Here is a 144,179-nt window from a genome sequence, read left to right on the forward strand (position 1 = left end):
AGTTCAAGCTACTTCACAAAAGCTAAAAATAAAAACATGATTTAGTTTTTTGTGAACAATATAAGGCAACCTGCACATTGGAACAAAATCACATTTGGCAGTATGAATATAACATGAACATGTTTGTTAGTCATAGCTTATAGTATTGAAAAGTATAAATTTCATTTTCTGTGAAGTCCTGAATATATACCTTATCTATTTTTTGTTATTATTTTTGTTGTTTCTGTTTTCTTATTGAATCACTGTTACTCAAATGGCCTGAATTAATTTCAAGTCCTGTTTTTGATTTCTGCCCAACTCCTCCTCTTGTCCAATAAGATCACCATTTCTTGGCAGACACTCTTTGCACCTCATTACTCTTCCATTTCTAAGCTAAATCTCTCCTCTCCCAAGTGATGAAATGAAGCATGTGCAAACACTGTAACCCAATGAACTTTTTACAGATTGCCGTCTCCTACACACTGGCTTCATCGTACTCAGTTCACACAGAGGCCACCTGCTTTTTAGCAGTTTTTAGGTTTCCATTTGGTTTTTTAGGCAGCAGAAACAATATGATGTTTCACTATTTTGCCACCACCCTCACATGAAATGCTTCTTTAAAAAAGAGTCTGATTCACAAGTGTCAGCAATGCAAAGCAAAGAGAGAATAATGACTTAATCTGAGTTTAGGGTGTTCTTTGAAAGTGGAATGTTAATGACTTCTTGAGCTGAAGGACAGACAGCAGGACCTTGGCAGGCAAGCTGGCAGATTCAGGATGACTTCTGCCAAATACTCAGTCTAACAACTTTAGTGGAAAATGTGTAGCTTTTTTCCAAACACATCAAAATCAGTTTCCTCTGTTTCTGGCTTACTGCAGATGTCAGAGTAGAAGATGGCCTTGAATCCAAAGGTTTTTGGTGCAAATTTCACCTGTTACTGTAGTACCCCTTGTCAGGAGCAAGGAAAGAAAAGATCATGAAAGAGGAAGAAAGAAAGCAATAAGCTTTCTTGGTTTTAATTGCATTGCAAAATGCAGTGCTATGTAATTTGTTATGTCTCGTAATTAGAGAATGAAATGACAGATTTAGATACACTGTTATTTTCTCAGGAATGTTCTGTTGCAGTGTTGATTACAGTATACTTTGTATATAAGTATATACATATGTGTGCCTGAGTTTCCTTCAGGTGCTTCAGTTTCTTCTCACAGTCAGTTTAGGTGGATTGGAGACTCTGAAGTCACCAATTTTGTGTGTGTGTGTGTTTGTGTGTGTGTGTGTGTGTGTGTGTGTGTTTGAGTCAGTCAGTGAGTGAGAGAGAGAGAAATTGACAGAGAGAAAGTCTACCCCTCCCCCTCTGCCTTCTGGGATGAGATCCAGATCTCCACAACCCAGACCAGGACAAGCAGTCATTAAAAATATAGAGATTGATTTATACTATTGTATTTTCTACCAATAGTCCCTATTCTCTTACAAGGAAAGACAAGAGGAGGCAAAATATTGTACTGTGCTTACTTTTTCATTCTGTGTTCTGCTGAAACACAGTTCCCCATCCACCAGAGCTGTTTGAAGGAACTGGGGCATAGTGGTGCAGTGTTGCTAATGTCTCACATTTCCTGCATTGTGGGTGTGAACATGGGTTTGAATCTGGCTCAGCTTGGTAGTCAACAAGTAACCCCACACACACAGACAAAACACTCATCCCAAGCAGGGTTGCAGCAAACCAGAGCCTAAGCCAGCAACACAAGGTGCAAGGGGACACACCCAGGACAGGATGCCAGTCCATCACAGGGCACCCCAAGTAGGACTCAAACCCCAGACCCACCAGACAGCAGGGACAGGCCAAACCCACTGTGCCACAATGCCCCCCGTTCAAGAAGTAACCTTCAGCCTTTATTTATTTATAGTAGACATTTTTTTTCACATAATTGATTACAATAAAAACATTGTCTGTTTAACTCAGGGGCTTAAAGGTATAATACAAACTATTTGCTGATTTTAGTCTTTGGGTATGTCTCGTTTAAGGAACATCCATCCTCAGGCAGATGCTTGTCTTGACTAACAAAAGTTCAAAATATTACACTCAAAGCACAAAACATTACAACTCTTGTTTCTGAAAAGCTTCCTGTATGACAGACAAACAAAACAAGAATGTTAAGAAGCCAATGATTTCCACTCGTCAATGTTTTCCATGGCTAGGGTAGAACATTGCAGTTGAAACTGTATCACAAGGGTTGTAATACGATTTACATTTACATTTATTCATTTAGCAGACACTTTTGTCCAAAGTGACGTATAGCTCAGCAAATAAATTTATGACACAAAAATTCTGCGGTGGTATCCTCCACTGTCTGAAGCACTGATAATAAAGTTATTGAAATAGGCCAGAGGACCATATCTCTCAGTTCCATAATACACAAAATTTCTCCCATTTCATTTGAAAGATTGCTTAAAAAAGTATTCATTCACACTCTATTCATAGAGTTTCTACTGAGCAAAATTATAAGGTAAGATGTGTAAACCTAAATCAGTTTAGAACTTTATAAGCAGAAAAGGAAAATGCTGCTGAAACTCAAGTTTAGTATAAAATGGATTGTCATCTTGTCTGGGGGTGGGGCGGCTGCTAACCTCCAGATAGGCCGCGACCCAGCCAAGGGCATGTGGTTATTGATTGTAACTGAATAAGTTAATTAAGTGCGTCGGGGGGGGGGGGTATATTACACACACACACACACACATTTTCAGAACCGCTTGTCCCTCACGGGGTCACGGGAAACCGGAGCCTACCCGGCAACACAGGGCGTAAGGCCGGAGGGGGAAGGGGACACACCCAGGACGGGACGCCAGTCCGTCGCAAGGCACCCCAAGCGGGACTCGAACCCCAGACCCACCAAAGAGCAGGACTGCGGTCCAACCCACTGCACCACCGCATCCCCTGTCTGTGGTTCAATATAAATAAAATAACATTAATTAAATATAACCCTAAACTAAAAACATAATTTGTAGCAATTTTGTCATACAACATTTCCAAGTGACATAACATGTGAATATGAAAAATAAAGCTACTGCAGCAATGGATTTTCATTTTTATTTAGCAGATGCTTGTCTGCTTTTCTCCACAGCAACTACATGTCAGAAAAAAATATGAGTGCATTACATCAACTATATTTTTGCTTCTGGCCATTGTGACCCGGAATTCAACAAGGAGATACGCATATAGTTTTATGCAAAAATTTGGGCACCCATGGCGAAATTACATACTTAGCTAATTTTGATAGTAAAAAGTACAAAAAAAACTGCTGCAAGAAACTTAAAAATGCAACTTAACTTAAAAACTTAAAAACCTGCAACACACACACACACACACACACACACACACACACACACACACATTTTCTGAACCGCTTGTCCCATACGGGGTCATGGGGAACCGGAGCCTAACCCAGCAACTCAGGGCGTAAGGCTGGAGGGGGAGGGGACACACCCAGGACGGGACACCAGTCCGTCGCAGGGCACCCCAAGCAGGACTCAAACCCCAGACCCACCGGAGAGGAGGACCCAGTCCAACCCACTGCGCCACCGCACCCCCAAACCTGCAATACTTAAACTTAAAAAAATGCAATAAAAACACAGTTACTTTTTATGTCATTACCTTTAAAACATAGGAACAAAATCAGTAATTGTGGCATGTGCAAAAGCTTGGACACGAGAGTAAATGAGTAGTTAGTAACACCCCCTTTGGCACATATCACAACTTCTAAACACCTTTTGTATCCAGCTAAAAGTCTTTCAGTTTTTGTCGTGGGGATTTTTGCCTACTTTTCCTTGTAGATCATTTCTAATTCAGAAATATTCTTGGGCCGTCTTGCATGTGCAACATGTTTAAAATCTACTCACAGATTTTCAATAATGTTTAAATCAGAGCACTGTGAGGGCCATTCCAAAACCTTCAGCTTGCTTTTCTCCAAATAGCACATGGTGGCTTTTGAGGTATGATTGGGATCACTGTCTTGTTGAAGCCATCCCCTTTCAGGTTCAGCAACTTCATGGCTGACTGTTTAACACTGGCATCCAGAAATTGCTGATATTTAGTGGAATCCATTCTTACCTCTACCACAGGCTGCCAGACAACCCCAAAGCATAATGGATCCACTCCCACGTTTAAAAGTTGGAAAGGTGTCACCCCATCTAACACTGTTCCTTCTTTTCTCCAAAGAAACCATTGTTGATTGTGGCCAATTTCTACTTCATTAGTCCACAGCACTTGTTTCCAAAGGCCTCTGGCTTGTCTAGATACTGTTTTGCATACCTCTGACGTTGACTTTTGTGATGAGGTTCCAGGTAAGGCTTCCTCCTAATGACTCTTCCTTGCAGATCATGTTTGTGTTTGCAACACCGCACGTAGAATTTTGCACTATCAGCCAAACCTTCCTGCAGGTCATTTGCAGTCACATGAGGGTTTGCTTTTGTTTTTTCTGACCAGCATTCAAGCAGTCCTGTCAGAGTTTTCTTGGTCTTCCAAATCTTGCCTTGACTTCCACAGTTCCATTTCTTGATAATATTACAGACAGTGGAAATTGCAAGCTAGAAGCTCTCTGCAATCTTTTTATATCCTTCCCCTGCTTTGTAGGCATCAATTAGTTTCATTTTCAGATCCTCACTCAGCTGCTTAGAGGAGCCCATAGGTGTTCAGTGACAGCCCAAAGTTTGCTGAAGCTCTGCAACTGTCAGCAGGTTACAGCTCCTACTGGCTATGAAAGGCTAATGGGGTTATTATGGTCAGGGACCTTGCAAAAAAGGTTTCTGTCACTGCAAAAGTTGAAGGGGGTCAAAACTTTTGCACATGTCACAATTATTATTTTCTTTGTTGTTATGTTTTAAAGTTCATTAATAAAAAGTAACTGCGCGATAAACCTGACACAGACCTTGTTAATTGAGGTGATGTCCGAGTAGGTATGGCTTCAGTTATATTTCTCTCACTCTTGTTAGGAGGTAAGCTTGTGTACAGCATTAGGAGTCTAAGCCTGGGGATTCAAATTGGAAGCTCGCCCTGACTGAGATTTAAATCCTGGTCTACTGCACCAAAGTAGGCCATCCAGCTGCTACAATATTAGTACATGCTATATATATTAAAAAAATCATAATAATATATATAAATATATGCAGTGCAATGTCCTCAACCACTTGTCCAAAGCAGGGTCACGACGAGCCGGAGCCTAACCTGGCAACACTGGGTGCAAGGTTGAAGGGACACACTGTGGACAGGAGGCCAGTCCGCCACAAGGCACCCAAAGCAGGGCTCAAACCCTAAACCTGCTGTCACGACCACGCTCCCTGGACTAAGCAGACATCTGCAGCAGATAGGGGAGCAGGGGTATAAAAGAACAGCACCAATCACACTGACTCGCAGAACCTCATTTGAGCACACCACAACATTAGCACCAGAGAAGTTCGAACAAGTTCACCGTTGTCCCTGTTCCCTCGTCTCCTTACCCCGTGCGTGCGTCTCCGTGGTTTTCCTGACCCACGGCTTTGCTTCGGACCACGACTTTGGATTCTCCACAAAATGTTGTTTGCTCCTTGGTGAACTACTGCCTGTCCATTGACTACGATACTTCGCCTATCCCTTGTCTGTCCACGCTTGCCAATGAAGGGTGCACCCACATTTGGATCCGGAGCCTGATTGCAATCATGACACCTGCCACACAGCAGGTACAGGCCAAACCTGCTGCGCCACCATGCCCCCCTATATGCATATATATAAAATTTAAAAAGAAAAAAACATATGATTATTCACACATATGAGATAACATTTCAATATCTTTGGATTACTCGCTACTGTGAAAAAGCTAATCTTCACATTTTCACGTTAGCGTCAACTCTAATCATACAGCCATACCATCTGTGTGTGTGAATGCAGCTTGATCCAGTTTACTCCATTTCCTGCGCATTAACTACAGCATTATTATCTTAAAGACTGTTTAATTGGGATTAAGAACAATTCAACAGATGGCAGGACTTGGGTTTGTCCCCGACATCTGCCTTTAAGGGCACTCGTCATTACAGATACAGAGAAAGGGAGTCAGTGACAGAATTACAACACTAACAGTGGTGCAAGGTGAAAAATTTAATTAACTTCTGTAATTCATCGTAATAATTTTTATCCTGGTATATAGTTTATGAATTTATACACAATAATTCTGACCTTCTTGACAGTTTGTTTATGATTACTGTCAACTTGTAGAATTTAGCTATAATCAGGATAGTCTGAAAAGTTCCTGACTGAATGTTGATTACCTGGAAGAAAATAGTAATTAATTACAAATTAACTGATCTAATAACCACACCAACACCACCACCAACAACAACAATGTCTTTTAAACAAAGTGTAAGAGACGAGGCAGGAGACAGGAGATGCAGTCGCCCGTAGCTGTGGGCTTTTATTTGCTTAGACAGCAGAGAAGGACGGAAATGGGAAAGGGGGAGCAGGGAACAGGTAGGGAAAGGTTTCGTGCTGGCTGGGAGAGTCGGGTCGATCAGGACGTGGGCTTCGTGTCCGGGATCAGGTCGGCGGTCGTCTCGGTCTGGTTCTCCTCCTCGGTCTCTTCCCTCTACTGCTGGGCACCGGGGAAGAAATAGGGGATGAAATCAGCCCCAGCTGTGGCTGCTTTAACCCCATCTCCGCCCCCTCCCTGGGCAGCCTCGGCGTGCTACACACAGATTTAGCTATATTTATCTATTTTAATTGCATCTTCTTGAATTATTTTCATGTATACATCTTGAAAGTTATTACCTGCTGTTGTATTCGGGAAAGGTTTATTCAAATCAACATTTTGGCAGAGCAGACCAGATTTAGGTGACAAAGGATTTCAAAAGCTATCTGTTAACAATCTGTGACAAAACATGCTTCTACTTTAACTGGAAAAAGTGCACATTTTAAAACTGTATTGCAAGAAATCAGCACAAATGTTATTGGGTAAACAACTGAAAATGATGTGATAAACTGTTCTAGGAAATAAGAATGTAATTTCATACATTTTTTTCTTGATAAGAAAGCTTTTCCATTTTCCCAGAATATATAACACAGGTGTTCCATCAGTCACAGCACTACTTTTAAACTCAGCAAACACTTGTAACTGAAGCTCTCTGCACTACCACATAATAGTATAGCAATAGCATGGTATTCACTGAATATTGGTAATGCTGATCAGTAACTGCAAGCCTACATATAATAATGGCGTTCACAATTCATGTCATGACAATTCTCATTCACTTTTATGACAGCTGTGATACAGTGGTACAAAACATGACATAATACTTCAGCTGTAAAGCTGACACAAGAACTTACACCACATGCAAAATAATGTTTACATAAAAATGCCTTATGTTACCTATTGTTATACATCAGTTATTACAACACTGCCACAGCTCCACATCATGTTATAAAAAAGGCTTGTGACGATATGTTAGCACAGTATGTGTAACAGAGAATAAGAAGAGTGACATATTCAATTTCCTAAACAACGAACCATCTGCAAAGCTTTCTCTTTCTTAGTGCTAGAAACAATTAATATTTTCATAACCATTCGTGATTTTAGCTACCTTCTCATTAAACAAAATATCCATCAAGTAATTATAAAACTGGCTATTCAAAAATGTTTTCATTCAGTATAGGAAAGGTAATGTAAACCTAATCAAAACTCAAAGGGTGCCAGTGATCTTTAAAGGAATATCATTCTATTAACTCTATTAAAAACAGACTTCCTTTCAAGCTTCATGGATAATATTGAAATACACTGTAATACAGGTTAAATGTGTATGTCAGGGCAAAGAGACAGCAAACAGGGCACCTGACCCAAGTGCAGGATCTTGACTGAGGTACAAAAGGGCTAAGCAGGGTTTGCGGTCAGGGATAGGCAAATGGTTGGTCGATGGGCAAATGCTAATGCTGTCAAGACAATGATCTGAAGTTGTGGTCCAAGGGCAAAGCAGGAGCTCTTACAGAGGGGCGGAGGAGGAGGACAGTTGTCTTAGATGAGACTCCACAACCATACCTGGTTGCTCTAATTACCACCAGGTGCTCTTAATTACAACCAGTTGCTGCTGACTGAGATACGGTCACAGTCATGACAGTGTATCTGCTGTACAGTTCATATGGTATCTAATATCTGCAGCTATAGAGAAGTCCTTAAGAAGTATAACAGTTTGCTACAACTGTCAAAGGACTGATCCATAGCCATCATCTGTCACTTATCTTATTGCTGGACAATTTAATTAATGGACAATCCCAGATAAAGGCCAGTTTGTAATGTAAAAACAGAAAAGAAATATAACAAATATCCATCCATCCATCCATCTTCCATCCCGCCTGTCCTAGTAGGGTCGCGGTGGCAGCAGGGACAGCAGAGAGGCCCAAATATAAATAAAAATGAAAAGAAAATATTTTAAAAATCATAGAAAAATAAACTCAGAAAACAAAAGTAAACTGCTGAAACACAAGAACTCATGACAGTAGCTTCACAGTGTTATAATGTTGCTTGGTGCCCTTTATTCCAGCTCCATACATCATGTGAGGTAAAAGTAACACATCAGATGTCCAGGATTAAAGTATTAAAAACAGTTCTGGCACTAGGTAATGCTTTGCATGTTTTTTGATGAGGGAACATGAAATCACAAAAGGCTGTAAATTTCACTAGTTTGAAAATGAATTGAGGGATTCTGACTGGCTTTTGTGCTGTTTTTTCATTGTGCTACAGCTGTCTGCTCAGACACAAACTACACACATACACTGACAGACCAGCCACTCACACTGTATTCACCCACTGCTGTAATGAAATATGCCTGGGACTGACCGTGTGCCACACATCAATAACTTGGCGGCTGATGTTTTTGAAGTGGTTGATCCTCTCAGTTTGGTTTCATGATTATATCTACGCCAGCACCATCTGCGAAGCCTGACAAATGGATTTTATTGGGCTGCAGCTAGCTCTGATCACTTGAAATATGATTCAGTTGTGTATGCAATTTGAATAGATGTAATCAACAAAAATAAAACATTCAGAGCTAATCTTTAAAAGACCTCAGTTTAATGGAAATTAATCATGTGCTCTACAAATATGTTAGCTCATTTAATGAAATTAGTTTACATGTTGAAAAGTTCACTTTAGACCTCATATCATTTTTTTTGTTACATTTTTAATGCCATCACAAGATCACGCCAAAAACACAATATATACTGTACATTATCCAACATTTTCCAAAATTACTTATATTATGGTTAAAATTAAACATGCAATATATAATAAAATGTTAACTGCAAAAATAAAGCTTTTTTGTCAGGATAAAATGTTACACATCATTTCAGGCAAAGAAAAATGTTGACTTAAATATACTTAACCTAGAAAAACTGAAAATTAAACATGGTCTTCAACAATAAACATGAAAATTTAAAATTATTCAAAAGATTTTGGTTTCCTAACAGGGAATGATATCATCCCATCTTAAAAAGGTGTCAGATCTTTCTTGGGAGAGCTTAGAACACACTGGTGCTGTTATTGATCCAGTAGCACTTTAATTTAAAGAAGTGATCCATGAAAGGCTCTGAAATTCTCAAAAATAAAGCAATTCATAAAGTCAATCTCCACACTCAGGTAATGCACTGCACTCTGCAAAAAGAAGACAAGGAACAGATATTGGCCTGTGCATTGGAAAAGATCTGGCTTTAATGTTCCCATGACAATGGCCAGGAAAGCTAAACATCCTCTATCTTATGGTTAAGAGTGTAAGAGAATTGCATTAGAAAGGAAAAAACAAAGGCAAAGTGAAATTCCATTTTTTACTTCTACTGCCAGCTCTGCTTTCGGAAGCAGAAGAATTAATGCCGCCCCTGTACTGCTGTCTGCCACGATAGGAAAGCTTTGCCCAACATCAGTCTACCTGACACAATGGGATATAAACTGGGTCCACAGCTCAAGTTCAATCAGTCATGTAGTTCAGGCCAATATTACTACAGTCTGTTCGTCCGAACCGCTCACCCCACACAGGGCACAGGGAACCGGAGCCTAACCCGGCACACAGGGCGTAAGGCCGGAGGCGGAGGGGACACACCCAGGACGGGACGCCAGTCCATCACAAGGCACCCCAAAGTGGGACTTGAACCCCAGACCTACCAAAGAGCAGGACCCAGACCAACCCACCACGCCAATATTACTACAGTAATGTGCGTTAAATGTAGACTGTGATCTTTTCAATTCAATTCAATTTATTTTTATAGAGCGCTCCTCTCACACAGCGACACAGAGCAGGGAAGAAAGGGATAAGACAAATAAGTAAGATAGTTGGTTATATAATAGAGTTCTACATGATCCATGCAATTATTAAAGTTGTAAGTATGCCTACTGGCCAGGAAGGAAAGGAATGAAAAACTCACAACTGAATGTCAAGGGAGGAAAAAACCTCTGGGGGCACAAGTACCAGTGGGTGCCCACCCTACCTGGGCATTCCACATTAAAAAAGACTTTTACGTCAGTTTACAGCTAATAGTAACATTGTAGATAAGTGTTAACTTAATGATCTTCATCTTGACAGCTGTGGTTCAGTCACTGACTTTACTGAATATTAATTATATTGCCAGATAATTTTTTACTAGGCACAGTATCACCACCATGAGAATGCTTCGGCAAGTCAAACACAACTCGTGCAGCAGCATTCTATATCAGCTGTAGAGCTTTGATGGCAGTAGGTGGAAGGCCAGACAAGAGAGAGTTGTAGTAATCCAGGCAGGATATGACCATGGCCTGAACAAGTAGTTGCACACAGTTTGTTGTGAGATATGGACGGATCGTGGCTTCGATGTGCTGACAGAAAGACAGACTTGAGTCAATCATCACTCTCAGACTCTTAGCCAAGGAAGCAGGTCAAATGAGCAAGTTTTACAACTTGATAGAGAGATTGCGACCAGAAGACAGGCCAGCTAGGAAGTGAAGGATCTCTGTTTTGGAGAGGTTGACTTGTAAGTGGTGATCAGATATCCAGGAAGAGATGTCCGACAGGCAGGTAGCGATGTGCGAGGAAATGTCTGATACTGCAGGTGGAAATGAGAGGAAGAGCTGGGTATAAGAGCTGGTTGAATCCATGGGAGGCAATGACAGGGCTGAAGGAAAAGGTGTGGATTGAGAAGAGCAGAGGGCCCACTATTGAGCCATGGGGGACACCAGTTGAAAGAGGCAAGGTAGAAGAACGGGAGCCCCACCAGACCACTTGATCGGATCTGTCTGACAGAGACTCAAACTATTTTAGTGCTGTTCCTTTGATGGCAAGCTGACCAAGTGAGGAGAGAAGAATCCAGTGGTTTCTAAAAACCATAAATAATTTTGTATTAGCCTATGCTAAAGGATTCCAATATAAGAGCATAATTAGGTCAAATAAGTAATAACCCATCTTAAACCTTTCAAAAACAACAAAATAGAAACCCCATTCCACCTTATTAAATGCCTTGTCTGCATCAAGAACTATAAATAAAGCATATTCTTGCTTTTCAGCAATAAAGTCATAAAAGTCAGCAATAAAGAAATATTTAAAGTACAGCAGACATCATCAGGGTGAAACCTGCCAAAGTTTTGGTTACAATTTCTTCAAGAATGTTCTTACTTGCTGATAGTATAAGGGATAATTCAGGCCAGAATTTCTTATAGAATTACACAAAACCGCTGTCATGGCCTTGTGCTTTTCCTCAGGGAACTGACTGAATGAGTATCCATGATGAGGCATTTAACGAAGAATGGTCCTCATTTGATTCTTTGCAATCATGACCTTTTTAAATAAGATTTACAATTTAAATATTTAATTTATAATTTTATCTTTGTCCATACCTTTGTCCAAACCTATAATACTCCATGTAAATGTTATCCATCATCATATGTAACTAAATCCTATATAGACCTCTTATTCTGTTGCCATTTCAGTTGACTGGCAAGACGATAAATAGATTTATTACTGAGTTCATGACATGGTGTTTTGCCTTTACATTAGTTACTGTCATGCCTATGACCTCGCTCCAAACATCTGCACCTGCCCAAAATCAGAGCAGCAGGGTATAAGGAAGCTGCACCTGCAGCCCTTCATTGTGGAATCTCGTATTGCCTGTGCTTAGAAGTGAACCATTGACTACCTACCCATCCTCCTTCATCCCTCATTCCCCACTCCCAAACTCCACGGCTCCAGGCTCAGGCATCGCCTCCTCAACTACGACTCCGGATTCACCCTGAGATCAATGTTTGTGCATCGACCAACCCCTGCCTGTCCCCGACCACAACTCTCGCCTACTCTCTGGTGTATCAACAATAAAGATCCTGTGATTGGGTCCACACACGTACCTCAGTCTTCTACCCGCTTCATTGACAGTTACTTGGTTCCACTTTTACGGGACTGAAGATGTTTTATGTTCTTGCTCTTGACACTAGATGCTAACTCTTGTAGTTTCTTTTTCTTTTCCTGATAGGAAGTTTTGGAAATTATAAGTATATAAAAATAGGGTAACTTTTGTTCCACCCCACAATGTAGTAGCTGAGATTGTAGGTTGTTGATTATCTTCACAATAGATGAACAGGTTTTCTTAAACCTCCCTACAGAATTGCTTATTATCTCATGCAGGAGAGTTTGGTTTTAGTTGTTTTGTTTTAAGAGGTATCCTTTGTAAGTCAGTTTTCATTTATACTGGTCCATGATCTGAAAGCACAGTGGTGCTAGTCTGGAAAGATCTGGTTGTGGAATAAAGATATTAAAAATGAAGATATGGTGTAATCTCCAAGTCCTCATTTGTGTTTCCTGATGCAGTAAACTCTAAAAAGGAAACTTCCAATCCAGTTCTTTCCAAGGACTAGTAGGGGCGCGATGAAAAACCCATCATACACAGATTCTTTATAGGCTCATAAGTTACTATGAACAAAAGCTAAATGAATATTGTACCGCCCCCTCATGGAGCTACTAAAAAACGGCTCAGGAATGAGGATAAAAGGAACATGCTCTTTTTGAACGCGTGCATGTCTTTCACCATCAATCTTAACAAAGACGCTTCAAACAGTACAATAGTACGGAATACTCGAGAATCCCACCGGGTCTCTCCAGCCCCCGTACTGCGCCCCATGGTTAAGGGGTTACCCCCGGAACTCCCCAGAATTCCCCTCTCGAACACTGAACATAAACAGAATGACAACCAATTAGCACAACACACGCATACATTCCAACTATTTACATGACGCTGGTATAATTCCCCTCAGGGCCGTTACAATATTAATCAGTATTCGCGGGTTTTCCACAAAAAATAAAACAAGATTTTGGCTAAAAAAAGTCAGAAGATAGAAATCCACATTTCCCCTCCGAAGCAGACTGATGAACAAATGATCGATGCACTGACTCTGAACACTCAGCAGACGGGCGCACACGTGGACTGGAGGATCACGTCGGATCACCTGGAAACTGGGAGGTCACAGGTGAAAAGTCGATATAGAAAAAAAGGCGATATGATATAAGCCAACACCAGAAGTACGTCCTCTTCTTTTTACACTCCTCCTCTTCCGAATTGTTATGGAACCCACGGCCGAGGGTTCTTCTTCTTCTTCTTCTGCGGGAGTGCAGCTGAAGGACGAGCTGCTGTGCGAGAAATGTCAGAAGCGTTTTCCTCGAGTTCCTGCAGGAGTAAGTGTGCGCTCCGCGACGGTAAATCTCATCCTAGCCAATGATGCTCTCCTATCCTGCTAAAAATAAACTGAACAAACACTCAGCTTCCAGAACCAGAATGGCGAGATTGTACCTGCCCCATGCCGAGGAATTAATTCGACCCGAAAGGACCACCCTGACGGTGAACTTGAACATTGAGCATTACAACCAGCAGCTGGCCACCACCATCCAGAAGGAGTTCTACCGGTAAGTACAGTACCCAAGTTTGAATTCCAACAGTGTCTTCTTGCAATGTGCTATTGTTTTGCGTTCTATTTATGCTACATTTTTTTCTGGTTAAAAAGAAAAAAAAAATGCAGCTCTATAAATTGCTGTGATTCACTCTGTTAGTTGCTTTGGCAAAAACTACCAGCTGAATGAATGTTATTGTAAAATGCAAAATCATCAGTAATTTAACAGTTTTACATATTCTCTACATATAAAGATCTTTTAAAAGTGGCACTGCATCTGCAGTGAACACAATGATTTAAAAAGACAGACTGATTAAATAACCTGAAGGCGGTTGGGAATGCATTGCACCGAGGAAAGAAACTCTCAGGCCAAGGAACTGGGAGAAAAATAAACCTTTTGCTCTGTTATTTAGCATAAAAATGGCAAGTATTTGACTGGTTAGGTGTTACACAGCTAACATGATATCACATTTATTTTAAATTTATTTTTTCTAAAATTGTGTGAATTAGCAGAAACCCCCATAAAAACTTTTGACATGTATTGGTTATCAGTGGCATAGTCTTTAAGGCTTCTGTTCCTGGTTCAAATCTCACTCCTGGTGTAATAGTCTTCATTAAGGCACATACCACCCTGAATTGATACAGTAACAATATCCTGCTTTATAAATGGGTAACACAGTAAAGTTGATTAACACTGTAATCCCCCTTGAATAAATGGACCAGTTAATGTAAAATAAATCAATCTAAAAAATAAGGGAGTTGAGGGAGCAAAATAAAATGCTTCTTTACCTATCTGACATTTTCCTGTTGTTTGTTTGTTTGTTTGTTTGTTTGTTTGTTTGTTTGTTTGTTTGTTTGTTTGTTTGTTTGTTTGTTTGTTTGTTTGTTTGTTTGTTTGTTTGTTTGTTTGTTTGTTTGTTTGTTTGTTTGTTTGCAGCATATATCCATACTTGTGTAGAGCTGTGCGCCACTTTGCCCGTGACCATGGAAATGTTCCAGCTTCCAAGGAGTTCTATGTTGCCTTCTCTCATTTTCCATCTAGACAAAAGTAACACATTTGCTTTAAATGTAGCCTTATGAATCCATCTACATTATGAATGTCTGTTTTGAACAAGTGAGAAAAAAGGAAAATGTCACATTTGACATATCAGGCCCTGTATGAAGTAGATGGTTTCTGTTTGAATGTGGTTAAACTAAAGGTCAGTAGGAATGACTGGATATTTAGTTGTTAATATGTTTGCATTTAGCTGTTCCTACTTACTTTTCTCTGTCTATTGTTAATGCGGGGGGGGAAACAGAATATAGTGTACAGTGTGTGCCTGTAGTCCAAGAACTGGCAGCAGTGACTTTTCAGTTACTGCTGAAGCACTCAGTACCGTGTGTGTGTGTGTGTGTGTGTGTGTGTGTGTGTGTGTGAGTGAGAGAGAGGATCAGAGAGCTGTCAGCAGGCTGTGTCGGGACCCTTCTGCGGATCAGTGGCCAGGTGGTGCGAACCCACCCTGTTCACCCCGAGCTGGTGAGCGGGACCTTCCTGTGCATGGACTGCCAGTCGGTCATCAAAGACGTGGAGCAACAGTTCAAGTATACACAGCCAGCCATCTGCAGGAACCCTGTGTGTGCCAACCGCTGCCGCTTCATGCTTGACACCAACAAATCCCGCTTCGTTGACTTCCAGAAGGTGGGGAACTGCACCAAAACCTTTATAAACCACCCACCACTGACATCCCATATAAACCTAAACAAGCTAAGTTTAGGCTCTGATATTTTTAAGTGTGGACTTGTTTGTATGGGGAGTGCGGAGGAGGCCTATGGAACACAAATCAGCATCCCTTCACTTTGATGGTGAAATGCTTGATACCCTTTTATAGAGTACTTAGGTTAAACAATTAAGTAACTTGATATTTAATAAGTTTCACTGGCGCAAAACTTCCACTAAATGAATACAGAAAATGTAACTATAGCCACATGTAACCATTATAAAGGCTTAATTTTTTTAGAATAAAAATGGCAAATGCCTCACAATTAATACAAACTTGATTTCCCTGTATTTAAATTTGCTCTTAGTTGACCCCCTCCAGATTTGCTGAATGAAAATGACACCAAGTGCTATCAGCCTATAGTCAGGGTAATGTGTCCATACATGCAAGTTTCAAATCATAGTTCATGATGCCTATTTTATGAGCATTGTTAACATGTATTTAAGGAATGTGCTGTATTGTATATCCTTAACCACCATCCCTGTATGTGCCTTATTTTCAAAGACTTCTGCATTGATTGAGAAGCAATCATTAGTCCAGGTGAAGTGGGGAGGGCAGTGTAAAGTGTTTGTTTATCAGGTGACACAGATTAGAGTTGAAATGGCAAAAGGTAAAGGTGAGTGGCCAACCAATTAGCTGATCATAACCACCCACCTATTGCATATGCAGATTATATAAATTGGGGAGGTGTGGCAGGTCTGGGGTTCGAGCCCTGGTTGGGGTGCCTTGCGATGGACTGGCCTATTGGGGGCGTGTATCTCCCCCCCCCCCCCCCGGCCCTGCTCCCCGTGTTGCCAAGCAAGGCTCTGGCTCACCGCAACCTCGCTCGGGACAAGTGGTTGTTGGCGATGGATGGACGGATTATATAAACACACTGCATACACAACTCCTTTTTTTTTTTGCTTTCTCTTCATAAATGGAATCTCAGCTTATTCTGAAACATCTGTAAATAAAACATTCAGCCCTGCATGTGTGTCAGAATCACACTAATTCTCGCTTTGTAGAAGTAATTATAGCCAAAGTGTGTCCGTATATGCACCCCTCCCAGGTGAGGATCCAGGAAACGCAGGCAGAGCTCCCCCAGGGGTCCATTCCGCGAAGCATAGAAGTTATCCTGAGGGCTGAGGCCGTTGAGATGGCACAGGCTGGAGACCGCTGCGACTTCACAGGCACGCTGATTGTGGTGCCAGATATTTCTGCCCTGGCTTTGGCAGGTAACAGAGTTGAGAAGCACCACTTGCAGCAGAGCTCTGATGGGTCCATGACATACCTTCTTTGGGGTGACTTAGAGCATGAGGATATGGAAGAGAGCAAAGACAAGCATGTCATCCGAAGTGTAAGGAATAAAGTGGCACAAATCTGTGCGTGTTCATTCATTCTGAAGCACATTACTGCTGAGCTACAGCTGCTTTGTTTTTGCTCTTTCTACTTGCAGTAGTGTTTTTTTTTTTTTTTAACTGGTATAAGATGGCTATCTGTGAAACCAAATTTTAAATTCAGTTCAGAGCAGCATTTTAATTTCAGGAGCCCATAGTCATCTGATCCAGGTAATTATACTTGCCAAGCACTGTGAGCTTTCTCCATTTATTGTTCCACTTGAGGTGTTTGCTTTTATTTTTTATATATTTTCCCAAAATGGTTCTTTCCTGAATTCTCATGTTCACATATTTAGTGCACTCAGGTATTTTATTATCCAAGGTTGTTCATCATTTTGCAATATTTCATATTTGCTTCCATTTCTTCTGCTCAAGTAAAAAAAGATGTTCTGAATTAAGCTACAGCCACAGTATTTATGTATACAAGTTATTCAGTACATTAGCTTCTTGCAGAAAGTCTATAAGATAGCTATATTTCAAGCTGTACCTCAATCACTGCACCCCACAGTTTATTGGCATCAGAGAAACCTGGTGATCCTACAGCAACTGGCAAAACCAGGATCTTGACCAGTGTTAGATGCTACAGCTAACTCTGGTTTTGCAAGTGCTGTGTCCTTATTGGCTTTATGTTGTGTGGTGTGATGCCAAGGATACTGAGGCACATGCCCTTGTTTATCCCCAGGAACCCGGGCAGAGACCAGCAGCAGAATCACCGGCAAGGAGGGCTTTGAAGCTGATGGGATCCAGGGCCTAAAGGCACTGGGTGTGAGAGAGTTGTCCTACTGGTTGGTCTTCTTGGCATCCCATGTGGCCCCCACCAACCCCTGGGTGAGCAGCTGCCCAGTTGCAATGGAATGAGTTGGCATTTTGTTCATCCATGTTTCAGTTCAATTTATATCTACAGAGCGCTCTTCTCATGCAGTGATACGCTTGTAGTCAGAGCACTTGAACATAGGCATGAGGCAAAGAAACATACATCAGAACAATTGACTGCAGGCTAGGGTAATACAAATGCTTTTGTAAAGCTTTAAGTCTGCCTACTGGCCACAGAGAAAAGGAACAAAACTCCCAACTGAAAGTCAAGGGAGGAGGGGAAAAAAATCTCGACAGGTCCAGGTCCAAGTGCCAGTGCCTGCCCACCCCTCCTGGGCATTCTAGATTAACTAAAACTTCTAAGCCAGTTTACAAGAAGTAATGGCATTGTTGGTGTATGGTAGCTTGACTTCCCAGTTCAGCAAGGTATGTTTTGTCTATCATGGCGGTTGCTTGTGATCTCAGTCCGCATAGGGTGCTGGCTGGCCAGCCTCCTTAGGTCTTATTGTAGGGAGCAATGCTCAACAAGAAGAAATTGTTAGTAATTTATAACTTACAGAAATGTTTAATTTGTTTTGGTACAGAGGTGGGGAAAAGCAAACACACACAATGTCTATAGTTGCTCGTTCTGAGCGCGGCCGCAGCCTAACCTGGCAGCATAAGGCTGGAGGGGGAGGGGACACACCCCAGATGGGACGCCATTCTGCTGCAAGGCACCCCAAGCAGGACTGGAACTCCAGACCCACCCCACAGCAGGCCCTGGCCAAACTCGCTCAAAAGACGGAGAGACAGATGGAGACAATTGGCTGAAGTCGCTTGTCCCAAACAGGTTTGCGGCAGGCTGGAGTCTAACCCGGCAACACGGGGCATAAGGCTGGAGGGGGAGGGGACACACCCAGGACAGGACACCAGTCTGTCACAAGGAACCCCAGACCTGCCAGAGAGCAGGACCCAGCCAAACCTGCTGTGCCACCGCACCCCCCAACAGAAACACAGCTAAGTGGAATAAAATTTTGTGGTGACATGTCCAAGTGAACATGTAAGTCTTTTGCCTGGATTTGAAGACTAAGACAGATGGGGCATTGCTGACAGTAACAGGTAGATTATTCCACAGTTTAGGTGCTCTATATCTAAAGGTGCAACCTCCTACTGAGGTCTTACTGATCACAGGTACTTCAAGGTAATCTGCATCCAATGAACGAAGATTTCATCCTGGATATAAGAATCAATAATATCACAGATGTAAGCAGGAGCAATGCCATGTACTGCCTTATAGGTCAGAAGTAGGATTTTATAATCAACTCTAAATGCAACCAGAAGCCAATTCAGCAGTTTCAGTACCAGTGTTACATGGTCACACTTTTGAGTTCTAGTAACAATTCTTGCAGCCACTTGTTGTACCAACTGTAGCCTGGATACGGTCTAGTATGGGCAAGATAACAAAGCATTACAGTAGTCCAGCCTGCTTGAAACAAAAGCATGGACCAGTTTCTCAGCATGCTGCCTAAATAGCTAAATTATGGCAATTCCTATGTTTAACTGAAGGAAGCATGCCTCAGACAAAGCACGTACATGAGATACAAATGGCAGCTTTCCATCCAACAGGACACCCAAATGTTTGACACAATTTTTACGCTTGAAGCTAATAACACAATCACACCAATCTTTACCACAAAGGGTGAGTTTTGGTATCACCACCCACCACAAGTACTTCTGTTTTTGTGGCATTTGGAGATACAAAATTTTTACTTATCCATAGTTTTATGTTGGGAAAACGGTTAGCTTAAGACACCACATGGGATGGGTCATCAGGCTTAAACTAAGCATATTGCTCTATGTCATCAGCATATGAATGGAAACTTGGGTTGTTTGTGAATGACACCCTATTGCGACATATACAGTGATAACAGTAATGGACCATAGTTGAGCTGGAGGGGGTGCAGTCATCCGATATTAAAACAAATTGTTCAGTTAGCTAGATATGAATCAAACCACTTCAGGGCAGTACCCCTTAGTCCAACCAGGTTTTCGAGTTTACTCAGTAGGATACTATGGTCTACAGTATCAAATGCAGCACTCAAGTTTCGTAACGTAACGGAGAGCTGACCAGCATTAGAAGAGATAAGGATAGCATTAAGAACATGTGTGAGTGCAGTTTCAGTGCTATTACCAATGCAGAAATCAGACTGGAATTTTTTGAATATATTATGATCAAGATATTTTACAATTTGGGAAGCTATGATCTTTTCTAAAATTTTGGATAAAAATGATAGATTGGTGATGGGTTGATAATTACTTGAGTTACTACAATCCAGATCTGATTTCTTTAGTAGGGGTCTAATAATGACAATGTTAAAAGCTTTCTTGGGGTGGCTGGAATAATGAGGTCCTGTAGGATTTTAGCAACGAGACATGGAACGTAGGACACCTACACAAATGCAGGGACAGTTCCAACCTGTATGTAACGGGTGATAGGTCTGATCTTCAAGGGTCTGATGTAACAAGGACTGAGTTCCTTAGATGGGATTTTAAGTTAAATATTCCAGATGGACAGCCATACTCTGTCCCAGTTTGAACAACAGGGTACAATGGTGCTTGTTGGCTTGTTTATAGCCTTGGGTGCTCCGGCCAGGCCTCTTCACTGTTCTGGAACCAGGAGTCGAAGGCAGGTACATCTGAGGTGCCAGGTTGGTCACCTAGGAGACAAACCCGTGGATGAATGTGGAAGGGAATTGTGGGTGTATTCAGCCCATGGTAGGAACTGTATCCACTGGTTTTGGTTCTGATTGCAATAGTTGTAGAGGAAGCGGCTAAAGTTTTGGTTCACATGCTCCACCTATCTATTAGCCTGGGGGTGGTACCTTGAGGTGAGGCTGATGGACGCTTCCAGCTTCTGCCAGAACACTTTCCATACCTTTAATATGAACTGTGGCCCTTGATCTGGTATGTCTTTTGGCGAATTATACATATGAAACACGTGGTGGAAGAGTTGTTCAGTAGTGCGGTTGGGAGTCATGACGGGATGAGGCGGCATGCCTCAGAGAAGCGGTCGATTGCCATCAGGATGACTGTGTCGCCCTCCGAAGCAGGTAAATCAGTTAGGAAATCAACTGCCACATGGGACCCGGGCCGGAAAGGAACAGATGCTCTAGTAAGCCTGCTGGATTTTGGTTTGGAATCTTAGCTTGGGCATGTACCTCACATGCCTCCACAAACTCCTGGACATATTTTTGGACAGAGGGCCACCAGTACTTTTAGGTCAGAGAGAGGGTCCTTCGACAGCCCGGGTGACCAGCAGCAGGGGTCGTCATCCACTCAATGGAGAAGCTGAGGCCACATTCCTGCAGGGACGTACTCCTTTCCATTATAGATGTCTGCAGGCCCTAGGTCCTCCTCCTGGGCTATCCTTAGATCCTATTAGAACTGTTGCTGTATGGGAGCAAGGAAACATGACTTGGGTGTCAGCCTTGGTATTCTTCGATCTTGGTCTCTATGATACAGTGAAGTGGAATCTGGTGAAGAACAATGCCCAGCGTGCTTGTTGAGGATTTAGTTGGTGGGCTGTAGATAGTCAAGATTCCTATGATCAACAAGAACCAAGAACAGGTAAGTGGCTCACTCCAGCTAATACCTCCATTCCTCAGGGCTAATTTAATGGCTAACAACTCCCGATTCCTGATGCTGTCGTTACACACAGTGAGTGACAACTTATGGGAATAATACCCGAAAGGATGGCGTTTTGCTGGGGTTCCCTGTCTCTGCGAGAGAACAGTGCTCACCCCTACAATCGAGGCATCTACTTCCACTACGAACAGCAGTGGCTGATCAGGGTGCCAGAGCACTGGAGCAGTTGTGAACAACCTTTTGAGTTCCTGGAAAGTGTCCAGGGCTTCTGGAAACCATCTGAGCCTTGTTACTTTCCCTTAAGCAAGGTCATGAGGGGTGCAGCTATAGTGCTGAATTCCAGAATGAAACAACGGTACAAATTAGCAAACTCCAGAGACTCCTGTAGTGCTTTTACTGAGGTCAGATGGAATCAGTCAAGTACTGCCTGAACCTTTGAGGAGTCCATTGCGAACCTGTCAGGACTGAGAATGAACCACCGGAAAGAGACTCACTCTTGGTGGAAGAAGCATTTTTTTTTCTCCTTTTCAAAGGGGTTGTTCTCTAGTGGCTTACATAGCAGATATACAGTTACATTTATTCATTTAATAGGCTAAAGTATATGAGCTCAGCTTGAATGCAGGGATTCAAGCCCTGCTGAAAGCACGCCAGTTGTGCAGCATCATTCCACAGGGTTTCTGCCACAAGAGTGCAAAATTGAAAAGCATCTGCAGAAATGGACCAATTACCTTGCTGTAATGTTACCAAGCAGTTGCCGATGGTCTTTTGGATGCAAGGTGATCGAAGATTGCTTCAAAAAAAAAAAAAAAAAGTCCTCATGCCAATAGGAGGTGTGCTGCCTCCAAACCTCCATGGCCTAGTCCAAAGCCGGTCTGATTAGCAGTAACACGAGGTAAGTCACCTGGCTTTCATCTGTCTGATACATGTGCTGCAAGTTGGGGGAAAAGACAGCTTGTACTAAAAGAAATCCTTGGCCTTCTTCTGGGGTGACATTGTACCTTGTAGGCGTGGCGAGTCAGGGATTTGTAACTGGAACCATCGCTGCGGCAACTAGTAACGTGCTGGCTGGTGTGTCTGTGGCTGCTCCACCAGACTCCAGACTGCACTCCTGTCAGAGAACACTCAGGATCTCCTGAATGGACTCGGGTCTGATCATGTGATCCAAGGAGCACTCCCTGTGCGGAGACGACATTCCAGAGATGCTTGATCTCTGCTGGGTCCATTCTGCCAGATCGTAGATGACACAGAGGAGGCTGGACCCCTAGTGCAGAATATTTATTAGTTACTGGAGCACAAGACAGGTTTCGTGGTCGGGGAAAGGTGAATGGTTGGAATAATGAGCGAATGTTGTTGAAACAAAGATCCAAACATGTGGTCCAGGAGTAAAGCAAGAGTTCACGGGAGATGAGGAGGGGGGCAAGGATCAGAAGTGGGTAAGGACTGTAGGACAAGAATGGAGAGTGCTGAGGGGACTGTTGTCTGAGATTCCATAACTAGAAGGTGGTGGGTTGGTGCCTTTTATCCATGGTCATGCTGACTGATACCAGATGTCTGGGATGTGGTGATTGGCGTGACAATAGCATAGTGATTAAGGCTGGTGTTTTGCAATCTGAAGGTTGCTGATTTAAATTTCTACTCTGTAGTACACATCCATGATTCTTCAGTGTTTTTGTAAGTTTGATGCCAAACCTTTAAAACCAAAACCTGATGATGATGGCAACACAAATATTCCAGTAACCAGATGTGATGACCATTTACTGTACGTATATCTACAGGTATTTGACTTCGTGTGACTCTGAATATGTGTGAAGTTTTACTGAACTTTTTCCTTAGAAATTAGTACAGGACTAGTTGCAGTCTATTCCATTGTTATTTACCAATTTAACATATAAATGAACTATAATACTATTTATTCTTTATTGATCCTACTTCCGTTACATTTACTCATTTAGCAGATGCTTTTCTCCAAAGTGACGTACATCTCATAGAAAATACAATTTGTGCATTGCCTTAGGAGAAAGAGACATAGCTGCAGTTGTGTGATTAAGTACAGTTAGTTTCGTTCACTAGATGCATCGACGTTGATCACACAAGTAGGTGCATAAAACTTTACCTGAATATTGCCAATTCCTAATCACCTTCCAGTTTTTTTTTTCTAAGGTACATATAAACATTTGTTACATTACATTACATCCAAAAACCGCCATGGAAAAAGTAAACAAGAGAATGTTTACCCTGCCTGGAATAGGGTTACCGGGACCTATCCTTGGAGCCAGGCCTGGGGGTAGTGTTCCTAGGCGAGTGCCTGGTGGCCGGGCAGCCCACGTAGCCCAGCCGGGCTCAGCCCGAAAAGGCAACATGGGGGGGCCATGTGGGCCCACCACCTGCAAGATCAAACATCGGGGGTTGGGTGCAATGTGTATCAGGTGGCAGGAGCAGGCAGGGTAGCGTGTGGCATCGCGGCCCCTGGCAACAGAAACAGGCTCTTGGCACGTGGAATGTAACCTCACTCAGGGGGAAGGAGCCAGAACTGGTGTCGGGGGTTGGAAAAATGCCAATTAGATATAGTTGGGCTCACTTCCGCTCAGTGTTGGCTCTGGAACCAAACTCCTCGATAGGGGGTGGTCCCTCTCCTACTCAGGAGTTGCACAGGGTGAGAGGCTCCCGAAGGTCAGTAATCGACTTTGTAGTTGTTTCACCTAACTTAAGGCCACATGTTCTAGACACTTGTGTGAAGAGAGGTGCTGAGCTGTCAACTGATCACTATCTGGTGGTGAGTTGGATCAAATGGCAGGGAAAACTGATGGACAGACCCAGTATACCAGTGGAACTCAACTTCAGAGGCCAAGCAGGCTACATTTAAACCACATAAAATGCAAAGGGCCACAAATTACAATTTGCGTCATGAGACTTTATTTAAGACAGTATTTGCAGTTTTACTGATTTAGAAATGCAGTCTATTACTTATCTAAGTCTTTGTCCTTGTCCTATTTAAAATAATACTGAACATGAAAATAAAAAATTAGTTTGTTTTGCTATATTAATGCATAACAAAAATGCATTCATATTCAGAGTATTAAACTGTGTTCAAACTCAAAACATTCTTGAGCAAATATAGTTCACAAGGCTAGCCCAGCAATTCTGCACAGTCCATAAATCTATTTTTGAGCAATTCTCCCTCTGTAGTGGGACTCTTTGCTTTTGCAATATTCCAAGCGATTCTGAATGATGCCTCTGTAATACTGTCAGCGCTTTTAACAATGCCATGGAACATGGATCGCTGGGCATGAAACCCAGCTAGCAATGTCTGTACCTTTTGATGCCTGAGATTGCTGCCGTGTGGATAGGAGATGGTGAAATCGGGATGAAGTTGCTCATGGTGGCATTGCAGATTAGTTCGCTTTAATACAGCAATTGTTTTCTGACAAATGAGAGACGCTGGTTTGCCACCTATCTCCACAAAGGCAATTTCCATTTGCCACGCAGGGTTGAAAACTGTTTTCATCGTCAATCTTCCTTTTCTTTGACGCCATCATTAATGTACAGTCCGTACACACATTTTCACAAGGTTTATGACAGATGAGGAGTCATGGTGATTTCATTTGTCGCTGATCAGGTTATTTTAACTTTTGCGGTTTCCGTAGCCATCGCCTTAAAGGTCCACTACTGTTTTCACACGACTTTTGATTAAATTCATGACCAGGTATGTTGACCGCCATTACATATAGGCTAATATTCACTTTATATTTTAATATTTAACAATTGACACAATTTACACAATGCAAAGTGTCAGGAGTACCAACCGCATTTAAATGGCGCAAACATAGTGTCACACTGCCTAATATTTGCGCTACTTTTGAGTGCAAATTATAATAAAAATACATTAATCTTCAGCATGACGCAGGCCACAAAATTAATGCCGATGGTCCAAAAGCGGCCCACGGGCCACCTGTTGAGTACCCCGACAGTAGACCCAAGCGTTTAGTGAGGGTATGCTGGGAACAACTGTCAGAGGAATCCGGTCGGGAGTGATTTCAACTCACACCTCCGGGAGAGCTTCTTTCATGTCCTGGAGGAGGTAGGGGACATGGAGTCTGGACCCTGTTCAAAACCTCCATTGTGGAAGCAGCCGGGCACAGCTGTGGCCAAAAGCTTGTTGGTATCAATCATGATGGCAACCTAAGAACCCGCTGGTGGACACTGGTGGTGAGGGAAGCCATCAAGCTGAAGGAGGCCTTTAGGGTCTGGCTGGTTCTGGGGACTCCTGACTCAGCAGACAGGTACCAGCAGGCTAAATAAGGCAGCAGTGCGGCTATGGTTGCAGAAGCAAAATCCAGAGCATGGGAGGAGTTTGGAGAGGCTATCGAAAATGACTATCGGTCAGCTTCAAAGAGATTCTGGAGAACCATCCGGCAGCTCAGGAGGGTCAGAGGAGCTTCGCTCAAACTGTGCTCAGCAGAGGTGGAGAAACTGACTGACTTCTAATGAGGGCATTGTCGGGAGGTGGAAGGAGCACTTTGAGGAACTCTTAAACGTGAGAGATATGCCTCCCTTACAGGAATCGGGGCCAGAGGCTTCCGGGCTATCCGAGTCTATTTCCCTGGTGGAAGTCATTGAGGTAGCTGGTAAGCTCCACGATGGCAAAGCACCGGGGGTGGATGAGATTTGCCCGGAACTGCTAAAGGCCCTGGATGTTGTAGGGCTGTCATGGCTGACACGCTTCTGCAATGTTGCATGGACCTTGGGGACAGTGCCTTTGCATTGGCAAACTGAGGTGGTGGTCCCTATCCTTAAGAAAGAGAACCGGACAGTGTACGCTAACTATCGGGGTATCGCGCTTCTCGGCCTCCCTGGGAAAGCCTATGCCAGGGTGCTGGAAAGGAGGCTCTGGCCGATATTTGAACCTCAGGTTGAAGAGGAACAATGTGAATTCCGTTCTAGCTGTAGATCAGAGGACCAGCTTTTTACCTTCTCACAGATAATTGAGGGGGCGTGGGAGTTCGCTAGTCCAGTCTACATGTGTTTTATGGACTTGGAGAAGGCCCACAACAGTTCCCCGAGAAATTCTGGGGAATGTGCTTAGGGAGTATGAGGTGCCGGGGCCACTACTGCATGCCATTCGGTCCCTGTGCACACAGAGCGAGAGATGTGTCTGCATACTCAGCATTAAGTCAAGCCCATTCAATGTGGGTGTTGGACTCCGCTAAGGTTTTTCCTTGTCTCAACTCCTGTTTGTGGTTTTCATGGACAGGATATCAAGGCACAGTTGAGGTCAGGAAGGCATTCTATGTGGAAGTCAGAAGGTGATGTCTCTGCTTTTTGCGGATGACAATGTCCTTTTGGCACCGTCACATGGTTGCCTCCAACATGCACTGGAACAGTTTGCAGCCAAGTGTGAAGCAGTTTTGATGAGGATCAACACCTCAAAGTCTGAGTCCATGGTTCTCTCACGGAAAAGGATGGCATGCCTCCTCCAGGTAAGGGAAGAGAATTTGCCCCAGGTGGAGGCGTTTAAGTATCTTGGGGTGTTGTTTATGAGTGAGGGGAGAAGGGAGCGTGAGGTCCGCTGCAGACTGAGAACAGCAGAAATGCAGTCAGTACTGGACTGTAGTGATGAAGGGGGAGCTGAGTCATAAGGCAAATCTCTCAATTTACTGGTCGATCTACGTCCCTACCCTCACCTATGGTCATGAACTTTGGGTAATGACTGAAAGAATAAGATCGCGGATACAAGTGGCTGAAATTTTTCTCCGCAGAATGTTGGGACATATTCTCCGTGATAGGGTGAGGAGTTTGGACATCCGGGAGGAACTCATAGTAGAGCAGCTACTCCTCCACACTGAGAGGAGTCAGTTGAGGTGGTTTGGGTATCTGATAAAGATGCACCCTGGGCACCTCCCTTTGGAGGTATACCAGGCACAGCAGAACTAGGACAAGGCCCTGAGGTTGTCCCAGGACCTGCTGGAGGGATTATATCTTGCAGTTGGCTGGGGAACGGCTGGGGATCCCCCAGGCTGAGCTGGAGGAAGTTGCGAGGGACAGGGACAGCTGGGCCTCTCTGCTCTGCCTGTTACCACCACAACCCTACTAGGGCAAGTGGGAAAGAAAATGGATGGATGGATGATGGACGTTACATTGCAGGAGTGGCTCTGTAAAGGATTAACTTGTGTGAATATTCGTATGTTTCAGAGCAGAAATTTTAATGCTCGCCTGCAATGTGCTGCTCCAGATCCTGGTTGTGATATATTAGACAGTATATGCACCATATTACCTTTCTGAGGCTAGAAAAATTCAGAAACGCATCTGGTCCCAAGGGTTTCAGATAAAGGACTGTGGACCTGTACTGTGCCATACAGTATGACCCTGAATTGCTGCAGTTAAAATATCACGATACAACAGTGTCACTACATGAGAAGAGCGCGCCATTAAAAATTAATAGAATTTTGGAGGTGTGAGTAAAATTTATTACTGGAGGAATGAATGATTTTTCTTCAGTTTGGTGGGAAAGAACTCTGTCAGGAAGACCAGATGGCCGAGAGTGTGAAAAACCAGATGACTGCCCAGGAATGGGAGAAAGTGTTTGAAATGAGCCAGGACAAGAACCTCTACCACAACCTTTGCACTAGTCTCTTTCCAACCATTCATGGTAAATTACCGTCACTATTCTAGATACTCAATGTAAGCTTATGTGTCTTGGCACCTATATAGCTTACTCCCCCCCCCCCCCCCCCCCCCCTTTTTTTTTTTTTTAACTCAAGGGAATGATGAGATAAAAAGAGGAATCTTGCTAATGCTTTTTGGCGGGGTTGCAAAGACCACCATGGAGGGCACATCTCTGCGAGGGGATATCAACGTGTGCATTGTTGGTGACCCTAGCACAGCTAAAAGCCAGTTTCTTAAGTATGATAATGATCTCACAAGGATATACTACTAGAAACTTCTGCTCTGCATCTGATAATCATCATTTCAGATGATGGTTGTGGGGAAAATTTTGACACAGTCATCTCTGAAATATTCTCATTTGCATTATGAGAATTCATGGGAGAGGCCATTTATATGTATGGACATAATACTGTGTACACCAGTATACATCACAAGAAAAGCTGTATATAGTCCTTTTTTAAAAAAAAAAAAAAAAAATTAAACACAATTTGTACATACATATTCATCAAACACTTAGGTGAGTTTTGAAACCCTACTTAAATATTGAGAGATTCAGCAATTCTGAATGAGCAGAGGAGGTCATTCTGCTACATCACATCCCGAACTGAAAACCTTTGTGCTTTTGATTTTGGACCTCTTGTGCATGGGATCACCAAGTGGACAGAGATGGAGTGCAGAGCAGTTTAGTTGGAGTGTAGTGAGTGATCAGACCTTGTAGATATCGGACAGCAAATCCATTGATGGTTTTTGAAGCTGTAACCGGTGTCTTTAATTTGATACGGCCAACTGTAGGAAGCCAATGGAGAGGCATGAGGAGGGATACATGGGAATGCTTCAGTAGGTCAAACGGAACTCATGCAGCAGCATTCTGTATCATCTGGAGAGGTTTGATGGTAGAGGCTGGAAGGCAAGACAGAGAACTGCAGTAGTCAAGGCAGGATATCACCATTATCTGAACTGGGAGTTGCGTAGTTTGTTGTGAGACAAGGGTGAATCCTGCTGATTTTGAAGTTCTTAACATTCATCTTATTTTCACAAGATGACACAACTGGCTGTGTACTACCAGGTACTGATTGAATGATATTCATTTAGCTCACCCTTTTCTCAAAAACAAAAGTATATTAAGCCATCTACAGTTATTTACCCATTTATATAGCTGGGTAATTTTACTAAAACAAATTAGAGTAATACCATGCTCAAATGTACTACAGTCAAATGTGCGATTTAAACGTGTGACCTTTTGGGCCAAAGGCTATAGCTCTAACCTTATCTGGCAGCTATTATTGCAGATATATCTCCAGGACTTTTGTGCTGTGGGGAACACTTTGTTTTACCACTAATTATTCCAGAACTAGAAGTTCTCAGAGTACTGCCTGTTAGCAACTTCAGCAAGAAATTTGAGTCTCATTTCTAGTTCAGCCATGGAAAGGAATGGATATTTTCAAGTATAGTTAGCAAAAGCTAGGCAAAGAATACCAAATATTAATTTTGTCTATTTTTCCCAAAATTCTCAATCTGAATACAGGATCACTTTATTACCATTAATTGAGCTGTTAAGTGAATGCTGTGATTCCAAAAGTGCAAATGTTGAAAGGTGAACATGTTATGAATTACATGTACATTAATATTTTTCCCTGAAATTAGTGTTCACTCACCCAGTATCTGATTTGCTTATCTCAATTTTAACTTGCATTACTCATAAATTACATGCATTAGAACTTTTGATTATCATTTACACTACCAGCAGCTTGGGTTCTGGACTTTGTGGTTTGAATGTTAAAAGAATTGTTCAGTCAAGACCCAGGGGCCATGGTTAGGAACTGCTGGGTTCAGACTGTTCGTACCAGCAATGAGACAGTCTTTCAGCCAACCCTGCTATAAATAGTCCAATTTTACCACAGTTAGAAAGCAGAAAAATTTGGCAACTTCAAGTTCAGGTCAGAAGGTGGTATTAGTGTTTAGATCTTTTTTTTTTTTTTGGAATCAGATAGACCTGGGCTTCAATGAAAACACTTACTTAGTGTACCCCTGAGCAAAATACTTACCCTAAATTGCTCTAGTAAAATGCCCATGCTGTATAAAATAGTAATAATAGAACTGTATATGGCTTAGTATACAATCCTACTTCAAGTCACTTTGACAAATGTCACTGACATGAATAAATACCGGTTCTGCAACCCAAAATGTAGCAGTAACTCATTTGACCTGTTTTAGGATTTTCATTATCTAGGTCAGAGTTGATATGGTTTACGTCAATTACAAACTGTGTTAGTGCTCCGTGTTTACTTCCTACTGAGTATGAAAACATAGTATAACTGGTCAGTGGTCTCATAAAGGAATGATCACTAGATGTTCAAGTGGCTGTAGCTCTTAAAGGCTTTCTATAGGAAGTGTCCTTGTGCTGTTCTTTCAGACATGTGGAGGAATTTGCGCCACGGGCTGTCTACACCAGCGGGAAGGCCAGCAGTGCTGCTGGACTGACAGCTGCTGTGGTCAAGGATGAGGAGTCACATGAGTTTGTCATTGAGGCTGGTGCCCTCATGCTGGCTGACAATGTGATCACCGCCTCAATTCTGCCTTGTTCCCGAGTGACTTTGTTTGTTTAGCTTGGGTGGCTCAAATCTTACTACTTCCTCTCAGGGTGTCTGCTGCATTGATGAGTTTGACAAGATGGACCTGAAAGATCAGGTTGCCATCCATGAAGCCATGGAGCAGCAGACAATCTCCATTGCCAAGGCTGGAGTGAAGGTGATCCAACTGAATGTGCAGAGAAAACAAAATATACCTCGTGAATCTATGTTCACAACACCATTAGTCCTCCTGGATTTTTCAGTTTGTCCTTCAGGCTGACACATCCAGGGCAAATGTACTCATTGACTATCTGCTAGGAGAAGTAGTTCTAGATAAGCAAACTGGTGAATCTCTATTATTTTGAGTCTTTTCACAACATGGTACTGTAAAGTGTGCTGCAGAACTAGGTGTTAATGCTGGATGGTGGACAGATGACTTCACTGTTTTGTCATAGGCCTCTTTGAATGCCCGCACATCAATCCTGGCAGCTGCCAACCCTGTTGACGGAAGATACAACCGATCAAAGTCCTTGAAGCAGAATGTGAACATGTCTGCTCCCATCATGTCCAGATTTGATCTATTTTTTGTACTGGTGGATGATTGCAATGAGGTCAGATAAATTTCAATACAACTTCAAGTTATATGGTGTCTTGAAAGCAATGTCCTCTGAAGTCTGGGGGTGGGGAGAGGGGGTCCTTGAGACTGAACCTGCTAACATGAGTATGCATAAGAACTTTGACTCATGCAACTTTGACCCTGAATATAAATTTGCCTTCCAAGACATTGTCTTCAGTCACATTTTGACATGGTCAGGTTGCCCTGTCTTGACATTGCACTGGTGCAGTTATATAATTTTATGTAAATTAATTCAAAGGACGGGTTCTTCATGGAATTTAATACACTGAAAGCGCTCAGTGTTCTAGAGGAAACTTGGTGTGCTCCTTGAGCTGTGCACACAATTAGGGGATATTGCAGTACTTCATTTCATAGGTCACTTTTAATCCAAAGGTGTTTTAATAATGTCCACAGCAGTATGGTACAAATACTTCAGCAATTTCCACTGTAATGAAACTCACTTCAGATGAGCTGGTAACTTCAGGTTCAAATGTCATTGTCAGGTCACGGATTATGCCATTGCCCGACGCATTGTTGACCTGCATGCCAAGAATGTTCAGTCTGTGGAGAGGGTCTACAGCCCGGATGAGATCCAAAGATATATCCTGTTTGCTCGGCAATTCCAGCCAAAGGTCAGTGGGTTCTTCCTCTTGAACTGGTCACATGTTGCCCTGCTATCTTCTGCCCAGAACATGATGCAGAGAAACACCAGTCAATGTTCACATCCATACTTTCATTAACCTTTTAGTGCAGTTTTTCATTTACCCTTTCCCTGGTATCCAAACCTACTTCATTACTGAAAATCTATCCATAAGGCAGGAGTCCAGATACCAAAGGTGTTACTCACATTATTACTTATGAGGAAAATTTATATGTTTTTGGACCTAGATAGGTTACCGGAAAAAAAATCACCAACTACAAATGCCATTATTAATGGTATCGTTAGGTTATTATAAGGAACATGCTTGTAAAAACACTTATTGTCATTACCTATTGCTGTCCAGGACTCATGGTATGTGGAGTGAGCACAATTAGTTTGGTAGGTCTTTCAGTTTCACTTTTACAATTTTCAACTGAAGTTTTCAGCAAGAATTAGAATACAAAAGTCATACAGAAGCATAGCAAGGACATCCTAAATTAGCATTAAAAATTATCTGAATGCCCTTATACTTTAATGCTTTGCTTTAGCTTTAAATGACTTTAACAAAGGATGTAATTGTACAAAGCACCAAACTCAAATCAGTGAGTCATTACTAACAGCAAGTTGAGAACTAAATTTTTCCCATTTCCATCAGAATTTGTCTTGTGATGTTTCCTGACTGAATCAACGGGACTTAAGGTAATTTCATTAATACAAATTTTTTCTGCTGCACAAAAGCAATTAATTTCCCTAGAGAAATACAATTTATGTGTATGCATTATTAAATATATTGTCCAGTCCTGTTCAATGCTACCATATACGTAGTTGATAAAATCAAAGGACATACAGGTAATGCATGACATCCTGAGTTTCAAACGCATCATTAAGACTCATGTACCGTGTCATTTGTGTCTTTAAATTATCTGTTGCCTTTAAAATGTCCAAACAGTAAAACGAGAATGCAATCCTAGTCACACCCTACCATCAAAGCAAAAACTGACAGTGCAAATCCAAACTATAAATGGAAGACAAACACCATTAGCTATCACGCCCTCCCTCAAAGAACGTGTCAGCCACCACTTTATTTATGGGTGCAAGACAGGGAGTGCACCGCCTTTACCTCTTCTTAGATATGGGACAAGGACACAAAAGTATAAAGACATTGCACTATAACACTAGTAGAGCTCATGATGTCAACATGGTACAGAACAGTAGAATTCAGTGCACTTGTGGAAACTAGTCAATACCACTAAATGCCAATAAAATGCCATTGCTTTTTACATGCTTGTTGTAGCAGTGTCTTCTACAACAGTTTACAATAAACCATGTTCTATGAATGTGCCATGTTTTTTTGTTATTTTTGTAGGTTAACAAAATTAAAGTTGGACTGAGTTTTAAATGGCAACCATTCAGTCTTAAAAATATATATGATATATGTAAACATGTAATAGTTAAAAATCACACTATCCTGTAACTTTAGTATGTGTGTGTAAAATGTTGAAAATGAGCATTTTTATATGTTTGTATTTTAAAACTATTATTCCGTATTTAATGCTGCTTCCGGCCGTTCCAATTTGCCTGGGGAGTGGAGGTCTGTATCCCCAGTGGGATTTGCAACTTAAGTTAGTAGACTCACTGGTGCTCTGGCTCCCCCTCTCTGTCCTGCATGAAACTTGCGGGCCCAGATCACCAGGGAGGCTCAGGAGTTTGTGGTGGACCAGTACAAGCGCTTGCGGCAGAGGGAAATCAGTGGAGCCACCAAGTTGTCCTGGCGGATCACCGTGCGGCAGCTGGAGAGCATGCTACGGCTGTCCGAGGCCATGGCCCGCATGTACTGCTCTGAGGAGGTGAGGTGACTGTGGGGGTCGATCACATTTCTTTCAATGGCACTGCGATCACCGGGTTGTGGAAGGTGGTTCCACTTGTTTGTGTCCTGTGGAGTGTGGAATAGTACTCTAAATTGTGCTTTGTGTGTGATTGCCCTTCAATGGACTCACACCCTACATTTATGGGATGAATCCTGGACCACTGCAGCCTTGCATTAGGGCAAGTGGTCATCAGTAGTGAGTAAGGAAGTGAATAGTGCCTTTGCGTTTTGAGCTTAGAAAAAATATATTTTTCTGTTTCAGGTGAAACCCAAACATGTGAAGGAGGCTTTCAGACTGTTAAACAAATCCATCATTTGTGTTGACTCCCCTGATATTAACTTTGATCAAGAGCAGGATGATGAAGACCCAAACGGTCAGTTCTAGTCTCAAGCAATTGTGTTTCATGTATTCATGTTGCTCTGCATCGGTGATGTGTTTAATATATTGTAATTTGCAATTACATTCAATGTGATGTGAGAACATGAGGTTGTCACACAAGAAATATGTATCTATAAAGATGTAAGTTAATCTTGAATTCCACACAATAGTATCTAGTAGGCTAGTATCTCACAACTGCTCGGTTTTGGATTTGGACATGGGTCTGAATGTGGCTCAGTATCCAGGGAGTCTACACGAGTGCTGCTGTAAAGTGATGAGGTGCATGGTCCGAAATTGCTCGGGAAACAGATGTTTCTGTAATGCCACCTATAGAATGGTGCGGGAAGGTTGTTACAATTTTTCTGGGCAACTTAAACATTGTATAGTGTATAGTTGTACTTCATTATTATGTGAAGTGTTTATCGTTTTTACAGACATTTGTCAGTTAGTTTGGGTTTTCAGGATGGGCTGAGAACAGACTAATTTTCCCCCATTCTCAGGAATGGATTAAGGGTGATTAGAGGGGCACTCCTGTGTGTGTGTGTGTGTGTGTGTGTGTGTGTGTGTGTGAGATATGGTTATATTGTCATGCATATATATATTACAATTTAAACAAATATATCACCATGTTGGTGTTTTCCATCAATTAACTTTTTTCATGTTTTGATTAATTTTATGTGACATTTGATCACCTCACAACAGGATGACTTCATGGAACCCTGTTGTGAGATGAGTGCTTGTGAGTGAGCAGCAGGTAGCACAGTGGTTAAAACACCACCTTGCACTGAAAGTGACCGGGTTTGAACCCAGTTCTCATAGTGCCCTTTAGCAGGGTATTTATCCTAAATTGATTCAGGAAAAATTACCCAGTGAGTGTATTTAACTGTCACTTTGGAGAAAAGCATCAGCTAAATGAATAACAACTGTAATGGCAATGATAGCTTAGTGCCGGGGCATCCAGTATTGTAAGTTGCCTTGGACAAAGGCATCAGCTATCCATCCATCCATCCATCTTCCTCCGCTTATCCGGGGCCGGGTCGCGGGGGCAGCAGTCCGAGCAGAGTCCTCCAGACTTCCCTCTCCCCGCACACCTCCTCCAGTTCCTCTGGGGGAACCCCAAGGCGTTCCCAGGCCAGCCGGGAGACATAGTCTCTCCAACGTGTCCTGGGTCTGCCCCGAGGCCTCCTCCCAGTGGGACAAGCCCGGAACACCTCCCCAGGGAGGCGTCCAGGAGGCATCCGGAACAGATGCCCGAGCCACCTCAACTGGCTCCTCTCGATGCGGAGGAGCAGCGGCTCTACTCCGAGCTCCTCCCGGGTGACCGAGCTCCTCACCCTATCCCTAAGGGTGCGCCCAGCCACCCTGCGGAGGAAACTCATTTCTGCCGCTTGTATCCGCGATCTCATTCTTTCGGTCATGATCCAGAGTTCATGACCATAGGTGAGGGTAGGAACGTAGATCGACCGGTAAATTGAGAGCTTCGCCTTACGACTCAGCTCCCTCTTCACCACAACAGACCGGTACAATGACCGCATTACTGCGGACGCCGCACCGATCCGTCTGTCGACCTGCCGCTCCATTTTTCCCTCACTCGTGAACAAGACCAGGCATCAGCTAAATATGCATTAATAATGAAGATGGGTGGTTTGACTTGGACAAGACTAAGGTGTGTTCTTGCCCTGATCAGGTCAGATCAGTGTGACAGATGAGGAGCTGAGCCAGGCTGTTGGTAGTAAACATGGGGAGGCATTAAATATAGGGGCTCCAGCCAAACCTAGCATGAAGATTTTTCTCTGAATATAAACGCATCTCCAATCTGCTGGTACTGCACTTGCAGAAGATGGAGGAACGTGAGTATTGCTGTGCACATGTCCTTATTACTCGGAATCCATGATTACAGCGTTTTTCCATTGCACCTCTCATCTGTCCACAGTGGGGAAAAATACACGAGTGTTACATGCAAATAATGAATTTCTATATAGGGGTGGTGGTTTAATAGCTCCTTTAGTTTTAATGCTTGTTTGTTTTTGCATTATTATATATGACATGAAATGTTTTATATAGTGAAATTTGCCTAGTGATGTGTGAGAGAGATGGATGCTCAGATTGCTGTAGTCAAAGTGCTGTCTCACTGCAGTCAATGAAGAGTCTTCCATGAAGAAGAGCAAATTGATCAACTGGTACCTGAATGAGATTGAAAGTGAAATCGAGTCAGAGGATGAACTTATTGCCAAGAAAACCCTAATAGAAAAAGTCATTCACAGATTAATCCACTTTGTAAGTGTCTCTTCAATGGACTCCGGTTCATCAGTATGTCTTTCTTTCTTTCTCCTTGCCCATGGTGAAATCCTGGGGTATTCCCTGGGGGCTCAACAACTGACTGATCAAGTCCGTATTTATGATAGCAATCTTGATTTTATACTGTACATGTCTAATAAATATTTCTCCCCCAAATCAACTTTTATCATTGTCTGTTAGAAATATTTCACCTTCAACTCTTTACTCCCTTTTAGGACCACATTATCATTGAGCTGAGTAAGACTGGCCTGGAGAAAACCCATCAGGATGGAAAGGATCCTATTACGGAAGAAGACACCTTCTTAGTCGTGAACCCTAATTATGTGCTTGACAGCTGAACTACATTAAAGTTGTATTTTACAGTGAATATAAACTGATAGTAGCAAGGCTCTGGTTCAGTGTAATGTAGTATGATAGTGTTGGCTGCATTCAGTGTTTGCATCTTTGGTGTTTAGACCATTGCCTGTGCGTAAAAAGAAAAATATTTATATATTTTTGGAGGATAATAAGTATGCTTATTGCATCTTTCAGGTTTGTTGCCAGGATTCATATTCAGTTGATTGGCTAACAGTATTTAAATCAGTGATAAAGATGTGAATGTAATGGGGGATGTACAGTATTTTCTAAAGTGCAGTTTCAACATCTAATTTCTGATATGTGCAAAAAGGAGGACTGGACAAAGTTTTCATAACATTCGAAGGATGTTGGTATAATTCTTTATCTGCAGTTTTTGGGTTTAGAAAAGGGAAGTTTAGGATTTTAGCTGTAGGTAAACTTTTTTTTTTTTTTTGGGGGGTGCATATGTAGTTGCTAAAATATAAAAATTACAATGGCAAGGAGTCACTTTCACAAACTTACAAGACCTAATAAGGATTTGGACAACGTCTTAAGGCAAGGTGCATTAAATCTAAGCCTAACTATAATGTATTCATTACTGACTTAGCAATCATTTTGGAAAGAAGAAAACTAATAAAGCCTGAAGAATGGCTCAAATTACATTGTTTATGGACAAATTGTAAGGATGCTCTCATTAATGTATTTTCTAATTTTTTTTAAATTTTTGTAATTGTTCAAGTCTTTGAAATGTTTGTTCACAAAAACTAAAAGTATAGTAATTACAAGTACAGTATATTATGTTCACTTACAATTCCATGCCCTCACAAATGAGTGTCCGCTAGAGGGAGACATGAACACCAGAAATTGTTATGCCTGTCACTGAATACATACATATATAATACTTTGGGCTACATTGATGTGCTACTATTTTACATAGGTAATTTTGAGTTGCTTTTATAATTACATTTATTCATTTAGCAGATGCTTTTCTCCAATGCAGTATACAGTAGATCTCAAATTTTATGCGAGCAGCTATAGGAAGCCAGTGCAGAGAAACAAGTAGAGGAGATACGTGGGAATGCTCCGGCAAGTCAAACCACTTGGGCGGCAGCGTTTGGTATCAGCTGTAGAGGTTTGATGACAGTAGCGGGAAGGCCAGACAGGAGAGAGTTGCAGCAATCCAGACGGGATGTCACTATGGCCTGGACAAGTATTTGCGCAAAGTCTGTTGTGAGATAAGGATGGATCCTGTGGATGTTATGCAAGATGTATCTGCAGTTCCAAGTTGTGGCTTTGATGTGCTGAGAGAAAGATAGACTTGAGCGAATCATCACTCCCAGACTCTTAGCTGAGGAGGTAGGCAAAATGAGTGAGTGGTCCAGTTTGATTGAGAGATCATGACAGAAAGTAGGCCAGCTGGGAGGTGCAGGATCTCTGTTTTGGAGAGATTGAGTTGGAGGTGGTGATCAGACATCCGTGCAAAGATGTCGGACAGGCAGAAAGCGATATGCACGGAAATGTCTGATGCTCCAGGTGGAAGGGCTGGGTATCATCAGCGTAGCAGTGGTAGTTGAATCCATGGCAGGCAATGGCAGGGCCGAGGGAGGAGGTGTAGATAAAGAGCAGAGGACCCAATACTGAGCCCTGCAGGACACCAGCTGAGAGAGGCAGAGGAGAACGGGAACCCTGCCAGACCACTTAATAGGATCTGTCAGATAGGTAGGACTCACACCGTCCTAGTGTCACTCCTTTGATCTCAAGTTGACCAGGAGAGGAGAGTCTGGTGGCAATTTCCTTATATACGTATTCAGCTTTTACTTATATGCACCTTGATTTTGGTTTATGGAGTATCGTGAGACATTGAGGGGATAAAAGTGGTTTAATGTTTAATAATACTGCTGACTAGTTAGTGATGTATATGAAATAACTTTTCATTCCGAGTAAATGTTGACCATATTGAAACTATGTTCAAAACAGAAAATATGACTGAGTCATACAGGATGTCTACCCTCCGCCCTCAATCTGGTTTTCTTTGGATTCCATTCAGAGCTTTTGCTGTTCTCACGTAACCAACACATTTTATTTAGGTTCATTTTCACTATTGCGAGTCTTTACTTTTGTTCACTGCTTTTTGTTCTCTGCAGATGAGAGGTGTCTTTGCCTAGGTTTAATCTAAAGTATGTTTCAAAATATTGCAAAACCCCCCTTTTCCTAAATATATTTTTTCATTGTATTTCTGGCCCTTCATGTTCAGACAAGGCTTTTTTTTTTTTTTTTTTTCCCCCCAAAAACACTGTTGTGGTTTACCTACCAGTTCTTATTGACTAAGACTATAAATCCTCACATTTTTGGTGATCCGGCGACTACGTTACAGCGCCAGTTATTGTTTAGAATTAAGCAACTTTTCCAGTTGCGTTTCATTGAGAAGCAGAAGGAAGCGGAAACTCCCAAGTCTGCAGTGTTAACCGCGTCGCGTGCCAACAGAGGCTTCTCGCGTCGTGATACGCTGAGGGCGCGTGGCTTTTGAACGGTTTACGGTCACGACGGCTTAAAGGCGCAGCACAGCCATTACGCTAAAACACTACCGCAAACGTTCTTCGTGTCCTATTAACTCAAAATAGCATATATTGTAAATAATGTGTTTTTTAAAATAACAATTAGTATATTTTTAATTTAATTCTAAGCGTAACAAAAATGTAATGTGATTTTAAAGTCCTCTTGAAACCATCATGTAGGGGGAGGGGGATATGAGCGTGGAAACCTGATGTCCACGCTCATATTCACGTGCTGTGTTAATTGTTGTACAGATGTAAATGCGTTCATATACACCTATATTCTCAAAACTCGGTATCTTCAGAACTTCTTGAGCTACTTCTCTCATCATGAGACGAACTGGTACAATCTCTGTATTCAGGTGAATTCTAGTGCAACGAAACGTTTTATAAAAGACTCAAGCTCCATAATTCTTCGAAAATTACTCTTGTCTTTCCAAACCCCTTAAGAATATGCACAGCCTGAGAACATTTACCTGCTTCTTTTTTTTTTTTTTTACTCAAAGTGAGATTTTCATAGGCATCGTTGCAGCCTTGCCTTCTGCTTATTGGACGCACATGGGCTAATGAGCGTTCGTAGATTATAAATAATAGATTTTTACAAGGCCTTTCGCTATTTACGCTGGAGATATTAATTTTACATTCGCTTGTGACAACTAGAATCAGGATGAGTTTTATTGGCTGACGCACACAAGGAATTTGCTGTGGTTCTAGGTGCCTCCGGTATTTACAGACCAACAAACAGCTAACACAGAATCTAAAGCACAATGTAATGTTAAGACTTTTGTCTGTTATACGTGCATTTTTGTCTAAAACGGCTGGCCGTCCATTTCTAGGGTGTTGCATGAGTATTTATCTGTTAACATTATGTATCGTAAACATATTTCACAGACTACCAATAACACTTAAACGTTTTATTGGCGCGATATTTTTTTCCCCACTTGCAGTTTTATCAACACTTTTACCTCGGACATCAATACAGTCATGTGTTATTGAGTGTGACTGCTGGGGACACATGTACTGTATCTAATCAATATTAATATTGCGAACATCTCGCTTCAGGTCGAAATTTAATGATCTGTGGGCTGGAAAGCGTTCGGGGAACATTTCTTGGAAAGGACAAAACTAATTCTAAAAAAGGAAGTGCAGAGTTAATTTTGTCATGAAATCCATTTTGGTTGAGATCATTACGATTCTATTATGTTCTATAAAAAGAGTTTCCCATAAAGAAGATCAAGAGTTTTTATGTTTACCAAGTTTTGAAAGTGTGGTAAACACAAACGTTCATTTTTTAAAACTTTCTTTAAAATAATTATATGCAAAGTTATTGAAACAACTTTTCAAAACAAGTATTTAATTTATATTATTTATTGATACTATTACGACACCTGTTTTCCTTTGGGAAGCAGAAGACAAGTCTTAGTGTAAATAAAAGCCAAGTGTTCAGTTGCTACAAAAATTTCATAATTTAACGTTTAATATTTTAGACACTGATTCCATACAAAGAATTCACTGTTTTGTGTAGATAAAAACGGCCTGCCATACCCTTTCCTTAACCATACCATAGCACGTTTCAATGTTTAAATTCTCATGCAGTCTCATAATACAACATGACCTCAACGATTTAAAAAAAAAAATCAAGTCTAATACGGCTAAAATATTGGCGACAGTACAGTAAATCGAGGCAATTTTATGAATGGTTTATGCAGACCATATTGATTTCAATTTTATATTCACCGAAGGCTTATTGTAAATAAGGTAATTAAGTGGCTCCATTGTTGTTCTACATACATAGTCCCGATGTATAAAATTCCCTTTCAGTCGTGTTTTAATTTGGAAAAAAACAGCAAATTAAAAATCACGAGATAAATAACAGCATGTAGCCTGAGGAACGATCCTTTTTGTGATGGATTTGCAGTGTGATGTGAAATGTATTTGTGACGTGAACATTTAACTAGAAGATGGATAGTTTCATAATTGTGTTATAGGGTACTCTTTTTCTTATTTATTCATACATTCAAAACTAACATTTTACTCTGATGGAATCTGGAAAGAAAGATCAGTGCACCTGATCATAAATGCATTTATATTCTGAATCAGATCAAATTTCTACTACCGAGAATCACATGTCTGAGTGTTTTCTTACCCTACCACAGAGGTAATAAGCCTATTTTGTTTATAACTTTATAGTGTTTCATCGGCCAAAATCTGACAATACTTCTGTACAGTACAAAACTGAAAGACAAAAACATGACAGAAAAGTCATGGGTAAACATCAAAAGAAGCAAAGTGAATCAAACTAAAATATATATTTAAAAAAGAGAAAGTAATATATTTTTAATACCAAACACGTATCTTCCAGAACATGATGTTAAAAGTTCGTCAAACACGCGTTTATTGCTTAAAGAAAGCAAAGGCAAAAACAAACAGATAAACAACTCCAATCAAACGTCATGCATTCAAATAGAACAAGAAATCCTAACATTAATCTTGGATAAATAACGCATTCATTCATTGTCCCTTCTAATCTGTAGCCTCAACACCAGCGCATGTCGTCTTTTTTCTTCGAAGGACAAACTCTTGTCTTCCTATATCTTCTCTCTGTATTTTTCACGATGTAAAGGCGACCCCCCCCCCCAAAAAAAAAAAATAATATCTGATTTACAGCGTATTAAGTGGCCCGTCACTCCACCCCCCAACAGCTCCCTCCAGAGAGACGGACTGAATGTGTGTGTGCGCGCCTTGGCGCGCGGGCTCGCGAGGCCCACGGAATCGCGTGCGAAGAGCTCGCGCTGTCATTGAGCGTAATCCGCCACCTGAAGCACGAGGAAGTGAGAAACCCGGACGGCTATAAAACATGAACCGCTGCACTGCAGCCGGACAGTCGCGCAGTTCACCTAGCCTTTGCTTTATTTTCTTTGCCAAATTTCGCTGCCTGTGAAAGATAGACATTTAATACATTGTATCGCCAAATAGTATTGCTGAGTGATTAATACGGTTAAAAACAGGCACTGGACGGTGGATACTACTTGCTTGCGGACTTTGGCAGACAAGTAAGTACGACTATCCTTGTGCGTTCAGTGGAGGGTTTCGCATCACGTGTGATGTTTTATAAATGTAATTACGATCCTTTTCTGTGGGAATTCCTATACTTTATTATTATGGCAGTTTCCATGGTGGTGGACGAGCGTTAAGAGCCGCTCTGCGAACGTGCTGTAAACAGGCTTGCACTTGCGCCTCGTGGTACGTTGAAATGACTTTGCCGAACGAAAACTGCAATGACACGAGGCGAGGGCTTGACAGCGTCCGCACTGAGCTTTATGCGTGGTGTTTTTGGGTGGCTGGGGAACGCGCACTACTGCTTGTCCTGCAAGTTTGAGAGAAACTGGAGTTTTTGTGTTTTTGCAGAAGGACACCTGTTACTGTAGCTGGACGGAGAGGAGGACCATGATCCCCCCGGGAGAGTGTCTGTACGCCGGCAGGAAACGACGGAAACCCGTTCAGAAACAGTTAAGTGTCGGCGCTCAGTCTGCTCCGGCTCAGGATCGATGCGACTTTTTTTCACCGCACCGCAAATCCTTGACCGTGAGGATGGATGGTACAGGAGCAGCATGATCATGATGATGTGGAGAGTAAAACCAAAAATCTTACAAGTTGGCCATAACCTGTACACTGACACTCCCACCAGTCAGTCGCTGAATACCAGCCACATGATTTAACAAAGGTCAAGATATATTGTCACCAGTTAAACATTTTGGAGCAATCTTCAAAATCTGCTGTAAGAACTTATTTAAAAAAATCTTAGATAATGCTCTTTGTTAAGTATATCTTGAAATAGTAATTCAATTTTTAAAAAGGGGAGCAACTTATTTTTGGCTAATAAACACATAGATTTTTAAAGATATTCAGTTTTAATTATATAATTAAAATTACTCTGTTCATATTGAAACATTGGAAGAAATGTCACTTTTATTCAGCATGAAGAGGTATTGTTTCATAGCTATGATTTCCTCTTTACTGTTATTTTAGATACAGTAAAAGAGATAAGATAATGGAGATTAACTTCCTTTTTAGACACCCCCTTCACATTTTATTTTAAAGAATCCTCCTTTCAAACATTTGCACAGCAATCACAGAAATATTCCATTTATATGAGTCAGAATATGAAAGTCTTGTGGTCTTGCAGTCTTGTTTTGAGGGTCACAGGAATGATTACACAACTGAAAATATAGTTAATTTCAAGATCTGCAAGAGAAATAGGGTACTTTGAATTGAAATTAAAGTAAATTAATTTCAGCACATGTATCAAGTTGATAAATAGTTTTTGTATTTTCTATTTACTTTTTTCTCCTCACAGAGACATCATATTTTGCTGTTTCCTAGTTGTGGAGTTTAGTGTATGTACATATGTTAAGAATTACTTAAATAGAAGAAAGCAATTGCTTTCACTGACGTCTAATGTTTTCCAACAAATTGAATCTGTCAAAAAGAAAAGTAATTAAAATTTTCCTTATAGAGAGAAAACATTTGGAAAGAAAACGCATCCACTCAGACAATTGCTTGGGTTCATACTCCAATATGAACATATAGAAAAAAACCACATGTAACATTCACTGGACTAGTATGTCACTGAGCTGGCGACCAAAATTCATTCTCCTGTTTTTTTTAAAGACAAATACTTCTGTTGTGAAAAGGGGTGTGGTGGCACAGTAGGTTGGACCACAGTCCTGCTCTCCGGTGGGTCTGGGGTTCGAGTCCCGCTTGGGGTGCCTTGCGACGGACTGGCGTCCCTTCCTGGGTGTGTCCCCTCCCCATCCGGCCTTATGCCCTGTGTTGCTGGGTAGGCTCTGGCTCCCCGTGACCCCATATGGGACAAGCGGTTCTGAAAGTGTGTGTGTGTACTTCTGTTGCCTATATTAATTTTTCAGTTTATACATTGAAAATCTTAGTGATTAGGTCAACGGGCTCGACCGGGTCCTTCTCTCCAGTGGGTCTGGGGTTTGAGTCTCGCTTAAGGTGCCTTGCGATGAACTGGCGTCCCATCCTGGGTGTGTCCCCTCCCCCTCCAGCCTTATACCCTGTGTGTTGCCGGGCTACGCTCCAGCTCATTGCAGCCCCGCTTGGGACAAGTGGTTTCAGACTGTGTCTATGTTTTTTTCTGTTTTTTAAAATTACTACCACTATTACAACTCTTCATAAATGCTCTGCATGCTTACTGGGGCAATGAGCTTGGACAACAGTAGCTGATTATTTTTGAGAAACGTTGTAACCCAACATCCTGGTTTCAGACTTTGCAGTTGTTTCCATTATTTCTCAGTGTTGTTGACTTTGTTTTGTATGTTGTTGTAACCCAGTGTTACTGTTGTTGCAATTTCAAAACGACAAAAGTTTCAGTGCACTGGGAGAAAAGGCCTGCCCAGTCACATACCGACAGTACTGAGGTGTACTCTCTGCAGAAGTTCAGGAACTGTCTACAGTGACTGTGCAAACCAGTTTTCCTTGCAGCATCTATACACCCTCTTCAGGAGATTTCCACCCATGCATGCTAGTGAGTTGCATAGAAGACATTCCAGTTGCAAAGCAGAGTCACTTTTCATCCCTTCTTTTACAGAAGGAATTTAGTGCTTTTATACAGTACCCTAACTGGAAAGGGTTTGTATCCAATTAGTAGCATAGCAGTTAAGGACACAAACTTGTAATGTGAAGATTGACAGTTCAACTCCCAGGAAGAGATGTGTTGATGTAAACAGATTTAAATGAAGTTGACATAATAGTAATTACGGGAGCGTGGTGGGTTGGACCAGGTCCTGCTCTCCGGTGGGTCTGGGGTTCAAGTCCCGCTTGGGTTGCCTTGCGATGAACTGGCGTCCCGTCCTGGGTGTGTCCCCTCCCCCTCTAGCCTTACGCCCTGTGTTGCCGGGTTAGGCTCCGGTTCCCTGCGGCCCCGTATGGGACAAGCAGGTCAGAAAGTGTGTGTGTGTGTGTGTGTGTGTGTGTGTGTGTGTGTGGTAGTAATTACAGTTCAAAATACCCTATTAGGTTACCTTAAATAGTGAATTGTCTATGTGATTCTGTAGATTGAGAGCAATAAAAACTCAGTGATGTGTTCTCTAAAGTAAACCTGTTTTCTGCAGAACATGTCATTTACAATAAATAGAAACTAGCATTCAAATAATGTACTGTTATAATGGAGTGATTTGTCCTACTTTTAAGCCTTTTGCCCTCAAATTGCTATAACATGAGCAGAAAAATGTTGTGGCGTGACATTAAGGTGACATTAAACCTGTTAGTCCCACTGTTCTGGGTTCAGCCTTTGATCCTGTGAAAATCAAATGTCATTGGTGTTCTTAACATCATGGACTCTTCCCCTTCCTGCATCAGCAGGAAGCCTATGGGGGCGACTCAAAAGTCGAATCCATCAAAGAGGCATCGTGACCGGCTGAACGCGGAGCTGGATCGTCTTGCCGGCCTTCTGCCCTTCTCCCCAGAAGTCATCTCCAAGCTGGACAAGCTTTCTGTGCTGAGACTCAGTGTCAGCTACCTCAGGGTCAAGAGCTTCTTTCAAGGTAGGGGTACAGTTGAGTGGGTTATTTGTATAACCTTGCAGTTCTAAAGTCAAATGTACTGCTCCAGGTTTCAGAGAAGGTGGCACTACTTCCCTTTGGCCAACATTCACATGAGATGTGCTGTCCTTGTGGAGCCTTAAACCTGTCATCTGCTTCAAGGTCCAATGATTCTGGGTGTTTGAAGTAACTGAATTCCAATGAACAGTTCATCGGTTTTCAGCTGATATTACAGGCTGAACATCAAAAATCCATTGTTTCAGTTATGCATCCACGCTTTTCTTTTACTCTTGTTGCTCTATTGGCATCAGTTGGTATTTTGAAATGGCAGCATTCCTGCTTTTCTAGTTTTAACAGGTCTAACAAAATAATTATGTTACAGCTGTGGTTTACGTATTTCTTGATTTATATTTATCTTTCCATATCTGTGTGTGTGTGTGTGTGTGTGTGTGTGTGTGAGAAATACACTGACTGCTCTAGCATTTGTATATAATAATGTGCATACACAGATTAAGAGTTTTATAGTAAAAGTAATTTTACTACAACCACATAGGTGGAAGCGGTATTACATCTACTGCAGTACATTTTGAGAACAGTATTTCTTTCGCGAGGGGTGTGGTGGCGCAGTGGGTTGGACCGCAGTCCTACTCTCCGGTGGGTCTGGGGTTCGAGTCCCGCTTGGGGTGCCTTGTGACGGACTGGCGTCCCGTCCTGGGTGTGTCCCCTTCCCCCTCTGGCCTTACGCCCTGTGTTGCCGGGTAGGCTCCGGTTCCCCGTGACCCCGTAAGGGACAAGCGGTTCTGAAAATGTGTGTGTGTGTGTGTGTGTGTGTGTATTTCTTTCACAAAAACCTGGCCGTTTACACCAAGTTATTTCAGTCACATTTAATATGTCTGGCCCAGTTATCTGCAGTCCTGGGGTTATTCCTTGTCTGCTGTGTGTTCAATTATTTATGGGTACTTCAGACAAAATCTAAAAAAAAGGCATTAGGTACTCTGCACCAGTACCAAAATGAGGTACTCAGACATCAGAAATTGCCAGTAATAACGATTAAAAGACACCTCTGACCACATTTCGAAAGTACTATTTCTTGTAATACTGTCGTACTAACTAAAATACTGAGAGCTGCTGAATGAATGAATGTGACTGTAAATGTAGGAGGCCAATCACCAGCAGTGTGAATAGGGTGAGTCTGTGACATGTAGTAGACTGAGCAATGTTTCTATGGCAGTAGATGGCCTGCAACAGAGACAGTGAGACTGCAGCTCAGTCAGGGACATTCCATGTCCCTTCTGAATGACCTGTGTTGCTCTACCTCATGTTTCTCTAACTTTGTTCAAGCATCCTTTCTGAAAATGCGTCATCGAGGCCTTCAGGTGTAGCACTGAGCAGGTTCCTTCCAGGGTTGCTCACACACGATGTCCATCTTACACATGGTGGGACTGTGACTCCCATATTGTTGGAAAGCCATCTTTTGAGCCACTCTGCCCACGGTGACTGCTACCTGTTCAGTGTATAACCAGTATGCTATAAAAGGCCAAGTGGTTTTCATAGTCAGGTGGATACTAAAGGATAATAAATCGTGCATGTAGAGACTTCATGCTAGGACTACTGTATTTCCCGTCATTCAAAATACATTTTAACAATGTTTTTGATTCATCGCTTCATTAATGAACTTGTTTCTTGATCTAATAATCAGTAACTTAAAAAACATCCACACTTACTCTCTGTCAACATGATTATTCAAAAATGCTCCTGCAGAAACAGTAGTTATGCAGCTGAGTCTGTCTGAAAAATCCACCATTCTGCCTTTAATAATTTAGTTAAAACAATCTGGCATTGACATGTGTCTTGATACATGGCTCATCAATGTTGCTAGTGGAAAGGCCAGATAGACATCCCTAAAATTACTAGAGAGACAGAGCAAAAAGCCTGTTTGTCCTACTACCCTGGCAGTATCAGAGTGCTCAGTTTCATTGGTAACCTCTATCAGAAATCGAATCCTTACAGCAATAGCAGAAATGGAAAAAGTGTCTGCAGATGTATCGGTGTGCAGGCACACATCCTGTATTTGAGTATATACAGTAAATATATTTGCATACTGTCGTTTATTACTTTGCCCTGCTACACTCAAATACTCTGTGGAATAAATCTGGTTAAGTACTTTGGAAACAGTAGAGCAGCACTGACCCCAACAAATTGAAATTGTGTAAAACCTAGAATATACTGTATATCAACGTTTTCTGTATGACATATTTAGAAAATGTGCTGATGATCATCTGAATTCAAAATGTTTTCAGTTTAAATGTCAGTCCTTTCATGCACCTGCTTTTGTTCACAACCTGTACAGCTAAGGAGTCTGAAATTTTTGTTTGTGATGTTAGGACTGTGTTGTCACTCTTTGTTTCTTTAACTTTAGAGATCTTATTAAGTCAGGTGAACTTTCCAAAAAGGGGCCATCCAAAACTGTTTGATTCAGGTGCACATTCTTTATGTAACAGCTGACATATAATAAGAAGTACATACACACACACACACACATTTTCAGAACCGCTTGTCCCATACGGGATCGCGGGGAACCGGAGCCTACCCGGTAACACAGGGCATAAGGCTGGAAGGGGAGGGGGACATACCCAGGACAGGACACCAGTCCGCCACAAGGCACCCCAAGCAGGACTCGAACCCCAGACCCACCAGAGAGCAGGACCGCGGCCCAACCCACTGTGCCACCGCACCCCCAGTATAATAAGAAGTAATAAAATAAAATTAATCAGAAAATGGAATTTGGGCACATATCATTTATTGGAAATTTCCCCTTGCTATCCGTATGTAGTATGTCAGCAATAACTGGTTTCCTCTAGTGGTTTTCTAAACTTAGCTGTTTAAAAACACCTACTGTTTTACCCCAGGTCACTCGTAATACAGGTGCTTGCATGTGATTACCAGGCGATCACAGCGCTTCACCCCGGTTCACCCCTAACACTCCCCTGAGTCATCGGCTGCTGTTTATCTAAAGAGCAGCAGACAATGTGAAGTGCTGCCGAGCGTTTTCACACACACTGTTTGACTTAGGTGATGGACAGGCCAGTGCAGGAGTCCTGCCAAGGAGAGACTTGAGCACAGGCTCTGCTCCCTTGGCTTCCTCCCAGGCCTGGCCATGGGTTTTCCTGTTGTCAGCACATGCAATATGAGAGCCATACAGGCAGCTGCAGGGTGAAGGGCTACTGCTCCTCAATGGTTGTGGTTTCGTTTCGGCATTTAGCTTTCTCATGACTTTGTTTTTAAGATTGTGGAACCTAGATCTGGTATCACAACTTGTGTGCGACTCATTTGTTGTTATACTTAAAATATCAGTACAATTCAGAATAATTGTGTCAGAATAGTTGCATTTTTTTCTCATAGGCAATTAGATAAAGAAGTTTTTAAAGGGCTAAAATTATTTTAGAAACGGACAGAAAGTGATTGAGCATAAATATATGCACACACACACACACACACACACACACACATTTTCTGAACCGCTTGTCCCGTACGGGGTCGCTGGGAACCGGAGCCTACCCGACAACTCAGGGCGTAGGGCCGGAGGGGGAGGGGACACACCCAGGACAGGACACCAGTCCGTCGCAAGGCACCCCAAGCGGGACTCGAACCCCAGACCCACCGGAGAGGAGGACCCGGGCCAACCGGCTGCGCCACCGCACCCTCTGCATAAATATATATTTGGCCAAAAACAAAGTATCTTTATCCAGGCAGCATATGAGTTCTAATGTTCAAACCTAATGTCCTGGTTGAAGTGCTTTCCTATGATAGGAACACTTCTTTTGGATTACATATATGCATCTGTCTGATTTTTCTTATAGGGGGTGTGGTGGCGCAGTGGGTTTGGCCTGTGCCTGCTTTCTTGTGGGTCTGGGGTTCGAGTCCTGCTTGGGGTGCCTTGCGATGGACTGGTGTCCTGTCCTGGGTGTGTCCCCTCCCCCTCCAGCCTTATGCCTTGTGTTGCTGGATTAGGCTCCAGCTCGCTGCAACCCCGCTTGGGACAAGCACTTTTAGTCAGTATGTGTGATTCTTCTTTATAAACCCTGTCTGCTTCAAAAAAGAAGCTAACCCATACAGAGCACTTCAGAAAAATGAAACCGATTTCTTACAAAACAAATTTGTTGTGGGCCCATGCATTAAAATCTTTACCACTATTTGAAATAATACATTTGCTATAAGTACAGCTCTTGCCAAGACTTTTTGCTGAAGAAGACTGTGTTGTTAAAACAAAGTGTCCTGAAGATCTGAAGGTATCTGCACATCCCGTTCTTATGAGTATAACTTGTTTTCAGCTGTAGTCTGATTGTGCAATGCTGGCAAAAGGGCTGATGGTCGATGTTCAGGTGGTCCATATTTTTCCTGTTTGGCAACTCAGATCCTTGTGGAGGAGGATGAGTTCAGCAAGCCTTTTTGTTCTCAATACCATTGAAGACACTGATAAGGAAGTTCAGGAGCAGGTTCAAGAGCGACAGTAATTCTAGTTGGGGATTTATGATGCCCTGGTGTGGTGGTACTGGATGCATATCCAAGCCAGGTTTTGAATATATCTCCCATTCTGTTATTTAACTGACATCGCAATCCAAACACTTTAGTGGCAAAATGTAGTCGAGTGTCTGTCTAGGAGTATCTGTCATGTCTGAACACAATACAGAGCTGAAAAAGCAGTCAAAGTAACCTTGGATTGTATAAAGTTGTGTATATATCTGTATTTATCTGTAAAACCTTAACAAGAGTTTTTTATATTCAGAAACTGAAATTAAGAGTACTTCTGTTTTGCATCTGGAGAGTATTTAGTGGTTTTGTTATTGTCTTAAGATGTGCTGAAGTGTTATTGCTGTGGCATGCACAGAACTAAACTGTTTTTTATTTCCGTTCCCCGGATTTTCCCATAAAGGAGAAAAAAATTGGTAAGCAACATTCTAACAAATAATACAACGTGCTCTGAGCTATATCCTCTTGAGAAGTCAATTTAAATTGCACCACAGCAATTATCAAAATCATTTTTTTTGTTTGACAGGAGTGCCATAAGGAAGCTGTTTTTCACTGAGAGATTTTTTCCATACCCCAGGGCTACGTTAATCAAACATATAAATTTAGATGAAAGAAAACTGAAGGGAATCACATGACCTTTCCTTGACCTTTTTAACATTGTGGATTTTCTGGTGTAAACCGTGCTATATGCAATGCAACTTTTTATTAAACAAGGATGTAACTGGTTGTGTACTGTATTTTATACTTCTGTTTTGACGTATAAAATTTTTTATCCTGTCGCTTTTTTTAACCTTAAAAAATGTGTGTACCTCAATTTCAGATGTCCTAAAGCAGAATGTTTTGAACATATTTGGAGATAATCTCTGTTTAACTGTACCAGTCTTCTTATCAAGTGAAATCTATGTGTGAAATCAGAATAATAGAGTGAGATTAGTGGCTGAATAGGCATATTGCTTGATCTTGGAACCCATAATACCTGGTGCACACACTGAGCTGGTCAAAGGCAGCATGTTACAGAGCCATGTGGCCAAATGTGATGGACGCCATGCGGGTGGCATCACTGGAGTACATAGTACTTTAGTACACAGAGGAAAAGGTGAAAACAAGGGCAGCAAACAGTGAAGAGGGGCAACAGACAGAATGAGATGAACTTGATTCAAACCACCAGGGTTTTATAAAGGTCATAATACAAATTAAATATTTATTTTTCATGTATCATCTATTGATTTTAAAATTAACCTATTAAAACTTCAATGTTTAATTTTCAGCTATAAAAATATTAATGCAGCCATGACATAATATTTATTTGTAATATTTTCTCCAGGTTGTCAAATGTGAGTAACAGCAGTAATGTTCAACATGTTAAATGTTTAAGAGGGAAAAATCCTTTCTGTACAACATAGTTTGAAGCTTGAAATTTACATTGATGCTTCCAATTCAGGCACATGTTACACCAGACAGCATCCTCCACACATCTTTCTGCAGGCCCCATTCCAGATGTGCTGGGATTAAGACGGTAAAATGAAGCTAATGCAAAGGAGTGATTTGGCTGGTCCACCAGCCATATTTTGGATTTGCTGATGTCAAGTCTTGGTGAGCTTTAGGATTACTCTTCATAACCTTTAAATCCCGTTACCATCCATCTTTACAAAGAACTGGACTGTTTTGTAATGTCATGAGCACTCTGCCTCTATGAGGTGACATTAAGGAACACTTAGGAGGTTTGGCAAGCAGTCTCATAGTGTTTTGTTCAGTAGCTACAGCTTTTAACCCAGTAAGGAGGCTTTGGCAAGGGGGTTTAGTGGTTTAGCAACCCATTAAAATATTTAACTATTGTTTACAGTCATGGGACTGTGCATTGTTAGAGAGAGAAGATTTGGGTACTGCCATCACTTGTCTTGTCAATAAGGATTTGGTGCTGTTGTAACGGCGCAGTGGGTTTTGCCTATCCCCGCTGTGTGGTGGGTGTGGGATTTGAGCCTCCCTTAGGGTGCTTTGTGGCGGACTTGCATCCAGTCCAGCGTGTGTTCCCTCTCCCTTTGGCCTTGTGCCCAGTGTTGCCGGGTAGGTTCCAGTTTGCTGTACCCTGCTTGGGAGGTGGTGGCGTGGTGGGTTCAGCCAGTACCCAGCATGTGGCAGGTTTGGGGTTGAAGCCCTCCTTGCGATGCCCTGCACCCTGTGTTGCTGGGCAAGGCTCTGGCTCAGTGCAACCCTGCTCAGGGAAAGCGGTTGTTGACGATGGATAGACGGATTGTATAAACACACTGTATAGACACACATATACAAGTTATATCACACACACTGAAAAAGAAGTACCCACATTGAGAGAACAGGTCAATCCCTGGACGTTTAAAAAATCCTGTCTGTTGATCTGCTGTTGTGATGAAATGATGGTGTTCCTCTCTTCTCTGGTTGACCCATGAAAGGAACTTTAATGATGGAGAATGCAGTCACATAATTTCTTTACATGTAAAACAGCTTGAAATACAGTATATCTGCCCAACATTGTACATTTCCCATGTTATTTTAAGTTTTGTGTTCTTATTGTTCTTGTATTGAATAACAATAATTGAATTGACTAATGTGGGGGGCGCGGTGGTGCAGGAACGCAGTGGGTTGGACCGGGTCCTCCTCTGTGGTGGGTCTGGGGTTCGAGTCCCGCCTGGGGTGCCTTGCGGCAGACTGGTGTCCCGAGCAGGGTTGCGACAAGCCGGAGCTTAACCCAGCACCACAGGGCGCAAGGCTGGAGGGGGAGGGGAGACACCCAGGACGGGATGCCAGTCTGCCACAAGGCACCCCAAGCAGGACTCGAACCCTAAACCCACCAGAGAGCAGGACCTGGCCAAACCCACTATACCCCCCTTGTATGTTACATATGTGTGTATAAATATGTTATATGAATGTATAAGTAATAAGTACATACACACACACACACACACATTTTCGGAACCGCTTGTCCCATATGGGGTCGCGAGGAACCGGAGCCTACCCGGCAACACAGGGCGTAAGGCCAGAGGGGGAGGGGACACACCCAGGACGGGACGCCAGTCCATCGCAAGGCACCCCAAGCGGGACTCGAACCCCAGACCCACTGGAGAGCAGGACCTGGTCCAACCCACTGCGCCCCCCTAATAAGTACATATTTAAGTTATAATAATAAGTAATAACTAACTTACTACTGGGGGGTGTGGTGGCACAGTGGGTTTGCCCTGTCCTGACTCTTTGGTGGGTCTGGGGTTCAAGTCCCACTTGGGGTGCCTTGCGACAGACTGGTGTCTCGTCCTGGGTGTGTCCCCTCCCTCCTCAGCCTTGTGCCCTGTGTTGCTAGGTTAAGCTCCAGCCTGCTGTGATTCTGCTCAGGACAAGCAGTTTCAGTCAGTGTCCATAATCTAGTATTGTTATTCTACTAACAGAGTTTAATATTGTGGTACTGCTGTATAACTATTACCTCCCCAAATAATAATAATAATAATAATAATAATAATAATAATAATAATTTAATGTGTCTCATGAATTGGAAATGTTTAGCATTTAGTGCAAGTGTCAAAGTGGATTGTCATGTTTTTCCTCCTGGGAGTACTTCTACTTTCTATTTTTGCGTGACACTATTCTGTTTTATTCTCGCAGCTGAAACTGGTTTCTTTATTCAGAGAAATTATTTCAGAAGCCCTTTAGCAGTGAATTTTTTGGCACAAGGTGATTTCTTGCACCTGGAAGTTTTTTGCTATTTTGGTCCTATCGGTTTATCTTTTACTTTAATTGTCGGTGGAGATTTGGGTTTAGTTTCCTTTCAACCTTTGCAGTTGTAGGTCTTCAACTTTTTTTTTTCTTGAAGAAATGCAGAAAATGAAATACATCAAATGAAATGATGTGCTTTTGTACCCATTCAGGTGGAGATCAAGCTGACATTTACCTAGGCCTGATCTTCAGAACGGACTTCTCACAACCAAGAATTCTTGTATACGAAGACATATTTTAATGCATTTGCACTCAGCTAGAATCAAAAATAAAAAATCTTAACGAGAAGAACTGTAACCACATACATTAGTAAATCAGTCTCACTTTAGATTACATCATTCCTTTGAAGGAGGACAAAAAACAGTAGCCTCTGTACCACTTCCTCATCTGCTTAAAGATCACATTCAGGTTGTAGGCATCTGCTCGCACGCGATGGTGTATAAGCCAGGGAACGTGACCCTGGTACGTCATAGAACAGTCTCACTCTTTTACACCTCACAGTGATCGTGCATTCCCTGGCAGAATATTTTTCACAACACAGTTTTGTTATTCTTCAAAGTGCTTTTTTTCACCTCCAGCTTTCCAAAAAGATATTTCAGCACTTTCATATACATGATATTTTTTCTTACATTTTCTCTGTAAATACGCTCTACACAGAAACATATATGTATATGTGTGTGTGTGTGTATGTTTCTGTGTAGAGAGTATACACATATATATATGTATACTGTGTATATATATATTTGGAGAAGTACTCATGCGAATAATGACACTGCTTGCAGGGAGATAACGGTACAAAACCATTTTTTTTGTTGTTGTTGTTTTCAGTCCAAAGCCCAGAATAGATAAGATTTGTTAATGATAATTTTTTACTTTTTGAATTTTTAATTTTGAAACATTTAGTAAATCTTCTCTGAAGTGTGTGTTACAGTCATTTAGAGAACCACTCAGTTAGCATTGAGGGGATGAGGAAGTAAGACAAAAAGCTGGTTTGGTTGTGGAAGTTTTTTTGTAGCCATTTTCACTCATGTTCTTCATCAGCACTACTGTAAAACTATAGATACTTAAGAAATAAGTTCCACTGCACTTAAAACTCCTTCATAATAATAGTTTTCTGCTGAATAACAGAAGGGTTTCTTGGGTATACTGATAACTGATAGATTATTTCCAGTTCTCTTCGGTTTGTTTGTCAGCTCAAAGTGTGTCAAGTTATATTCTATAAGTTATATTAACTTTGTGATATTTCAAAAACAATAATTCAGTTAATCTGTTTCAGTTTTTTCCTAGTCTTTCTTACAGGTCTGAATGTAATATAATGTGTTAACCTGTTGACACTAAAAAGCTGTGGATTTCTGTCATGTGTTGAAAGACGGGCCTTGTCACATGATCAAGCACAGATTACACATCATACCATTACTTTTAGTTGACACCTTTCTCCAAAGCAACTTATAATGCTGTTTTGTTTACCCTTTTGTACACGGTGGTAATTTCACTGGAGCAATTTAAGGTACGCATCTTGCTCAACAGTACTACAGGTGGAGGTGAGATTTAAACCTGTGGCTTTTGGGATCAAAGGTAGCAGCTCTAACCACTATGCCAACAGCTGCCCTAGTAGTATGATACATATGCACATGAATTTTTATGGACATTCATTAAACACACAAAGAAAAATCTATGCTTAAACAGTGCTATATATACTGTAGGTGTACATACATATATGTAAATACACACACATTGTCCGAAACCGCTGGTCCCAGGCGGGGTCGTGGTGAGCCGGAGCCTAACCCGGAAACACAGGTTGCAAGGCTAGAGGAGGAGGGGACACACCCAGGGCGGGACGCTAGTTGTCACAAGGCACCCCAAGCAGGGCCAAACCCCAGACCCAACAGAGAGCAGGCACAGGCCAAACCCGCTGCGCCACCACACTCAAATTTCAAATTCAGACATTTTTATTGATTTCAAAATATAAATGTTTTTGAAAGTTTTTTATAACTTAAGAATAAAGACATATTCTCTTGTGCTATAGGTGCATTTGCTCCTGAATGTATACAGCCTTAGACCAGACAAACAGTTCATGCACATGCAAATACATGCTCTGTTACAAAATCTGGAAATGTTAAATTGGTTAATAATCAGGAACATATTGTGTTTTCACAGAAAAAGCACTTCAGTTTCTTTAATAGCATAAAGTTTGGGGAGTGATGACATGGAAGTGTGCTGGACCAGCCTTGTCTGGCCTGAGAAATATTTTGTTGGAATTTACAATGGGAAATTTGGGGGTAGTTGGGGTGGGTGCAAGTGAAAGCCAGTAGTCAGCCTCTTGGGGGACTGAATCACAATTCCTCAGAATTACCCTGGCCACACGATTCCCTTCTAGCAAAGGAGGACTATAACAAACACACACACACACACACACACACACACACACACACACACACACACACACACACATACACACACAGAGTCTAAACCACTTGTCCCATACGGGGGTCGTGGGAAGCCAGAGCCTAACCCGGCAACACAGGGCACAAGGCTGGAGGGGGAGGGGACACACCCAGGACAGGATGCCAGTCCATCGCAAGGCACCCCAAGCAGGACTCAAATCACAGACCCACCAGAGAGCAGGACCCAGTTCAACCCACCGCACCCCCCTTTAAACACAAACAGACTGAGCAAATACACAAATCAATAATGGCACAACATTTTATCACAGTGTGTTGTCACAATTACCTTAATAAATTGTCACGGCATTTTCAGTGTGTAAAGCTCATGAACACTGATCGATTTACAGTGGACGATATCCACTTAAAACTTTCCATTGCTCCTCTTTTTAGAAGATATGATTACACGCTACAGTCAGCAAGCAAGTGCATCATGTAACCTTGAAAAACTTTCTGTGAAATTAGCAAAAAATAGATTTTTTCTTGTGATAAAGTAAAGTATAGCTATTGAGTACAGAGGCCTTTAGAAAACCCACCGATTTACAAGAAAAAAGTGCAGCAGAACTGCAATATCACATACAAATTGCCACATAGGCTAAAGCCAACAAAAAACTGTCTAAAGCTGTAAATCAGTATATGCTGTTTTTCCTGCCTTTGAATTCTAATTATATAAGTTATGCTTCACTCTTAAACTCTCTGCCTGCCTTTAGCACTGCAAAACAGAGTAATCTTAAAGAGCTTTCTGAGATCTTGCTGAGAAACATTGTCATACAAGGCCTAGCAGTAGAGAATCCACGATGCAGGCAAACACTGTGGACAGAAGGCATGTATCGTTGAGAAGACATCGTACATTTGCCGAGGAATGGAGATAGTTGTATTTTTGTGGGTAATTTAACGGTGAGGACCAGTGTCTTGCAAGCTGAAGGATTTTTGTTTGAATCCTGTTCCTGTTGTACTACCCATGAGCAAGGCACTTACCGTAGACTGTTCAGCCAAAAATACACTGTAGCGTAGTCTACAAACCTAGTGAAAGAAAGGTGTTAGCTATAAGTAAATATTAATCATCCAGCATCATCCAAAATATTCCAGTACAAGGTCGATGTACTGCAGTGTACTGTACTTAAATGCTTCTTGATGTGAGCTTTGAAAAGAAGGATTGATTCAGTGTGTTTCTGATTGGGGTTTGTCACATAGAGGGGCTGGAGCACTGTAAGACTGATGATGTGATTCCCCTGAGATTAGTGAAGTCCATGCCTTCAGGGACACAAATGTAGAGGAGGTCAAACCTCGTATCAGGTGGCAGCTTGTGCTCTGGTCGATGAGGATCTGGATTTTGGTCACTTGCACAGCTGATGTTACCGTGACATGGGTACTCAAATTAAGTACCTGCTGAGGCTGTTAGGGGTCTGTATATGGAGGAAGATTAAGAGGAGTTCATTAAGCCTGTGAAGTGTGCAGCAGAGAGAAATATGGGAATCCCTCAAGCAACCTGGGTCAATACCACACTATTGGGGTCTTTATCACTAAGCCATGGTTTTGAGTGCTGCTTACAGTCATCTGCCTCTTGTATTATTTGCACTCAAGTGCAGCAGTATGTGGAAATTTCTGGTTTATGCAGGAAACACTACTCAGAATTTATAGAAGCTATTTTAGAAATGGAGGAAACCCACCAGTGTTTCCAGCAGCCCCTTTCTCTCAAATAGCTTGTGTGCTTGGTACCTCTTTGAGCTCTCTGTCTATTACAATGGAAGAACAAAAAAAGGAAAAAAAATGTCGATTTTTTTTTTTGAGCAGAGCCAAGAGGAAACAATCACCACAAACAGCAGTCAAATATCCCGGCTGAGGTAGGTCTGTCAGGTTGTGGACAAGCTTTGGGTAGAACTGGTGCTGTCTCTTTAAGAGCTTCTCATGTAATACTGCTGTGGTGAAGCTCACCAGGCGGAGGATTGCGTGACTGCAGCAGACGGAGCTCTGACCTCAGAGAAGTGGTTATGAAAACGATCTGTCGATCAGAGTGGTGCTGGAGACCAGCCCTGCAGAAATGAGCTGGCTTCCTCCACCCGGGCGCATTCAGGGCAGCCCTGGCCCACCAAAAGGAAGTGCATCCGCTTTGAGCACTCACGAAATACGCACATGCACACACAGACACACACATTAAGTATGCACATACTCATACACATGCACATACTCAGATATACATCGCCCATACAGACACATGGACAGAATGTAACTGCACATGAATGGACACACATGCACATGCACTAATCACCGATTTACAAATCTGCACAAATCATATATACATAGTGCAGATTTGCCTAATATATGCACTCACGTACAAAACACATATACCCATGGTTTTCCTGTTTCATTGCTCTGACATTTTTAGAAGTAGAGCAGCTTACACTCCAGTGGTAATCTTGCAGGGATCCAGCTTATTTTCTCCATCCAGAAAGTAATTGCAAAGCGATAGTTGATTGATTGTATGGTTTATAAACTGAACGCATTACAGGAATAACTGTCTGTCACTCCACCACATTCTGCTACACCCGTGCGTGGCAAGTCGCAAGGTCATGACAAGGTCTGATCGTACGATTGGCTGTTGTAATAATATAGCTGATGAAGTCCACCTTGTGTGTACTTTTCTAGCTGAATTAACAGACACACTCACACACAAGTATATTAAATTCTGTGTGCTGCCCCATCTTGGTAGCATTGCCGCAAAAACCTGATTTAATTTCGGCTGTAACCAAAAGATACCAACCTCACCTGTACTGGTTGACTTAAATATTATTTTTCTTAATCTTCTGCCAGTGTTGTTAAAGTCCCATAAATTCTTTCGTGTAGGAGGATTGTTTGGACAGGGAGTGCCGGCACCATTGCTGCGCTGTGTTACAGCAGGAGCCCTGAGGAGTACCAGATGGGGAACCATGGAACAGCGGAAGATAAATAGTGAATGAAATGCCTCAGTGGTTCATGAAAACTCCTCCATTCTGGACTCAAATTCATATTTACAACTCGCCCCACTGTTCGTGCCTCTGCTTTTGACTGTAGTTCACATACCCTCAGTTGATTTAGAATAGTCTTCTGCTAGTACAAACATAGAACACACTCCACATGGAAACTAGACTGATTTCCCTTGTACTTCAGTTCATCCTGCAGATGAAACTGGGCTTATTTTTGCATCAGCATTAACGATTTGCTGATTTGTATGCTTTTTGTATACCTCTTTTGCTTCGATTCATTTTCCCATTTTGCCTTTTTCTAAGATAGTTTCCAGTGTATTGGGAAGATGAGGGGGTGGGTGTTTAATGCTTTTTCTATGTTTACAAGTGCAGTTGAGTTTTTTGAAAAGGTGTTTAATAGTGGATTGTAGGTAACCAGTGCTGTTATTGTACTATTTTATCCCAAATACTAACATACAGGTCACAGTCTGATGAACAGTGCCTTCAGAAAGAAAGCAAACTCCACCATTTTTTCCATACTTTTTTGTAAACTTATTTCAGCATGGATTAAATTGATGAACCAACACAATACCCCATATTGACAAAGTGAAAACATGTTTTTAGGAATTTTTACAAATGTATTAAAAATAAAGAGCTAAAATTTTCTGAAAGTACTAAAATCCTATATTTACATTTATTCATTTAACATACGCTTTTCTCCAAAGTGACTTCCGATGAACTCTATGTAGTGTTACCAGGCCACACACCTTATTCACCAAGGTGACTTACACTGCTAGATACACTACCTACAATGGGTCACTCATCCATACATCAGTAGAACACACTCTTTTCTCTCTGTCACTCGCACACTATGGGTGAACCTGAACAGCATATCTTTGGACTGTTGGAGGAAACCAGAGCACCAAGAGGATACCCACGCAGACATGGGGAGAACATGCAAACTCCACACAGGCTGAGCAGGGATTGAACCCATGTCCTCTTGCACCACCCAGGTGCTGTGAGGTGCTGAAATCCTAAAAGTGCTCCTACAAAGAGTCTGAATACTTTTTGTCTTTTTGCTCACTTTGTAGGATTGCTTTTAGCAGCAGTTTCAGCTGTGAGTTCTTCTTGGGTCTGGTCTACCAGCTTTGCACACATGGTCTGGGCATTTTCTCCTATTCTTCCTTGAAGATCATCCCAGCCTCTGTCAGATGGGGAGTGTTTGTTGGGGTGAATTCCAATCTTGCGATCTTTCCACATATTGAGTTCAAGTCCAGACTTAGGCTGGGTCATTTAAGGACAGTTCTAGACTTTATCTGAAGCTACTGCATCATCGACTTGGCTGTGCATTTTGGATCGTTGTCATGCTGAAAGGTCAGTGTTCTCTTTAGTCAGATGTTGTATGTGCTCTGAATCAGGTTTTCTTCAAGGACCTCTTTGTATTTGACATCTTTCCCTCAGTCCTGAAAAGTGTCCTAATGTCTGTCCTAAGAAGCATCTCCTTGGCATGATGCTTCCATCACCATGCTTCACCGTAGGGATGGTTTTAGCCAGATGATGAGCGGTACCTGGGTTTTGCCAGGCATGATGTTTCACATTCAGGTCAAAGAATTCAGTATCTTTTTCTCCATGCTCTCTGATCTTTTAAGCCCTTAGTGTCATCTGGCAAACTGCAGGTGGGCTGTCATATGTCTTTTACTCGAGTGGATTCCGTCTATCCACTTCCACAGAGACCTGATTGACAAAGTGCTGCAAAGATAGTACTCCTGACAGATTCTTCCATCTGTACATAGATATTCTGCAGCTCTGTTTGAGTGGAAATTAGGTTTTTGGCCACCTCCATGACCAAGAACCTTCTTGCTAGAATATCCAGTATGACTAGATCACCAGTTCAATAAAGAGTACTAGTGGTTCCAAACTTCTTCCATTTGACAATGATGGAGATCACTATGTTCCAGGGAACTTTTCAGTTCATTGTCATTTTTAATACCCCTTTCCAGATCTACACATTTATCTGACACTTTTCTCCAAAATGACTTACAGTATTAAACTACTTAAAATTGTTTTCCCACGTGGGTAATTTTGCTAGAGAAAGTACCTTGTTTACAGGTACAACAGTCAGAGGTGAGATTTAAACCTGCAACTTTTGGGTCCAAGGGCAGCAGCATTTACCTCCATACTACCAGCTGTCCATCATATGTAGATGCAACCCTATGTCAAAGGTCTCCTGAGAGTTACTTAGACTTCATGATTTGAGTTTTTACTTTGCCATGCTCTGAATTATGGAACCTTATAAAGGCAGTGAAAATATGTTTTCACTTTGTCATTAAGGGATATCTGGTGTTGACTGATGGCAAAAAAGAATCAGTTCACTCAGTTTTGAAATGGAAATTTTGAAGTGTAGAACACAACCAAGTGAGGAAAAAGTGAAGTTCTGAATGTTTCTGAATTTATGCATGCTTCTCTTTTATCAGCTTTTTTATTTTGTGTTTAAACTAAATGAAGTCCAGTTTAGGCTCCTTTATCCTACAGTTATTGTTCAGACTCATGCTTTTGAAAGTGCTGCTGAAGAAGGAGGTCATCAGCAAAGATTACTAGGAAATGAAATGCACACTAATGTGAGCTGAGGATGTCAAAACATACTGGGCACACAGTAAGGCCAGCATCTGGCCTTGCAGCTTTGAGGATGTAGGCCTCAGGTGATGTCACTTCCTGTTAAAGTCTGCTATTATCAAGACATTTTAATAAGAGGCCATAACTCCAATGGCTGACAGCATATTTAGTGTTTAGAGTATGTGGTTCTCTATATGCATACATGCGACATTCATTTCTTTCTCAATTCTGCTATTAATTTCTGGTAAAAGTAATTATGAAAAAAATTCAAAATGGTTAAATCTGGTTTCTGTAATTCTTTCTTCTTTGAAACCCTTCTGATAACAGAGATGAAAATAGATTATTTCTATAATCTCAGTAAAATTTGGAGCAAGTCTGCAACCAGTTAACAGCAAGCCAAAATCTGTCTCACGAATCACAACGTATAGCGTTCTTTTAAATGAGCTTTAAACAGACTTAATGCAATAATGTAAACATGTGAGTGCTATAGATAGCTGTAATATTTGTTTGATATTGCTATTAATATTGTCATTTTAGTGTTAGCACTTCAACTGGAAAACTCAGGATCAGACACTCCCGTAGCCACATTAAGAAGCTGATTGCATGGATGCATATTTCTCCCTCTTTCATCAGTCTACCACCAACTGTGTAAACCTGATGTGAAAAGAGTGTGAATAGCACTTTGGGCCAAATGGGCTTCTAAAGGAAGTTTACATATAGGGGATTCTGTCTTTTCTATATTTCCTGGAGGGGACGAAACCACAGTAACCTCAGCTACCGACTGAAAGGTTATGTAGGAAATATGAAATACGCAATGCAGCCCAATTTTAACTGCCATCTTCCCAGTTTTTTGTGGTTCTTACAGGTTCTTGTATAAAAGCCTGTTTGCATACTTGTCGAGTTCAATGATGTAAAGTTCATAAAAGATAAACCTAAAAAATTATTAGTTCTCATGCTAGTAGTATTTGACTAATTTAATCAAAAGTGAACATCTTTGTAAATGACATCTTTTTTTGTATTTACATATCTACACTGAAGGCAGATTCTAAAATTAAAACAAGGTAATGATATATTGGCATTGTAATTATTTTGAATAGTGTTATTGAAACATATTCATAAACTACAGCGAGAGTAAATGGTGACTTTGTATTGCCCAAGTACACACACCCTTCAACTACGAATAGACCCAATCTACCGCTGCAGGACTTTGCACATGTACGACATCCATGTTTACATTGCACACTGCACACTTTATATACGTATATAACCTCGTTTCTTGGATTTTTGCACTAATAGTAATTTTAGTAATTTTTGCAATTTGTGACCTTGCACTAATAGTAATTTTTGTAAATTTGTGATTTACACCCCCTGTTCTCCTTTTGTTTTTCTTGTGTATTTCTTTACTTATGTCCTTATAATTTATGTCATAGGCTGCTGAGAAGATTCACAGAGTAAGAATCTCATTGTACAGTGTAACAAACTGTTTACTGTACACATGACAATAAACTCTTGAATTGAATTGAATTGAATTACTTTAAATGTGCCATGATGTCTCTTCTGCTGAGTCAGAACATACGCTTAAAGTGACACTAGGGGAAACTGCAGCGTGTTTGTTTTGACAGCGCTTTTACATATCTTTCCGAGGTTAACCCGAACCTTGCAACTCTGACCATTCTGACTTTCTGTATTTGTGTTTCGTAAAAGGGATAATTCATTGCGTTCAGTCGTCTGGTTAGGCAAATTCACCTTATGAGCAGGTCAAATTTCTATTTTTCTTTTTGAAATTAATTGGTTCCTGGGAAAAAATATACCACTTAATTTAAGTAAAATTCCATGATAAAAGGATAGCTATGTTAACACCATATTTTTTAATTGTAAATTTGTCTTGTCTTCTAATGTTATGTTCATTATTAATACCCTCCTGTCTCCTAGAAAAAGTGGTGATTGAGCAACTCTTCATGAATTGCTTGATTGTCCTGCCACACAGTAAGGCCAATTTTACACGTTTTATACATGCATGAACTGCTGGATGCAGTGCAGCTACAGCATGAGGGAGTGGTCGTTACATATCACTATTCTTGGTGACCTTTTCCACCAGTAGACTCGTTGAGAACGTAGCAAGAAGGGCAGCGCTTATGTCAGTGGACTCATGACTGAAAAGCCCTAGTGTTGACAAAATGTGTTCTGGCTATACTGCTTTAGTAAAATAAAACTTCAAATAATAAGAAATGAATCACAACAGTAATGTACACCAGTGCATAATATGATAGTTATTTAAGTTGCCCAGAAATATTTTATCAACTCATTGGACGATGCTGTCAGCAGTGTTACAGAAAGACGGCTTGGGAGACAGAAGTCTAGCAACATGAGCTTTATTGTGCATCATTACACAGTAGTACTCACAGAGCGTACACGCTCGGCCAAAAGGTCTTGAACAACAGAACAAAAGACTCATTAATCACCCATAACTCCCCAGAATGGTTGCCCAACAACTATTTACATCCACAGCAGCAAGGCTACATTATGGGAGCGCTACCTCTCCTGTTGTCATTTCAACAATACCTTCTGCAGCATTCTTTGTCAGTTAGACAAAGGAAATATAAGAAAATATATTGCAGACTAATTTTCACAGCTTTTCAGAGTCACTCTGACAAAAAGACTTTATAGTGGGAAAGAGCAGAGCAGATAGCAAAGAAGGCTGTTAATTTTACAAATGCCCTGTAGTGAAAGCTCTGATACTTAATATCCACAGATGCTCCTGCGCTTAGAGAGGTTCAGTAACTGTGTTTAAAACAAATATTACATATGATGCCAACATGTGTTTATGAGTGCCTCTTTGTACTTGTGTATCCTTTTGAGTTACTGTGTATACCGTATGTATGTGTGTTTCTGTGCATAAAACACACACACACACACACACACACACACACACACACACACACACACACATTGTCAGAACCGCTTGTCCCATACGGGGTCACGGGGAACCGGAGCCTACCCGGTAACACAGGGCGTAAGGCCAGAGGGGGAGGGGACACACCCAGGACGGGACGCCAGTCCGTCGCAAGGCACCCCAAGCGGGACTTGAACCCCAGACCCACCGGACAGCAGGACTGAGGTCCAACCCACTGCGCCACCGCACCCCTGTGCATAAAACAGATGGTTTTAATTTTTGTGAATGAATACACACACACTGGCTGAAACCCCTTGTCCCAAGTGGGGTCACAGCGAGCCAGAGCCTAACCCGGCAACACAGGGCACAGGGCTGGGGGGACACACCCAGGACGGGGAAGCATTCCGCCACAAGGCACCCCAAACATGACTCGAACCCCAGACCCACCAGAGAGCAGGACCCAGCCATATCTGCTGCGCCACCGCACCACCCCATCCCCCCTGTGAACAAGTAGTGCATGAAATTTCATGCATGGTTTAAGAGTGATGTTTTATGAAAGTTAATTTGGAATGGCAAGTTTCACACAATAAGGGGCCCCACAGAGACCCAGTGGGTAGCTCTGATGCCTCATGGCATCTGAGTTGTGTGATCAAATGTGGGGTCAATTCCTGTTCAGTCTGTGTGATGTTCACAGGTTCTCCCTGTATTTGTTTGGGTTTTCATTCTGTGCTCCAGTTTCTTTCTACAATTCAGAGATGTGTTTCAGGTGAATTAGTTGTGCTCCAACAATGGGATTAGTGTGGTTATTGATAGCTGCTTTTGGTGGTTCAAGTGTTCTGTTGTTACTGGCATAGTGGTGTCGTGTATCATGTAGCTATTTTGCCATTTCTGATGTGTTTTTCAGAGCTGCTTGAAAAAAATTGTGGGTCTGGCCTGGAATTGTGACTTCCTGCATTTCATGCTTGTGGGTCAGCATCAAAAGGGGAAGGGAGGGACTTTTTGCTATACCCATCCCCCAGTCCTGTCCAACCCATCCCCAGATGTCATACCCCGTCTTGTTCTGCAGTTCCTGGGGCCACGCCAAACTGTCTAGCTCTTCAGTGAAAGACTTGCCACCTTTGTCCTGGCTTTCCACAGGAACATGGTATAGGCTCACCACCTTATTCATGTTTTTATCCCCAAATATTTTCTTGGTCCTCTCTCAGCCAGATGGACACTGCCTTGTTCTTCACAGCTTTCTTAAGATCCACCCAACATTGCTGCCTGAAGTAAATGTCATTCCAATCAGAACACCACGGAGCGACTATAGTCGATGGAGATAGTACTTTGTACTACCATGGTTACACTACAAACTTGGAGGTTTTAAACTTCATTGTTATTGGAAAGTCCATTAGTTGTGCCATAGCTTCTAAAAAGGGTAGTTATTTCAGACTGCTACATTTACACGCTACTGCCATTTTATTGACTGTGTTATTTTTTTCAGTTATACTTTAAAGTCACTCATTTTTACCTTGCCAGCAAGGCCTGCTTCTATTTCAGTCAGGTTCTTTGATAAAGTACTTGACAAATCCTGAAAGTAGTTGTCACGCCCCCACTGGCGAATCCATCAGCAACACCAAGTGCTACCTGATTAACACACCGATAAAAGGCCGGCCCGGAAGCTCTCCCATCGCCGAACCTCTGCAACAAGCAACTGCTGTCCTCAACTGAGAGTGTCCCTTGCCTTCGTGATTGTTTTGGATTTCCTGACCTGTGCCTGTTTTCTGACTACGATTCAGGGTTTCTCTCCTGTACAATGTTCGCTCATCTCTCGACCCTTGCCTGTCCTCCGACCGCACTTCCTCCTGCCCCTGGAATCATTAAAAAAACCCGGAACCTGAGCTCCGCGCTTGTGTCCGTTCCGTCTTTACCAGCGCACCAGCGTGACAGTAGTTTTGTTTGATCTTGAAACAATTAATATACCTAGAAAGCCATGCTGTAACTGTACCGGAAATGTAATAGTTGCTTTATTTAAGAGACTAATATTTACTTTAGTCTCACCAAGTGTGAACTTACAGCAGTTCTGTGCCTCACAGCAAATGCTTGTTACTTACACTGCTTATGCTGTAAATTATAGCAGTAGATTTTTTTATGAGTACAGCTAGGGTTAAGTAATTTCTGCTCAGTAAAACAGAAGTGCCTATCCTTGGACTTGTCATACCAATGTTTTCCTATGTATTTTTTAGTTGTTGCCTGTGTGGAGGATTCCACACACGCTAAGTGGGGATCAAACCCATGTCCAGTCGCACTCCCAGTCACTGATAAGCCTTGTGCCTCTGCTAAGTGGTTGTTTTCAGAAGCATCTGCCTTGTTCTTCTTTGCTGTGCTGTGAGTGCTCTCCTAAGGTGGCATTCTAACCGCATTCTTTTCAGTCCATTAAACTCTAACTGTACTTCTTTTACTCTACATGAGCTCTTTTGGCTCAGAGAAGATCTACAACTGCATGCCCTTTCATAATCTGTGGGCAGAGCTGTAGGAATATGAGGTGCCAGGGCCTGTTCTCCTTGACCATTGCTCCCTGTGCCTGCAGGGCAGTTGTTCTGTCTACATTTATGTCGTTGTCATTCTTTTCAGAGGAGGTGATTGTGCAAGAGGTGTCGCTGCTTCTGTTTTTGTATTCATGGACAAGCTGTAGTAGTTTAGTTTGGGTATGTGGAGTATCCAAATCGTGGACATCAGGGTTTCTTGTTCTGTTTGCATATAATGTTCTCTTGTTAGCATTATCTGAATGTGATCTTCGGTCTACACGCCACTGTATGTGATGCGGTGGAGATGACGGTCAGTACTTCCAAATCTCTGGTGGATGGGGGCAGCTGCCGCAGGTCATCGGTGATGTGCACCCCCAGGAATTTGCTGCTGCTGACTGTCTCAAGGGCAAAACTGTTGATGGTCAGTGGTCATGAACTGGGCAGAAGGTTAGCCTCCGATAAACTGAAATGTTGCCTGAGTGTAAGCTGACACTGAATGACAAAGTTGTGGAATCTCTGTGTGTTTCAGTCACATAGCACTGCAATCCATGTGCAGGCAGACAGGCAGGCAGGCAGGCAGACAAAGAAGAAATAAACCAACCGATGTCACCAGAAGGACCACGTATGAGAAACTGCCACTGCTGTGATGTGAGTTTTACATACAAATCCTTATTAAGCTAAAAAAAGGAAATGACCAACGAGACATCCTTTATGGTATAACTAAACCAAATAATACTACACTGTCAAGCAAATGCATGGGAATATTTATTTACGAACCATCAAAAAATAATATGCGTAATACATTATTCAGCTGTTTGAAAAATTCTGAAGCATATTGCAATACATAAAGTTAACTATCTCAGATCTGTTTATTCAAGTCAATACAGAGAAAATCTGTGATTTAGACACATAAAAAGAGCATGCAGAGTTTAATTTATAATACTTGGATTATGAGGTCATATAGATAGTTTTTTTGTTAATTTAGCAGCTGACTCTCATATTTTTACGCTATATATACTGTATATAACGCAAAAAATATCTCCCTCAGTTGCAAAATTAATAAAATTTATAAAAAACTTATGTACAGCATGCAGGTGTATGGCCACATCCACTTCATGGATTATGAGATGCACCTGATCCATGTCTGTTAACCGTAGTATGTAATGGAGCCGTTGCACTGTGGTGCTGAGACTGGTGTCTTGGTTTTTATTTTTCTAATGTGTTTGTTACACCATTTGTTTTTTTTTTTTTAATGAAACACTCCAAAATTACACCCTGTGCTGTCTTAATCCCAGTCATTCCCTCCATGCTGCTTGTCTGGTATGTCATGGTTTTGTAAAATAAAGTTCAATGATTCCTTACTTTTGTCCATTTCACTGTATTTTTATTTCCACCCTACAAAAATGCAGAAAGGGAAACCTCATATTCCTTATTTAACAACTGGTATACATATATATTGTAGGTGTTTATTTGCAACTATTGATTCACTGTGCATCTGCAAGCAATGCGCATGCACTGCCTGTGCATAGGCCAGTATTATTAGCAGGTCACACAGGTTTGGTTTTAGATGTGTGAATTAATGAAAAAGTATTTATGATAGCAGTCCCTAAAGTGAGCATTAAGGAACATGGTCCAAAAAAAGGCATAGTTGTAAAAGTGTGCCATGATTAGTGTATGATGTTAACCAGGCAATAAATGTACCCTTATCCCTCTTTTAAGCAAGTTAATTGGAAATCACCTTGTTAACCAAATTCCAAATTGTGAAGGACTGAAATTAGTTATTTCTGTTTATGACATAAAAAAATAATAGGTTCTCAAACCTTTTTTTAGTTGGTTAAAAAAAATGGATTTAAGATACTGCAAGGCTATTTGTGTTATTAAAGATGTTTATTTGACTATGCCTTTTGCCCATGACAGAAAGAAGAGAAGAGACAGGAGGCAAAGTCCCCATCACCCTTTATTTAAACCATACCATCCAGTAGGAGGGCTCGTGACCCTCGTGTCTCAGTTATCAGATCGACTGTTGTGGTATTGCAGTGCTTCTGTTCAAGTATAGCACAGTGACACAGTGAGTAACACTGCTGCCTCACAGTTGGTAGGTGGTGCGAATGGACATGGGTTTAATCCTTGCTCAGTTTGTGTGGAGTTTGCATGTTCTCCCTGTGTCTGTGTGGGTTTCCTCCAACAGTCCAAAGACTTGCTGTTCAGGTTCCCACAGAGTGTGTTTCACTGATGTATGGATGAGTGACCCATTGTAAGTATTGTATTTAGCAGTGTAAGTCACCTTGGTGAATAAGATGTGTGGGCTGATAACACTAAATAGTACCCACTGGAAGTTGCTTTGAAAAAAATTGTCTGATAAATAAATAAATCTAACATTTTTCTTTTAAAAAAAAAACTTCATTTAAAAAATCAGTACTTATGAGGACCTGGGTATTGCTCCTTAGTTTTCTTTCTTCCTGTTCTATATAGGAAAAAACATATATAGTGCTCGGTACTGTCCACGGTTAGACTTCCACTGAAGGTCTTGGAACATATCCCCTGCAGATAAGGGGGACTACTCTGGTTGTAAGTGAATGACTTTGGAGACTAAATGCTTAATAGCAATAGAAGTTCTTTTGTGAGATTAGATTGACATTGTTAATGGTTGTGATTGACTGAAATTCTCACTATGGTAGGGCATTGTTTGCCCCTATTGCTTTATGTTAAGCATAATTTTTTTACATTGTTTAATTTATTGTGTTTGGTAATTTTCTTAAGTAATTACATTTACATTTATTTATTTTCTCAAATCATTTCCCTCTAATATCTGTTATTTTGTTGAGTGTTTATTCCATTTTTACTTTTTGTTGTTGTTTTAAGTGACTGCTCTGGATCGATAACCACAGGTGAGAGTTCTGTTGTAAGGAATCACTTATATGAGGTTTACTGAATACATGCATGCCAGCCTGTCTGTTACATGGCTCCATGATGGGTATAAATTTCTTTTAAGTTTTTATCATATGGGACCCCATTATGTGAGGGTCGGGTTGTATTTGACTGTCTTGTGCCTGCACTGGTCCCTGCTTTAAAAAACACAGCTACCAGTTTTCAGTATTTTTCTACCCATTCTATCTTTATTTATGCCTTAGAAAAGTTTCATATGTTGAATAGATTTCCTCAAGATTTGTTTTTTTAACGAGGCCTTAAAAGCTCTGCATACTTGCGGTTTAAATATTTACACAGAATAATACAATATTTAGCTCATTTCTGCCAGTTCCATTTGGACCTATGAATGGCTTGACAGTGGGCTCAAAAAAGTGTCAAGTCCACAGGTTGGACAGTACTGCATTCAGCTTTATTTTGATTGGAGATAATTGGACCAATCACTGTTTCAGCTGCGAAACCCTGGCCAAGCTGTGCTCAGAGCCTGAACCTCTAACCCAGGACACAGCTGTGTGGTGCTGTGAAGAGGCCTTTGAGCTGGCTTTCCCCACTTCCCTGAATCCCATCACCAGTACTGCTACATATACTGCATGTTACATGAACAGGTCTAAAACATACTGTAATGCACACTTTTTAATGTGTTAGAATGCTTCAGATATTTCAAATGTAGCAATTATACATTATTACAGATTATTATTATACTGTATTATGTAAAAATTTAACATATCAAAATGTGCCTGATTTATTTTTTTGACATTTATTTATTTACCAGACACTTTGTTTCAAAAAAATTACAATGATAAGGTACGTGCAATTATTTAACCATTCACTGTTTACCTTACTTACAATTATTTATAGCTGGGTAGCTTCACTGGAGCAATTTAGGGTACTGTAAGTATCTTGCTCAAGGGTTGTACAGCTGGAGGTGGGATTCAAACCCGTAATTTTTGCAGCCCAACACAACAGCTGTAACTGTTATGCTACCAGCTGCCCAACTACATGCATTTTACATGATTAAAAATATAAAAATCAGTAAACTGGGCAGCGCAGTGGCGCGGTGGCATGGCGGGTTTGACCAGGTCCTGCTCTCTGGTGGGTTTGGGGTGCGAATCCCGCTTGGGGTGCCTTGTGATGGACTGGTATCCTGTCCTGGGTGTGTCCCCTCCCCCTCCAGCCTTGTGCCCCGTGTTGCTGAGTTAGGCTCCACTTCACCGCGACCCCTCTTGGGACAAGTGATTTTAGACAGTGTGTGTGTGTGTGTGTGTGTAAACTGTTCCTATTATCTGATTTGCAGTCATCCATATGGACTGTGCCATCGGCTACATGTCTCAGTAACATTGAGCACTGGTGATGCAAATAATGCATTGGGGCTGGGCTGTGGAACCAGTGTCTATGGACTGAACTCAACAAACCAAAACCATCAGGTCTGGAGTGGGTACAGTGGCAGTGAAGGGGCTCTTGGGACCTGGGCTTTTTTAAAAGAATTTCTGTGTCTTTGGGACATTTGACAACGAGGACCATCTAATCCCCTCAGTTTATAAGGCTGGTCTAGCTGAACCAGTTTTCATACATGAACCGTATCTATGGAGCCCATTGTAAAGCAGATGTGCAACAGCTGCCTTGACTTCCTTGTCCAGTGTTTACTAATTAAGGACATAGTTTAAGGTGTTGCTTGTCACTGTTTCTTTAGTTGGAGTGCCTTGATCATATCTGAAAAGCTTTGATTTTTTGCTCTTCACGATATTAATTTGTATGGTACCAATGAATTTCATCCAGTTTCCTTTTCCTTCAGGGTCACTTTTTCATCCTACATTTTAGGCTTCTTTGCGAAAAAGTTGATGAGCAGTCTAAATGCCCAACTAAAGCCTGTCATAATGAAGCCATCATGGAGATAACAAAGGCAGAATCTTCTGCTTCTTTCACCACTTAGTCTCATAAGGAATGATTTAGATATCTCCACTGGCTATAGATATCATCAAAAAACATCTGTGAGTTACACAGATGTGTGGTCCTCTTTTACATTGTACAAATAACAGGTGACAGTAATCATTTATTTTCATAAGGCTCATTGTTCTAGATGAAGGACTGCGACTTGGAGAGGACACAAATGCATCTTCAGACACTGAAACATACATTTTCATCTACCAAAAAGTAATCACCACTTTGCTGATAAACTTGCTTTGGAATCTATGGGAAAACTGTGATTTGCATGTTCTCAGACTGGAGAATCCCACTTAAACATAAGTAGAGCATACAAAGTCATGATCTTGTAACACAAAGAGAGCTGGTGGTAGGAGCTTAACTCACAAGCATAGAACAGTGTTGTAACACCATTCTCAATCGGGGGTCAAAAAGAACCCTCTGTGTTTTGCTCATATGCCAACCAGTCTGATATAGTATGATGTAAGGGTTCAGTGTGCACCAACAGGGCAATATTTTTGCCAGCCTCTTTACCTGCTGTCCATTACTGACCACATACTCTTCAGTCTGCTCCCTGAGAAGATGAGATCAGAAAGACTTCTCCCATAGAGGAGGAAAAAAACAGTTATTTATTGTATCTCTAATGATCTACTGATCGTTAGAAACCCCAGACAAAGGCATGTTTCATAAAACCAACTGCCATTGCTGCAGTGAGTCTGCAGTGGGTTTCTGGGGTTGATGTGACTCGGTGGTTTCCTCTGAGGCTGGCTTGCAGAGCAGGCTGTGGTGCGGCAGACCTAACAGTCCATGTCTCTAAAACAGTCTGTACAATGGTTTCAGACTCAACTGAGTTGTTAACGTGTTAACTTTCAAGTCAATAATTAAACAAAAGCAATAAATAGAGCATATTTACAAAGGATACATCATTAGCCAGTGAGTGAGTTATCTCAAAATTCAGCTATGTAATGTGTGATGCATGGTATTCATTGGATGCCAACAATTAGATGCCAGCCATGGATGCCAGTCCAGGTTCCAGCTGAATCCTTGAACAGTGTTACCATTCGCATGACAGCAAAGGTCCTGAGGTTCAACTGCTTTAGCTTTGTGTTTTCCTGATCCATATAATAAGGACATAGATGTTATTATATAACAATGTCATAGAAGCGAACAGGACAGTTATCCTCTCTTCTTATTTCCTCAGATACTCTAGTCAGTTCACAATGACAGTGGGACATAAGCCAGACACTCAGATAAAACCCTGACCCTAACAAAACCATGTTTGCACAGAAATGTTGTGGGGTCTTGGTAATTGTATATTACTCTACTGTATGATTATAGGTCTTCTGCGTGGTGTTTTCCTTGATCAATATGTATGTGTTATTAGTCTTTCCACTGGTCTTTAAAGCTGATAATACGTTTAACGGGTGCTGCTGTACACAGAACACTTTAATTGACTAAAATGGCCTGACTCATAATGAAAGCCAGTTCACTGACATCACATCATCTGAAACCGCTTGTCCCATACAGGGTCGCGGGGGGCCGGAGCCTAACCCAGCATTGCCAAATCACTGGTGAAAGTGTATCTAACATGTACTGTATAATACTGTAGATTTGTTTTTCAGGGTATACATCACTGGCAGTGGATCAGAGTTTGGGGCACAAACTGTCAGCAGCCACACCACATGTTTTAGTTTGGGTCTTGGGATGGTCACCCAGAAGGGCAGAGAAATTGACTGACTTTTTTTGTGGACCTGCAGCCTGACAAGTGTGTGCTGAGTGGAACACCTACGTTTCTACTGCTTTCTTTACTAGAGATGCTTTACGGCATACTTTAGTAATATTTTTTTGCAGTCAGAGGAGACACTGTTCCTTTGTTTGTGGATACCCTGCACACCTTATTACTGTGCATTTCTTATTCCCTGCATGCCTTATTCCGGTGCTTATGAGTTACTTTCTCGTTGCATAGCCCTTTTGCATTAGCAGTATTAATGGACCTATCCACACTGGTGTGTAAAGATGAAGGCAAGATGAAGAAGGTTCGATTGAAGTGTGAAATGAGGAGACTTCTTTGCTATAATGTCATGAAAAGCTGATGTGTAGTAAACTGCATTTTTTAAATTCATTTTTAAACTTGTTTTCTACCAGATTACGATATTTAATTGTGAGATTTTACAGGAACTCAATTGGGACAAGCGGTTTCAGACTGTGTGTGTGCATTCTTTGGAAATTAAAGCTGTACCAGCTAGCTCAGTAATTGTGAAATGTTTCTTGATTAAAGAAATTCGTGTGAGATATATGTATAGACATTGCAAAGGCAATCATTTTTGTCAGTGGTATGGATGTGGACCCTATATCCTAGTATGCTCTGTAGTCCGCCTGCCCTTGGAAACTACTTCAGTCAGTGATACGATCTACAAGACCTATAGAACACAATATTAAACTCATTTCAGTGCTATAAAGATAGAGTGAGATAAAATTCTGTGACCTTGTCATCACCCATGCTGCTGACTGGTTTCTCAAGAGTTCCCCCCTTGGAAAACAAGAACCAGAAATGTATGAATTAAGAGAATGTATGAAAGGAAGTGTCTATTTACTGTAGATCGGAGTGACTGGAGTGTAAGGACACCAGTGTGTCTGACGGACCCCGGGGCTGAACAATGGTGTTTCCCAATCACTCCTCAGGGATCAGTTGGCTTCCTCCATCACTGGCTGGGAACAGCAGTGGGACCCAGTGGTATTTCTGGTCTACAGCTGCGTGGGAGACTGATTACTCATCTATTCTTCTTCAGACTTAGGAGTTTTCTCAGTAGTGTATCTTGATCTTCAGCAAAAATATTTAACTTGATATAAAAACTGTGGAAATCATACAATTAAACCAGGCCACTTTGAACCACTTGTTTTTTCATGTTGGTTCCAGGTGCTGCTTCTGGAGTTGCTAGGCATTCTTGGCCCAAGTGTTCTATTTATTCCGCAAAGTTTATGTTAACTTGATGTTAATGTTCTGCGTGACTTCCCTATGCCGTGTGAACATAGTCACAGGTGACCAAGATGTTTTTCTTCTTATCATGAGGAATACATGTTTGTTTGGAGTTGATATTTGCACTTTTCTTTCACAAAACTCATTCTGTTGTGAGTGATCCCCAGTGACTTACTGATTTTGACATTTTCCTTAAGTACAAGTTTCTGCAGCTTACATGATTGGCAGAGCTTGCTCTTAACAGCAGCTTTTGTGTTTTTTCCCCTCCACATTCCTATACAGTTGACATTACCCATTTTAGTCTAACAAGAAAGGCTATTCTATAAATAGGGTTCTAGACAGGTTTTTGGGGAACTCTGTACAAGACACATCATGGTATTCATGAGTGAATTAAAGCAGTATTTACTGGTAAGTTTTACAATAAAATTGCTGCCAGAATTCATGACTGGAAATCAGAATAATACATATACACAGTGTCAGAAACTGCTTGTCCCGAACGGGGTTGCGGCAAGCCGGAGCCTAACCCACAGGGTGTAAGGCTCGGGGGGGGGGGCACACCTAGGACGGGACGCCAATCTGCCACAAGGCACCCCAAGCAGGACTCGAACCCCCAGGCCAGCCAGAGAGCAGGACCCGGTCAAACCTGCTGCGCCACCGTGTCCCCTCAGAATAATACTAAAATTACAATTTCAGTTTTAATGTGTACTACATTTTTAATAAATATCATTGTACAGTGTACGGGGGGCGTGGTGGCGCAGTGGGTTGGACTGAGTCCTGCTCTCTAGTGGGTCTGGGGTTCGAGTCCCGCTTGGGGTGCCTTGCAGCGGACTGGCGTCCCGTCCTGGGTGTGTCCCCTCCCCCTCTGGCCTTACGCCCTGTGTTGCCGGGTAGGCTCCGGTTCCCCGTGACCCCGTATGGGACAAGCGGTTCTGAAAATGCATGCATTGTACAGTGTTTGCTGTTGGAATGTACAGCATGTCAAAGTTTTGATTGCCTTGTCAAATTTAAAAAAAAAAAAAAAAGACAATTATAGAAATTACATATTTGCTCTTTCATTCAGTATACACTTGATTTCAAGTCACATTCATCTAAAAAAGAAGTGCCTGCACTGGTGATTCCACATTTCACTACAAAGCACTTTCAATTACATTGTAGGCTTAAACTTTAAGGAGTGCATTTAGACCTTTCCAGCAATCACCAATTTTTAACAGTTGTTATTATGGAATTCTTTACAGGCTGATTTTGGCTTCCTTGTTTACTTGCATGCAAAGGCTTGAACCCAAGCCAGCTCTCTGTCAGGGATGAGAGGAGACTGAAAGACCGTTAGCTCGCGTGACAGCGGTATATGAGCTGGCCAGCTCCTTCTTTCCCCAAACCACTGGCTGATTATGTGGGGATGGTTGGAAGGCAAGAGGGACAGCAACAGGTTAATGAAGTTGCTGGCAGATAGCCCCATACACCACACCCCACCGCCTCTGGTAACGTTATCTGCTCTCAGTGTTCTAGCTGGGCTCTCAAGCAGGCGTGGCCTTGCCCTCATCTGGATTGCATTAGTTCTGCCACCCACCCCTGCTTCGCTTTGACAAATGGCAACACCCCAAAACACGCTAACTGACAACAGGAGCAAAGAGCTGTTTAATCTCACTGGAACAAGCACCTTGGTTCACCTGAGGCATTGGGGTTGAGTTTACACCATGTATATCATGGGCTTTGCAAGTGGGAAAAATACAAGGAGAGGAAATTCTCTATAAAGATAAAAAAATGAAAAAATGTGTGGTCCATCACAGCTGACCATGCTGCCTTGTGGCAGTTTTTACTGTGCTAGTAAATAATACAGAGTACATTTCCTCTCATATTGCCTGCTGGATCTGCAGAAACACATCACCTTGCCAAAATTCTTTACATTCAATATTGAAGATGGAAGCAATGAGCTGTAGGGCTAATTGAAACCATAAGGGTGTGAGCGATCACACACTTTAAGCAGAATTGGCCTGGGCAGGGTGTGGGCAGGGTCAGGGTCGACACATTCAGCGTGTGATGTTTGTGTGTGCGCTGATGATGAAATGTCTGCCCAGGCATTCTGTGCACTGCATCAGTTCACAGCATAAGTACCTTGTTACCAGTAACAAGGGTTTTGTCCTGAATTTTCCAGAACTTTAACTGTAGTACAGTGTTACAGCAACAGGCACAACAGGTGAAATAAAAGATACATAAAGGAAATTATTGAATTTAATGGGATGAAATAATAAAAGATATACAAGAGGGTAAATAGAAGATTAAATAATCAAATAAAAAGGGTGAAAACACTCCATCAAGCCTGAAAATACATGCATGTTACTAAATTGGCTTCTAAAAGTGTGCTACCAGCAGAGTACTGACTGAACGGCTTTCTGAGCAAAGATCAGTCCCGTGTTACTAGGAGAGTTCCCAGTAGCTCTGTAATTAGTCTGAGGTCTTATTTGAGAGTTGAAATTGTTACTGTTAGGACCAAAGAAACATATTACAATTTCTGGAAAGTATAAACCTATAACCAAGTGGTCTCAGTGTCATGGTGGAGTATGGGGCTAAGTACTGTTGGGCTTCAACAGAACAAGGCATTTTATGTGAGCTGCTTTGGTATTTCCAGCTACTTCCAGCTGTGTGGTTGGCTAAATTTAATGAGCGACTCTTTGCAAAGGGGGAGGCTGTTCAATTGAGGAGTGACACGAACAAAACAGGCGGGATTGTTGTTGTGTGCTTTGTTAGCGGATTGTCCCGCTCTGCCGCCAACGACCATGTCTCTGTGATGGGGCGGTGTTCCTGAGCACTTGCACGCAATGGTGTGGGGATCCTGCTCTTGTTCCTGGAAATCAGGGAGCATCCCAGAGTGTGGGGGGGCAATGATTTAGTAGCACTCCAGAGAGTTTGCTGTGCTTACTATACAGTGTCTGTATACTGTTTGTTATGCAGCTTCAGTCTATTCCCACACAGCACTCTGCTTCTAAAGCTGAGCTCATTGCACTCTCCTTGGGTCCTGGTCTCTGCTGAAGCTAAACTTAAGTAACCCGCTCAATAGACCTTGAATCTCTCAGCAATAGAACAGTTTATTTGATGTAAATTGATCTATAGGGAAAACATTACAATATAATACGAACAACATGAACCTGAAAACAGAGCACATCCTTTGCTTCTGAAGTCTCAGGTTGACTTCATGCATATTGCAGTCTAATTCTGTTCTCTTTGATACTGTACTTGATTTACATTTTGCATCTGTTTATTTAGCTGGCATGTTTTTGATACATGATGCATGAATTTATACCTGTGGTTTCAGTGACAACAGTGCTTTTTTATCTCTTTTCAAATTAAGTGTAATACACAACATTTTTTCTTTTGTTGATTTCTTTTAAATTCTTCCTAATCATGCTACAGGAAGTGCTTGTTAGTGCACTTACCATATGAAATATGAAGACCTTATGAAATTTCATATTTTTCAACACAGCTTATCTTCCCAATGTATTAAAAGTGAATGAAAGACCACTCGATATAAATACCTAATTTGAGAAATGTGTAGCTAGTTCAGTAACACTGACATTTTGCACAGATGCCTCATTAGAGGGACAGCTAGTAGTGTAGTGGTTAGAGTTGCTGCCTTTGATTTTCACCTCCAGCTGTAGTACCCTACCCTAATTTTCTCCAGTAAAATTTCCCAGCTCTGTTAATGGGTAAATAATTCTAAGTAGCTTAATAGTGTAAGTCACTTTGGAGAAAACCGTCAGCTGAATGAATAAATGTAAGTCACAAGTACCAGACCAGATGTGCGTTTAAGTTATGCTTGTTGTACTTTAACACTGAAGCTTAGAATCCACTGGAGGGCTCGCACCTACCACTGAGCAAAGTTTTAGAGCCCCACTGTGCAAAGACAGAAGTGGAGGAGGGGAAGTGGTGGGTTTGCGGAAAGCAGAGCATTCAGGACATAGGTGAATTTAGGTGAAAGGGCCTTTATGTGTATTGAGTATGATTGACAGCTGGATGTGGATTTGATCTGATGCTTCTCTCCTGCAATTAATCAGCTGTGTTTTCAGTCACACGCTTGATTTATAATAAAACAGCTATCCCTATTGTACATACACACACACACACACACACACACACACCTTCTGAACCGCTTGTCTGATACGGGGTCACGGGGAACCGGAGCCTACCCGGCAACACAGGGCGTAAGGCCAGAGGGGGAGGGGACATACCCAGGATGGGACGCCAGTCCGTCGCAAGGCACCCCAAGCGGGACTCGAACCCCAGACCCACTGGAGAGTGGGACCCGGTCCAACCCACTGTGCCACCGTGCCCCCATATCCCTATTGTATTTATGTTATTAAAGGAACAATGGATATAAGTTTGTAACTAAGACATTCTGATAATCATATTCATGATAATCCTTCCGTCCTTGAGTTTTGTTTTATCAAATAATATTTTAGGGTTTACTTACATCTGTTTTTACACATAGTTAGCCAGTACCAATCTATTGCTGTAAACAAATTGCAGCAACCCCTTTGCTGTTTTGCAAATAATGATTGTAATCACATTGCTCTCTTTTACAGACATTTAGGCTTTTGTCAGTGTCAGTAATTCTTCTGTTCCTGTAATGCCTCCAGATGTCTCAGTCACACATTTTGATTGAAAAGTTGTCTTCCTGCCTCATGCAGCCATCCAGGAGAAACCTGCCAGAACACACAGCACTGAGCCTGTCAGTCAGGAGGCAACAAAGGATGCTTTGCCAGACACCAGTGGCATTATGGAGAGCGAGCTGTTACTTGAGGTGAGGGGACAGCTGTGCGGGATGTACATCAATGTCTTTGGGGTATGAAAAAGGAAAGACCAGGATTAAACATCACCAGGCATGGCTTATTTCAATTTCCCTTTTCTTTGGAAGTAAATGTACAGCCATTAATACAGAAATGAACAGGTCTGGCCTTGCTGACTGTCCTCAGTGTACTTAACACTAAACAAACTGTTGAAGAAAATCTGGGGATATGCAAACCCAACTGCTTTGCCATGAGTGTATAAACAGTACACAAAAGAGGTCATAATGACAAAGTTGTTTCCTTCATTGTACTGCTTTTAGTAGCATGCAGAGGCATAGCGTGACTTGGGGACAAAGTTTTGTTGTAGCTGCTTGGAGAGCAGGTCCCTACGGACACTGAGATGCCAGTTTTCCATCTCTCAGCGGAAGACAGGAATACTTGGAAAATGTTTAACCGGCTGTGACACCGTCACTGAGCCTTTGATGTTTTTATTACTGTGTTTTCCTCAGACAGTTCAGAAAACTGCGAAGGAAGTAGGAAACAAACCCTTCTCATTTTTTGGGTTATTGTGTTTTTAGTTGTTGTTCTTCAGCTGCCAAATTTCCTGAGAGAAAGGGAGAGAGAAAGAGAGAATGTTGTCATGGGAATACTTGGAAAACAATAAATTAAACAGATGATTTGTTATCAGTAAATCTTTGTAATTTTCAAAATGAGTAAGTTTCTATTTTGATGATCTCTGCAAATCAGGACTCCAAAATTAATGGAAAAGAAGCCCAGAAGAGTAGTACAGATGGATATTATCAAAAAATGGCAGTATTTTTGTGTGACTTGTTCAAAAGAGAGGAACTTTAAATACAGAAGTGGGAGCAGACTTTTGGAATTAAATAGAAGCAATTCATTTATTCCCTCTCCAGTCACAATGAGGCTTCAGCCTGAAAGCAGAAGAAGAACATACAGGACAGGTCTATACAACCAGAATTAATAATAACTAATGAAATGACTCAATACCCTCTTCTGATTTTAGTCATGTTCAGAAAAAAAAGCAGTTACATCATTTCTGTCCCTTTCCAGTCTTCAGAAATGTAAGCGAAAGCAATGTTGGCCAGACACACTAGGTCTCTCATGCACACGATGTTTGATGTGTGTTGGGGCCTGGTCCTGCGTGGGTTCAGCCACATCAACCTGAGAGGAGAGGGAGCGGTTACTGGGTCACTGCCACCGCTCCTGGGTGCTCAAGGACTCACACAGGGCCTTTTTCACTGAAAGAATGGGAGGCCATCTGCCTCATGTGTGTTTGTGGTGTAGTAGAATAGTGTTGTAAGCAAACTCCTTGTAGTGTTCCCTGTAACCAGGTTCCCTAGATGCTGCATGCTGCCATTTACATTCATTTCAATAGACATTTCTGAATGTTGTATTCTTTATAAAAATCTCTAATTATTATTTTGTTAACTTACTTGTTTACTATAGAAGACATGAGCAGCATTAATTGTATTGTAATTATATGATAATAATATAGTAATAATATAGTTCATCCATATTTCCCAATTTCAGTATGATCTGTAGATATTATTGCTATATTTCATTGCGGAAAAAAAAAATCCTGTTCTATATTAATTGTATTTGCATCCAAAACTTTTTCATAGCAGCTTTTACGGTCAGTGTTTTTTTCTGTTTTTTTTAATGTCTGATACAAAAAAACTTCTCAAATTAATACTGTATGATCATGAGATGCTATAAATTCCATTTTATTTAATCAAGACAGTGGACTATACAAATGTCACAAATCTTTGACATACTCAGAACAGTATGAACAAACACTAAAGGGCTGCTATGCAGCACTTCAATGGGTTTGGAATCAGGATTAAGTAGATACTGAATGATACAACGCAGTGGGTTGAACCAGGTCCTGCTCTCCAGTGGGTCTGGGGTTCGAGTCCTGCTTGGGGTGCCTTGCCATGGACTGGCGTCCCATCCTGGCTGTGTTCCCTCCCCCTCCAGCCTTAAGCCCTGGGTTGCCAGGTTAGGCTCTGGCTCCCCGCGACCCCATATGGGACAAGCGGTTCAGACAATGTGTGTGTGTGTGTGTGTGTGTGTGTGTGTGTGTGTGTGAATGATACAAAAGGCAGCTGTTAAAGCCCTCCCTGCCCTGATATGCCTGCTATCCCTTAACGGCTGAATATAGCATGACAGTTATCCTTTGTTACTATACCCACCCGTATGGTGTATTGCCCCAGGAGGAACGCTAGCGGCTAGCACAACCAGGGTTCGGCAGCAAGCAGGACATAGCCAGTATGTCCTTGACTGGATCTAGCCTGTTGGTAAAGGGTGTTGTCTGATCATACAAATGTGTGACTCAGTCAGAGGCTTGGAATAGTGTCAAGCAGGGACTGCTTATTGTTTGCTTGTTGCCAGACAGTAACATGTATTAGATTTAGATACTCAGTGATTCAGACATTTCATATGGAATGCACACTTTTTTAAGTGTTACTTTGAAACCATCAGAAAAGAAATATACTTTCTTTATTGTCTTAATATAGTTGGAGAAAAGCCTATTGAATGAATATAAGTATAAATGTATATACAGCATGTTTTTACATACCGAACATAATATTGTGGTGTAAAATTTCTGTAAAACCAGTTTAAAGATTTTCTACATGCTAACACATACATCCATCACACATTTCCATCAGTTTTTGAAAGAGTCCTATAATGACTGCATTTGTCCTTGTCTCCTCTAGTCACTGACAGGTTTCGCCCTGGTGGTGAGCACAGATGGGATGATATTCTACGCCTCATCCACCATTGCGGACTACCTGGGCTTCCACCAGGTATGCCACATTCACAGACTAAGAGGCGTGCACTTATTCCATTTATTCTCAACTCAGCATTGCAAGGGTAGATTATATAGCAAAGGTTAGCATTTGTTTAACCACGCTTAGTGTGTTCCACTGATGCACAAGTGTGGGGCAGTGAGGAGATGGTGGCCCTATGAATATATTGTGTTTGGCAGCATGCAGGTGGAAGCTGGTATTTTAATAACCCTTTGCTCTCAGGCCTGGTGATTGAGGAAATGTGAATGTTTTGGGCTTTGGCCGCTGTTGTTATGAGGATGAGAAGGCGACTCACTGAGCACCGTACAAGGACAGAGTTGAGGCTTATAGGATAACCTTAATTAAGCTCACGTTATTAAGCTCAGTTATTGCCCACACAAACTCTGACTCCAGCTGGTGCATAAACACCAATATCCAACTGGCAAACTGTGCTGTTATGCTGATTTAGTACACCAAACTATAGAGTGAGTGACTGGGGTTCTAAGTCTTCTGGATGAGACTGCATCGTGTAGGAAACTAGTTCCGACATTTCGCTTCCCATGTTGGATGCATCTTCAGAGAGCTTCCACATCTTGCAAAGGCTGGATGTGAACTGAAGTGTTCGACGAGGGTGGGCATATTTATAGGTGGGGTCGAAGTCGAAGGTTGTAGTGGGTGGTCCCATTGGAGTGAAGATTCAAAATAAGGGGTGTCTAGGTCCTTGATAGTTTGAAGCCCTCTTCTCGGTTGAAATTATCTGGGTGCTTCTCTATCTTGATCGCTTCTCTTACTACACGGTTTTTGTATCCCAAAAATGGAGCGAGAACTGTGGTCTCTTCAAAGTTGATCACGTGACCGGTCTGCAGCGAATGTTCAGCTACTGCTGAATTGGTGTTACTGTTTTTTGTCGCCCTTATATGTTCCTGGAGCCGGGTGAGGATAAGTTGTCCTGTCTGGCCTATGTAGGTTTATCTGCAGCTGCAGGGTATTTGGTAGACTCCGCTCGTCTTCAGTGGTAGGCTGTCCTTTACTGTACCGAGCAGGCTTTTTGTTGTGGACCCGGCGATGAAGGTGGTCTTGATGTCGTGATTTTTGAGTAACCTGCTTATCTTGTCAGTGGTGGCTTTGACGTAGGGGAAGTAGGCTATTCTAGCTGGTTCGGTCGCTGTTTCTTTCTTTGTGTCTGATGTTTTCAGAATTTCGTGTCGGCGAATGACTTCCATGACTTTGTTACATTCGAAACCATTTGCTGAGAGCACTGTCAGGAGTAACTGTTTCTCTTTCCCAGTCAGTTGACACCGGCTGCGGAAGCCTATGTGTTTTGATATAGAGTGAGTGCCTTTCTTTTGAAAGCACCCTTTTTACTTTGGGTAGTGGCTCTCCAGCTTGTTCTCCTGGGACATATAAGACACATCAGAATCCACCGCCACTGCCCCCAACTCCCTGGGTTCCACCCTCTCAGTCCCAGCCTGTTATATAGCAGTGTTGAATACTTTGGGTTCTGACCCTATGTCACCCAGCATGTCACAGGACCACTCAGGCTCTACCGCTATAAACCCCAACCCGTCACACGGAGGCAGGCCTAATGTCAGAAACGTGACAGACAGCTTAGCACAGTGTCGGGTCTGATGATTTACCTGCTCTGAGAAGTACTAATAGTCTGCTGGACAGCTTACCACTTCCTCAGAGAAAATCAACCACTGATTCTCACTGTTGGATCTTTCAATCCACGTTTCTTAAAGTCATGTCCCATTTCCACAAATAAAACACCCTGCATTCCCCAGACTATGCTAAATTCAGTGGCATAGAAAATATTAGTGTTCTGTACTCCGACTCATCAATCCATATTTCAGTACAGCAGACATCATGAGCTGGCTGTTAACAATATCAGTTCTCACACACACACACACTTTCAGAACTGCTTGTCCCATACAGGGTCACGGGGAACCGGAACCTACCCGGTAACACAGGGCGTAAGGCCGGAGGGGGACACATGCAGGACAGGACGCCAGTCCGCCGCAAGGCACCCCAAGCGGGACTCAAACCCCAGACCCCAGGATGGTGGCCCAACCCACTGCGCCACCGCACTCCCCCAATATCAGTTCATTGCAAATGTTATATGGCACCCTTTCTACTTTAGAACAGTTACACTGTAACATGAAGTCAGAAATGACATACAACATGTGCCATTACAAACAAATCACAGACATGGTAGAGTAGCTATAAAATGTAAAGTTCAATTAATTACATTTATTTGTTTAGCTGATGCTTTTTTCCAAAGCATCTTGCAATTATCATGAGCTTACTATTATTTACCCATTTATGCAGCTGGGTAATAGGGGGTGCGGTGGTGCAGTGGGTTGGACCACAGTTCTGCTCTCCAGTGGGTCTGGGGTTCAAGTCCCCCTTGGGGTGCCTTGCGATGGACTGGCGTCCCGTCCTGGGTGTGTCCTCTCCCCCTCCAGCCTTACGCCCTGTGTTGCCGGGTAGGCTCCGGTTCCCCGTGACCCCGTATGGGACAAGCGGTTCTGAAAATGTGTGTGTGTGTGTGTGTGTGTGTGTGTGTGTGTGTGTGTGTGTGTGTGTGTGTGTGTGTGTGTGTGTGTGTGCAGCTGGGTAATTTTATGGGAGCAATTTAGGGTAGGTAGCTTACTCAACAGTCCTACAGCCAGAGGTAGGGATTGAACCTGTAACCTTGGGAGCCGCGCTAACCATTACACTACCAGCTGTAGTTTTGTCACACTAACGTAATTTCATTTTGTTCATTTATAATTCATGCAACAGCAGAGTATGACCCTTTGTCTAGAGACTGCATTTAATTGTATTCCTTCTTTTATTAGCTGTAGATATTTTTACCCTGTAAAATGCTAACTCAATAAAATCTTTTGATCTCAAATGTTGTTTTTTATACCTTTCAAATGTGTCACAATTTTTCCACATTCTTTTTCCTATATGAGTTCTGATGTGGATGTCCAGAACAGATTATCTTCAGTTTTTTTTTAAATTTACACTATCAGGCTTTTCAGCTATGTTCCCAGGCCATCTATGGATCCCTGTTGTGTATCATAAAACATCCCTAACTGCATATATGAATCCCCATTACACTTACACACACAGTCTGAAACCACCTGTCCCAAGCCAGGTTGAAGCACACTGGAGCCTAACCTGGCAACACACAGGGTAGAAGGCTGGAGGGGGAGGAGACACACCCAGGACAAGACACCAGTCCATCGCAAGGTATCCCAAGCGGTACTTGAACCCCAGACCTACTAGAGAGCAGGACCAGCTCAAACCTGCTGTGCCATTGCACCCCCACAAGTTCTTTTATGATCCCAATTCAATATTGAAATCAGCCTAAATATTAAAAAACCATACAGTTAAATTGCATATTCCATTATTTATTACAAGAAAAAATTGCAATTCGTTTCAAGTCCTCATCCCAAGTTCACCCCAAAATCACCCAAAATAATACCTAATATCATAAGTGGAAAGTAGTGTAACTGATAAAAATTTTATGCTGTTTGATTTTTTTTGTGACTTGTTTCCAAAAATAATAATACAAAAAAGAAAAAAATTTTTATTCTATCACATCTGCAAAACTTTTTTGAATCGGCTGTGGTTATTGTAGTAAACATAGTGGTTCTCCCTGCTCTCTTCAGATCCAGAAGGTTACAGGTTCAATTCTCACATCTGGCTGTAGTGTCCTTGAGCAAGGTACTTACCCTAAATTGTTCCTGTAAGTGCTGTTCAGCTATATAAATGGGTAACTACTGTACCCTTCTGAGTGGCTTTTGGAGAAAAGCATCAGCTAACCAACCAATGTCAGCAAAAGCTTGACCTGAGCAGGGTTGTAATAAGATGGACCCTTGCCGTATAGCACAGGGCCAAGGGGACACAACAGGAATGAGATGTTGGTCTGCCACAGTGCACCCCAAGCAGGGTTCAGACTCCAGACCTGCCATACAGTAGGCACTGCCCCACCACATACCCCCTTGCTCAGTATCAGCTAAATATAATACTGAATTTTCTCTTTTTTTCATAAGATTTTTAGTTGCTCTTTCAAGGTGTATTGGACATTCGATAGCAGTGAGCTATTTGTGCAAGTTTCATTCATGGATGGTCTAGTGTATGTAAAATAAATATTTTTAAAAAAATTAATAAAGTGAACTTGCCATGATGGCGTGCAAGAAATGGTTTGAGGAAGATGCATGCTATGTGTTACATTTAAATAAATCAATAATCAGAAAATTAAAGCTCAATGGTGTAAAACAGAGGGTGCAAACACAAGCACAGGTGTAACCAGAGTTCAACCGAGAGTGCTGGTGTGCTGCTCCCACAATGCAGTGCCTCTCACAGTCTCTCTCACATATCAATTTGGCACAATTTTTATATGTAGTCTCTTATCCAAACTGGATACATAAAAATCTGGATTGATCAACAATTGTACTATTAAGTAGCATTAATAAGTGCACTTGGGATATGTAAAAGAAAACAGATATGAAGAGCCCAAATAATGAGACATGAGAGTATCACTATAATTTTCCATTTAAAGGAAATCTTTATGATTTATAACTTATGCATTTGTATGATTTAAGACTTTGAATGTTGTAAAATAATTTAAAGTGATCTGATTGCAATAAAACACTGCAATGATCTTGAGTGGCAAATTATTTCTGCAATGATGTGATTAAACTGAAATGCAGTTAACAAGCTTGATATGATAGCAAAAGAAAATATGAGTTTTCTGATTTTCCCTGCAACAAAGAAATTAAAATACTTTTTTAAAAAATGCTAATTTATTGATTTTATTGGTTTTATGTACAACACAGGGTCAAAAACCAATTAAAAATTTCTAATTTAGTTAATACATGTGGTACTAGTCCTATCCATGGTGTACCCCCCCCCCACCTTGTGCCTAGTGATCCCAAGATATTCATGTCTTGTCATTCCCTCTTACTCTTTCTGTTTATTCATTTAGCAAACGCTTTTCTCCAAAGAAACATGCATCTCAGAGAAATACAATATGTGCATCACATTAGGAGAAAGGGAGACATAGTTGCAGATGTGTGATTCTTAACTGAAGTTAGTTTTTGTCTTTCCACTATGTGTACCCCTGTTCATCTCACAAGTAGGTGCATTAAACTCAGAACAGACGATTTTAGAGAGATTTTATTTAACTTGACTTTTTTAGCACATGAGGGGGATGTGGTGGCACAGTGGGTTGGACCAGGTCCTGCTCTCCGGTGGGTCTGGGGTTTGAGTCCTGCTTGGGGTGCCTTGCGACTGACTGGTGTCCCGTCCTGGGTGTATCCCCCCCTCTAGCCCTTTGCCCTGTGTTGCTGGGTTAGGCTCTGGCTCCCTGCAACCCTGTATAGGACGGGCGGTTCTGTGTGTGTGTGTTTAGCACATAGGATGCTTCATGATTTTAATTTACTGTGTGTGCAATGCCTTTTCTTGATGCATTTATCATCTTTTAGAAATGTATCATTACATCAATTTTACTGAATAGTTTTAAAAATATATGGAAAAGGAAAGCTTAAAATAATTTGTTCTTACGTTGCATGAAGTGTAAAGTGTTAGGAGGAGCACTTTCTCAAAATAAACTGAAATTACCTGAATTAATTGAAATGACTGAAAAAAAAAAACACTTTATGGCTATAGAGAGCAAGTGGTGGACTAACAATAATACTGTTTACCATTAGCCTTGGATCATGACCTCATAATGACCATATGATACCATATTTCTTTGTTTTGCATCTAATAGTAATGCAGACCATCTGTAGAAACCCTGTGTTTTTTGGCTGAAGGCGGATTGAGTCTGATAGATCTTACATTGTCCAGTCCTGTCTGTTTCACTCAATACCACCACTGGGTGGGCACTCAGTGGTCCTGGGGTTATGCGTGAGGATCATTTTGTTCCATGAACACAACAAAGTTTGCAATTGATGAATTTTGTGTCTTGCTCTGAACAGACAGATGTCATGCACCAGAACGTGTTTGATTACATCCATGTTGAGGACCGGAGTGAGTTCCAGCAGCAGCTACACTGGGCAATGAAGCCTGAACTGCAGTGCCCCAACCCAGACATCCACTCACCCACAGTGACTGGTGTGTACGCCCCAGCAGCAAGGACACGTCATGGCCACAGTTAAGATAAAGAAAATGAGTCTGGGTAAAACCAAGTTATTAGCAGTAACTGACAGCATTTTACCACTGTAGATCTGCACATTTCATACTGTAGCAAGAAGATCTTGGAAACATGACACATAGTACCTGCCACAAAAAGTACAGAAACTTGAATGAAATGAATCAAAGATTTAGGTGCTACAAATGTTGAGAACAGAAAATTTCAACAGTTAGCTTAGTAGTCAGTCACTGCGTGGCCAGTTATACACATGGGAAAATACTATAAGTAGCTTAGTATACAAACATTACATTGCAAGTAACCTTAGAGAAAGGCATCCGCTAAACTAATGAATAATGTATTTAAAACTTTCCTCTTAGTTTTGAAAACATATTTTATTGTCTCCTGAGCATGTTATATACATTTCTCCTCATTTTGACTTTAACTAACAGTTCAAAATAGAACAGATTTTTGCAACAATAAAGTTCGTTAAGTTGTATAAAATCTGCCTGTGTATGCTTAAATGTTTATGTGTGCCTGTGTTGTCTGCCTGCTATTGTGTGTGTGTGTGTGTGTGTGTGTGTGTGTGTGTGTGCATGCATGCGTGTCCGTCCATATGCATGCGTGCATGCACATGCAGGTGAGGACTTTTCAGTCAGCCTCTTCAGTCCTGAGAAGGGGGATGACATTCCGGTAGAGTTCCAGTGCTTCCTGCAACGCTGTTTTATCTCTCGCCTGCGCTGCCTGCTGGACAGCACATCTGGCTTCCTGGTAAGTGATACACATTCCTTCATAGCCCACTCCCACTAAACTACACTACCATTAAACTTAAAGGAAAGATTGGTGACTTTTTTAAATGATACCCTTCATTTACATTTATTCATTCAGCAGATTCTTTTCTCCAAAGCAACTTCCAAGGCACTTTATGTAGTGTTATCAGCCCACACACCTTATTCACCAAGGTGACTTACACTGCTAGATACACTACTTACAATGGGTCACTCATCCATATGTCAGTGGAACACACTCTCTCTGTGTCACACACACACTATGGGTGAACATGAACAGCATGTCTTTGGACTGTGGGAGGAAACCAGAGCACATCCCCACAGACAGAAGTAGAACATGAGAACTCCACACATACTAAGCAGGGGTCGAACCCACGGCCTCTCACACCACCCAGGCACTGTGAGACAGCAGCGCTACTTGCTGCTCCCCCGTGCTCTCCATGCCATATCTAATATAATTTATTCATATGGTAACATCAGTACATTTTTACAGTATACCATTTTGGTACATACATGATGCACAGTGGCAGTAAAGTAAATTGTGTATAAGGCAGAAGTTTTCAAATGGTGGAAAGTTCAAGAATTTTATATTTTCTTCTGTAAATGGATTAATGGAAAAACAATGTAGAAAACAATACAGGAGAACATTAACCACAAAGAAATACAAAAACAAAGTATGGCTTTGTTAGAGCTGTTCTGATTAGGTATAGATGGGAATTTCTGACCCACCAGGAAAACCATCTGATAGCCCTTACTAGAATATTTGAGGCACAACTTGTGCGCATGTCTGGGTTTTCTGTGTATAGGGAGTCATGTTTCAGTACGTGGACATGTAACCTGAAAGTTGATGGTTCAACACTGAAAAGTGGCATAAAAAAACATACAAAAACCATCTAGCTTCATAAATCAGTAAATTTTTATGATCCACTTTATAAAAGAATGAGAAAAGTAATAAGACAGTAACATGAAAAACATCCAATGCATTTCAGACCATGCAGTTCCAAGGCCGGCTCAAGTTCCTTCAGGGCCAGAGAAGAAAAACAACATCAGGTGCCACTCTTCCACCTCAGCTGGCCCTCTTCTGCGTAGCTGCACCCGTAGTGAAACCCATCATTGCGGAGGTCAAGTCAAGGGCTACAATGATAAAGAGCAAACAGAAGAATGTCACCCAGTCTGTTGCTGAGCCCAGGTGTGCTTCCAATGCTTCCTGATACTCCTCTTTTCCTGCACAGTAGCGTGTGAGCACATGCATGGGTAATGCATGGTGGAACACTCAGTGCAACAACGTTTTTATAGAAGCTAGAAGGCACAGGTCTGATCAGGTCAGACAGATCTAGGCACATACAAGTGCGTAAGTGCAGTGGCTTATAGTGATATTTTAGAAGTTTTCTAATTTCTGTTGGTTTAATTTTGTAAAAATATTCTATAGCTCTCCTGTTGCTCGGACAACTTGCATTTACACTATCTTTATTAATTTAATTCATGGTTTTCTCCCAAGTAACCTTACCATGTTAACCTGCTTATAATAATTTACCAGTTAATACAGCAGGATATTTTTCACTGAAGCATTTCACACTAAGTACCTTCCTGAAGGGTGCGGGGGCGCAGTGGGTTGGTCCTTGTCCTGCTCTTTGGTGGGTTTGGGGTTCGAGTCCCCCTTGGGGTGCCTTGCGATGGACTGGTGTCTCGTTCTGTTTTATGTTTTTGTGTAGTGGGGGTGGTTAAAAAAAAGAAAATGTTGGGAATATCTAACTTGCACCACAACGATACTGTTTGTTTTCCCTATTAATAGTAGATTATAAAAATAAATAAATAAACAAACATGCAGAGATCAAGTATAATTGTGTGTCCTTCAAGGTAGCTTTGGTCATGCTGAAGAACTATAGTCCTACTTACAAAAATGACTGCATTATCAGAGAGGCAAGCTGTCTGTCTGCAGATTCATGCTCCTTCTCAGCCTGTGACAGTGATGTGGTTTCAGGTGTGACAGCCAGTTCTCTCCCATGTCCACAGCTGTGAGAGAAGGCACCTGAACACCGGAAGAATGACTGACGGAGGAGGTGTGTTGCTAGTTAACCACACACCCTGGACACTTCTATCCAAGGATGGCATCAGATGCCAGAGCAAAGGGCTCTATATCAAGGAGGAGCCCTTGAACTTCAGCGAGTCTTCTGATGACAGGCAGAAAGGTTGGGGCCCAGAAGGCCCGTGGGCACTGTGCCCGGCTTCAGGATCCATAATAGTGGGTCCAAATCTTGGCCATGTTCGGAACAGACTTGGCAAGTGTGATCATTTTGTGAAAGGTGGAACCTATCAGTTGTCGCCCTCTTGCTGTGATAACTGCTGTGAGCCTTACCTGCCTAAGGTGAACCCAGATATGGGATGTTATCACATGGATGGCATCAAAAAAGAGAGTGGGTCCTTAGTCGAAGGTGAGTGCTATGGTAATCATGTGGTTCCGAATGTTCCCATCAAAACTGAACAGGATTTGGACTTGGACAGCAGCTGTGGTGCGTACGGGGGATCCCACAGTCAGATGTGGATGTTCAAAGGACCTGCGGAAAAACACTATGACGTGTGCTATGACCGAGGACTTCAGGTGAAGGTGGAGTCAGATTATTGCAATCAGTATTCCTCTTGTCAGCGGCACAGAACAAGTCTCAGTTCTACTTTCAGTGGGCTCTTCACAAATATGGACCAGAGGGACCAGGAGCCAGATAAATGCCTTTCCAGCAAACATCTGGCCCAGTTCAGCCCCGAGCACTATTCCCATGCAGATGGTCAGGGCAGAAATTTTATGGAGGGTCGCATTTACAGGAGCTCCTCTCTAGATGAAAAAGGTTACATGCAACAGGACTACAAGTTAACCTATGAGTTCAGGAGTCATGGCCTGGTCCATTCAATCAAACGTGAGCCTATGGACTCACCACCCTGGACAGACAGTAATCATGACATTAACCAAGTATCACAGCAGCAAAATAATTCTCCAGATTTTCTTATAAATGCAGTGGCACACAAATCAAACCCCTACATCTTTATGCAATAGGTGTGACTATGTCCACAGAAGGACAATTAAAGAGTGTTTGTGTATTGCTCAGGTTTAAGAAAGTGTTGTAGTTTTGTTTCTGGTAGTTGGTAAATTAAACTGAAGATGTTTCTTTTTTTTAGTAAAAGAATGACAATTATTTTTACATTCACATATTATTTTGTTCTACTAAGCGGTATGCATTTTGGAGACTTATGAAGGGTACTCCACAAAATTTTGGAATAATAATAAATGGTGAGATGAATTTACAAGGAGTGGGGGCGCGGTGGCGCGGTGGCACAGTGGGTTGGACCGCAGTCCTGCTGTCCGGTGGGTCTGGGGTTCGGGTCCCACTTGGGGTGCCTTGCGGCGGACTGGCGTCCCGTCCTGGGTGTGTCCCCTCCCCCTCTGGCCTTACGCCCTGTGTTGCCGGGTAGGCTCCGGTTCCCCGTGACCCCGTAAGGGACAAGCGGTTCTGAAAATGTGTGTGTGTGTGTGTGAATTTACAAGGACAGAGCAACTTACTGTGGGTTATGTGTATAAAACATGAGAACTCCTATATGGCAAGACCTCCAGCATTTTTGTACATTCATAATAGGAAATGTCATCATCTTTAGGCTGCTTACTAGCTACAGTCAAGTTGTGTGCTCCATACCAACAGTAATTTTGAGGAGCATATGCAGTGTAATACATGCAGGTATTGGTATAGAGTTATACACAGACACACACACATACACATTTGTCTCATCTTTATTACTGTGATGATTTCAAACTGTCCCCCACTTAAATACAATGAATAATCCCTTCTTCCTACTCAGCCAAAGTTGAAAACATAAAAAAGCTGACAAAATTAAAAAATGCTAATCATCTAGACAATGTCTGCTTTCTTCAGAAATGTACCTACAGCCATCAGAAGGACAAGGCCACACACTTATACCTGTACATAAGCATGTACTGTATGTTGAAATCCCTTTCACATTCATTTAGCTTAGATGAATTCAGTTTTGAACTTTATCAGTTTACCTTGGAAATTAGTTTTGACTAATAACTTGTATTCAGCAAAGCTGGTATATGCAATATATTTTTATAAACTGTCAGCATATATTTACATATTTATCGTACTTTTGAATCACCTCTTTCAAATGGTGTATACAGTATGGAAATATTTTCAGATCTTATAGTTTGCCATATAATTTTAAATATATGGCAATACGTGTTGTACCATCTATGAATCAGTTTGAATCAGTCAGAGGAATGTGCCAGAAGCCTAAATTTTTTGAAAACTACAGCACATAACACATTGAGTAATAGTCTACAGAAGTATATCAATTCAGTCATTATCAAAGTGCCAAAAGCAGTAAGAACAGGAAGACTATGAAACCAAGGACCAGTAAAAAAAAAAAAAAAACTAAAGTCAACAGCTAAGTTTTAAATTAATTTTAAATGGTGCTGAACTCTGTGTTTTCCAAAATGCAATAAATATGTATTGTAGAAATCCTGATTTCTATAAGTGCAAGGCTAAAAGGTTTAAAATGCTGTATACCCTACAATTACATCACGAGAAGTAATTCAGCAATAGCTAAAACTTTTGGGCTGGCAAAAAAATCATAATAAATTATTCATCATTTCAGACCATGTTCAATATTATTTCATTAAAATAATCTGCTATATTCTGTGTATACAGAACAAATGTACACCCAGATCTATATGAGTAGAGTGATAACAACACAGAGCAGCATTTATCAATGTGAGCAAAGGAAAATTACAATTAATTTTGTTTGAATGTAAATTGCAAGGGCGGGGTGGCGCGGTGGGTTGGACCGGGTCCTGCTCTTCAGTGGGTCTGCGGTTCGAGTCCCGCTTGGGGTGCCTTGCGACAGACTGGCGTCCCGTCCTGGGTGTGTCCCCTCCCCCTCCGGCCTTACGCCCTCTGTTACCGGGTAGGCTCCGGTTCCCCGTGACCCCGTATGGGACTAGCGGTTCTGAAAATGTGTGTGTAAATTGCAGTGCACAAGACTGGGATGAAAGATACGATACTCTGTTAAAATCCAGCCTCAGTAGCATTTCAGTTTATCTAATTCAGTGTTAAATTAAAATGCCCCAGTCCCACCTCTCCTGTACTTTCAACTTTAATGCATTACATAAACTATTCAGTATTATGTTTCTGTTATAACTGAATATTAAATACGATCACTTTATTTCTTCTGAAGTGTTGATGCACGAATGCCCTGTTTTAAGGTTAATCTGTGCTTTATAGTATTTGGGGAAGTACCTTTTAGAATCCTGAGTATTATTGAGCATTGAAAGGTCATATTCAGTTGTATTTTTAAGGTTCAGAATTCAGTTTTATTGACACCATGTTCACATGAATCACCTGTGATAAAGCAATTTGAGAGTCAGTGTGCACTATAAGCCTCAGTTATCATTTTTACTACTCTGGCCTATGCTTATTTGACATGTTTTTAATTTGTTAAATTACTGTGTTTGTGTTATCAAAGAAATCACTTTCCACCAGCCATATTTATTGTCATTTGCACAGAAGTGTTTTAACGGAATGATATTTGAAAGGTGTTCGCTGTTTTATTAAGGGAAATATTTTTGTGTATGTACTCATTTTAAAAAGACATAAAGCAGAAAAGACACACAAGCATTTGGCTGATTTGGCCTAGCTACGAAGCAGCCAACATATTTCAGAATTTAATTAATGCGTTCTCCGTTCGTGTTTTCAAAATAAAAGAAAATTCATACATTTTTCAATTTGTCAATTTAATTATTTATAGAATTCTACTGCTGTTTCTCATATATGATGCACTTGAAATGCACCTTTTCTCCGCTGCATAGCGCAGCCCTGGATGTAGTTCGTTTGTTAGTTTCCATCAAAACTACAAAACCCATGATGCAAAGCGCCCGAACCCTCGAGTGCTGCCACTGCAGGGCGGTGCAAACATCTACCACGAAAGAGGGCTTAAATATTCCACCTAAATTCTATTTGCCTTTCCAGTGAGTTGTCGTCAATAACGGACTTTTCGCACAGGTAGGACGTAAAGGCCGTGTTCCTGTTTGGCAACTTGATGGCTTGTATTAAACAGCCTGTGCGGGCCTCTTTCGTTTCTGTGCTGGAATGAACTGGACACCGGTGATGGACTGAGTGCCCGCCGATCGGGCTGTCAGATTAGCTCCGTGTCGTGTGTGGTCAACTCGTATCAAAGCAAAAGCTGCGTACACTAGCGGTGAATGTGGTGACAGTGCAGTGCCCTGCCGGTTAGCTGGCTAGCATGGTTAGCCTGCGGTAACCGTCCAGTGCCGGCGAAGTAATACGTACGCGTACAGGCGATCATTCTGGGCACATTCTGCAAATAATAATAATAATAATAGTAGTAGTAGTGTGTACTAATGACTAATTTATTAATAATGAATAATTAATATTTAACATTTGTTGCTGCATAATCCATTAATTTTTTTCAGTTCTCGCCTGCATTTTCTCTAGTACATTCTGATTCTCGATCTGCGTTCCTGAAATTAACTTCATCGTGTGAATTCAGAATTGCCATCTCATGAAATTACCCAGAACTGACACCCAGCTGCTAATGAATCAATTAAACTACAAACTCTTTCAAAAGTGGGTTCTCATAATGTGAAGAAATGCTTCGTAAACTGAGGTAGGAGTATTGAATGAAACTCCTTGTTAAATCAAATTCATGCAACTCAGATGGACGCACTGTTAACTTACTGTATCTCGGGGTGCAACTGTACTCAACTTACAAGTGCAGTATTTTATGTTAATGAGGTAACAGTGAAACAAATCAAAATGTTTCATGATTTCTTGGAAAGGCAGATCATGTTGGTCTCTCTTCTTGATGAATAAATTTCTAGTAGTTTAATTTTTAAAAATTTGTTTCAATAACATCTCTCTGATGTGGGTGTGAGAATACGACTGACAATGGTACTAAATTAGTTTTAACTATAAAACGAATTGTAAGTGTGCATTACCATTAGCCCATATTACTAATGCCCTTCATGTGCACAGATGTGGTAAGAGTCATGTTCTGATACTTTTGTGAGTAAATCAAAATAGTCAAGATTCTCTCATTGCTCATTAATGGCAACATGATTTTAGTATAGACTACCATGTAGTGTGTGACAACAATAAAGACCATTAAAACAGAGCCCTGACCACAGGGAATGGCATGACATTGTAAAATAGAATGGTAGCTTTTATAGATCATTATTTTCTTCCACTCTGTGTAAATCTCCCACATTACCGATACGAAAGCAGCCACATAGCATTATATTTCCTCTGCCATGCTTCACAAAAGACATCAGGCACTCCTCCAGCAGCGCTTCACATGCACTTACGTCCATAAGTATTTGGGCAGTGACACCATTTTCATGCTTTTGGCTCTGTATGCCACCACATTGGATGTGAAATGAATCAATGAAGATGTGCTTTAAGTGTAGACTTTCAGCTTTTGAGGGTATTTACTTCCAAATTGGTAAAATGATGTTTGAGTTACATTTATTCATTTAGCTGATGCTTTTCTCCAAAGTGACTTACAATGTTAAGGTTACAATTATTTACCCATTATACAGCTGGGTAATTTTACTGGAGCAATGGAGGGTAAGTAACTTGCTCAAGGGTACAACAGCCAGAGGTGAGGCTCAAACCTGCGATCTTTGGGTCCAAAGGCAGTTGTTCTAACCACCACGCTACAGGCTGTCCAGTTATATCTGTTTTTTTGTGGTCCCCTCTTTTTAAGAGACCAAAAGAGTTTGGACAATTGGCTGCTCAACTGTTCTATGACCAGGTGTCCATTATTCCCTCATTATTTAATGTTCGCGTAAGCAGATAAAAGGTCTAGAGTTGATGTCAAGTGTTGCATTCCATTTGCATTTGGAATCCGTTGCGGTTAATGTTCAACATGAAGTCCAAAGAACTGTCACTTCCAGTGACAGCAAGCCATCATTAGGCTGAAAAATCAAATCAAACCAAACCCATGAGAGAGGTAGGAAAAAACATTCGGTGTGGCCAAATTAACTATTTAGTACATTCTTAAGAAGAACGGGGAAAAAAAAAAACATGTTAAAAGCCTGTACAGTCTTGGAACACCATCCTATGGACAGATGTGACAAAGATCAACTTTTTCCAGAATGATGGGAAGAGAAGCGTATAGTTCAATCACCTGACCTGAATCCAAGTGAACATTCATTTCACTTGCTGAAGGTAAAATGCCCCAAGAACAAGCAAGAGCTGAAGATTGAGGAAGTGGATGCCTGGCAGATCATCACCAGGGAAGTCCAGGCTTCAGGCAGTCATTGACTGCAAAGTATTTTCAACTGAGTATTAAAAATGGAAATTTAATTTATGATTATTAGTTTGTCCAATTACTTTTGAGCCCCTAAATTTGGGGGTCTGTGTATAGAAATGGTTGTCATTTCTACACAGAATTACATATACAGTATTTTTGACAAAACCCTCAAATTAAAGCCGAAATGAAATGAAAGTCTACACTTAAAGGACATCTTGATTGTTTCATTTCAATACTTGTGATGGCATACAGAGTCAAAATGATGAAAATGGTGTCACTGAACAAATGCTTATGTAACTGTATGTTCTCCTCCTTGATCCAAACACTTGTCCATAATACTTTTTTCCAGGTAATCCACCATCCAATGCCTGCGTTCTTTTGCCCATTTTAACCTTTTCTTTTTATTAGCCAGGTTCAGATATGGTTTTTTCTTTGAAACTCTGCCTCTACGGCCAGCATCTCGGAGTCGTCTTTTCACTGTTGCAGATGACACCGGTATTTGTCATGTACTATTAAAGGAAGCAGACAACTGAGGACCTGTAAGGCATTTGTTTCTCAAACTATAGACTCTGATGTACTTATTCTCTTGTGTATATCTGGGCCTTCCTCTTCTTTTTCTACCCTAGTAGATCCAGTTTACACCTTCTCTCAAAACAGTAGTGGACACCCTTGTATGAAATCTTTAGTTTCTTGGCAATCTGGAATAACCTTCATTTTGCAAAACACCAATAGACTGACGTGTTTCTTGAGAGAGCTGTTTCGTTGTGGCCATTTTTGAAATCAGAAATGACCTTTTGGAATATGGAATACCAGTACCTTGTCACCCAAGAAAATACAATTTACTTGCTTTATTGAACAGAATAACTGATTCCAGCTATGCTAACACAATTGCAAAGGTTTCTTTGGTAAGCAATTAGCATTTAAGCATGATCAATTAAGGATCAGTTGAGAGTTTTTACCATCAGAACATTGGAGTAATATCTGCTGAAAAGTAGGCTTTGCAATCATATGAATAATAAATTATAAATCAGTCATTTCAAGGAATAATAGCCATTTGCAACGTTAGTAATGATGTTTTCACTATGTTTTTAAATCAATTTAATGGAACCTTGATTAAAAACTATAAATTCTTTCAAAAATATGAACATTTCTGGGTGATTGAATGCTCATCTATATTGACCTAATCAACTTGTTCAGAAGATTAGCATCTTTTTTTATACCATCCACCCATCCATCCATCCATCAATCCATCCATCATCAATAACTGCTTTCTTATGCAGGGTCAGACTGAACTGGGGTCTGACCCTGAATCACAAGCTGTGGATCAGTCCTTTACAAGACAGTCTCTCACACACACACACACACACACACACACATTTATTGCACACAGTAAAGGCAATTCTGAATCACCAATCCACCTCAAACACTCCTCTTCATAATGTGAGACGAAACCCGAACATCAGGAGAAAGCCCATGTTGAACATGCAAACTCCACACAGACTGAGCTGGATTGGAACCACTGCCCAGTCAGACAGTCCAGGGGCTGTGAAGAATCAGCCAATTGCATCACAGTACCACCATTATTGTTACTTCTCGTACGCATTCCAGTAATAGACGGTAATAGATGGGCAAAAAAATGTTTAATGAGTACTGTTATTGTACTACTTTTTGTCCTTTTGGTTTTTGTGGAAGATTTATGAAATGTCTTTCTGTTTCTTTCAGAGCCCACTATTGCCATGGAGGAGACTGACAGGGAGGCGGTTGCCACAGCAGCACAGAGAGTAGCCGGGATGCTACAGCGGTCAGACCAGCTGGACAAAGTGGAGCAGTATAGGCGCAGGGAGGCCCGCAAAAAAGCCTCAGTAGAAGCAAGGCTAAAGGTATTATCAAGCCCAAATTCTCATTCATTGCTATCCTTTTTTCATTTGTCCTTTCTGCTCAAGACTTCCTCAACTGCCTATTAGATCCTGCTTTTGTCATTTCTGCTGTATTACATATCTGACTTTGTGCAAATTCTGCTGAAATTTTCTTTTAGACAAGAAACACCACTGAAATAGTAATAATGCTGCCAATGCTTACCTTTTCAGGCTGTTGGCAGGGGTCCAAGATGGAGAAACAGTCAGTCAAACAAGTTAAACAAATTGCTTACCTAAATGCAGTTGTATATCTTAATTACCTGAGGCTTTTTAAAATAAAAATTATGTATTTTGTGGAATTATATGGTAATTATTGATAATAACAAATGGAAAGGGGACACAGATTTATTGCAGCAGTCTTAAACATTTCTGGGAATGACAGCTTTTTCTGGTATGGGTTACCCCAAGGGCTACTTCACTAGTACTCAAGCTTGCACCACTAGACCGACTAACTTTAACTAATAAGATAATGTAGATGCCTCTTAACTCATTTTTCCACCCTTATGTGATTGTAAGTAGTCAGTAACTTACTGAGTGCTAAAATGATAAATATACCCAAATTCAAACTTGTTTAAAGTCCTCTGTGTGGAAGATGTTGAGTTTGTTGGGAGCAGATGGGGAGAAACCCTAACCCTTGGGAGCAGACTGGGTGGACACACTCTCTCTGCCTGTGCTCTATAGGCAGCTATCCAGTCCCAACTGGATGGCGTACGCACTGGCCTCTGCCAGCTCCACACTGCCCTGCTGGATGTCAAGTCCATCCAGGGCTCCCTAGCAGATGTCAGCAAGGACTGGAGACAAAGCATCAACACCATTGAGAACCTGAAGGATGTGAAGGAAGCTGTTGTGCAGCATAGCCAGCTGGCTTCAGCTGTGGAGAATCTCAAGAACATCTTTTCTGGTGAGCGCAGCAGTTGGCCACTGGATAGCTTTAGGTGAATACCTGTGGTTTATCTCCAGGTTGGCTTTGGGTGAATTCCTGTGGTTAATGCTTGGTTCACTTTAGCTGCATGCTGTTACACCAAATGACCTACGCAGACCTCTACTTGAGGACCCCCTAGGAATTCCTTCTTCTTTTTCCATGCTTCCACAGGCACAACTCATTCGACAGGTCAAGGATGTAGAAAAGACTTTAGTCTCTTCATTGTTGTTCTTTATTCATGTCCTTTAATTACTCACATAAGTGCTCCTGATATGGGAATGTGGCAGGTGAGGTTTTTTTTTGGTGTCAGGACAGAAATGCTACTTAATTACTTTAACAGAAGCAGATAGGATAAATATAATCAAATTATCACAAAATTATAAATGATCATGATCATAAACACATGAGTAGAGTTTCTTGGGTACACAAATAGCTTATCGTACAATGTCTAACTCGGACGTTGCATGAAACAAGAATCATAATCCTCAGACTTAGTGAACTAAAATATATTTATTCAAGAGCTGCTGTTTGGAAAGGGCAGCAGTCTATTTTATCAGTATGTTCCCCTCTTTTAGAGTGAGTTCTTTAGAAATGCAATTTTAAAATTTCACACAGTTCTATTTCTTTTTAATGGGTTAATGTTGAATGAAGTGGATGTGTTTCAACGCATTAATATTATAGGTTTTTTATTAATTTATTTCTTAAAGATTACTCAGGTTTCAGTGCCTTACATCAGCTGGGCGCTCATCTCAGTCCGTTCCTCGGGAGCCTGTTGGCTGAGCTCTCTGATTGGCAGCCAGTCTGACATGTTGAATTAAAATTGCACAGTACTGTAGGTGGAGTGTGTATGTGTATGTATGTGAAAAAGAGTAGTGGCGATGCTGTCTTCAAGTTTAATGAAACTCAACCTCAAACCATAACTGATTGCATTGATTATGATTTAAATAGCTTAGCGTATGTCAGAAGGGCTTTATTAATGGGCAAGTGTATGGTTTAATGAGATAAGTAGCAGATGTGTAATAGCTAGGCAATGTCGGTATGATTCATTAAGACACTCGTGTCTTATTGATTCTTGAGTTTGCTACAGTCACTGTCGGTCCTTGGTCTGCCGTCTGTGCCCATTTCCCCACCTCGGTTGGAAGCCTTGAATGGTATAATGAGTTGAATCAGGCTATAGCTGAGTTCAGTGAAACTCTTTGGCACATGGGAAGACTGAAAACTTGCAAAACTGCTACGGTTGATGCTGAAGAGCACAACTCTAGAACAGTGACTGCTTAGCAAATTCCAAAAGTAACACTGGCATTGTGTAGATTGCTTCAGAGAAGATGTTCTAACATTTTGCCCTGCCTCCCCGCGATCCCCACAGTGCCAGAGATCGTGCGGGAGACCCAGGAGCTGATTGAGCAGGCTGAACTCCTGCAGGCACATCGCAAGCTTATGGACCTGGAGTGCTCGCGTGATGACCTCATGTACGAGCAGTACCGCCTGGACAGCCGCAACACCCATGACATGAACCTGATCCGAAACTACTTTGGTGAGGTGCAGGGGCTCTCAGAGGAGCTAGCCAAGCAGCTGTGGATGGTGCTGCAGCGTGCCATTGTGACTGTTCGGCGCGACCCCACCATGCTGGTATCAGTAGTGCGCATCATTGAACGTGAGGAGAAGATAGATCGCCGCATGCTGGACCGCCGACGGCAGACGGGATTCATACCTCCTGGGCGGCCAAAGGCCTGGAAAGAGCACATGTTTCAGGTGTTGGAGGGCACGGTGTGCACACGCATTGAGGGCACACAGTCAGAGACCCGCGAGTCAGACAAGATGTGGCTGGTGCGCCTCCTGGAGATCACCAGGAAGTACGTGCTAGATGATCTGACTGTGGTGAAGAACCTCATGGTACAATGCTTCCCACCGCACTACGGCATCTTTCGTATCTTCTTTGACCTGTACCATCGTGCCCTCTCGGCCCGCATACAGGAACTAGCAGCTGAGGACCTCGAAGCAAACGAAATTGTGTCACTGCTCACCTGGGTGCTCAACACATACACAAGGTAACCTTAATGATTATCTATGTTTTCATTGATGGCTGAGTTGGAAAACTTTCCTGGTTGAGTTAGTCCTAATTAATATTCCTGGCCCATGGGTTCAGATGTGGGTTGAAGTGCGGCAGTGTGGAGTCTGCCTGTTCTCCCTATGTTTTTATCACTTTTCTCTGGATGCACTTATTTCCTTCCACAGTCCAAAGAGGTGTTTCAGATGGATTAGTGAATCTACATAGGCCTTTTTGTGTGCTCGTGTGGCTGTGTGTATGAATGGATGTGTCCTGTGATGGACTGGGGTTCCATCTGGGTTTTACACTGCCAGAACAGTTTTTGGGCCACAATAAACCTGTATTGGACAAGCAGTGATGGGTGGATGTTACAATTAATACAATATTTGTTGTAAATAGAAACAGTAGATTTTAGGCGTTCTTACTTTAAACATTTATTACTACAGCAGTGAGAGTATGTGATCTACTTTTATAGAGGTGCCAGTTGTGGGCTCTTTTGAGAACTGCAGTCCACAATGCTACCTGAAAAAGGACAGTTTAAGTAACAAAGTGATTCAAGTAGGAGTTTATTTACCATCATTCCTAGCTTTTTGAAGGTGGTATATTTAAGGGACCAGTGAAAAAACAACACAGTCTGTTTTGCTTGAATCTCTATTATTTGTGCTTAGCATTGAGATGATGGGCCACCCTGAACTTGCTGCAGAGTGTGACATCAATGAGCTGGAGCCCCTTCTCCCTCAGGATATGGTGGATGAGCTTCTCCACAAGTACATCCAGACCATCTCTGTGAGTCTTTCTTGCCTGCCTTCCACCAAGGCTGATGCTTTTCTTTAAAGTGACTTACAATGTTAAGATTAGTTATAAGTGTACAATTATTTACCCATTTATACAGCTGTGTAATTTTACTGGAGCAATTTAAGGTAAGTACCTTGCTCGAGGGTAATACAGCCAGAGGTGGGGATCAAACCTGCAACCTTTGGGTCCAAAGGCTGTAGCTCTAACCACTAGCTCTAACGCTTCTAGTGTTGGTGCTTTTGTTCAAGCCATGAGAACCATCTTACAATCAGACTTTTTATTCTTGCATGTTACATATTATTTATTTAGCTTTTCTCCAAAGCGGCTTAGTGTTAAGATACTTACAGTGATTTACGCATTTATATAGCTGGGTAATTTTTACTGGAGGAATTCAAGGTAAGTACTTTGATCAAGGGCTCTATAGCTGAAATGGTATTTCAATCTGCCGTTCTTGTAGTTGTTATAGAAATAAACTATAATCATGTTTATAATCTCTTAGCTGTTGTATAAATAGCTTTTACTGCATAACTTCTCATTTTGCAGTAAATATGTAGGCTTCTGCCTATAGCACTTCTTGCATTAATTATTTACTGTAGAGAAGTGGACAATTAGAGGTTTGTGACATCTAGTGCCAGTAGCTCATTCAGGAGACATTTCTGTTGTCTTCCAAGTGTATATAGAGTCATCCACTCTATATGAATGCCAAATTGTGGTCAGAAGTCTGTAATGATGGTATTGTGTGTGAAAGAAATGTTTCCCTTTCCCATTCAGCTGTAGGAAACCCTGAAAGAAACACACTCAGACACACAGACATTTCAAGATGGCATCGGCTGATGGGAGAGCCCTGGAAATTGGGTGTCTCCTTGATCAATCTTAATTGCCTGCTTTTATTTGCCAAGCTCACATATAATTCATTACAGGGCGTTACAGTAGGCGTGTAAGTGTTTTCCCGCCTTTTTGTTTAGGAACTTTCCGCTTCTTTCGTTCTGAAAACTCCTCACTCTAAAGCTGAACCATCCAACCCCCCATCATCCAGCTTACCTTAAACTGACCTTACTCCAGGCAAGACAGAACCACTGGCCTTTTATGACATTCTCTTGGTGTCCACAGCCTGCCTTTATCAGGTAACCTCTGACCTGGTGCCTGGTACAACCTGCTTCTCCCACAATGATCTTACATTCCACAGCACAGAACACAGCCTTAAACCCAGTACAAAAATATTACCAGTTACCATGCTTTACAATTTGTATAACTATAACAATTGCTATAAATACAAAATTTTAACACCACACGTGCTTGAAATGTTTGGTATGAATTTCAAGTTTATCACCAAGTGGAAATCAGTGACAGTGTTGTATTATGGGTATATTAATTTCACTAGTCAGGACTGGAGAGTGATAGCCTGAATGCTCCTTTTATGTTCAACCCAGTCCAACATCACTGGATGGCTTCGCAAGGCCCTGGAAACGGACAAGAAGGACTGGAAGAGGGATACTGAGCCAGATGCAGACCAGGACGGCTACTACCAGACCTCGCTTCCCGCCATTGTCTTCCAGGTAGCACACTTCACCTTTATCCAGCCACCAGATAAACAAGCTCAGCATGAACCAGTATGAACCTGTTAGGTTTTGCATGCTCATTCTCATCGTAATTCCTCAGATGTTCGAGCAGAACCTGCAAGTGGCAGCCCAAATAAACGAGACCTTCAAAGAGCAGGTGCTACACCTGTGTTTAAAACAGATGACCTCCTTTCTGCAAAGGTAAGGTGCTGCTAATGTACTCTGCTTTGTGGCATGATTTCAAATAGTGTTCAATTTAATTTTATAGAGTGTTCTTCTCACACTGACACAGAGCACCTTGTGAAAATGCTGCTAAGCTAAAGCAGTTCTGTATGGAGAAGTGAACCAGAATTCCTCCACAGCAATGTGAGACCCTGATCAACAGCTGCAGGAAGTGTTTAGTTGCAGTCATTGCAGCTAACAGTGGCACAACCAATTATTGATTTTTGAATTACTTTTTCAGACCTATGACTACCTGTTTCTTTACCTTCAGGACCAAGGAAATCAATTCAAAACAATGCTGGTGCTCCATTCATATACTGCTAGAAGTGACTAGAAGATCTGATCATATTTAGTATCAGAAAGCTGAAAAAGTAGAGAACTGGAACGGGGCAAATACTTCTTAAGCACTCCATATGCTAAGACTTAAAATCTTTGCTGTTTTTGATTTTTTTTTTTTTTTTTTTTTTTTTTTCCTAAATATTAAATATATTGATCGCAACAGATTAATTTGTATGAATTTCCTGTCCGCATATTACACTGAAGTTTGTGTCCTTATCCAGGTACCGAGAAGAAACAGTTGTGTACAAAGATGAGCACTTGAAATATCGCCAGTTGCCTCAGTGCTACGTTCAATACATGATCGCCATCATCAACAACTGCCAGACGTTCAAGTACGTCTCTCAGACCGAGGACCGAGATCAGTGTCAAGTTTGGCAGACTTCTGTAGTCACTCCTCCCTTAAGAATTAGGCACATATACAGTTGTATTCTTGTTGTTTTTCTTCTGTGATATGCAGTAAAAGGTTTTCAAGATTTTGTTCATTTACAATATGAAATTGTTCTGTATGAATAAAGAAAATAGAAGAAATCATTTTTATTTCATGTCTCAGGGAGTCTGTTAACAGTTTAAAGAAGAAGTATTCCCTGACCACAGAGCCTACTCAGAACGATGCTGCCATCGACAGGACTCTGAGCGAGGTGGCCAAAGATGGCTGCCAGTTTCTGCTGGATGAGGTCTTCTTGGACCTGGAGGTCAGAGAACTGACAGAAATGTCCATAAGCAGATGCTTGTAAGGATTAAAGAACGAAAAGAGGAGTGACCAGTGAAGTTTGGCCATCTGGGGTGGGGCCTGCATCCCAGAATAGAATAATCAGGGCAGATTAAATAAGTGGAGCTTCATTTGTTTACCATTTATGTTTTTCTTTACCACAGTCACACTTCCTCTGTAAAGAAAAGTATTAAATAACTATACACAGGGGTAAGTCAAAAAGCATCCACAATAGTGGAAAAGGTCAAAGGCTAATCATTGTGAATACTTTTTGACTTGCGCTTTAACATACTTTCTATTTCTGTTATTCCTATTAGCTGAGATTAAGCTAATAAAAATAACAAAAAGTGACTTCCAGTGTAAGATTTAAACATCAGTGTAATTTTCACTGGACCAGTTCATGGTAGGTGCATTCATCAGGGGTGCTACAGCAAGAGATGGTATTCAAGCCTGGGTTTTTTGAATGCAAGGTAGCTGCTCTAGCTTCTCTCATCACTTGCTGGTACCTCAGATATAAAGAAAGAGATATTCCATATTGTCTTGCAAGGTTTTAGGGTGAAGGGCTGAATTCAGTGTGAAAATGGTGCAATGAGGGTGCAATAAGTGTAGTAGTTACTAAACGGGAAATTCTAATCCTTAAACCGTGACTGCTTGGTATGCCTTTGAGGACTTAGAGCTGCATTTATACATTTTTTCTGGTGTAATGCATCCTGAACTGTATTTAACATTTTAACATAGAACACTTTGAGTAACCCTAAGCACTGGGTACAGTATGATAGGTCAGAAAAATTGGGTGTAGTGTTGGAAGATATACAGGACACTATCTTTATCTGCAGTATGTCAACACTAAAACAGACCTGCCATTGTACTTATCACCGGGGTACTGTGCTCCATTGTTCCAGCTGGACAGTATGGTTTCATGAGCTTTATGTTTCTCTTTGCAGCACCACCTGAGTGAGCTGCTGACCAGGAAGTGGCTGGGGGGGTGCCACGCAGTAGACACCATCTGCGTCACTGTAGAGGACTACTTCAACGATTTTGCCAGGATTAAGAAGCCCTACAACACAGTAAATTCAAGCAAGAAAAACTCTAGCCCTAACATGAATAAATGTAAAACGCATTTAGCAGATGTTTTTTTGTAAGCAACTTGCTAAACGAAATTGCATTTCACCAGTAGATGGCCTGATATAGCGACAGACACACAATTCTCAAAGTGTAATTTGCCTGCTGCTTCCGTTTGGTAACTGAATATAGAATTAGTTCAGTACTTTTTTTTTTTTTTTTTTTTTTTAAAGTACTGAACATTAACAATGGCATTACCTGAGTATCAGCATGTACCATTTATACCAATCAGCCACAAATTTAAAACCACTGACAGGTGAAGTGAATAACATTGATTAGTTTGTTACAATGGCACCTGTCAAAGGGTGGGATATATTAGGCAGCAAGTGAACAGGCAGCTCTTGAATTCATGTGTTGGAAGATGGAAAAAGGGGCAAGCATAAGGATCTGAGTGACTTTGACAAAGGCTAAATTGTGATGGCTAGACAACTGGGTCAGAGCGTCTCTAAAATGGCAGGTCTTATTGTTCCCGGTAGTGGGTTTGGATGGTGCCTTGCTGTGTGGCAGGTCTGGGGTTTGAGTCCTGCTTGGGGTGCAGTGGCCCTGTCCTTCTACCTGTGTTTGCCTCCCCCACCATGCAGAGGAAGGACCTGTCAACCCACCTCTGTTTCTTCCCTTGACTTGTCTTGAAAACCACGCGAGTGGTTGCTATGGATCGGCTTCGACTCGGCACTTACCGTTCCATACCATTGTTCCCGGTACACAGTGCTTAGTATCTACCAAAAGTGGTCCAAGGAAAGACAACTGGTGAATGACATGCTCATGGGCACCCAAGGCTCACTGATGGGTGTGGGGAGCGAAGCCTAGCCTTTCTATTTTCTTCCCACAGAAGAGCTACTGTATCACAAATAGCTGAAAACCTTAATGCTGTCCATGATAGAAAGGTGTCAGAACACACAGTGCATCACAGCTTGCTGAGTAGCCACAGACCAGTCAGAGTGCCCATGCTGACCCCTGTCCACTGCCGAAAGTGCCTACAATGGGCACATGAGCGTCAGAACTGGAGCATGGAGCAATTGAACAAGGTGGCCTGGTCTGATGAATCATGTTTTCTTTTAGATCATGTGGATGGCTGGGTGTGTGTGCGTTCTTTACCTGGGAAAGAAATGGCAGCAGGATGCACTATGGGAAGAAGGCAAGCAGGTGGAGGAAGTGTGATGCTCTGGCCAATGTTCTGCTGGGAAACCTTGGGTCCTGGCATTCATGTGGATGTTACTTTGACACATACCACCTACCTAAAGATTGTTGCGGCCCACGTACACCCCTTTATGGCAACGGTATTCCCTGATGACAATGGCCTTGCCACACCGCAAAAATTGTTCAGGAATGGTTTGAGGAACATGACAAAACAGTTCAAGGTGTTGGCCTACACAATATTAGGCAGGGGGTTTTAATGTTTTGGCTGATTGGTATATACAAAGGAAATACAAAGGTAATTGTAGTTGTAGAAGTAATGCAAATTTTTGGAGTAGATACCAAATTTGGAGAGAAATTAATCCAGAAGTGATCTATTTTGAGACTCTTCTTGAATGTTAAGAGGGATTCAGTGACAGAGGGAGGTCGTTCCACCATATTGCAACCCTAACTGTTTTGAATTTGGATCTCTTATGTGTGGAACTGCCAAGTAAGAGGTGGAGAAGCATAGCATTCTCGTTAGGATATAGCATATAGATCATTCTGCTTCATGCATAGTGTCTCTTTATGTTGCAGGAGATGACGAGCGAGGCCCATCGCAGGGTGGTGGTTGAATACATCAAAGCTGTGATGCAGAAGAGAATAACTTTCAAGAACGCAGACGAGCGCAAGGCGGGTGCAGACAGAATGATCAAGGAGGCTGAGCAATTCAAGACCCTTTTTGGGAAGCTGTCTGCGGCAAGTAGCTCATCTGCTTGTCACCACATATGTGGCATCCTTAACTGGAGCTTCTGGGTAGTGTGTATGAATCCTACCCAGTCTGTGTTACGTTACATTTATTTATTTAGCTGACGCCTTTTCTCCAAAGCGACTAAAACTGTTTAAATGGGTAAAAAATTTTAAGTATCTTATACTGCTGGGTAATGTTACTGGAGTAATTTTAGAGTAAGTATCTTGCTTAAGGGTGCTACAGCCAAAGGTGGGGATTGAACCTGCGACCTTTGGGTCCAGAGGCAGCCACTCTAACTACTACACTACCAGGGGTGCTGAGTCTATATTTTCTCCCTATTTTTTGTGATTCTTCCTGGCGTGCATGCGTGCGTGCGTGCGTGTGTGTGTGTGTGTGTGTGCGTGCGCGCGCGCACACACTGTATATGACTGAATGAATATGTTTACTCTGCTATATTAATGCTGCGGGTCTCCACCAAAGTATCTTCTCCCCAGTCCTTGGGGGAAGGTGTCACTAATTTTTCCTTGTGTGTCCAGCCTCCACTTCCTCTGTGTAGCTGGTGTGGGTAGATTTCTACTGTCCTAGCAGTGCTTTTTCTTCTTACTCAATTTATTGATTGTCTTCACTTGGCAACCAGTTTCACTGGGTGCAGTTTACACTTGTCACAGTTTTACAACTCCTGCAGGTGTAAATTTCAGTGATGCAGTTGAAGTTAAGCACATTAAGGGAATGTCGGTAGAAATAATTGTGAGCCGCTGTTTGGATGACACTTTGGTGTAAGGTGACTTATAGGGTTAGGGTTGTATACTGCAGTACTTACTGTGATTTACCACTGTATATACATTGGTAAGTTTTACTGAAGCAATTCAGGAAGGGGGAAGTTCAGTTACAACCCAGAGTTAATACTGGGTAGTTGAACCTCAGTCCGTCAATCACAAAGCGGTGGCCACAATGCCACCAACTGGACCCGAGTTTCCGGAGACATAAAGCAGCAGCATGTGACCTGTCCTCCTGCTGCTCCTACAGGGTGAAGACACAGACCGGCTCTGTGACAGCATAACCGCCATCGCAGAGGTATTCAAGCTAACAGACCCCTCGTTGCTGTACCTCGAAGTTTCAACCCTTGTTTCCAAGTACCCGGACATCAGGTGAGACACTTCTCAGAAGAGATTAAGATTGCACCCTTAGCACAGAGTGTGTAATGAAGTATGGAAATGGAGAGTGCATGCATGAATACCTGTCTGTTTGTCTGCTCCCACTACACTTACAGGGAGGAGCACGTGCTGGCCCTTCTGGCCGTGCGGGGGGACGCCAACCGCGACATGAGACAGACGATCATTGAAACACTGAACCAGAGCAAGGTCTCTGTGGCGGCCATCACCCAGCCCATATTCAGGGACATCACAGTTCCCACCATCGCCTCCATGGCTGTTCCAAAGCTGTTGAAGTAGCCTGGTGCAGCTCATGTTCTGTGTGTGTCTGCTCGTGTGCATGCGTGCATGCATACTTGCACTCTGACCAACAGGTTGGCCCTAACTGTACTTTCATATGCACTTTGTAAAGGTGGGAGGGAGGAGGTAGGACAAACAGTATTACTGAGGTGGCTTCCTGTTGTCGGCTTTGCAGCAATAACAGGTTTGCAGGATAACTGGTGTACAGAGAACCCCTCAAACTATTAGATCGGTGTGGATGGAGTGTGTGGTTTTGTTTTTAATGGTATCTTTCAGCGATTTGACATTTATTAATACATAATATTTCTTTATCCATTCATTTCATCATCCTTCATTCAGATGAGTAGTGTTCAGTTTTGTCTCATGTCAGTAATTCTCAAAGCTCCTTATTTTCCATTTTGCAAAAGTTGACCAAGATATGCTGCGTTTGAAAACATCCACAGAACAGTTATCTTATATTCCAGGACAGTCCTTAGTCTGATGGGAGCAACAAGACTACGAACCTGTCTTAACTGTTTCCCTCATACAAGGTGGGGAAAAAAGACCTATAGTGAACAGTGTTAATGCATCTCACGAGGATGGTTTTTCGTTTCATTTTCACCTTTGTTGGTGTTTTTCCGTGTCTCTGCCATGACTACTGCATTTCACATACTGGATGTTTCAAAAATGTCTGGTATAAAGATTAATAAAATCACTGACAAATGGCACATGTGTAGCTCTTTCTTCATTTCTCTGACATTTGACTTACAGCAGAGTACACAGTTAGCCAGGAGAGGTCAGTTATACCAGTGAGGCTGCTGTTCCATTGTATGTGCTGTGGTGGAGATTTTGAACCCAGGATCTGTTTAGCCAGTAAGTCACATGACCATCACTAATGGTATTTTATGATTTAGAAACCAACATAAATCACTCTCTGTGGTGCTTTCTATCCATCTATTGACTGATCCACTTATTAATTTCTATAAATTCCTCCATCCATCCACAATGGCTTCTCCTGTGTTGGATTGCAGTGTTGATACATTTGAGATATGAAATAATTCATTTTGTCCTTCCTTGGCAGGGCAGTAACATTCACTTGTAAAGAGGATTCTTCTGTTTCAGCAGTTGGAGGGGAATGGTGCCATAGATCTGTAGTGTGTTACAGCTTATGAACACAGAGCAGTCATAATTTCTATCTGTACCTGATCAAAAGTGTATCTCTCAATGTCTCTTTATCTGAATTCCTCTCCCGGATCCACCTCCTCAATGGATATCAGTCTGGATTCAAAGTTAATCACAGAGATGGCACTCCTGGCTGTGTCTGATGCTCTCCAGTCGGCTAGAGCAGTCTCCCTTGGTCCTCATCCTCTTTGACCTGTCTGCAGCATTCGACACGGTCAACCACCAGATTCTACTCCTCTCTTAGTCAGCTTGGGATCAAAGAAACGGCACTAGGATGGTTTAAGTCCTACCTGCATGACAGATCGTATCAAGTGGTCTGGCGGGCTTCCATTCTTCTCTCCCTCTCTCCACTGGTGTGTCGCAAGGCCTGGTATTGGGTCCTCTGCTTTTTTTCGATCTACAAGTCCTCCCTCGGCCCTGTCATCGCCTCCCATGGATTCAAATACTACTGCTAGACTGCCGATACTCAGCTCTTCCTCTTGTTTCTACCTGGACTATCAGACATTTCTGCGCACACCTCTATCTGCCTGTCGGACATCTCTGCATAGATGTCTGATCACCACCTCCAACTTAACCTCTCCGAAACAGAGATCCTACACCTCCCAGCTGGCTTGTCTTTCTGTCACAATCTCTCGATCAAACGGGACAACTCACTCATTTTGCCTACCTCCTCAGCTAAGAGCCTAGGAATGATGATTGACTCAAGTCTATCTTTCGCTCAGCACATCGAAGTCACAACCCGGATCTGCAGGTACAGCCTGCATAACATCCACAGGATCCATGCTTGCCTCACAACAGACTCTGCGTAACTACTTTTCCAGGCCATGGTGACATCCCATCTGGCTTTCCCGCTACTGCCATTAAACTTGTTCAGCTACTACTGAACACTGCTATCCGAGTTGTATTTGACTTGCCAAAGCATTCCCATGTATCTCTACTCGTTTCTCTTCACTGTCTTCCTATAGCTGCCCAGATAAAATTTAAGACTCTGGTTATTGCCTACAAATGTACCAACAGAACTGCTCCTAGCTATTTATAAGACTTGATCAACTGCTACACCCCAACCAGACCGCTACGCTCTTCCGCATCTGCCCACTTGGTGGTCCCACGTAAGAAAGATAAAGCACAGAGGTTCTTGGTTCTGGTTCCGTTGTGGTGAAATGACCTCCCCCCGTCTTACTCAGAACCGCTGAAACTCTGTCCACATTTAAAAAGGGTCTGAAAACTCACCTCTTCCAGCCTCACTTCGCCTATGATCTCTTAAGTTCATGAGAGGTGTAAATGCTCATGCACCATAACTTTAAGATCATGCTCAGATAAACCTTTACACAGCTTCTCTTTTAATATATGTAAATGTTTGTGTATCCCAAAAAAAAAAAGACTAGGAAGGTAATCAGGAATCGTCAATATTCTGAGTTTTAGGCAGCTATTCATGTGATGAATATTGGTGCATATGGTGGAAAGAAACCAGCTGTACTTAAGAATCACACGTCTGCAAACATGCCTCTTTCTCCTAATTTAGCAGAAATTGTATTTTCTATGAGATGTATGTCGCTTTGGAGAAAAGTGTCTGCTAAATGAATTAATATCCATACCACATTGTATCCAGGCTAAAGTTGGTACAAAATACTGCTGTGAGAATTGTCACAAGAACTAGGAAGTATGACCATATAACACTAGTACTTAAATCGTTACATTGCCTCTGGGTTACATTTAGAGTTGATTATAAAATCCTACTTTTGACCTACAAGACAGTACATGGCATTGCTCTGCCTTACCTTTGTGAGATTATTAATTCTTCTATCCCAGGATGATATCTTTGGATGCAAGTTACCTTAAAGTACCTGTGATCAATAAGACCTCTGTAGGAGTTTTCAGCTTTAGTTATAACCTGATTGGTTGAATTAAATAATTTAACACTTTATAAAACTAGGTGGTGGGTGGCATAGTGGCTACAGCTTTAGACATGGATGTTGCAGGTTTAAATCCCACCTTCTGCTGTAGTACCAGTGTATCAATGTACTTACCTTGAACTCTAGTAAAAGTTATCCAGCATTAGGTAAATGTACCATTTTTTAGCTCATGTAACAATTGTAGCACTGTATGCATAGCTGTTTACTCCTGAGATTGAAATTCTAAAAACACTGCATGGACAATAAAATTCCAGGTAATTTTCCTGTTTCAGCCTCTGCGTTTAACTTCATTTCCATCATCTGTTAGCTGTTTGTGATGACTTTCTTTAAAAACAAGTGTAAAGGACCCCAGTTGATGTTTAAAACTTGTCTTCCTTTGTGAATACCTTTGCTAAATTTTTCCTTTTGTATTTGTACTTTTATTTTGCCATATAATTGCAATGGCATACGGTCATTATAAGGGGGCTTTTATTTTGACACGGTCTTGTATTCCCAAGAGCCCTGCGCTTAGATATGACGAATTAGTTTAATGCGACTGGCGCGAAGATATAACTTAGCCCAGCTTGTGGTTAGGTGTGTGCTGCAAGAACTAAATAATTTGTTTAAGGATTCGCAACCCTCCGAACGTACGCTGATAAATATAATATTGCCAAAGAACTGAACGGAAGCTAAATGCTAAATATTTGTTCTTTTTTTTTTTTTTTTTTTTTTTTTTTTTTTTACACCAGCTCTTACGTTGGTGGAGGATGTCAAGTTAGTTTCAATAAATCAACTAAACTATCATCAGTCAAGTCTTGGCCATCACTCGGGTGGGTCTGCTACAGTAAGAGCTTCGTCATCACCGCTTCCCTCACTGGCTACACGGCTGAAAAGGAATTCGACGGCACATTGCAAAGGCTGTGTGTGGTGAGTTAGAGGTGGTGTGGTGGTCAGTGAAATAAAGTTAGTAAATAAGGCTACACTAAAATGGAGAATACAGAGGAACAGATTACAAATCTAAAAATAGAAATACAAGAACATAAGGATTCACTTCAAAGGGAGTCAGAAAGCAAAGAAAGACACAAACTGAAAGAAATAATTCAGCGTAAGGAAACCCTACTGGCTGATCTACAGAACAACACAAATAACTGTATTGATGTACCAAGACGTTCTGAACGTCCCAGAATCCCCACAGAAAAAATGATTGCTTATGAAAGAAGTGAAATTAGCAAAAAGGAAAAAGGGTTAAATGGCATGTATGAGCGGTGGAAAATTGAAGTCCGTAAGGCCAGAGAACAATTAAAGTTAGATATACCGGACAAGCATTTGTCCTCCATTGCAGACGTCATTGAAAAGGGAAGGGATGACATTATGAAAGTATATAGCGAAATAAGAAAATATGCCCGCCAACAACTGATGTAAGACGCAAGGTTGACACGTGCGAAGCGGTAACTAAGGATATTATGAAAGTTATATATGAAAGGTTAGCAGCTGTGGACGGAGATTTTGACGCAGAACAGGAAAGGCTTCGCCTGCATGAACTGCTCATTCCAGAATACGCACGCTCTGTCTATGGATCTGTCGCTTCATGGTCAAATGTCAGTTATGAGTCTCAGTCCTCCATGATGGCAGTCAAACGAGCAGATATGGCCGCAGACCTAGCAGCAAAGGAGACAGAATGCAAAATGCTGCATGAAGAAATGAAACAAAAGGAAAGAATAAGAGCCCTTGAAGAACAACAAAGGGGAGAATTAGAATTGCAGAAGGCTGAATTAGAACGTTTGCAAGCTGAAAGGAGTAGAGAGGTAGCTCGTGTTAGGTTAGAAGTTTACGCTAAAGAGGTAGAACAAGAGAGTGAGATACATCCAATACTGTCTAATTTAGAAAAAATAATTACTCCCCCCCCTTCAGTGCAGCATTCCCCAACTAATTCCTCATCGTCCCCTAGTGACATTTATTGTTTAGCCCAGGCCATTCAAGATAGTATAACTATAAACAGACTCCCGGTGCCAGAGCCAGGTGTGTTCAGTGGTGACCCTATCCAGTTCATCGAATGGAAGGCAAGCTTCGCATCACTTATTGACAGAAAGGGCTTTTCACCAGCTGACAAACTCCACTATCTTAAAAGGTATACTAGTGGCCCAGCACAGAAGTGTCTTGAAGGCACCTTTTATAGAAGTGATAAGGAGGCGTACAAGGATGCCTGGAAGAAACTCAACCACAGGTATGGTCAACCTTTTACCATTTAAAGGACTTTTAGAGAAAAACTGTACAATTGGCCAAAAATACATCCCAAGGATGCAGAAGGATTAAGGGCCTTTTCAGACTTTCTAAACGCCTGCCTCCAGGCAATGCCTCATGTGAAAGGCCTTGAAATACTAAATGACTGTCAAGAAAATCAGAAACTGACTCAAAAACTACCTGAATGGGCTGCATCTCGATGGAATCGTCAAGTCACAACATCCCTCTTGGAAAGTAAGGAATTTCCCAGTTTCAAAGATTTTGCTGAGTTTATCTCCATGGAAGCAGAAATTGCATGCAATCCCATCACTTCTTTGTTTGCACTCCATTCATCTAAGCCAACTTCCGATGAGGGAAACTTAAAGAAAACTAAAGGGACCAAGGCCGACGTCTTCAACACTCACACTGCTGTTGAAAGTGATGATGAAGAGCAAATGAAACCAAAGATGAAATGCATGTTCTGTCAAGACAACCAGCATCAAATTCACAAATGTCCTGACTTCATGAAAGATTCTCTTAACAACCGCAGAACGTATGTCAAAGACAACAAACTGTGTTATGGTTGTCTCAAGCCAGGTCACCGCGCAAAGGAGTGCCGTCATCGCCACGCATGTGATTTATGTAAAGGAAGACACCCTACTTGTCTTCATGATGACAACTATAGTAGATCCAAAGGCAGTGAAAACCAAACACTCATGGCAAGCACAGCACACAATAATGAAAATGTAATCACAAATGCAACTTCCCTCAATGTTAATACTGAAAGGCAGTCGGTGAGTACATCAGTGATTGTGCCTGTGTGGGTCATCAGTTAATGACCCATCCAAAGAACAACTTGTCTATGCCTTATTGGACACTCAGAGTGATACCACATTTGTCAGTCAGGAGGTATGCAACAGATTGGAAGTGGATGCATATCCAGTAAAGCTAAAACTTACCACAATGATGGGAGAAAATACAGTTTTAGATAGCCAAAGAGTGTCAGGACACAGAGTGAGGGGCTATAAGTCTTCGGAGTACATCCATCTCCCTCCTACATACACAAAAGGTTACATTCCGGTAAATCGTGACCACATACCTACCGGTCAAACAGCCAAAGCTTGGAGCCACCTCTCAGCAATCGCAGAAAAAATACCTCCACTTCTTGATTGTGAAGTAGGTCTTTTGATTGGCTATAACTGCCCCAGAACATTAGCTCCTAGACAGGTAATATTAGGCAAAGGTAACGAACCTTATGCTGTCTTAACAGATTTAGGGTGGAGCATTGTCGGCAGCGCAGCACCTCGCCTTGATACTTTTCCAGCTTCTGGTCTCTGTCACAGAGTATCTGTTAAAGAGCTCCCAGCAATAACGCCGATGAACGTGATTCGTGTCTTAGAGTCTGACTTTAAGGATGTCACAGGGGATGGAAAAACTGTTTCACAAGATGACCTAATTTTCTTGGACAAACTCAAGGAAAGTATAGTAAAAAATAAACAAGGACATTATGAAATGCCACTGCCATTCAGACAACGACCATGCTTACCTGATAATAAGCAGCTGGCAGAAATCAGGCTGAGCCACTTAAAAAGGAAATTCTCCACAAATGAAAGATACAAGGTAGATTATATCAACTACATGAGCGACATAATTGAAAGGGGTGATATCGAGGAAGCACGTGGTGATGGTGAACATGGTGAAAAATGGTACATTCCTCATCACGGGGTCTACCACCCTAAAAAGCTAGATAAACTGCGCGTTGTATTTGATTGGTACCCTTGTACTTGGCAGAACAATCTCAATGAGCACCTCCTTCCAGGGCCTGACATGTTCAACAATCTGACAGGCGTGCTCGTAAGGTTCAGACTGCAACCAGTAGCGTTAATGTGCGACATAGAAAAGATGTTCCATCAATTTCATGTCCAAGAGAACGATCGCAACTACTTACGCTTCTTGTGGTGGAAGAACGGAGATCTGAATACACAACCTCAACAATACAGAATGAAGGTTCATCTGTTTGGTGCAGTGTCTTCCCCTGGTTGCGCAAATTATGGACTGAAGCACCTAGCTAAAGAGAGTGCTCAGTCACACCCTTTAGGATCTCAGTTTATAGCAAAGAATTTCTATGTGGATGATGGAGTCACCAGTACTGATACTGTGGATAAAGCTATTCAGCTGGCGAAAGAAGCATGTGAAGTGTGTGCAAAGGGTGGTCTTCGCCTTCACAAGTTCATCTCAAACAACATCACCGTTCTACGGCACTTACCCTCATCTGAATGTGCGATAGACATTAAAACGAGGGATCTGGCCTTTAATGATTTGCCATTAGAGAGAGCTGTAGGAGTACAATGGTGCATAGAAAGTGACAGTTTCCGCTTTAACATCACGCTGAAAGATCAACCAGCAACACGTCGTGGCATATTGTCAACTGTTGCCTCCATTTATGATCCGTTGGGCCTTATTGCCCCATATGTTCTTACTGGAAAGAAAATTCTGCAGGAAATGTGCCACCAGGGTACTGGCTGGGATGACCCTCTATCTGAGCAGTTAAGTCTACGGTGGAAGAGTTGGAAAAGTGATCTGGTCAATCTTAAAGATGTAGACATTCCTTGTTGTTACCGACCTGCTGAATTTGGAAAGGTCGTCAAAACGGAGCTGCATCATTTTTCAGACGCCAGCACCAGTGGCTATGGGCAATGTTCCTATCTGAGAATGAAAAATGAACAGGGAGAAATCCACTGCGCTCTTGTGATGGGAAAGTCTCGCGTCTCTCCCACAAAGGTAATCACCATACCTAGTTAGAATTAACAGCAGCATCAGTGTCAGTTACAGTAAGCTGTATGCTCAGAGAAGAAATGAACAACCCCAATCTTGAAGAATATTTCTGGACAGATTCCAAGGTGGTCTTAGGATACATAAACAACGATGCACGGCGCTTTCACACTTTCGTAGCCAATAGAGTTCAGAAGATACGTGACAGCACAAGCCCTCTGCAGTGGTTTTATGTGCCAACAAATGAAAACCCAGCAGACAGTGCATCAAGAGGAAAAACAGTAAAGGAACTACTTGCATCTAACTGGTTCACAGGTCCTGCATTATTGTGGAAAAGGGAAATTCAGATCATAACTAATGATGTCCCGGAACTCCCAGTAGGGGATCCAGAGGTCAGAAGGACCCAGACACTGGTAACAGAAACTAGAGAGCAAACATATCTGACAGATCTTCTGACTAAATTTTCTTCGTGGTCTCGAGCTACAAAGGCCATAGCACGGCTCCTACGACGAGCAAGAGAAGTCAAATTGAACACAGTTTCCACAGTAAGTGAAAGACAGGATGTTGAACATTTAATGATTAAACACCTCCAGAGGCAGACTTACCAGGAAGAAATTAAACTGATAAGCAGAGGAAGTCAGTTGCCTGGTCATAACAAGCTGTATCATTTGGATGCCTTTTTAGACAAAGATGGCTTACTTAGGGTGGGTGGAAGACTCAGCTGCTCATCTTTCTCTCCCTTACTCAAACATCCAATGATAATTCCTAAGGAACACCATGTGACAAAATTACTAATTGCACATTATCATGAAAGGGCAAAACATCAAGGCAAAGGCTTTACTATCAATGAAATTCGTGCAGGTGGATATTGGATTCCTGGCATGAATCGAGCTGTGGCGTCATATATACGGCAGTGTGTGATCTGCAGAAGGCTGAGAACGGCTGCTGAAGGCCAAAGAATGAGTGATCTGCCTGCAGAACGTGTGGAACCATCTGCACCATTCGTCTACTGTGGTATGGACTGTTTTGGCCCTTTTTTGACTCATCAAGGAAGGAAACAGAACAAAAGGTATGGTTTGCTTTTTACCTGCCTGTGTTCACGAGGCATTCACATTGAGATGTTAGAAAACATGACAACTGATGCCTTTATCAATGCCCTGCGATGCTTCCTAGCCATAAGAGGAGCAGTCTGTCAAATTAGATGTGACCAAGGTACAAATTTTGTGGGTGCAAAAAATGAATTCAATGCAGCCTTTAAGGAGCTTGACAAGGATAGACTTAAAATTTTCTTGGCAGAAAATCAGTGTGATCTTATTTTTAATGCACCCCACTCCAGTCATGCAGGTGGAGTAAGGGAACGTCAAATAAGGACTGTAAAAAACATTCTCACTGCCACACTGTTACCTTCCGCCGGCAGAATTGATGATGCTTCTCTGCGGACTCTTTTCTATGAAGCAATGTCACTGGTCAACAGTCGTCCACTCACCACCGATAATCTCAATGACCCCAAAAGCCTAGAACCCATCACACCCAACCACTTAATCACTATGGAATCCAGCATAGCACTTCCCCCACCTGGAAAATTTGTGAAGGAAGACCTGTATAGTAAAAGGAGATGGCGTCAGGTGCAATATCTGACAGAACAATTTTGGAACAGATGGAAAAGGGAATACCTTCACAACATCATGACAAGGCAACGATGGCACACCCCAAAACGAAATCTCCAAGTAGGGGATATCGTGTTGGATACAGATCCAATATTGCCAAGAGGTGAATGGAGGCTGGGAAGAGTTTTGGAGACTGTTACCAGTCAAGACGGGCTCGTCAGAAAGGCTAAAATCTCTATAGGAGATAAATGTCTAAATAACAAGGGAGAGCGGCTCAACAAACTGTCTGTGGTAGAAAGACCAGTTCAAAGGTTAATTGTATTGTTGGAAGCTGAGTAAGCTTATAATGTTAAGAGTACCATAGTATGGTATTTATATCTCTATATAGTTATTGATTGAACATTAGTTATTTATGTTGTGAAAATTACTCATCTTTATGCCTATACTGCTTTAAACATTTGTAATTTTGGTGGGAGTGTAAAGGACCCCAGTTGATGTTTAAAACTTGTCTTCCTTTGTGAATACCTTTGCTAAATTTTTCCTTTTGTATTTGTACTTTTATTTTGCCATATAATTGCAATGGCATACGGTCATTATAAGGGGGCTTTTATTTTGACACGGTCTTGTATTCCCAAGAGCCCTGCGCTTAGATATGACGAATTAGTTTAATGCGACTGGCGCGCAGATATAACTTAGCCCAGCTTGTGGTTAGGTGCGTGCTGCAAGAACTAAATAATTTGTTTAAGGATTCGCAAACCTCCGAAGAGGCACAAGATTTGTACATGTATATTGTTGTAAATGTTCTCTCCCCCTTTTTTTTTTTTTGATGTAATTGTACTTGTTTTGTCCATGGAAATGAGATGGTTATGTTACGGCTCTATCTATGTTTAACGTACTCTGAATCAGATAATTATAATATGCCAAAGAACTGAACGGAAGCTAAATGCTAAATATTTGTGCTTTTTTTTTTTTTTTTTTACACCAGCTCTTACGTTGGTGGAGGATGTCAAGTTAGTTTCAATAAATCAACTAAACCATCATCAGTCAAGTCTTGGCCATCACTCGGGTGGGTCTGCTACAACAAGTATTTGTTCACACCAAAACTCAGTTTTTACCCCTGCTTTTTACAAAAAATTACATAATTTTATTGAACTTCAGCAGTTTAAAATATCAGTGTAAGATGACTTTCTCACAAGTAAAAAATATGACAATATTATTAATATTATTAATACGTCGTTACTAAATGGCTGTGTTCCAAAAGCCCTTAAAATCGCCGTTATTAGACCCCTACTAAAGAAATCGGATCTGGACTGTAATAACCCATGTAATTATAGACTGATCTCCAATTTACCGTTTTTATCCAAAATTCTAGAAAAAATTGTAGCGTCTCAAATTGTAAAATATCTTAATCACCATAATATATTTGAAAAATTTCAGTCTGGTTTCCGCACTGGTCACAGCACTGAAACGGCACTTACACGTGTTGTTAATGAATGATATTCTCATTTCTTCTGATGCTGGTCAGATCTCTATTCTTATGTTACTAGACTTGAGTACTGCGTTTGATACTGTAGACCATAGTATCCTACTGAGTAGATTTGGAAACCTGGTTGGACTAAGAGGTACTGTTCTGAAGTGGTTTGAATCGTATTTAGCTAACCGTGAACAATTTGTACTGAAATGTGGCGACAGCACCCCGTCCATCTCTCGTACGGTTCAGTATGGTGTGCCGCAGGGCTCCGTGTTGGGTCCATTACTGTTCTCACTTTATATGTTACCACTGGGTGATATTATTCGCAAGCACAATGTTAATTTCCATTCGTATGCTGATGACACACAGCTTTATGTATCGTTCAAGCCTGATGATCCATCACATGTGGTGTCGTTAACTAATTGTTTTACCAGTATAAAATTATGGATGAGTAATAATTTTTTATCTCTGAATGCTAGTAAAACAGGTACTTGTGGTGGGTGGTGATGCTAAAACTCTCGACACAATCACGTCAATCTTTACAACAAATGGTATTACCTTCAAGCGTCCGGATTGTGTTAAGGATTTGGGTGTCCTGCTGGATGGAAAGCTGTCATTTGTATCGCATGTAAATGCTTTGACTAAGTCGTGCTTCCTTCAATTAAGAAGCATAACTAAAATGCGGCGATTCCTTTGTAGACGGGATTCTGAGAAACTGGTTCATGCTTTTGTTTCCAGCAGGCTGGATTACTGTAATGCTTTATTGTCAGGTTGTCCGTACCAGACTGTATCCAGGCTACAGTTGGTACAAAATGCTGCTGCGAGAATTGTTACTAGAACTAGGAAGTATGATCATATAACACCGGTACTTAAAACATTGGCTTTCGGTCTCTTATAGAGTTGATTATAAAATCCTACTTTTGACCTATAAGGCAATACATGGCATTGCTCCGGCTTACCTTTGTGAGATCATTAATCTTTATATCCCAGGATGATATCTCAGTTCATTAGATGCAGGTTACCTTAAAGGACCTGTGATCAATAACACCTCAGTGAGAGGTCGTGCCTTTAGTTATAGAGCACCTAAACTGTGGAATAGTCTACCAGTTACTGTCAGAAATGCCCCGTCTATTTCTGTTTTCAAATCCCGACTAAAGACTTATATGTTTACTCGGGCATTCCACCTCGTAATGTAATTCAACCTGCCTTGGTTATTTATTTTATCACCTTTACAAAAATGCATTTTAAATTTACTTAAGTAACAAATTACTAACTCTGTCCTATCTTCTCATTGAGCACTACCTCACTACATAAGACCTGAGAAGGCTGGCCAGTGGTGACAGACGAATCCCATGCTGACAGAGGATGATATCCATCTGCCGTGACGATCGAGACGTTCCATGCCGAGTCGGGGATCCAAGATGCCATTCACCAACATTCTAATTACTTGTTAAACACTAGCTTACAATTTGCTATTTTTTAGAATGCCCAGGAGGGGTGAGCTACCACTGGCCTATGGGCCCCCAGAGGTTTTTTTTCTCCCTCAACTTACAGTTGGGAGTTTTTGTTCCTTTTCCCGGTGGCCAGTAGGTATACTTATAGCTCTATAATAAGTTCTTAATTATGGTAGCCATTAGTTGACTGTCTTCTTTGTTTGTATCTGTTTTTCTTGCCTTTTGTGTGTGTTAAAGCGCTCTTCTCTCTGTGTCACTGCGTGAGAAGAGCGCTCTATAAAAAATAATAATAATAATAATTACAGGCATCCCTGAGATATGTGCATTCCAGTTCCAAGAACTCCACTTTAGGAAGAGTTTCTTTTAATACCACTACTGTGTTTTATGAGCATTTTGTTGCATTTATGAGAAAAAAGTTTGCTTCTTGCATGCCTCACAGCAGCTGGTGGTGTTGAAATTTAATAGTTATAGAAATTAAGGATTGTAACTGGTAATATTTTTATACTGGGTTTAAGGCTATGCTTTGTGCTGTGTTCTGTAAGACCATTGTGGGAGAAGCAGGCTGTACCAGACACCAGGTCAGAGGTTATCTGATAAAGGCAGGCTGTGGACACCAAGAGCATGAGAAAAGGCTGGTGGTCCTGCCTTACCTGGAGTGAGGTCAGTTTAAGGTAAGCTGGATGATGGGGGTTGGATAGTTCAGCTTTAGAGTGAGAAGTTTTAAGAACAAAAGAGTGGAAAGTTATTAGGCAAAAAGGTGGGAAAACACTGAACACACCTGTTGTAACGCCCTGTAATGAATTATGTATGAGCTTGGAAAATAAAAGCAGGCAATAAAGACTGATCGGGAAGACACCCATCTGGGGCTCTCCCATCGGCCGACGTTATTGTGAAAGTCTTTGACTGGGTTTCTTTCAGTGTCTCCTATGGCTGAAACAGGAAAGGGAAAGATTTCTTTCAGTCTTCATTAATTTAGCAGACATTTTTCAAAGTGGCATACAATGATTAGTGTTTAGCTGACAATGTTAAGTACATTACAGTAAACTTCCTATAGTCATTCACACATCTATACAGGAGGAAGAACATGCAAACTCCACACACACTGAACAGGGATCAAACTCATGCTCAGTCACACAGCCCAGACACTGTGGAGACATGTCAGCTTGTTTAGTGAGTGCAAATTCATCTGTATTGATCTCTTTACTGTTCGATTTTTTTTGTGTTAAATTACTACATTGACACCGAGTATCATATGTTCTATTCGTGATCGTTTCTTAAGCATTAAGTGCACCTAATAGGTCCTAAAGAGCTGAGTGACTGCAGGTCGACACATTCAGAATTATAGAGTAATTAAGAGAGGGAAACTGCTTTCTTGCGTGATAACTCATGTTAACTATTGAAGTAAACATGTCAGTGTTTTAAAAATTACTTTTATGAAAAGCACAGGGTCACAGCAAAACAGGTGGAGACAGTACACTGAGAAATTGCATGTTTTCTGTCCACATACTGTGCATAGAGTGAGGGCTCAGTGTCAACAGGTTACAATTTATCACTGGTATGATCATGTAGCACTTTCTGAAAACTTCTAGAAGGCTGTCCAGATATTCCAGAAGTCATTGGAGTTGTCATGCAAATAAAATACTTTTTCAAGTGGCACTGTAGTCATCCACATTTTTACAAAGAGAACTTCTAAGGTAGACCACAACACTAAAATACTTTTCCTTATGAAGTATGTAGGTGTAATCAGCTTACATATAATATTGAAAAATGTATGTTGTGGTTCAACAAGAAAGAAATCAAGAAATTTGGTAATGTTTTAGCAAAACTTATTTCTGGGCTTCAGGAATGCATTGAAATTTTTCTATTAAAACTAACTGTAATTACACCATGGAGTTCTAAGAATTCACATTATAAGGCTGTTCAAGAAGGCATTACCTCTGTAAGCCAGGGAAGACTATTGTAACATTACAGCGCTGTAGTTCTCACATTCTGCTTTCTTGTGGCTCTCAAATGTGTTACTACTCATTTACATTTATTCATTTAGTAGATGCTTTTCTCCAAAGCGATGTACATCTTATAGAAAATACAATGTGTGCATTACATTAGCAGAGAGACGTGGATGCAGATGCGTGATTCTGAAGTATCGAGTTACTTTCCACCATATGAATCAATGTACATCACCAGTAGCTATATAAAACTTTATCTGAATATCGACAATTCCTTCCTAGTAATTTTTTTTAAATATATATATTAACATATACAGGCTACAGATCCCTATATATATATATATATATATATATATATATATATATATATATATACATATACACACACACACACACACACACACACACATTTATGATACATTGCAGAAGTAGTTGTGTGAAGGTTTATCCATCGTTTAACAGGCATGATCTCAAAGTTGTAGTGCATGAACATTTACACATTACATGAATGTAACAGATCATGGTCAAAGTGAGTCCAGAAGAGGTGAGTTTTAAGACCCTTTTTAAATGTGGACAGAGATTCAGCAGTTCTGAGTGAGAGGGGGAGCTTGTTCCACTACAACGGAGCTCAATAACTGTCTCCCTCACTAGCATTAACCATTTGTCCAAGTCAGGGTCCTGGTAGTTTGGAGGCCATCCTCAAAGAATCGGGCTGGCCAGGATACACCCTGGGTGGGACACCAGTCAATCATAAAGTCACAACACACAAACTACAGGCAATTTAGACTCACTAATCCACTTAGAACACATCTGTAGACTGTGAGAGGAAACCTACACAATCGCAGAAAAGAAATGCATGCTCCACCCAGACTGAACAATATTTGAACCTCTGGTTGAACAACCCCTGGTGATTGGAGACAGATGCACTACATTTACATTTAATCATTTAGGTGATGCTTTTCTCCAAAGCAACTTACAATGTTAAGATAATACAATTATTTACCCATTTATACAGCTGGATAATTTTTATTGGAGCAATTTAGGGGAAATACCTTGTTCAAGGGTACTATAGCTGGAGGTGAGACTCAAACCTGTGACCTTTGGGTCTAAAAGCAGCAGCTCGAATCACTGCGCTACCAGCTGCCCCTTTACATCACTACATCATTACCTTCTGTGTCAGTATCTACTTACTAGACACATGAACATATTATATAGGCTTCCCTGGGATAACAAGTGTAATTCTTTCACAGCGATCTGCTGTTACAGAGAACTATTCTAAAAAGAAATCCTTGTTACCATTAACTTAAAGGGAAAAAAGAAGTGTTCTTGAGCCACACTACATTTATATATTAATCTCCATTTTACAAAGTGTAGTCTATAGTCTAATGTAATTAAATGTAACAGTAATGCAAAAAAAAAAAGTCTTCACTTTTTCAAAATAACTGTAGGCTTCTAAATCTAAATATTTTAGTCTAATTTACCGTGTACAGTGCATTTTCAGGGTTTTTTTTTTTTAAATTAAAAAGTCTTACTAGATCAGTTTCACTGAAAATAAAATACAATCCTCAAAACAAATCACCACACATATAAAAGTTTTAGATAAAGAATTTCATAAAATACAATCAGCATAACAAAAAACTGATATATTCACATTCCTCCCATAACGGGGTCATTTCATTCATAAAACAGGCAAATTCCTGTAGTTATGTTAATTAGTACATAGTACTAGTACACAGAACAGCAGCAGCTTCAGCGAATATCACCGATCTCATAGTTACTTTTCACCACAGACACCACTTTCATCCCCTCGGAGACCCTATGCCCCCAGAGCCCATCGGAATTGCCATCCCCCGAGCGAGGCAGCGCGGGCAGTGGAGGGAAACAGAAGCGGGGGGATGCGAGCCAGGCCACGTGTTCAGTTAAAGGCTAACCGGTACAGACCAGCACAACCGAGCCTGTTCCTCACCACATCCAGCTCTATTACCAACAAGATGGACAAGATCAGAAGCGGACTAGATGAGGGACTCCGGGAAGAGCAGGGGAGGAGGACTGTGCACCTATGTGAACAACAGTTGGTGCACTAGGCTATACATTCCCCACAAGCTATCATTAGAAACGCTACATGAAAGGACTTCAAAGTTTCAATCTAATTCTTATTTCTTTCTTTCTTTATTTACTTATTTTAAGTGTGTTTCTTTCTGCTGCAGTTGTTCTGAGGACTGCTATACAAAATTTTGTATTGCATTGCATACAATGAAATATCTCATCATCTTAATGTCAGTTATATCCCCAGGCTTCCTCCAGTGTCTCCCGATTTAAAATCCAAAAACATAATCTAGGTGTTCACATACAATGTTCACTGCAATCTAATGGTGAAGCCTGCCTGTCCACATCAGTCCAGTTTCTCTTGCTGTGTGGTGTCCTCTGGTTTATAATGGGTAATCATCTTCACCAGCACTAATGTGTTGATGAACAGGAACAGTAAGCTGGCCAGCCAAATCAGAGCAAATGTGTCGTATCCTTCAAATTCCAGGTAGTATGCTGGCGCCAACCAAATGACCTATAATGCAAAGTGAGGAAAAAAATATATTAATACGCTGAATGAACATACAGTTCCAGCACCTTGTCTTTTTGACCTTTCATTCAAACTGCACCGTCCAAAAGCAGTACATAACCTGTACAATTCTACAATATGCAGTGACACCTTATACTTTTGTCAAGAAGTGGTAGGCAAAATACTCGTGAACATTTTTTACAGTGACTCATTGTTTACCTGTCCAGCAAACCACAGTGCTAGCATCCCGAGCCCTTCTTTCAGTGAGAGAGTGAGCCGAGGCAGGACAAGCGGCAGTAAGGACAAGTACCACAAAAAGTACTGCAAAAAAGACAAGAAACCAGACAACTCACTGGAGTTTAAATACAGGGCGCTCTGCAATAGCAGAACACTCCAACATGATTTATCTGTAACAACACAGTCTAGATCAGAACCTTGACTTGGGCTACAGGACTCAGCCTGTGTTCTGAGCTACTGAGGAGCTCAGTTACACTTCTTTCTACCTCATTTCTGTAAAACCAGCACACTGGCTTGGGTTACAAATGCTTAGTTTTTTTAAAAGACGGTATTTTCTAATTTATGTATTGATTTTTAATTTGTATTCATTTTTCTAAAATTTCTTTCAGATGAAATTGAAAGCAACAAGCATTTCTGGGTCCACCTGTAAAAACACACTCCAATGGAAAGGGAGTGTGATAGGACTTCATTCAACTCACTTCCTCAGTGTTTACAGCTCGTGTTCGAGGCTTGTAAATGTCAGTATTTGATAAGACAAAGAATGCTTTAACATGCTTATGGCACCAATCACATCAACAATGCACCTTGAACAGCAGTGTATGAGGAGAATACACACACACACACACACACACACACACACACACACACACACACACACACACACACGCACACACACTTTCAGAACTGCTTGTCCCATTTGGGGTCACGGGGAACCGGAGCCTACCCGGCAACACAGGGCGTAAGGCTGGAGGGGGAGGGGACACACCCAGGACGGGACGCCAGTCCGTCGCAAGGCACCCCAAGCGGGACTCGGACCCCAGACCCACCGGAGAGCAGGACCCGGTCCAACCCACTGCGCCACCGTACCCCCCTGAGGAGAATGTCAATTTAAATTTTTTTTAAGTTTAATTGTTAATTAAAAGGTAGCTTGAAGGTGATAAAAATGTTAGGATGAAGTCTCACAAAGTATTATTTACTAGTTACAGCTGAGATTTTTACATATATCTTTATCTGTACAGACACACCTCAAGTTACACAAATAGACTGTTCTTCAACCCCTTACGTAAGTCAAAAGTTACATATGTCAGATTCCCCCTCTTCCCCCACCATTCAACAAAGGCGAGCCTACCCTACCCTAAGCATTTGTTGCAAATACGGGTATTAAAAAAAAAAAAAAAAAAAAAAAAAAAAAAAAAAAGTTACACATTATAATTCTCCGGGGGGGCGCGGTGGCGCAGTGGGTTGGACTGGGTCCTGCTCTCCGGTGGGTCTGGGGTCCGAGTCCCGCTTGGGGTGCCTTGCGACGGACTGGCGTCCTGTCCTGGGTGTGTCCCCTCCCCCTCCAGCTTTACGCCCTGTGTTGCCAGGTTAGGCTCTGGCTCCCCGTGACCCCGAATGGGACAAGCGGTTCAGAAAGTGTGTGTGTGTATAATTCTCTAGTAAATGTCAACCTTATTAGATGTCTGTCATATTATTGTTGTTGTTTTCATGCTAGCTGTTCCTTTCTGCTCATTTATATGTGCAGCATCCTTCATTATCGTATTCACAGTCAATACAGCTAAATCTAGTTCCCCTGAAGTACAGGGGTGTCTGTATATGAATCAAGGATGTCTGTATCACTAAGCCTTCACACACTGCAGAGACAATAAGGAAGACTGAAAGAGGCCAGAAGCTGTCAAACGGCACATATTCTTCAAAGGATTATCAATCAGTCTGGACTGAATATGAGGCTATAGAATGACATTTTTCCATTTTCTCCAATTTTAACGTACTCAGGGCTTAATAAAAATAATACAAGTGCAACTGAAATGGACTCATGTCCTGTCCAGATTGTCTCACAACCTGCAGTTGAGAAACGATTACTGATAATGGTTCAATAGATGGAAGCATTAAAGAGCATTTTTTTTTTTTTATTAGATTAAACAAACCTTTAGCTGACATTTTTACATAACCTAATCATTTAAAATGAAGGGCCATCAGTTGATTATGACCTAGTAGTAAGTGTCTTTGGAGTTATGAACAGACTAATGGTCCCAGTTGTTTGTAAGTTGAGGAGCTAGTGTGCTACAGATGCTCCGGCTAAGCATTCAACTAATCGGTCAGTTTCTGGCGATGTCTGACCATACCTGGGATGTGCACACTTTGTTGAAGCTCACGAAGATGGCTGTGTTCAGGAAGCAGCAGAATGCCAGGTCAGAGTAGAAGGCCAGTGAGGTGAGCAGTAGCAGAAACAACTGGGGCAAGAAGGCAATCAGCCCCAGCAGTGGACCCCAGCTGCTCTCTGCTGTCAAATACAGCATGTAGAAGTACGCAGAGAAATTATGGCGGATGTCCCGCCTTGTCAAGTGGTACAGATACGTCTCCTGCAAGAACTCCCAGCCGTACCTTGATTTTGAGGGCAAAAGTATCTCGCATTAATTGATATCAGTCCTCATGTAAACATGTTTTGTTATTAACAACATTAAAATAACAATTATAATAATACACACACATACACAGTGCCATCCAGAACTATTGGAACCCTTGGAAAAGATGAGCCAAAAAAAAAAAAAGCTATAAAAAGCTTGATCTTAAAGAAATCTAACTTTTCAATGAGTTAACATTACTCAAAGAAAAACCTCATGAAAAAAGATCTTAAAAACACATCAGAATTACTGACACCTCAAAAACATTCACATTTCCAAATAGTCTTTTGCCATAGGTGCATAAACAGTCACGTCAGCTGGGCCTACCTGTAGTAAAACAGCAAGGTGAGTCCAGAGAAGACCCCTCCCGAAACAACAGCGAAAAGAATGAGGTCTCTGCTGAGGAACATCTCGAGGACCTTCACCAGGGTACTCCGGGGGGCTGCAGTACGGGGGGGCTGTCTAGCCTGCAAGAACAAGGCGATGGGCAGGGCATAGGTCACTGGGTATATCTTCATATGGACTGACAGTCCGTAGAAGGCAGCCGCACAGGCCACATGCCCCCTCTCCAGGAAGTCAAGGGTGGTGAGCACCAGAATAGACAGCATGGCTTCTGCGTTCCCCCTGGTGGACACACCCATGGGGAGGGGGTTGAGCAGCCACAGGGCGCAATAGTGGCAGGCCGCTTCACTACCCAGCCCCCTCCTCTGCAGCATGCCATACATAAGGCAGCCAGAGATGATGTCACAGGTGATGAACAGCAGCTTCCCAAAGGCTGGAGTCAGGTAGATATTGGGGGTCAGGATCCAGGCCAGCAAAGGGGTATACCGGTACGTGGCTCTGCCATATGGCGACACTCCCTAGAAATAATCAAAGAAAAACTGCTTGTTCATTCATTGGAGACACTTTGCTCCAACATGATGACACTTTGTAGCATTTAGATGACAACTAGGTGAAAGGCAACTCACAGCGCTACAGAACCCCATTAAATTCCCCATTTATAGAACAGAGCAATGCAACACGCACACAGAATGGGTCATTTAGAATGTCCAATCCACCTGAAACACTTGTCTCTGGAGTGTGGAAGGCAACTCACGCCAACACCAGGAGAACAAGCTAACTTCAAAGTGTGTCGTGTGCACGGATTGAACCCACGTCCGATCTCGCAACCCACGAGAAAAAACTGCACCACCACGCCGCACAAGCATTCGATTCGGTTCATAAGCCTCAAAACACGGAACCACAAACACACTTCAATTTCTTGCGGACCATTTTTATATACAGTATTATTTAATATCATAGACATTAAGTTTTAATAATTAACAATTACTGAAATTCTCGTTTGTTTTGGAGAACACTACATGACTTAAAATGATCATTTAGAAACCAAGATCAGGAGGTGAACGAACCTGTGTGACTAATCTAGACGCATCCGTGAACACGTGGTAATCGATGTCAGTGTATTTTACCACCATGGTTTTATCCTGGTAAATGCCGAAACATATCAAAACCGTTCGCATGGAACACGCCAAACCGAACAGAATCGATTTCCTTTGCACTATCATGAAGATTAACGAGCGTAAGGGGAACGTGATTCGTGTATCCATCATTCTCTCACTACAAATCTACTAGCCTACAAGTCACTAGAAGTATAAATATCAAAATTCTACGATTTCCAGTCTGTCAAACATTTGTGACAGTCTACTGCCGCCAAATGAAAACAGTTTTCCTAATAAATATTACTGACAAGTAAAAACTTGCCACTCAATTATTACTCCAATATGTCCAACTTACACCAGTGAAATCGGTTCAAAAACCAGGAAGTGACAGCAAACGCTACATAGCTTCCTATTGGCTAGCAGGAAAAAATAAATATCAGCGCTACATCGTATTGGCCACCCATGAATCAAATTGAAAAAAAGGGCTACAGCTGCTTCTATTGGCTAGGAATGTTCCCTCCCATCCTATAACTCATTGCTGTGCCCTCCCCTTAAAGAGATACCTGGTCTACAGGAACTAATAGCAGTGGGATACGCAGCCTAGTGCGGTGTCGATTTCCGAGCTCCTTCTAGACGCTACTTACTAAGATTGTGAGAACAAACAGCACAGCACTGGGTGAAACAGGAACTTCACTCAAATTAAATGTTACACATCATGCTCAGCATTGGATGTGGGACATTGTTTCCCATTAATAGGAAATGTTATCATCTTTACTGCTTACCGTCCATCCATCCATCCATCTTCCTGAGCGCTTAGTGTTAGTCCTAGGGTCGCGCAACCCTGCTGCTTACCAGCTACAGTCAAATTGTATACCCACTACCTCAGTAATTACCCACAGTAATGAAGGGCATATATAAATGCATGCACTGCAGGTACTGCTATAGGCTATGTACGTACGTGTACACACGTACGTATATATACATATACACACACACACACACACACACACACACACACACATATATAGTAAGGACCGGGATTACTGTATTTAAGCAGGAAATGTGTTCATTCTAATTAGTTAGATTTGGGTGACGTACGGGGGATATAAAGGGGTGATTGTAAAAACCCGCCACTCCGTTTATTTCCCTGTGTGCTGGCGGTGTTCAAATAACCGCTCAAAATGAACGCTGCCAGTGCGTCCTTCTTCACCCCATCTAAACCCAGAGTGCTGGGCGCCACAGTATAGGTGGTCCTCGATTCACGATGGTTCGATGGTGAGTTGGCCATAGACATTCAGTAGAAACCGTACTTCTAATTTTGATTTTTTTCCTAGGCAAGCGATATGCGGTGCGATACTCTCTCGCGATGCTGGGCAGCGGGAGCGATCTACATCTCCCAGTCTATCACGCAACGGTGTGTATTAGGTGTAGTGAAATGTATTTTCAACTTTCGATATTTTCGACTGAGGATGATGGGTTTTGCGAAACGTAACTATATCTATATTGTAGCGTCCCCCCCTGGAACTACTAGAAACGTGCTCTTTATTGAAAGCCTGCATGTCTCCAACAGGAATTTTAACAAAGACGCTTCAGACAGTACAAGGCACAGAACACCTCAGAATCCCCCTGGGTCACTCCCAGCCCCCCTGCTGCACCCTATGGTTAAGGGGTTCCCTCCGGGACTCCCCAGAATCCTACTCTCAAACACTGAACATAAATAGGACGACAACCAATCAGAAACCACACACAACTATGTACACACACATAAACACTAATGCCGACTATTTACACATTTACTCCCCTCAGCGCTGTTACAATATATATACACACAGTACTGTGCAATAGCCTTTTTCAGTAGGTGTGAAAAACTGCTGTAACGTAGAATGCTTTCGTTTCAAAACTATAAATGTCAATAGTTTTATTTTTATCAATTAACAAAATGTAAAGTGAATGAACAGAACAAAAATCTAAATCAAATCAATATTTACCTTCAGACCAGCATAAGTTCTTTTTGTACACTTCCACAAAGTCAGGGATTTTGTAGTCAGCTGTATGATTAACCAATTATACCAAACAGGAGCTAATGATGGTCAATTTAATATATAAATTGAAACATTAACTGAAACAGAAACAGCTGTGTAGGAGGGTTCAAACTGGGTGAGGAAGAGGGTGAGGTTGCTGAAGACAGTTTAATGAGAGAAGTCATACACGGTAAGACTGAGCACAGCAACAAGACACAAGGTAGCTATAGTGCATCAGCAGGGTCTTTCCCAGGCAGACAGGGGTTTACAGATGTGCTGTACAAGCTCTTTCAAAGAAGAACAAAGAGATGGGCACTGTGGAGGACTGTAGATGCAGTGGTTGGCCAAGGAAATTTACTGCAGCAGATGAGACACATCATGCTTCCTTTCACAATTGGTAGATGTCTAGCAGTGCAATCAGCTTGGAATTGGGTGTACCTGGATCCCACTGGTTTCTGCCATCTACTGTCTGGCGAAGTCTGGTCAGAAGTGGTCTTCATGGAAGACTTGCAGCCAAAAAGCCATACCTCCAACATGGAAGTGAAGCCAAGCAACTCAACTATTTATGCAAACAGGAACCGGGCTGCAGAAAAAATGGCAGCAGGTGATTTGGACTGATGAGTCAAAATTCGAAATATTGGGCTGCAGCAAAAGGCCAGTTCTTCACAGAAGGGTTGGAGAGTGGTACAAGAATGACTGTGTGCAGGCAGCAAGGAAGCAAGGTGGTTCCTTGCAAGTTTGGGGCTTCATTTCATTTCTGCAAATGGAGTTGGAGATGTGGTCTGAGTGAATAGTCTCCTCAATGCTAAGAAGTAGAGGCAGATAATTATCCATCATGCAATACAATCAGGGAGGCATCTAATGGCCCCCAATTTATTCTGCTGCAGGACAATGACCCCAAACATACAGCTGAAGTCATTAAGAACTATCTTCAGTGTAATGAATAAGGAGTCCTAGAAGTGATGGTATTGCTCTCACAGAGCCCTGAGCTCAACATTGAGTCTGTCTGGGATTACATGAAGAGAGAAGCATTTGAGGATGCCTAAATCTGTAGAAGAACTGCAGTTAGTTCAAGATGTTCGGAGCAACCTTCCTGCTAAGGTCCTACAGAAACTGTGCAAGTATACCTAAAACTGATGCTGTTTTGAAGGCAAAAGGTGATCACACCAAATATTGATTTGATTCAGATTTTTCTTCTATTCATTCACTTTGCATTTTAAATTATAAAAATAAACCTAACATTTATATTTTTGAAAGCAATCTTACTTTACAGCATTTTTTTTTTCCCCCCACACCTTCCTAAAACCTTTGCACAGTAGTGTATGTATGTATGTACATACATACATACATACATACATACATACATACATACATACAGAGACAGACAGATATAAAGGGGGTGGAGGTGGCCACATAGGCAGGACCAAGGCACTAAAGAACATGTTTAACCAACAAATAGGGCCATTACAAATTTAACAGCTCTGCAAGTGAAACAGAACACTACCCAACTTTCAGTCCAAACTCATTCTGAAACCCCACCCAAAGTCAACCCCCCAAGTCCTTATGCTAGCTGCTTTAATGGCCCTTAAGCATCCTACCTGGCCATCCTTGTATATTCATTTAGCTGATGCTTTTCTCCAAAGAAACTTGCAATGTTATTCTACCAACAACTATTCACCCATTTATAGGGGGAGGTAGGTTTGCTGGACACCACAAACTGAAATAATTATAGTAATATCTCCAATTAATATCTGAAACAGTATAAAAGCTCTGGTGTTAAGTGGGGAAAAACAAAAAACAGAGACCAGTTTAAAATCTATGCCCTTTCAGGTATTAGCTGAAAGGGGTTTGTGATTACTTAAATATGTTAGCTCATTCTTACTTGCAGTACAGGTACAGTGATCACATTTTTCGCTCTGTCCTGCGGGGTGAAACCAGAGACCTGTGCAACACAAAAGTGAAATGTCTCCCTCTGCTGGATTTCTCCCTTCTCGAGAGAACGCATTACCAATTCTTAAAAATCATTTTAAAACACTCGTAGGACAAAGAGACATCAAAAACATGTGGCCAAATATCAACCGCATTTTCTTCCTGTAAAAGTTGCTTTTAAAATTGACTTTAATATGGTAAATTAAACATTAATAAAATTACAACTACAGTGTGGGGTCCCATGGTACTCAAGGGTGCCCCCTAGGAATAGGAAAGAACACAAACACACACACTTTCAGAACCGCTTGTCCCAGATGGGGTCGCGGGGAACCGGAGCCTACCCGGCAACACAGGGTGGAAGGCCGGAGGGAGAGGGGACACACCCAGGACAGGACGCCAGTCTGTCGCAAGGCACCCCAAGCAGGACTCAAACCCCAGACCCACCGGAGAGCAGGACTGCGGTCCAACCCACTGCGCCACCGCACCCCCTAGGAAAGAACACTTTATAGAAAATAGCTGTGATTTGTATAGGGGGTTGCTGATTAATGTTAAACAGCACATTTTCGGACTGTGGGAGGAAACCCCCGCAGACATGGGATAACATGCAAACTCCGACTAGGCGGGCATTGAACCATTATCCTTTCACACCACCCAGCCAGGTGCTGTGAGACAGCAGCACTACTCACTGTGTTGCCATGCTGCTTTTTAGCTTATCTTTATCTTAAAAGCAATACAAAGCAGAAGACCCCATCCCTCCATACTGTGAATAGTTATGTTTTGATTATGACAATAAAACATGATTCTCAGTAATTTAAATGCCAGTCTTTTCAATGTGTATAGCAAATGGTACAGGAGTGATCTTCACCGTTCACACACAGACATTAATTCCCAGGAAGCAAATTAAGATGCATGCAAAGGGTCTTGGGATTTCATAAGTTTTGATATCACCACCCACCACAAATACCTGTTTTACTGGCATATAGAGATAAAATTTTTACTCATCCATAGTTTCATATTGCTAAAACAATTAGCTAAAGACACCACATGTGAAGGGTCATCAGGCTTAAATGAATCAGAATCAGAACGAGCTTTATTGCCAGGTATGTTCGCACATACAAGGAATTTGTCTTGGTGACAGGAACTTCCACAGCACAGACAGAATGACAGTGACAAGACAGATGAGAAGATAGAATATGTGAATAAGGGATGAAAAATATATAAAAATATACAGTACCCAATATTATATACAAAAATAGTCACTAGTTACAAATGCAAGGGAGTGTGAGTAAGAGATATGATGTGATAAAAAGTTATAAATATAAATAGCATTATGTATTGCACTGGTTTACTCTCTAGGGGGGGATTTAGCTGTTCATGAGGTAGATGGCCTGAGGAAAGAAACTTTTCTTATGCCTGGCTGTCCTGGTGCTCAGTGCTCTGTAGCGCCGGCCAGATGGCAAGGGTTCGAAGAGGAAGTGGCCTGGATATGAGGGGTCTAGAATGATTTTGCTAGCCCTTTTGACTGACTCTGGACGAGTGCAGTTCTTGGAGAGCTGGGGGGGATGTGCCGATGATTCTTCCAGCAGTCCGAACTATCTGCTGTAATCTTCTGATGTCTGATTTTGTAGCTGAGCCGAACCAGACAGTTATAGAGGTGCAGAGGACAGACTCAATGACTGCGGAGTAGAATTGCATCAGTAGCTCCTGTGGCAGGTTGAACTTCCTCAGCTGGCGAAGGAAGTACAACCTCTGCTGGGCCTTCTTCACAATGGAGTCTATGTGGAGTTCCCACTTCAGCTCCTGTGAGATGGTGGTGCCCAGGAACCTGAATGACTCCACTGTTGCCACAGTGCTGTTCATGATGGTGAGTGGGGATAATGCTGAGGTGTTTCTCCTAAAGTCCACAATCATCTCCACTGTTTTGAACGTGTTCAGCTCCAGGTTGTTATGGCTGCACCAGACAGCCAGCTCTTGGACCTCCTGTCTGTAAGCAGACTCGTCACCATCCCGGATGAGGCCAATGAGTGTGGTGTCGTCTGCAAACTTCAGGAGTTTGACAGAGGGGTCTTTAGCGGTGCAGTCGTTGGTGTACAGGGAGAAGAGCAGTGGGGAGAGCACACATGCCTGGGGGGCTCCAGTACTGATTGTGCGAGTATTGAATGAGAATTTTCCCAGCCTCACTATCTGCTGCCTGTCTGTCAGAAAGTTGGTGATCCACTGACAGATGGAGGTAGGCACAGAGAGTTGGGTTAATTTGGACAGGAGGAGGTGTGGGATGATGGTGTTGAAGGCTGAGCTGAAGTCCATGAACAGGATTCTCGCATAAGTCCCTGGTTTGTCCAGATGTTGCAGGATGTAGTGCAGTCCCATGTTGACTGCATCATCCACAGACCTGTTTGCTCGGTAAGCAAACTGCAGGGGGTCCAGCAAGGGTCCAGTGATGTCCTTCAGGTAGTCCAACACCAGTTTTTCAAGTGACTTCATGACCACAGACGTTAAGGCGACAGGTCTGTAGTCATTAAGTCCTGTGATTTTAGGTTTCTTTGGGATGGGGATGATGGTGGAGCGTTTGAAGCAGGAAGGAACTTCGCACATCTCCAGTGATCTGTTGAAGATCTTTGTGAAGATAGGGGCCAGCTGGTCAGCACAGGTTTTTAGGCAGGCCGGTGAGACACCGTCTGGGCCTGGTGCTTTCCTTGTCTTCTGTTTGACGAAGACCCGACGCACCTCCTCTTCACAGATCAAAGGTGCAGGAGGGGGGAAGGTGGGGGTTGCTGGAGGTGTTAATTGATTCGTGGAGAGAGGGTCTGAATGGTTGTGGAGTGTGAGACAGGGTTTATCAAACCTGCAATAAAACTCATTCAAATCGTCGGCCAGTTGTTGAGTTGACACGGTGCTGGGGGGTGGTGTCTTGTAATTTGTGATGTCTTTCAGGCCTTTCCACACTGATGCAGGATCGTTGGCTGAAAACTGTTTCTTCAGCTTTTCAGAGTAGTTTCTCTTGGCCACTCTGATCTCCTTTGCCAGTGTGTTTTTGGCCTGTTTATACAAGACTCCGTCCCCGTTCTTGTAGGCGTCTTCTTTGGCCTGACGAAGCTGTCTGAGTGAAAGTTGTATGTGTTATAGCTGTGTGTTATCAGCATATGAATGGAAACTTACATTGTGTTTACGAATGATGTCACCCAATGGTAACATATACAGTGAGAATGGTAATGGACCCAATACAGAGCCCTGTGGCACACCATACTGAACTGTAGTTGAGATGGAGGAGGTGCAGTCATCAGATTTCAGTACAAATTGTTCACGGTTAGCTAAACACGAGTCAAACCACTTCAGAGCGGTACCTCTTAGTCCAACCAGGTTTTCAAGTCTGCTCAGTAGAACACTATGGTCTACAGCAGGGGTGGGCAATTAATTTTTCCAAGGGGCCACATGAGAAACTGGGACTGTTGTGGAGGGCCGACCCAATAGGCTGAACTTAATTCTGATCAATACTATTTTATTGCTTCATAAAAAGCAGTAAATTGTATTGTTTTGATTAGCTGCTACGCGTAAGAATGCATGTTAAAATACGGGTACAAAAATGTTGAGTAGGTCAAATATAGCAGTAAAAAAATAGTAGAAAAGCCAAGCATTATACCACTATTTCATTTTATTTTTAACGTACTTTTAACCTTCTTTAACAAAAACAATACTGAAAATGTGTATGTTTTGCAGTATGTTAAAGACCAGCAATTAACTTTATACAAAAAGTAATAAGTGCTTTTGATGTTTTTTGGTTCAGTGAAAAGTGCAGCAAACTATCTCTTCAGTGCTCATGTCCTGATGAATTTAACTATTTAGTTACAACATCAATAACATGGTTAATTTTTACACTGACTTACAACACCTCCAGATATAATACAATGTAAAAATACCAGTTTCTGGGTTAATTTCAGTCACTTTATCCTGGATCCGCTTCAAAAGTCCAACATTTTCCCTGTCAGATTTGGACAACCATCCTTGTAACACCTGCCAGTTCGTCCCGTTTCAGTCCCAGCTTGTCCAACTATGCATTTACCTCCGTGAACAAATCCCTCCCTGCCTGTTGTCGTCCCTTTCAAAGACCGCATTGATGCCAGCTCCTCTGTAACCTTAAACTTTCCTTCGTTATCCGACGTACAAACAAAGATGAGTAACTGTTGCGGACATCACAGCTGTCATCAAAGCCAAGGAGAAAAGGTCAAAATTGTCCCCTTTGTTTTGCAGCTGAAGCTCCAGATTTCCCGCGACCGATGTCCTTGACCTTTCTCGTTACGGCACGCACACGCATACGTAAATTGAAAAAAAAAAAAGCCGTCACTTTAAAAATAAAAGCAATGTGGTTGTATTCTGTGCATGGCGTACACTTATTTACATTTCATTTCTAATTTCCGATTGATCTCTCGCGGGCCGGACAGGGATAGCCAAAGGGCCGGATGTGGCCCGGGGGTCGTAAAATGCCCGGGTTTGGTCTGCAGTATCAGATGCAGCACTCAAGTCCAGTAACATAAGAACAGAGATCTGATTAGCATCAGAAGAGATGAGAACATAATTAACAACAAGTGTGAGCGCTATTTCAGTGCTTTGACCAGTGCAGAAACCAGACCGAAATTTTTCAAATTAATTATGATGATTAAGATATTTTACAATTTGGAAAGCTATGATCTTTTCTAAAATTTTGAATAAAAATGGTAGATTGGAGATGGGTCGATAATTACTTGGGTTATTACAATCCAGATCAGATTTATTTTGTAGGGGTCTAGTAACGGCGACTTTAAAAGCTTTCAGAACATAGCCACTAAGTAACGACGGTACCAGAACGAGTAACAGACCCATCAATACACACAGCTGCTAAAGGAGATGACTCATGCTTGGATCAGTCCTGCAACTTGCAGGCCAGGTTTTGGGACAAAAGAAACGATCCCCTCCTTCAGGGGAGGGGTGTTCCTGTGGCTAGTTTTTACATGCTTTGTAGTTGTGTATGTACTGTATATAGTAAATGGGGTCCTTTTGATATTTGTATGGTTTTGCTTGTTAGCTGAGAGAAGTTAGGAAACAGAAGACTTTCTTTTGGTGTTGGAACTTTTCTTTTCTGGGTTTAAATTCAATAAGGGAAAAGCCTATATGCAGCTACTCTTGTAATGTACACTGTTTAATGCTGTGATATGTGACAAATTGACTGTACTCAAAAACCATGTGTCCAAATCCAAAACTATTACTTTGTTAATGTAGTACACACTTTTATTGTCCTCTGAGATATACATCACTTTGGAGAAAAGCATCTGCTAAATGAATAAATGTAATTGTCAATATGACATCAAAATGTGACAAAGTATGTGTCTTTTGGATGTTTGCATGTACTTACTGTATAGTAGTTTTGTAAAAAAAAAATTCTGCCCTAATTTAGTCTTTGTTAATTTCCTTCTTGATTTTTTAAAATATCTTCCTAATGTTTGGATTACGGGGGGGTGTGGTGGCGCAGTGGGTTGGACCGCAGTTCTACTCTCCAGTGGGTCTGGGGTTCGAGTCCCGCTTGGGGTGCCTTGTGATGGACTGGCGTCCCGTCCTGGGTGTGTCCCCTTCCCCCTCCGGCCTTACGCCCTGTGTTGCCGAGTAGGCTCCGGTTCCCCGTGACCCCGTATGGGACAAGCGGTTCTGAAAATGTGTGTGTGTGTGTGTGTGTGTGTGTGTGTGTGTGTGTGTTTGGATTACAATTTGCTGAGACATTTTTTAAGTGTTTGGAGGGCGTTTGCGGAAATATTTGGGCATGTCTGTAAAATCCAGGTGCACATATTTTTTCCCAGTTTATTTCAGTGACTGCCTGTATAATTCATAAGAAATACAGAGTTGATTGTGGCAGATGGTGTGATGCAAGTTTATGGAGCATGTGGTTTTGTGCACAGTAACTTCTGAGGTAATGACCAATCTACTCTGCTGTTCCAATCTGGTTCTGCCATTCCACCTGTCCTTTGGAATGGGGTGATATTTAAAACGAATCCACTTTTACAATTAAAAATGTCCAACAAACAGCGCAATCTTAAACTCAACAAAATCCACCCCCTTACTGGTCACAATAAAAAAGGCCTACATTTCCCAGACAAATGACAAGACCATGGAAGGACTATCCCCCTTTGGCAGCCAAGAATAATATCATATCACATTCTTGCATCTCAAAAACATAAAATACATTCTCTAAAATATGTTGTAAAACATTACAAACCCTCTTAAACATAACCTAATACAACAACACACACCACTTGTCTCATACAGGGTTGCAGCAAACTGGAGCCTAACCCAGCAACACAGGGCAAGTGGCTGGAGGGGGAGAGGACACACCCAGGACAGGACACCAGTCCGTCACAAGGCACCTCAAACAGGACTCGAACCCCAGACCCACCAGAGAGCAGGACCCTGTCCAACCCACTACACCACCACACCCCTCTCCCTAATACAACATAGCGAAATAAAACAGATATACTATCTAATGACTAGCAAATATAAAAGTCCAAACATCAAGATTCCTTTTAAAAGTGCTCAGGGTGGCCAAATAAAACAAGGACTACTAAAATTTGTGAATAAGATATCACAGAAATTATAAATGAAACACCACACACAGATAAATATTTCACACATATTGATCATTAAAAAACTAAATCAGGTTCACCCATAGCGTGTGAGTGATAAAGAGTGTCATGTTGGGTACAGTGGATTAGGAGAGCAGACTCAATTGCTGATGCTTAGCCAACACTTTATTTGTATTACGCAGAATTGCACACAATGCACAGAGCAGAACAGTCAGCTTCGGAAGATAGGTGAGGAGAACGTCTCTCAATTGGAAGTTCTGCGGACAGGTACATCGGAGCTGGAGCTTTATACTGCATCCCGGGGTTGTCAAGGGAGGGGGTCACGGTGGCCGTGCTGTTGTGTGGCGTTGTGTTGTCAGGTACGCGGATGCCAGTGACAGAGAGACCATGTTCCACTGATGTATGGATGAGTGACCCATTGTAAGTAGTGTATCTAGCAGTGTAAGTCACCTTGGTGAATAAGATGTGTGGGCTGGTAACACTACATAGAGTTCATTGGAAGTCGTTTTGCAGAAAAGCATCTGCTAAATAAATAAATGTAAGATTTTTGCTGTAAGTCTTCCACATTTTATAATTCTTTAAATGCAAAGTGAATTCTTGATTTTTATAAAACATAATTTTTGAAGAAATGTGTGCATGTGCATAACAAAATGTAATATCTTGCTCTGTTTTGACCTAAAGGTTTTTATCCAGTTTGTTCTCCAAATGGATTTACAGTCTAATGAAACTGCTAAGCAGGCAGTCATTATCACAAGCTGTGTTTTTTAAATTGATCATTTATAATAGCCCTTCAACCTTTTTGTTTAGACTTATAATTACCCACAAAATATGCACTGTCAACACTGTCATTTGTAAGTGGGTTGGGGAAGGACTTGTCATAGTCCATTTGCAAAACGAGGCTTCTGGAACTCTGGCTGAACCCCACGCTGGATTGACTACCAGAGCAACCTGTCCACTACTTACTCAGCAGAGTTAGAAAATGAACCCTCACAACTACCTGACCAGACTGGGAGAAGACCAGCTCGATATTAGGTAAATTAGAAAAAAATGAAAACCCTGTGTTATGATCTAAACAAGTTGATGATGGCCTTTTGCTGGTCATATATTGTGCAATTTATTTAGTCATTCCTTTTTTTCCACAATACTTTTGCTGCATTGTACTGCGTTACCTTCAGTTACTGAGAACATAACAGCACAAAATTTTTAAGGATGAAATAGTCAGAAAACAAGATGTATCACAAATTTTTTGTTCATTTACTCTTA

At 41.7% G+C, this 144,179-nt stretch overlaps 3 protein-coding genes and 1 pseudogene across 3 annotated transcripts; 3 read left to right on the top strand and 1 right to left on the bottom strand.

The window, feature by feature from the left end:
- The first annotated feature begins 13,560 nt into the window (after nucleotides 1-13,560).
- LOC108919686 (maternal DNA replication licensing factor mcm6-like) lies at nucleotides 13,561-37,466 on the top strand (annotated as a pseudogene).
- Nucleotides 37,467-42,190: 4,724 nt separating this feature from the next.
- On the top strand, nucleotides 42,191-98,268 carry ahrra (aryl-hydrocarbon receptor repressor a). Its single transcript, XM_018727875.1, has 10 exons — nucleotides 42,191-42,427; nucleotides 42,783-42,883; nucleotides 45,759-45,940; nucleotides 80,106-80,218; nucleotides 82,943-83,032; nucleotides 88,987-89,122; nucleotides 89,779-89,909; nucleotides 90,916-91,115; nucleotides 91,940-92,888; nucleotides 98,173-98,268. Exons 2-10 carry the CDS (start codon nucleotides 42,822-42,824, stop codon nucleotides 98,266-98,268), a joined length of 1,959 nt encoding a protein of 652 aa, XP_018583391.1. The 5' UTR covers nucleotides 42,191-42,427; nucleotides 42,783-42,821.
- Nucleotides 95,863-111,892, top strand: LOC108919668 (exocyst complex component 3-like). The gene is made up of 13 exons (XM_018727870.1): nucleotides 95,863-95,985; nucleotides 99,980-100,137; nucleotides 100,855-101,074; nucleotides 102,462-103,143; nucleotides 103,811-103,928; nucleotides 105,368-105,493; nucleotides 105,597-105,697; nucleotides 106,279-106,389; nucleotides 106,608-106,749; nucleotides 107,711-107,833; nucleotides 109,599-109,760; nucleotides 110,779-110,900; nucleotides 111,023-111,892. Exons 2-13 carry the CDS (start codon nucleotides 99,994-99,996, stop codon nucleotides 111,201-111,203), a joined length of 2,232 nt encoding a protein of 743 aa, XP_018583386.1. The 5' UTR covers nucleotides 95,863-95,985; nucleotides 99,980-99,993; the 3' UTR covers nucleotides 111,204-111,892.
- A 15,580-nt stretch (nucleotides 111,893-127,472) lies between these two features.
- pigm (phosphatidylinositol glycan anchor biosynthesis, class M) lies at nucleotides 127,473-132,710 on the bottom strand. The gene is made up of 5 exons (XM_018727881.1): nucleotides 132,332-132,710; nucleotides 131,250-131,782; nucleotides 130,644-130,902; nucleotides 128,500-128,601; nucleotides 127,473-128,286 (listed from the first exon to the last, which is right to left on the bottom strand). Exons 1-5 carry the CDS (start codon nucleotides 132,530-132,532, stop codon nucleotides 128,119-128,121), a joined length of 1,263 nt encoding a protein of 420 aa, XP_018583397.1. The 5' UTR covers nucleotides 132,533-132,710; the 3' UTR covers nucleotides 127,473-128,118.
- Nucleotides 132,711-144,179: the final 11,469 nt, after the last annotated feature.

Source organism: Scleropages formosus, chromosome 16 (genome assembly GCF_900964775.1).
Source record: "Scleropages formosus chromosome 16, fSclFor1.1, whole genome shotgun sequence".
Lineage (NCBI taxonomy): Eukaryota > Metazoa > Chordata > Actinopteri > Osteoglossiformes > Osteoglossidae > Scleropages > Scleropages formosus.

Excerpts from the sequence above, each read along its gene's own strand:
- pigm (XM_018727881.1), bottom strand. The coding sequence starts at position 132,532 with ATGATGGATACACGAATCACGTTCCCCTTACGCTCGTTAATCTTCATG. Across the intron at positions 130,903-131,249 it reads ACCTTGCTGTTTTACTACAG|GTACGGCTGGGAGTTCTTGC; the intron begins GTAGGCCCAGCT and ends CTCAAAATCAAG. Across the intron at positions 128,287-128,499 it reads CACTGTGGTTTGCTGGACAG|GTCATTTGGTTGGCGCCAGC; the intron begins GTAAACAATGAG and ends TTTGCATTATAG.
- LOC108919668 (XM_018727870.1), top strand. The coding sequence starts at position 99,994 with ATGGAGGAGACTGACAGGGAGGCGGTTGCCACAGCAGCACAGAGAGTA. Across the intron at positions 105,494-105,596 it reads TTCCCGCCATTGTCTTCCAG|ATGTTCGAGCAGAACCTGCA; the intron begins GTAGCACACTTC and ends GTAATTCCTCAG. Across the intron at positions 109,761-110,778 it reads TTTTTGGGAAGCTGTCTGCG|GGTGAAGACACAGACCGGCT; the intron begins GCAAGTAGCTCA and ends CTGCTCCTACAG.
- ahrra (XM_018727875.1), top strand. The coding sequence starts at position 42,822 with ATGATCCCCCCGGGAGAGTGTCTGTACGCCGGCAGGAAACGACGGAAA. Across the intron at positions 42,884-45,758 it reads CGGAAACCCGTTCAGAAACA|GAAGCCTATGGGGGCGACTC; the intron begins GTTAAGTGTCGG and ends CTGCATCAGCAG. Across the intron at positions 89,910-90,915 it reads ACAGCACATCTGGCTTCCTG|ACCATGCAGTTCCAAGGCCG; the intron begins GTAAGTGATACA and ends AATGCATTTCAG.